The 105,554-nt window shown below is 41.1% G+C and overlaps 6 protein-coding genes and 3 pseudogenes across 8 annotated transcripts in view; 5 read left to right on the top strand and 4 right to left on the bottom strand.

Moving 5' to 3' along the window:
* The first annotated feature begins 6,825 nt into the window (after window positions 1-6,825).
* On the top strand, window positions 6,826-9,409 carry LOC135323004 (transmembrane protein 238-like). The gene is given in 4 exon segments (XM_064494247.1): window positions 6,826-6,852; window positions 7,443-7,617; window positions 7,620-7,640; window positions 7,643-9,409. Coding segments are annotated over 4 exon segments (561 nt in total). The 3' UTR covers window positions 7,981-9,409.
* Window positions 9,410-27,298: 17,889 nt separating this feature from the next.
* LOC105104012 (elongation factor 1-alpha 1-like) lies at window positions 27,299-28,808 on the top strand (annotated as a pseudogene).
* Window positions 28,809-39,054: 10,246 nt separating this feature from the next.
* LOC105104007 (small ribosomal subunit protein uS5-like) lies at window positions 39,055-39,800 on the bottom strand (annotated as a pseudogene).
* A 2,165-nt stretch (window positions 39,801-41,965) lies between these two features.
* On the top strand, window positions 41,966-42,729 carry LOC105104010 (surfeit locus protein 2). The gene is given in 4 exon segments (XM_031467319.2): window positions 41,966-42,032; window positions 42,035-42,147; window positions 42,149-42,230; window positions 42,233-42,729. Coding segments are annotated over 4 exon segments (759 nt in total).
* Window positions 42,730-44,553: 1,824 nt separating this feature from the next.
* LOC116157530 (uncharacterized protein C2orf81 homolog) lies at window positions 44,554-49,052 on the top strand (annotated as a pseudogene).
* A 6,877-nt stretch (window positions 49,053-55,929) lies between these two features.
* Window positions 55,930-57,834, bottom strand: NAT8 (N-acetyltransferase 8 (putative)). Its single transcript, XM_031446886.2, is given in 3 exon segments — window positions 55,930-56,442; window positions 56,444-56,942; window positions 57,520-57,834. Coding segments are annotated over 2 exon segments (702 nt in total). The 5' UTR covers window positions 56,872-56,942; window positions 57,520-57,834; the 3' UTR covers window positions 55,930-56,168.
* An 8,546-nt stretch (window positions 57,835-66,380) lies between these two features.
* Window positions 66,381-73,510, bottom strand: TPRKB (TP53RK binding protein). Its single transcript, XM_031466479.2, has 5 exons — window positions 73,313-73,510; window positions 69,566-69,728; window positions 68,596-68,718; window positions 67,069-67,245; window positions 66,381-66,537 (listed from the first exon to the last, which is right to left on the bottom strand). Exons 2-5 carry the CDS (start codon window positions 69,704-69,706, stop codon window positions 66,451-66,453), a joined length of 528 nt encoding a protein of 175 aa, XP_031322339.2. The 5' UTR covers window positions 69,707-69,728; window positions 73,313-73,510; the 3' UTR covers window positions 66,381-66,450.
* Window positions 73,511-77,575: 4,065 nt separating this feature from the next.
* DUSP11 (dual specificity phosphatase 11) lies at window positions 77,576-94,667 on the bottom strand. Of its 3 annotated transcripts, none has more exons than XM_064494369.1 (9): window positions 94,438-94,667; window positions 92,901-92,976; window positions 89,610-89,741; window positions 86,570-86,693; window positions 82,991-83,051; window positions 80,745-80,791; window positions 80,413-80,488; window positions 79,999-80,184; window positions 77,576-78,061 (listed from the first exon to the last, which is right to left on the bottom strand). In XM_064494369.1, the coding sequence occupies exons 1-9, from the start codon at window positions 94,536-94,538 to the stop codon at window positions 77,863-77,865; spliced, it is 1,002 nt and encodes a 333-aa protein (XP_064350439.1). In that variant the 5' UTR covers window positions 94,539-94,667; the 3' UTR covers window positions 77,576-77,862. The 3 variants fall into 3 exon arrangements, with proteins under 3 accessions (XP_064350439.1, XP_064350440.1, XP_064350441.1); XM_064494370.1 differs by having other exon boundaries at window positions 77,576-78,058; XM_064494371.1 differs by lacking the exon at window positions 89,610-89,741.
* A 7,210-nt stretch (window positions 94,668-101,877) lies between these two features.
* Window positions 101,878-105,554, top strand: part of C15H2orf78 (chromosome 15 C2orf78 homolog) — a 7,219-nt gene continuing 3,542 nt past the window's right edge. Inside the window, exons 1-2 of the mRNA XM_010988937.3 lie at window positions 101,878-101,974; window positions 105,307-105,554. The exon at window positions 105,307-105,554 is cut by the window's right edge and continues 514 nt beyond it. Of these exons, the coding sequence (XP_010987239.3) occupies window positions 101,878-101,974; window positions 105,307-105,554 (345 nt within the window). The remainder of the gene's footprint in view (window positions 101,975-105,306) is intronic.

Raw genomic sequence — 105,554 nt, 5'->3', positions numbered from 1 at the left:
TCACTTGTACATTTGAGGCCAGCGAGCAGCACCCTGACCCTGGGCTCCCTGAGCCCCGGTTAGTGCAGTGGGCTGGCTCCTTGATACGCTGTTTTATTCCTCTCTTGGGGAGACCCTGTCCAGGCCGCCGGCGGTCTGATCCAGTTGCAGGAAGAGACCCTTCGTGCTTCGGAGCAGCTCCAGCTGGGTCAGGGCCTCGGCTTGTGGGCTTCCTCTCTGGAGGGAAAGGAGCAGATAGGACAGCGAGGCTCAGGGCACAGGCAGTGCTGGGCATGGTTCCCAGGCGGAGCCCGCTCCGGGAAGGTCGGTGAATTACAGTGCTTGATACCTGCTCTGTGCCTTGGCCTTCTTCAGGGAGGCTTCCAAGAGAAAACGATTTGTGTGACCTTCCTCGATGCTGTCGGGGGGTTTACGTAGCTGTTACCAGCCTAGACGCGCAGGACGTAACTCATTACATGTGAGGGGTATCTTGGGGTGTGAGGACTTAATTCTCCCGGAACTGGCTGGGAAGGGGGGCTGTGTCTTGGTATCAGAGAGTCTGTCTCCAAACCGGGCTCTGCTAGCGCCGAGGAAATCACATAGCGCGCTGTTCTCTCCCGGGAGTGCGTGGCGGCCCTGTTCTTTCTGCCCACGCTGCTGACCTGCCTTCCCCTCGGTGGGTGAGAAAACAAGGGCCGAGACTGGGCACCTCCCGGAGGCGTGGGGAGAGGACAGGGCTTTCCTGTCCCTTGAGAGCAGTTTCTCACCACTTACTCCCTGAATGCAAGACTCATTTATTCAGTTGCCTGTCGGTATCTATCTCAAAGTCAGCAGGTCTAAAAGGGAAGTCATCTCTTACGTCCCGTGTGCGACAAGCCACAAACCGGAGTATCTGACGGCTTCTTCACTCTCCTTAGCTAATTTATTACCCAGTCCTGCTCAGTTTGTCCTTCATTACCGTCTCTCATACCCGTTCACTTTTTCCCACTCCCTCCACTGCTAACTTTGTGTATAATTTCTTGTTCTGGGTACTTCAGCAGTTTTTAAACTGGTCCCCCTGCCTCCGTTGCCTCTCTCAGCCAGTGCTCATTGATGCCAAAGGGACCTTTCCAGAATGCAGACTGGGCCATGTCATTCTCTGCTTTAAATCCTGAAGTGGTTCTTCCAACGAGAATTTAAAATGAAACAAAATCCTGAAAGGATTCCTTCAAGTGCCTAGAATCTAAAATTCAGACTCACTGGACTGCCCATGAGGCCACCCGTGCCCTGGGTCCTGCCCGCCCCTCAGCCTCTCTCGTGCCTCACGGTCCAGCCTCAGTGGCCCCCTGCAGCTTCTCTGCCGCCCTGTGATGGCTCAGGCCTCTTCCCACTGCTCAGAATGCCAGTTACCTCCTTCCCTCCACTCCACCTCCCCGCCCCCACCCCACCCGCGCCACCTTAGCTGACATCGTGTTCATTTATTAAGCTCAGGCATTGCTGCCTTAGGAAATCTGTAATCCCTGTGACCTACTAGGTGCTCCTGTTCTGGGGCAGCAAAGAATATGAACCTTTTTATTATTTTTTTTTTTCTGGTGTGCTTAGATTTAGGTGCACTGTGACCTTGGGAAGGTTTCTGATCTCCGGTCTGCTTTCTCAGCTGCAAAACGGGAGGAACAGTACCTTACAGGGCCGCTGTAAAGGCTAAATGAGATCGCACACGTGAGCCTGGTGCACGGCAGGCGCTCTCCTCCTCAGCACACGCTCCTGCAGCGTTGCTTTACGCTAGTAAGCGTCCCGCTCCATTGTAATTGTTAGTTAACCCATCTGTCTCCCACTTCAGCCAGACTGACAGCGCCTTCGGGGTGTCTTTCATGTCTGCCTCCCCCCAAACCTGGGAGAAGGCACCATGTTCGGGGAGGGGCCCTGCGAGCTTCAGTTTAGAGATGAGTCTGAGGCGCGTGGGAGGACGGCCGAGCAGAGCTGTCCGTCAGCAGGTGGACCCACTGGGCGAGGGCTCGGCGGAGAGTCTGGGGTGGAGATGAAGTTTGGGGCGTGAGCGGGGAGCGTGTCCGTGGTGGTTGCAGGCATAGTTTAGTTCTGCCTTAACTCAGGTTTCTTAGAAAACACAGCTGAAGTGTTGGCGCTTTATTGGTAGATACAACCCCAGAGCAGGGAGGGAGAGGAGAACACAAACTTTGTCTCAGGGAGGTGGTGCACACACAGCTAGCCGCTTGCCCACGTGTGGTGTCTCAGGTGGACGCCACAGAAGCACCACACGGGGGTTGCTGGCGGGACAGAGCGCGAGTTCACCTCCTCTCCGTTCTGCCCCCGTCCGTCATTGCTGCGCATTCGCCCTGTCGGGCTCTGGCTCCCTTCACCTGCCCGGACTGTATCGCTTCACCCCAGAAAAGCCAGATCCCGTGCCCTGCGGCGTGGCACGTCACCCAAGCCCTGAAGCGGTGCGGTGAACAGAAGGGCACTGGCCTGCAGGGCGTGGTCGAGGGGGTCGGGTGAGGCTGCAGGTCCCCTGGGGAGAGAGCACAGGGCAGGAGGAGGGCGGGGCTCTGGGCAGTTCTCGGAGCTGAAGAACCCGCAGCAGAGCCCCAGGGATCGTCCACTGGAGCAGAGGCCCCCTGAGGAGGTGTCACAGGGCCGAGGAAGAGGGATTCGGGGGAGGTGGTCAGCAGCTCCTGGTGTAGCTCAGAGGTCCAGTGGGCTGAGTTCAGAAAGTGACGTGATTCTGAAATGCCTGGTGAGCTGGCCAGAGTTCCCTGTGTTGGAATAGAGGGAACAGAGACTGGGTCATGGTGGAGAATGGAGAGAGCAACACACGTGTACCACTGGGTCCCGCTGCTCAGTGGTGAGAGCTCCGTGGCCGGGCCGTGCTGGGGGGTGGAGGGGGAGCAGACGTGGCCTGTAGATGATAATGGGAGCTGCTAATGGGGCCCAAGAGATTTCTGGAAGCTGAGATGGGATGTGATGGTGGGGAGAGAGGCCTCGTGAGGTACTCTGTATCAAGGATGGGTTCCTCAGTCCGTCTAAACCCAGCACTGCCAGTTGTGCTATGAGAGCTGGCTGGCAGCTGCAAGGGCAGTTCTGTCTCCTGGTAGCCCCTCCCCTCTCTTGGGGGTTCTTGGGCAGATTCTCAGGGCCAACATCACCTTCCCCAACGTGGAGGCAGCTTTGTGAAGTAAGAATAAGGCTCACATCTCAGCTCTTGCACTGGTAAGCTGTGTGAGCTTGGGGAGGCTGTTTAACTTCTCAACCTCAGCTTCTGTGTCTGTGACGTGAGGCCAACAGCACCTTCTGCGGGCGGTATTTTCCGCTCAGGTCATCTTCAGAGAAAGACGGAATGAGACAGCATGTTTGATTCAGGCACTGAATAAAAAGTGATGCTTGGGAGAGGCTGATACTGAGCAAACGAAAAGGAAATGAAATACGAGCAGCCGCATTCCCAAGACAAACGCTTGGGACACAAATCATCATCACTCGGGTCTCCCAGGACAGGCGTCCCTCAGCGCCCCAGTTTGGGCTTGTTTCCGTGGGTGGCTGCCGTGGTGGTTTCTTCCAGCCAGGTGCTATTTCTTCCTACTCTTAACAGCCGAGGCTGGAGAGGAGTCACCCATTCCTGGCGCTGGCCCCTCGCCCCAGTTTGAATTTACCGGCTGGGTTCCCGTTTTCTGGGCTGTCCCGCAGTGGGAAGCGGGAGTCGGGGCAATACAGAGACCTGAGTCTCTGCTGGCTGATCCCAGGGAACACGCAAGGCCCCAGAGCCAGTTCCGCCCTGCTCAGCTTGGGGGCTGCCAGCGAGCCAGAAGCACGTGTGCTCCCCTGGGCAAGCTTCATAGCACTGAACCCCTCGAGCCCTGCCAGGTAGGCCCAGAACACCTGGAGAACGTGGGATCTGAGGGTGTGCGGTCTCCCCTGCCTCCCTGCAGGCGCTATGCCCCGTGTAGCTCTCTCCTCCTCTGTGTACTGAGAAGCGCATCCATTCGCCCAGCCTCCCTCCATCCCTGCCACGTGCCAGCGGGCACAGTGCTGCTCCCCGGGGCAGGGCCCCTATTGCCGAGGTCCTCAGAAGGGTGGCCTGCGGTGTCTGGCCTCCATTTCTCCCTAGAAGGCTGGGCAGTTCGAGGGTGAGACCTGGACTCATCTCACTGGAGTAACCGGTGTCAGAGTAGATACGTGTCCCACCCTGTGTTCTGTTTCTTTTTATTGTAGGAAATCTTGGCGTAGAGAGTAGTGAATCTCCATGTGCCCATTTTCATTGTTTCGTGACCAGTCTTGTTTCATCTATTTGTCTCTTCACTCCTCTCCCCCTAGATTATTTTGAAACAAATCCGAGGCATCGTCTTGTCATTTCATCCAAAAGTATTTTAGTATCCCTAAAAGGCAGCGCTCTTAAGAAAGCTACAGTACCATTGTTGCACCTAAAAAAATAATGCATCGAATGTCCAGTGTTCAAATTTCCCCGTTTGTCTTATAAATGATTTGTTTTACAATATGTGTACTTGGGTAAGATTCAGGAAAAAGGTAATGTACTACAGAGAGTTGTCTCTTGGCTTCCATATTCTAAATTACTGCACCAACACAATATAGGCTTTATATGCATATATCTTACATTTCATTCTCAGTGAGCCAGCAGTTCAGGTGTATCACATTATCGTCCTGAGAACACAGAGCACAGCGCGGAGGAGGGCTGAGAACACTGGTTTCCCAGCACTTCGTTGCGAGCGATTGTAGAGACTCTCCTTTTAGTGTCTGTACGGAGAACGTTACCTTGAAGATGTCCTGCCGTGACCCTGCAAGAAGAGAGCTGCAGAGGGGGAGAGCAATGACACAAAAAGTGGACCCGAAGCCAGGACGAGGTAAAAGGAAGTCAAGGGGAGAATGTATCTTGAAACTCAATACAAGGATCTCCTTCCTCAGCGCGTAAGCACCTGCCCCAGCTTGGGCTGCTGTAGCAAAACGCCACCGACCAGGCGGCTTACCAACACCGGAAACTGGCTTCTCGCAGCTCAGGGTGCCGGCGTGGCCCGGTTCCGGAGACATTGCGCGTCCGGTGGCAGACGGCTGATTTCTTCCTATTCTCACGGGGCCCGAAGAGCGTCCGCCTGCCCTCTGGGCCCTTACGGGGGCGCTGACCCCCGTCACGAGGGCGCCGCCTTTCTGGCCTCAGTGCCCGCCCCCCGCCCTGCCCCGAAACTTCACTTGGTTAAAAAAAAAAAAAAGACCATCACGCTGGGGATTAGATTTCAACAGATGAGTTCTCGGGGACACAAACATTCAGTCCATGCAACACCCCAACAGGTGCTGAGGGAAGAACTGATGTCCTCATTTTCTACCTCAGATGACCCGTTAGTGAAGCAGACGGAGCGCGCCCATCACCAGAGAAGGATCGCGCTCCCCCGGCTTTGTGTGCGGGAGGGCCCGGCCGGCGGGCGGCACGTGGCCGGAGGGCAGCTAGTTTCTTTTTTCTTCTCTTTTCTTCCCTTCTCTTCTCGTTTTTTTTTTTTTCTTTTTTTCTTTTTTCTTTCTTTTTTTTTTTTTTAACCCTGACTAATTCCCAGAGTAAAATCTCAAGTCCACATGGAGACCAAACCGTCTGTCAGATTCCCCGCCACCTGCCTGACCTCACCTGCCTCCTCTCCCCTTCAAGCCTGTGCTCCCTCAGCGTTGGCCTCAGATACGCCAAACGTGCTTCCACCTCAGGACCTTTGTACCTGCTGTCTCCTTTGCCTGGGAAGCTTTCTCACTCCCTCATTCCCTAAAGGTTTCTGTCCACTCAGTGACATCTTGTGGAAGAGGACCCCCCGCCACACACAAGCTGCCGCATACAGTAGCAGCCCCTCCCCGGACGACGTTCCTAACTCTTCCTCCCCTGCGCTCACGACTGCCTGATGCGTTAAACATTTGTGTGCTGTCTCTTCCCGCACTGAAATGATTCAGGCAAGAAAAACCCACACACATAATGCATGAGGGAGTGGTAAGTGCTATAAAGCAAAACCAGCAGGGGAGGGGCATAGAGTACGAGGCGGTGTTGTTGCTGCCCACAGGCCGTTAGGAAAGGCTCCCTAGGGACTGACGGGGAGTGAGACCTCGGCGACAGAACCAGGCCTGAGAACAGGGAAGGGGGTCTGTGCACACGGCCCCGCCCATATCCCCTCATCATTCGTTCTTCATGTAAAAGCCAACGGTGTCCTGTGCCCCCCTGCCCTCACCCGAAGTCTTCCCTGGCCTGCTCCCGGGGAGGTGCTGCCTCTGGGCGCAGGTCTCAGCCAGCACCAACAGGGAGTCGGGGTATCGGCACCCCAGCTCCGCCCACTTCAGTGGGACAAGTCTCAGGCCTGCTCAGAACCGTCTCCCAGAGGCCCGGGCCCGCTGAGGCAGTGGGTGCCAAAGCCGCCTTTGGGAAGCCTGTCACATAGCTGAAGCGGTGACTCCAACTTTACAAGTGATGGTGATGGAACAAATTTATACTGAAGATTTGAAAGGATTGGAAAAGGATTTATGCAAAGGAGCCAGAGAGACACCCAGGCAGTAAGGGAAGAACAAGATACTGGGTATTGAACAAGAGTGAAGTGCTTTCAGCCTCTGCTCCACAGATCAGGTTAAAAATGTTTCTACTTTAGATTAAATATGGGGCAAATACCAAGCGAAGCTTTGCTTCAAATGCAGCAACTGGATGGAGCTATAAGAAAATAAACCCTTCCTTAGACTCTAACCTAGAGCAGCCCTTTGAACTTCCTTCATTCAAGCCACACCGAACTGGCCAAAGAGGCTGCACTTTTCAAGAAACAGAATAGTGGAGGTGCCACCGACACCACCCCTTTATCATAGGAAGAGATGCGAACGCACAGGAGGGCGATGGAGCTGCGGTCAGGCCTGGGTGCGGTGAGGAAGGGCACAGAACAGTGACCAGGAAAGACGGCTTTCTCCTTCCCCATCCCTGCCAGAAGCCTGGATTTGTAAGCACTGAGGCCAGCCTGTCCGTTTTCAGAGAGTGGCTTAGTGGAGAAAGAAGTGGCTTTTTGTCCCCTGAAATGGCTAAATAGGACTTTACAAAGAGACATATGAGGGTCATGAGATGACTGAAAGACTTTGAGGAATTTGAAAGGTGGAGAAGAATTTTTCAGACGTCACAGGTCCTTGCTCCCTGGCTTGCTGGCCCTTCACAGCCAGCCACAAGCATGGTACGTCCTACTGTTCCCATCTTGCTAATGACATGGTAGAGCCTCCCTTGGCTGCACAACAAAGGGAAATGGCATAAACCAGCTCACATGCAGTGGGGAAGCTGAGACAAAGACTGCCCAGTCATTTCAGTATTGGGGAGTTTCCAACGTCTCAAAGATTGATGCCCCCCGCCAGGGTGATTTGTTTTTTGTTTAATTTTTCATATTTTATTCCTGGTATTAACAAGTTAAGAAAGTAGAACTTTCCCAAGTGCTGACTTATAGACAATGTTTATAGAGAATTAAGAGCAGGGGACCCCCGCCCGGCGCACCGTCCCAGCGGGGGGCGCGCCCGTGCCGGCGTCCGGCCTGGGCCGCTGCGGGATGGCGCTGCTTCTGGCCGCGGCGCTGCTGACCGGCGTGTTCGCGCAGCTGCAGGGGCGCGGCCGCGACTTCGGCGACCTGCTCGTCTACTCGGGCTTCCTGAGCCTCTGGGCTGGGTCCTCTGGTACAGGGCAACATCGCGATCTCGCGCCGGGAGCTCGAGCGCGACTACGGCCTGCGGCCCTCGGCTCGCGCCCGCCTCGCGGGAAAGCTCTCCCGCCGCTCGTCGGCTTCCTCCTCCGTCGGCCGGCGCGGCGCGCCTGGCTCCCGGGGATCGGGCCGAGCCGCCCGCGCGCCCGCGCCGCCCTCCGCCGGCTCCCGCCGCGCGCGCCTGCGCCCCGCCCCGGCCTGGGGCGGCGGGCGCACATGGCCCCACCTGTCAGGGCCCCGACTGGCGGAGGTGTGCAGCTGTCCCCAGCGTCATCTGGCCGGATGCCTACCTGCCCTCCCTCTATCCCCTGGATAAACAACTCAGCCTCACAGAAAAAAAAAAAAAAAAAAGAGGTAGAAGCTACTATGAATAACGTAAATAAGCCACAGGGGTACATTGTATCTAATCTGTTCCCTTTGCTTAGCTATAAACGGCCACTCCAGCAGTGAAAAACCTGGCTCCCTTTATTTGTCACCTATTTATAGACTTGTTCCACCCCATTGTACTTGCTCAGCAGTATCAGATTTTCACCCTACTTCCATGGGAAACAACCTCATGAACTATGCGGCATTCTTCTGTGCAGTTTCTTTGCCTTTATTGTTAACAGACTATACTTGTTTCCAAAGTTACACAGGTCAGCATTTCCCCCCACATTTACTTCAGTGCAATAGTTTAATACATTTGTAATATAATTAGATTGTTTTTGCCACAGTCTGCATTCTTTCCTGGGATCCCCTGACCTCTTTATATATATATATATATATATATATAAATTTTCACATATCAAGATTCACTCTGTTGTGTTAAGTTCTGTGGGTTTTGAGAAACACAAGTCCTGCTTCCAGTGCTGCAGTAACATACAGAATGTTTTCACTACCTTAAAAGTCCTCTATGCATCACCAGTTCATCTCTCCTTCAAACCCCCAGACAGCCGGAAACTGCAAATCATTTCAGTGTCTTTAAAGCTTTGTCTTTTCCAGAATGTCAAATAATTGGAATTACAGAATTTGTACCCTTTTTCTCCTGGCTTCTTTCACTTAGCAGTATACACTTAAGTTTCCTTCGTGTCTTTTCATGGCTTGATAACTTACTGCTTTTTAATAACTAAATTACTTTAATTGCTAACTTGCATTACATGGATTTACAGTTTATCTATTCAGCTCTTGAACAGCATATGTTGGTAGCTTCGCGTTTTGGGTGATTATGAATAAAACTGCTATGAACGTTAGCATGCATGTTTTTGTGTGAGCATAATTTTTCAAAGCAATTGAGAAAATATCACACGATGCATTTTCTGGATTATATGGCAAGACTACGTTTAACTTTGTAAGAGCCTGCCAACCTGTCTTCCAATATGGTTCTACCATTTTGTAATCCCACCAGCAATGAATAAGAGTTCTTATTCTACATCCTTGCCAGGATGTGGCATTGTTAGTTTTTGGAATTTTAATCTTTTAAATAGGTCTGTATTAGTATCTTGTACTTGTTTTAATGTGAAATTCCCTGAAAAGAAATGATGAAATGAATTTTATATGCTTATTTTCCATCTACATATCCTTATTGGTGAAGGTGTCTGTCAAATAATTTGCCCATTTTTATTTGAGTTATTTGCTTTCTTACTGTTGTGTTTTTATTTATTTCTTGTATATTTTGGATAAAGATTCTTTTTCATATGTCTTTTGTGCATATTTTTTCTCCCAATCCATTACTATCAATTCGTTCTTTTAACAATGTCTTTCATGGAGATTTTTAGTTTAATAAAGTCTAATTTATCAATCTACCAATTTACTTTCATGAATCATGATTTTGCTATTGTATTTAAAACCTTATTGCCACACTCAAGGTTACATTGATTTTTTTCCTTTTTTTCTTCTCTAAGTTTACATATTGTGTTTTATACTTATGCCTCTGATCTTTATTGAGTTAATTATTGTGAAATGGGTAAATTCTGTGTCTGTTTAACTTTTTTTGCACAGTGATGTTCAATTATTCCTGTACCATTTGTTGAAAAGACTATCCTTCCTCCACTGATTTTTTTTTTTTCCTCCATCAAGAACTAATGAGTGTACTTGCAGTGTCCTATTTTGGGCTCTCTATTCTAGTCCATTGATCTATATGTCTATTCTTTCACTAGTCCCATGGTCTCTGGATTACTGTAGCTTTTTATGTTTGTTTGTTTGTTTAAGTTTTTATTTATTAATTTTTCCAGGTGGGGGGCAGTAATTAGGTTTACTTATTTATTTATTTTAATGGAGGTACTGGGAATTGAACTCAGGACTTTTGCATGCTAGGCATGCACTTTACCACTGAGCTACATCCTCCCTCTGGATTGCTGTAGCTTTTATAGTAAGGATTCAAATCAGATCGTGCCAGTCCTCCAACTTTGTTCTTCTTTGGTATCATATTGGCTATTCTGGGTCTTTAGAATATACACATACATTTTAGAATATTTGTTGATATCTCCAACACAAATTACTGGGTTTGGGTTAGAATTGCCTTGAATCTATATGTAAAGATGGGGAGAATTTATGTCTTAACAATATTGAGTCTTTCACAAACATGAATTACCTCTCCATGTATTTAGACTGTTTTTGATTTCTTTCACCCGAGTTCTTAGCTTTCCATATCTAGATTCTGTACATATTTTGTTAATATTATACCAAAGTATTAAAAATTTTGGTAGTTATAAATAATGATGTTTTGAATTTCAAATTAGAATTGTTCATTACTGGTACATATAGAAAAAATGGAATTTTGTATAATAACTTTGTATCAAGTGACCTTTCTATAATCATTTATGAGTTCCAGCACTATTTTTTGCGAATTTTGTAAGATTTCTTATGTAAACAATCATGTCTTTTCTGAACAAATAGAGTATTATTTCTTTCTTCCTAATTTGTATACTTTGTTTATTTCTTGTCTTGGATCATCCTTGCATTGTTCTTGATGTTAGGGGAAAAGCATCTACTTTCTAACAATTAAGGATGTTATTGGCTATAGGTCTTTTTTAAGATGTTCTTTATCAAATTGAGGAATCTTTCCTCTATTCTTAGTTTGCTGAGAGTTTTTTTAATCATAGACACTAACCTACTGAGGTTAATCAGATCATAACTGACTTGGAGGGAACAAAATATTCAGCTCCAGCCCTCTTTAGCCTTACACATGGGGGGAAGGGAAATACTCAATTTTAGTTCCCTCTAGTTATTTGGCCCCTTCACTAAAGAGGGGAGGGTCTCTGAGATATACTAATAAAGGTCACAGCCCAGGGGAACAGTCTCACAAAAGAATGAAACCTAATCATGGGACTGTAAAACACTTTCCCTCCCAACACACCTTAGGAACACATCACTAAAACACTATGTACTAGAGTTCAACAAAATGATGTCTACTTTTCAACAAAAAAATTATGAGGCACATTGAGAGGAAAACAGGAGAGTTTGAACAGACAAAGCAAGTGTCACAACCGGACCCATATAGCATTAAGATGTTGAAGTTATCAGACCAGAAATTTTGAAAAATATGATTAATATGTTAATAACTCTAATTTTAAAAGTAGACAATATGCGAGAACAAATGAGTAATGTAAACAGAGAGATGAACATTCTAAGAAAGAATAAAAAAAGAAATAATAGAAATCAAAAACTCCATAGTAGTAATGAAGAATTCCTTCAACAAACTCATTAGTAGACTGGACACAGTACAGGACAAAATCAGTGAACTTCATGAAAAACTTTTTAAAAAATATGGTTTCACAAAAAGAAAATGATAATTCTGTAGTAACTGAACTTAAAAGAATGAAATAATGTGATCTAACTGATAAAACATTCAAACTAGATGTTTATGAGGAAATTCAACAAGCTACAAGAAAACTCAAAAAGACAATTAAGGAAACTCAGAATAAAGTTAATGAACATAAGCAGTTTTTTATCAAAAATATTGAAATTATAAGAAGAGTACCAAGCAAAAATTTTAGAGCAGAAGAATTCAGTTAATGAGATAAAGAATGTAATAGCATCAGAAGCAAAGCAGATCAGATCAAAAAAAGAGTAAGTGACTTGGAGGATAGAAATGAGAAATGCACCAGTTAGGAGAGAGAATTAAGATTCTTAAAATGTGATGAAACCCTACAAGACCTATAGGAAACTATCAGAACAGCAAATATAAGAATAATTGTTGTCCCAAAAGGAGAAGACACAGGAAGGGCGCAGAGAGATTATTTTTTAAAATAATAGCTGAGAATTTCCCAACCAGAGAGGGTACTGGATGTACAAATCCAAGAAGTTAATCAAGGATCCTATTATCTCAATGCAAATAGACCTTCTCCAAGACATATTATAATCAAATTGTCAAAAATTAATGATAAAGAAAGAATCTTAAAGGCTGCCAGGGGAAAAAAGGAACCTACAAAGGAACCCCCATTAAGCTATCAGTGAATTTTCCAGCAGAGACTTTATAGGCCAGGATAGAGTAGAAATGATATATTCAAAATATTGAAAGAAAAAAAATAGCAGCAAAGAATACTTTATTTGGCAAAGTTATCCTTAAGATATGAAGGAAAAATAAAGGCTTTCCCAGAAATAAAAGGTGAGGGAGTTCACCACCACTAGATCTGCTTTGCAAAAAAATGATGAAAGGAGTTCTCCAGTCTAAAATAAGAAGGTGCTAATCAGTAACATAAAAACTTACAAAAGTACACAACACTCTGGTAAATGTGAAAAATAAACAGTCAGCATTAGAAACCTGTGCAGTAGTCCCCCAGAACCTGTAGGGGATTGGTTCCAGACCACAGTTATGAAAATCCATGGATGCTCAAGTTTCATAGTCCACCCTTGGTACCCGTATTTCTGCATCATGGATTTAACCAACTATGAATCACATTTTACTGTGATATTTATCAAAAAAAATCTGTAAGTGGACCCACAGAGTTCAAACCCATGTTGTTCAAGGATCAACTGTACTACATTAGAATGATGTGTTAACCACTTAATTATAGTATGAAGTTTAAAGGGAAAGACCATTAAAATAACTATTGCTACTATATTATTTAATAAATTTATACCAAAAATAGGTAAATTGTGACATCAAAAATATAAAAGGGGATGAGTATAAGAGCGGAGACTTTTTAGGCAAATAAAGGTAAGTCGCTATCAGCATAAAATGAACTGCTATATCTATGAGCTGTTTTTATATAAGGCCCACGGTAATCACAAAGCAAAAATCTAGAGTAGAGTTATGAAACATAAAAAGAGGTGAGACTGAGCATATCAACATGGGAAGCGACACATTATAAAAGTAGGCAGAAGCAGAGGGAAAAAGAAACAATGGAGTTACAAAACAACCGGAAGGCAGGTGATAAGATGGCTGTAGTAAGACCTTATATATGAATAATCTAAATGTACTCACAGCAAAAAAGAATGTGACAATGAATATATGTATGTTCATGTATAACTGGAAAATTGTGCTCTACGCTGGAAATTGACACAACATTGTAAAATGACTGTAACTCAATTTTAAAAAATGTTAAAAAAATGTAAATAGATTGAACTCAGCAATCAAAAGGCAGAGGGACTGAATGGATAAGAAAAAAAAAAGAACAAATTATATGTTGCCTATAGGAGATTACTTTCAGCTCTAAAGATACACACAGGCTCAAAGTGAAGAGATGGAAGAAGATATTCCATGCAAGAGGAAACCAAAGGAAAGTGGGAGTAGATATTCTTCTATCAGACATAACAGACTAAACCAAAAATGGCAGTAAGATACATAAAATAGTAATGAGACAACATGATACTTAAAAGCTTCTGCACAGCAAAAGAAACAATTAATAAAATGAAAAGTCAACCTACAGAATGGGTTAAATTTTTTTGCAAACATATATCAATTAAGGGTTAATATCCAAGATATATAAAGAACTCATTCAACTCAGTAACAAGCAAACTGATTTAAAAATGGTCAGAACAACTGAACAGACATTTTTCCAGAGAAGACATTCAAATGGCCAACAGGTATATGAAAACATACATCAAAAACCATCAGGGAAATGAGTCAATACCACAATGAGATATCATCTCATGCTTGTGAGAATAATATTCTCAAGAACAACAAGAGATAACACAGATTGGTGAAATATGGAGAAAAGGGAAAACTTGTGTACTGTTGGTGGGAATGTAAACTTACAACCACTCTGGAAAATAATATGTATTTCCTCAAAAATTAAAAATTGATTTACCATATGACCCAGCAATTCTACTGCTGGTTGTCTTTAAAATTATCTGAAAACAAGATATCAGAGATATATACATTTCTATGTTTATTGCAGCTTTATTCATAATAACAAAGATATGAAAATAACCTAAGTGCCCTTCAACCAATGAATGGATAAAGAAGATGTGGTATAAAGAATTGACACTTCAGCAGCATGCAACAACATCGCTTTGAATTGCATGAGTCCACTTACATGTGCATTTTTTTTTTCAGTAAATGCATACACAGCATTCCCCAGTCTGAGGTTGGTTGAATTCCTGGATACAGAACTGTGGTCACGAGGGCTGACTGTAAGGTTATACTCTGATTGGTTTTCAAATGGACAGGAGTTCACTCCCGTAAACCCCTCATTCTTCAAGTTTCAACTGTATATACAATGGAGTATCACCCTGCCACAAGACAAAAAGGACACCCTGCTCTTTGTGACAACAAGGATGGACCTTGGGTACATAATGTTAAGTGAGAGAAGTCGGACAGAAAAAGACAAGTACAGCTGACCCCTGACTAACACGAATGTGAAGTGCGGGTCCACTTCTACGAAAATGTGTTTCAATAGTGCGCTACATGATCCATGGTTGATTGAATCTACAAACTCAAAACTGCAGACATGGAGGGCCAACTATAACGTTATATTCAGATTTTTGACTGCATGGAGGTCAGAGCCAGCTAACCCCCACCTTGTCCAAGTGTCAATTATTTGTATCTGGAATCTGAAAAAGCCAAACTTGCAAAAATCTCCTGGTTAAAACCTATGTGGGTTTTCACTCTGGGCCATAGGCAGTTGCACGGTTTTTACTTGGAGGGTTGGGAAGGGGAAGCTATTCTCAGCGCATCAGACCCCAGCAATGCATTTCAGTATCTGAAGGGAATCACAGTCAAAGACTCAGGCCCCCTCTGGCTGGCCGTGCTTTTACACATATTTGCATTCCCAGCTAAGCTCCTTTACTCCTAGGTCTCTTTATCTGGAACCTTCTGCTGAGATCTTCAGATGCCTCAGCTGAGGCTTCGTTACTGAGAAGAGGGTAAAAACTTGAAGAGACTTTTCTCGACTCCGACTCTGTACTCATAACTTTTCCACTCGAACCATTTTCCTCCCCACCCCCAGGGTCCACAAAACTGCAGGAGCCATTTGTTTTGGGGCTCCCTCAACAGTGAAGCGCCCCCCACCTGTGCTGATGCCCCTGCCCCTCTACCAGTATGCCATTCCACGGGGGGGAACTAAATGGTGAAGTTGGCACATTCTTTGGCTTTAGCTTCTTCCTTGTATATAAAGTAGGTGATGAAAGGCTTGATTGTTACTTTCACTTCGGGTTCGTTGCTTTCACCAGCTCCTGACACCTGGCAGTTCACTGTGCTTAGTCTCTCTGGCTCAGCTGAGCGCCTGACAGTCTGTTTACCACACATGTCCCCATAGCACAGTGTCAAGTCTCTGACCCTCTCCTCAGGGGGTACAAACCTGTGTCAGCCCACAGGCACCTTGGAATGACAGTGACTTGGGCAGGAGTCTCTGAGCGCTGCTGTCCCTGACCGCACCCAGCTGTTCAGCTCCCCTGATTGCTCTGTGTTATTCAAGCAAAAATTGCTCCTCAGACTGAACGAATCAAATTCCGACTACCTTGAAAGGTTAGTTGCCAAGGCGGTATTCTCTGCTAGGTAGGGAAATGACTAATTAATATTAATCCAGTCTAATAATGCGTTGATGTGACATTTCCTTAAGCAATATCTGCATTTTACGAAGGAATTTCCGGAGTTGATGTCTTGCCTTTGTTGTTCAAGATTCTGATATATTCTGAGATATCTCTGGAGGTCCAGAATCACTTCTCCTTAGCTCATATCACATAACTGGGGTCCAAATCTGTGTTCTCACTGTCATTTTTAATTTTATTCTCAGCGGTTTTGTATTATTAAACAAGAACCATCTATACCTGGATGGTAATGTTGGGTAAAGACTATATTCCTATCATATGGAAATTGGACTGAAATTCTCATGGTGGCCATTGAGATGACGGTATAGAAAATGAATTCATAACTCTCTAAAAATGGTTTCATACCCTAATTTCTACTTTACGTTTCTCATGAGTGGAACAAAGATTCCATGTTCTGTATCCCATGTATTTGGCTTCTTTTGGTTTGCACTTTCTTGTTTTCGCTTTAAGAATTTCTCACTTTTTATCTATTAATCTGTCCTTTTTATGTACACTCATTTTCATGCTCTATAAAGAATTTAGGCCTTTCACGACACAGTAATGTAATGCGTAGTTAAGTTGTAGTTTCCTAAGAAAATAAAGCTTAAATCATGACAATTACAAAGCAATGCTACCAATTTTAACATGTGGCGCAGGAATAGTGTTAAATGTCGTATTTTTGATTCTGAGGTGCTAACAGAAGATTTTGATCATGGCCTTGCAGAGATATATATTACTGTTTATGAAAGAATATCTTACTTTTGATAAAATATATCACTGCAGTAGAGACTAGATGGATCATTATAATTCATTTAAAAATACATAATACTGAAATAAAAGTTCCTGTTAAGACATTATCTTTTCAAAAATGAGCATTTGGGGACAGAAGGTGAAACAAAGTTCTTCCTAATTTGCAAGTTTTGTTTCTGCAAGTACTAAAGTTCAATAAAATATTTGAACTCCTCTTCATTATATTCAGTGTATTGTCACATCCATTATTTTATTTGATCATTATAATCCTGAGATGATGATGGTTATCTACACTGTGGAGATTTAAAAAAAAATAAAGAAAATGAACTTTATAAAAACTCCTGCCAGAAGTAGGATCCAGTTCTCTAGCTCCTTGTCTCATGCTCCATTTGGCACAGATGTTTAACTATTTCCCAAATCATTTTATATACTGAGGACATTCATCTCTTGTTTTCCAGGTGTGTCACTTTTTCCACATAAACATTGCACTATAAAATACATATCTTTATGTATGTTTACATATGTGTGGATGTATGCATAGACTATTTTAATATATGAGAATCATGTGATATGTAGCAAAAATAATATAATTTCTACATCTGAGAAGTTTATAATTTACCAAGGATGGGACTGGTAGGCTAAAAGAGATGAAAACTTCATTGAAAATGAAATATCTTATTTATCTTTGCTTTGTAGCTTAGCAGCTTCCAGTTTCTTTTTATGCATGTGTTTACATATATCTGAATATGTGAGTGTCTATGAAATGTAGAAAAGGTATGTATAAATAAAATGATGCTATTAATTCTTTCAAAATTCTTACCACTCTATTCCTTTTCTACCACACACACACACACACACACACACACACACACACACACACACACACACACATTCATACTCAATAAACAGAATGGAGAATAATATTTAGGATAAAAAAATATGTTTTTACTGAATAATAATTTACTCCCTATTCAGTCAAAGCATTAATTGTTTTCAAAGTAATAAAAACTATTCTCAGTAAAGCAAGGAATTAGTAAAGCTGCTGACCACAGACATGTTGCTTAAATAATCCAAACTGATGAATAATTAAAATTAATAACAGAGAAATTGTGTTTTAAGGAAATTGTGGACAAGTAAAAGTAAACAATGACAATGTATGTGTTTTCTATGTCTCTATCGTAAGACAGATACAAAATTTTCATTTGAAATTTACTAAAGTAGTTTTTATTATAGTAAAATATACAGAAGAGAAATTTATCATTTTAACCATTTTTTAGTTGTACTAAAGTTTTCAGTGGAATTAAGTACATTCACATTGTTAGCCAAATATCAATACCATCCATCTCCAGAAATCTTCATTTTCACAAACCGATCAGCTCTGCACAAGCACAATTCTATTCTCTGTCTCAATGAATTTGACTAAACTAGGTACCTCATATAAGAGGAATCATTCAGTATTTGTCCCATTGTGTATGCTTATTTCATTTAGCATGAGATCTATAATGTTCATCCATGCTGTAGCATGTATCAAAATTTTATTACTTTTTAAGAATGAATAATATTCCATTACATGTATATTCCACATTTTGTTTATCAGTGGGCACTTGGATTTTTCTACTTTTTGACTGCTGTGGAAAATGCTACCATGAACATGGATGTACACATAGCTGTTCAAATTTCTGCTTCCAACATTTTGAATATATACCTAGGAGTGAAGTTGATGGATTATATGGTTAATTCTGGTTAACTTTTTGAGGACTGGTCAAACAGTTTTCCACAGTGGCTGCACCATTTTACATTCCCACCAACAATGTACAAGAGTTCTAATTTCTCCATATCCTTGTCAACATTTGTTATTTTCTGTTTATTTTAATAAAACACATCCTAATTCATGTGAAGTGTTATCTCATTGTGGTATTGATTCGCATTTCCCTAATAATTAATGATAGTGATAATATTTTCATGTGCTTGTTGGTCATCTGTCTGCCTTCTTTGGAGAAACATCCATGAAAGTCTGTTGCCCATGGTTAATTGGGTTGTTTGGGTTTGATTGCTTTTTTTTTTTTTTTTTTTTTTTTTGGGTTGAGTTGTAGTAGTACTTAATTTTTTTGGATATTGATCCCTTATAAGACAGTTACTTTGCAGATATTTTCTCCTATTCCTTGAGTTCTTTTTCATCCTCTTAATGATGTCCTTTGATGTACAAAAGGATTTTTTAAAATTTTGTCAAAACAAATTAATCCATTTTAAAAAATTACTCATGCATTTGATATAATCATTTTCAAATCCAACATAATGAAGCTTTATCCTATGTTTTCTCCTAAGTGTTTTACAGTTTCAGCTTTCACATTTAGGTCTTTCATTCATTGTGAGTTAATTTTAGTATATGGTGTAAGGTAAGGGTCTAAATTCATGCTTTTGTGTACGAATATCCAACTTTCCTAGCACCATTTATTGAAAACACTGTCCTTTATCCATTGAAAGGTTTTGGCACCCTTGTTCAGAATCATTTGACTCTATATCTGAAGGTTTGTTTCTTGGTTCTCTCGTCTACTCTATCGGTCTTAATGTCTTTGTTTTAGTACCACACCGTTTTGATTAGTGTAGCTTTTGTAGTAAGATTTGAAGTCAGAAAGTGTGAGACGTCTAACTTTGTTCTTTTTCAAGATATTATGTGGCATCTCAAGATCCCTTGATATTCTATATGAATTTAAGGATGTATTTTTCTATTTCTGAAAAATTGTCATTTGAACTGTGACAGGGACTGCACTGAAGCGATAGATTGCATTGGGTATTATTGACATCCTAAAAATACCGTCTTTCAACCATGAACTTGGGGTTTATTTCCATTTTTTGTGTGTCTTAATTTCCTCCAGCAATGTTTTATAATTTCCAGTGTACAAGTTTTTCACCCCATTCGTTGTTTGTTCCTAAGTATTTTATTCTTTTTTAAAAGTTATTGCAAATTAAATTGTTTCCTCAGTTTCCTTTTCAGACTTTTCACTTTGTATAGTTGATAGGAATGCCACTGACTCTTGTGTGTTGATTTTATATCCTACAGCTTTGCTGAATCTGTCTGTTAGTTTTAACCACTCTTCTTGTGAATCTTTAGGATATTCTACTTGTCACCTGTAACCAGAGACAGTTTTACTTCTTCCTTTCCAACTTGTGTATCTTTATTCCTTTTTCTGTCTAACTGTTCTGGCTGGAATTTCTAATACAGTGTTAAATAAATGGGGCAAACGCAGGTATCCGTATCTTGTTCCTAAACCTAGAAGAAAAACTTCCTTTCTCACCCTGTTGTGTATATGACAGTGTGTGTGTGCTTTCGCTCTGTGGCCTTTGTGATGGTCAGGTGCTATGCTTATGTGGACAATTTCTTGAGAGTTTTTTTTTTTAATCATGAAAGTTTGTTGAATTTTATCAAATGCTTTTTCTACATCAGTGGAGATGATCATGCTTTCTATTTTTTCTTTAGTTTGTTAATGTGATATATATGTTGATTGTTGATTGATTTTTTAAAAAACTCTATTTTTTAAGATTTTTTTTTTTAGAATAGTTTTGGGTTCACAGCAAAATTGAGGGGAAAACACAGAGATTTCCTAGGTAGTCTCTGCCCTTACACATACTCTTCCGTTATCAACATCCCTCACCAGAGTGGCACACTTGTTATGGCCGATGAACCTACACTGACATGTCATAATCACCCAAAATCCATAGTTTACATTTCGGTTCACTCTTGGTGCTGTTCATTCTGTTGGTTTAAGCAAATCTATAACAGTATGTACCCTTCATTATGGTGTCATATAGAGTATTTTCACTGCCCTAAAGATCCTTCATGCTCTGCCTGTTTGTCTCTTCCCCCCAAGCCCTACCAACCCCTGGCAACCACTGAACTTGTTGCTGTCTTCAAGTTTTGCTCTTTCCAGAATGTCATATAGTTGAAATCATACAGTATGTAGCCTTTTCAGATGGGCTCCTTTCAGTTAGTAATATGCAGTTAAGATTATTCCATGTCTTCATGCACCCCAGTGTTCATAGCAGCACTATTTACAATAGCCAAGACATGGAAACAGCCTAAATGTCCATCAACAGGTGACTGGATAAAGAAGATGTGGTATATTTATACAATGGAATACTACTCAGCCATAAAAGCTGACAACATAACGCCATTTGCAGCAACATGGATGTTCCTGGAGAATGTCATTCTAAGTGAAGTAAGCCAGAAAGAGAAAGAAAAATACCATATGAGATCGCTTATATGTGGAATCTAAAAACAAACAAACAAAACAACAACAAAAAACAAACAAAGCATAAATACAAAACAGAAATAGACTCACAGACATAGAATACAAACTTGTGGTTGCCAAGGGGGCAGGGGGAGGGAAGAGATAGACTGGGATTTCAAAATGTAGAATAGATAAACAAGATTATACTGTAGAGCACAGGGAAATATATACAAGATCTTATGGTAGCTCACAGAGAAAAAAATGTGACAATGAATATATATATGTTCATGTATAACTGAAAAATTATGCTCTACACTGGAATTTGACACAACATTGTAAAATGATTATAAATCAATAAAAAATATTAAAAAAAATAAATTCTCACTTCTAAAAGGAAAAAAAAGATTATTCCATGTCCTTTCACAGCTTGATAGCTCAGTGTTTTTAGTGCTGAATAATATTTCATTATATGGATGTAACACAATTTATTTATCCACTCACCTACTGCAAGACATCTTGATTGCTTTGCGGTTTTGACACTTATATATAAAACTACATAAACATCCATGTGCAAACTTTTGTGTGCACATAATTTTCAAATCTTTTGGATAAATGCCAAAGAGCATAAATACTGGATCATATGTTGAGAGTATATTTAGCTTTGTAAGAAGGCATCAAACTGTCACCCAAAGTGGCTGTACCATTTTGCATTCCCACCAGCCACGAAAGAACGTTCCTGTTGTCACATATCCTTGCCAGCATTTGATGTTTTCCGTGTTCTAAATTTTAGTCATTTTAATAGTTATGAAGTAGTATCTCATTGTTGCTTTAATTTCCATTTCCCTGGTGACATAAGATGTGCAGCACATTTTCATATGCATATTTCACATGCTTATGCCATCACTGTATCTTTGGTAAGATTTCTATTAAGGTCTTTGGCCCATTTTAAATTGGGTTGTTTGTATTCTATTGGTGAGTTTTCAGAGTTCACTGTATGTTTTGTATAAGAGTACTTTATCAGATGTGTCTTTTGCAAATATTTCCTCCAAATCTATAGCCTGTCTTCTTGTTCTCCTGACGTTGTCTTTTGTAGAACAGAAGTTTTTAATTTTAATGAATCCACCTTACCAATGATTTCTTTCATGAATCATTACTTTGGTATTGGATCTGAAAGGTCATCATCATACCTGAGGCCATCTACGTTTTTTTTCCTCATGTTATCTTCTAGGAGTTTTGTAATTTTGCATTTTACATTTCGGTCTGTGATCTATGCTGAGTTAATTTTTGAAAAGGGTATAAGGTGTGTGCCTAGATTAATTTTACTGCATGTGGATGTACAATTGTTCCAGCACCATTTGTTGAAGACATTGATTCATTTTTATCCCACTTGAGCATAGTATGTAATTCTTCTAATATGCTGTTAGATTATGTTTGCTAGTACTTTGTTGAGGATTTTCTTGTATCAGTATTCACAAGGCATACTGATGTTCAGCTTCCTTTTCTCCTAGTGTCTTGTTCACGTTTGGTGTAGGGTGGTGCTAGCTCATAAAATACATTTGGAAACGTTCTCCACATTCAAGCTTCTGGGACAGAGCTTAAAGAGACAGAAAGACTGAAAGTACCGTGATGATATGCTAGATGGGATCCTAGAACAGGAAAAAAACACTCAAAATAAGCACTAAGGAAATCGAATAAAGTATGAACTTTAGTTAGTAGTCATGCACAGATACTGATCAATTAGTTGTAACAAAGATATTATACTAATGCAAGGTGTTAACAGTGGGGAAGAGGGGGTGGGGAGCTATCTGTACTACTCTCTCAACTTTTATGTGTACCTAAACTATTTTAAAATTAAAAATGTACTTTAAAATATGTACCTTGAAACAATAAGGCAGAAGATGAAATGTGTTGGATCGACTAACTGGCCCTCTTTTCACAAGACTGTTTCAGTTTTAACACTGAGAATTCTTCCTCCTGGTAAACTCTTTAAGCCTCAAGTAACCCGTTTTAATTGTTCACCTTAAATGTGACTAAGTGATATCTGAGGTAGCTAGGCCCCTGCGGGCTTTTCATCCCCAAACTTGAATGTATTCATGATTTTCATGTATGATCTTTTGGCACTTGTAAGTCTTTACACATTAAGGGTTGCTAGACTTTTTTTTAATCATAAAATATTTTTATATAATTATCCCATGGCCCATGACAACAACTCCGCCACACTGTCTACCTCATTTAAGCTCACCTAATCCAGGCAAAAGTTTTAAGTACATTTGCAGAGAAAAGAGTTAGAGACTTATCACTGATAACATATTTTTAAGAATCTATTGTCGGCCACTGCTGTCTTCTGAATCTGCCCAGGGTGGTTGTTTCATTAAGGACTGCAAAACACATCAACTGTTGGCAGTATGTTTATGTCTATGGACAATAGGAGAAAAACAAAAACACTCCTTTAGTTTGTATTTTATAGCTTTAAATTATTCTTGCTTATAACCCAGCACTTCTTAATGTGAATATTTATTGAATCATTTATTTTATAGATAAAATGAATGAAGTCTCATTTAGCTCTGAAAACAGCAAATGATTATGAGTTATTTACTTGTGTCACTGCCCTAGGTATTCTACTATATTCATGTGTTTAAGCAAATTAAGGACTTTGTTTCTCTGTTGTCAAAATACTTTTCAGGCTTTGTGTATATGTGTGTGTGTATTTCATTAGCATTCAAAAAACTAGCAGCTAGGTGCGCTCGGTGAGCTTAATCAGCAATTACTTAGCTACTGCTTAGTTTTCTAATTTTGAACCTAACAATGAACCTGGGTTTCAGTAATTACTTTTAGTTTACATCAGTCTTTTTTCCCCAATCTTGTCTGCACAATTGAATCACATGGCTATCTTTCAAAAATTTCAGACCAGGACAAACTTAGATGAAATATATCTCATTCTCTTGGAGTGTAGCAGAGAGATCAATATTTTTTGAAGGTCCGCAGACGACTCTAGTGTGCAAGTAAGTTTGAAAACCACTGAGTTACATTCTAAAAAAAATTTTTTTTTTTTTTTTTACTTTTTAGGACAATTTATATAGTTCCAAATATGTATAGAAAAGCTCTGTGGAAAACAGGCTAATACTCTTATAAAAATTGTATTAACAGCCAGAAATATCTTAACATGATTAGCCTCCAATACATTTATCATCTTATTTATTATCAAATGTTAGACTATCTATTCCATACTACAGAAGGCTTTCTGTTCCAAAGTGGAAAATTCATTATATTCTTAATGAAAAATTATGTCCTCTCTACATTCTTATTTTTCTCTTTTGTAATCAGAATTGTGTGGGTACCAATAAGGCAATTGTTTCTTTTTTTTTTCTCCCCACTTCTTCCTTTTTTTTTTTTAACATTTTTTATTGATTTATAATCATTTTACAATGTTGTGTCAAATTCCAGTGTTCATCACAATTTTTCAGTCATACGTGGACATACAAACACTCATTGTCACATTTTTTTCTCTGTGAGCTACCATAAGGGCAATTGTTTCTTAAAACAAGCTCTTACAAGTTAAGGAATGATCTATTTAACTACTCTTGATCTTTGCATTATCTCAGAGTTTAGAAACTATACCAGAGAAACAGCTATGAAATGATAGTATACAATTTTGTGTTCTCCATTGAGGGAACCTGTTAGTTACAGGAAAAGGAATTAACCATTGTGTCATTTAGAAGTTTTTACAATCAAAAGTTTTATTCCTGGAGGAACTACAAGACAATCAAATGAAATGCTAACAACAAATTAAATGCTTTATAGGTCAGTCATCCCATTAGGTCTCTTTAGGGAAGCTGTTCTCATACAAAGCAGGCCATAACCTACCTGCACAATGATTCTATCTTAACTGTGCCTTCTGCTCTTTTATGGCATGTTATTTATCCTGATGCATGGCTGATATAGAAGAGATGTAAAGGACGTAAAAGCTTCCATTTTATGGCAGATAAAATTTATGGAATCTAAGCACAGTAAACTAAACATATTAAATCTGACAGTGAGTCTTTAAAAACCATAGCTGTGATTTGATATAAAATATATTAAAACTATGCCTTCACAGGCAAAGAAAAGGAGAGGGCTGAAGTAATAATATAGGTAATTTAAGTAATAATATAGGTAATTTGGACCAAAAAGATAAATAAAAACCTTTCTTATGGAAGAAATTAACACTTGGTTGTCTGATTTTTCAACACTGTTCGTCTACACAGTCCGAATGAACTTTGAATTGTTCAACCCATCAGTCTACTTTGCTAACGTGCACAAAAGCAAATGCAACATTTATAGATTTATCAAATGTTTTGGTCATGCAACTATAGCATATTCTCTGGTGAAAAGAAAATATGCATATTACTTTTACTTACATAATTGGTCTCTCCTGTTAAATTTATTCTGAAATGAGGTAAGAAATAACTGTTATAATAACTAGGTATATACCCTGTGCCCATCTGAACAGATTTCACTTATCTTTGTACCTCTTTTCTCATTTCCTAAATGATATGAGAAGTGTTGATCAGAAGACAGAATAATCAAAATGTACATCTGTTTTATTGATTCCCACAAACTTTACATATACCTTATAAAGGAAATTCTATTAATGCAGATACATTTTGCTTTGTATTTCAGGTTTTGCTCATATTTTTAACTGAAGTATAGTCAGTTACAATGCATCCATTTCTGGTGTACAGCATAAATGTCCCAGTCATGCATATATATATATATATATATATATATATATATATATATATATATATATATATATATATATATATATATATACACACATATATTCATTTCCATATTCTTTTTCATTAAAGGCTATTACAAAATATTGAATATAGTTCCCTGTGCTATACAGAAGGAATTTGGTTTTAGCTTTTACTAATTTAATAGAACTTTATAAAATTATCTGGTCCAATGTCATTTTTGCTATAAATTCCATTATTAGTTTTGCTAATGAGTCAGTGATTCTTTAAACCAAACAGATAGACTTCAGCATAAATATTTCAAGATTTTTTTACCTGTGTAGAGCTAAGATGTACAACTTGAGGATTTAATATACAAATATTGTGAAACGATCAAGCTAATTAACATATTTCTCACCTCACATAGTTATCTTTCTGTGTCTGTGGTGAGAATACTTAGAATCTACCCTTTTGGCAAATTTCAATTATATAGCAGAGTATTATTATCTATAGTCACCATGCTGTACATTAACTCTCCAGACTTATTCCTCTTCTGTAACTGAAAACCCCTTAACCAAAATCTCCCCATCTATTTCTCCCCCCAGCCCCTGGTAATAATCATTCTGCTTTCTACGTCTACGAGTTTCACAGTTTTAGACTCCACTTATAAGTGCACATACACAGTATTTGTTTTTCTCTGACTTATTTCACTATGTCTCTCAGGTCCATATACGCTGTTGTGAAAGCAGAATTTTCTTCCTTTTTAAGGCTGTATAGTAGTCCACTACTATATGTATATACTACATATAGTGGTATGCATGTATATACCATGTTTTCTTTATTCATTCACCTGTCAGTGGACATTGAGCTTGTTCCCATACCTAATGTGAAAAGTGATACAATAAACATAAGAATACAGGTATCTCTTTGAGATATTGATTTCAATTCCTTTGGAAAAATAGCCAGGAATGGGAATCCTGGGTCATAAAGTAGGGTTTTTTTTTTTAAATTTTTGAGAAAATTCTATACTGTTTTACAAAATGGATGCACCAATTTATAGTTCCACCAAAAGTATGTAAGTGTTTCCTTTTCTCTAAATCCTTACCAGCGTTTGTTATATTTTGTGGAGGTTTTTGTAAACAATAGCCATTCTAATAGGTGTGAGATAATGTCGAACTGTAATTTTGATTTGCATTTCCTTGATGATTAGTGCTGTTGAGCAATTTTTAATAAACCTTTTGGCCCTACGCCTATCTTCTTTTGTGAAATATCTATTCAGGTCGCCCATTTTAAAATCAGTATTTGGTGGTGGTTATTGTTGAGTTTTACAAATTTCTCATATATTTTAGATATTAACACCTTCAGGTATTTAATATACAAATATTTCTTGCATTCCATAGATTATCTTTTCATTTTTAAAATATTTCCTTGACTGTTCAGAAGATTTTAGTTTGATGTAGCCCCACTTGGTTATTTTTACTTTATTGCCTGTTCTTTTGATGTCACATCCAAAATACTCATTGCAAAGACCAAAGTCAAGGAAATTTTTTGCTATATTTTTTTCTAGGAGTTTTATGGTTTCAGTCATTAAACACTGAAGTCTTTAATCATTCTGAGTTGATTTTTGTGTATGGTGTAAGATAAGGCAAGAGTTCAAAGACTTTTAAAAAAAATTTTTGCATGTGGATACCAGTTTTCCCAAGGACCATTTTTTGAAGAGATGATCTTTTCTCTATTATGCACCCTTGGTGCACTTGTTAAAGATTCGCTGACCAAACTTTTTTGCAACAGGTTTGCCACCAGGACACAGGTGTCATGAAAACCACCACTAAATCTAAGCCAAACTGGGAAAGGAGAGGACTCACATCAATATCGTGGTCATCGGACATGTAGACTCGGGCAAGTCTACCACCACTGGCCATCTGATCTACAGATGTGGTGGCATCAACAAGAGAACCATCGAAAAGTTCAAGAAGGAGGCTGCCGAGGTGGGAAAGGGCTCCTTCAAGTATGCCTGGGTCTTGGACAAACTGAAGGCAGAACGTGAGCGCGGTATCACCATTGATACCTCCCTGTGGAAATTCGAGACCAGCAAGTACTACATGACCATCAGTGATGCCCCAGGACACAGAGACTTTATCAAAAACATGATTGCAGGCACATCTCAGGCTGACTGTGCTGCCTGATTGTGGCTGCTGGTGTTGGTGACTTTGAAGCAGGGATCTCCAAGAATGGGCAGCCCCCGAGCATGCCCTTCTGGCTCACACTCTGGGTGTGAAACAGCCAATCGTTGGTGTTAACAAAACGGATTCCACTGAGCCACCCTACAGCCAGAAGAGAGATGAGGAAATTGTTAAGGAAGTCAGCACCTACATTAAGAAAATTGGCTACAACCCTGACACCATAGCATTTGTGCCAATTTCTGGTTGGAATGGTGACAACATGCTGGAGCCAAGTGCTAACATGCCTTGGTTCAAGGGATGGAAAGTCACCTGTAAAGATGGCAATGCCAGTAGAACCATGCTGCTTGAGGCTCTGGATTGCATCCTGCCACCAACTCGGCCAACTGACAAGCCCTCACGTCTGCCCCTCCAAGACGTCTACAAGAGTGGTGGTGTTGGTACTGTCCCTGTGGGTCGAGTGGAGACTGGTGGTCTCAAACCTGGCATGGTGGTCACCTTTGCTCCAGTCAGTGTTACAACTGAAGTCAAGTCCGTTGAGATGCACCATGAAGCTGTGAGTGAAGCCCTCCCTGGGGACAACGTGGGCTTCAACATCAAGAACGTGTCTGTCAAGGATGTTCGTCGTGGCAACGTGGCTGGTGACAGCAAAAATGATCCACCGATGGAAGCAGCTGGCTTCACAGCTCAGGTGATTATCTTGAACCATCCAGGCCAGATCAGTGCTGGATACACACCTGTGCTGGATTGTCACACACCTCACATTGCTTGCAAGTTTGCTGAACTGAAGGAGAAGATTGACTGTCATTCTGGGAAAAAGCTGGAAGGTGGCCCCAAGTTCTTGAGATCTGGTGAGGCTGCCATTGTTGACATGGTTCCTGGCAAGCCCATGTGTGTTGAGAGCTTCTCTGACTATCCTCCTCTGGGCCGTTTTGCTGTCCGTGACATGAGACAGACGGTTGCTGTGGGTGTCACCAAGGCAGTGGACAAGAAGGCAGCTGGAGCTGGCAAGGTCACCAAGTCCGCCCAGAAAGCTCAGAAGGCTAAATGAGTATTATCCCCAATACCTGCCACTCCAGTCTTAATCAGTGGTGGGAGAACGGTCTCAGAACTGTTTGTCTCAATTGGCCATTTAAGTTTAATAGTTAAAGACTGGTTAATGATAACAGTGCATCGTAAAACCTTCAGAAGGAAAGGAGAATGTTTTGGGGACCACTTGTTTCTTCTGTGTGTGCGGCAGTTTTAAGTTATTAGTTTTTTAAATCAGTACTTTTTAATGGAAACAACTTGACCAAAAATCTATCACAGAATTTTGAGATCCATTAAAATAAAGTTTAATGAGAAAAAAAAAAGATTAGTTGACCATATCTGTGTGAGATTTTTTTCTTGACTATTTTTTTCCTTTGGTCTATGTGTGTGTGTTTATACCAGTACTAAGCTGTTTTGATTACTATAATTATTACCATGTAATATTATTTGAAGTAAGGAAGTTTGCTATCTCCAGCTTTTGTCTTCTTTCTTAAGATTGCATTGGCTATTTAGAGTCACTTGTGATTTCATTTAAAATTTAGGATTTTTTTTCCGATTTCTATGAAAAATGCCATTAGAATTTTGATAAGGGTGCATTAAATCTGTAGATGGCTTTGGGTAGTATAGACATTTTCACAATAATAATTTGTCCAATTCATCATCATGAATATATTTCTATTTTCTTGTAAATTCTTCAGTTTCTCTCATCAATGTCTTATAGTTTTCAGTGTACAGATTGTTTACCTTCTTGATTGAATTTATTTCTGTTTTATTGTTTCTGATGTTACTGTAAATGAGATTTCTTTTTATAATGGTTTATTGTTAGTGCACAGAAAAACAACTGAATTTTATATATTGATATAGTTAGTATTCTTCAACATTACTGAATTTGTTGATCAGTTCTAATAGCTTAATAGTAGATTTTTTTTAGGGAATTCAACATATATAATCAGTCATCTGCAAACAGAGACAATTTTACTTCTTACATTATAATTTGTATGCCTTTTAAAAAATTGCCTAAATTTCTCTGGCTGGGACTTCTGGTACTATTTTGAATAGAAATGTCAGGAGTAAGGATCTTTGTCCTGTTCCTAATCTTAGATGACGAGCTTTGTTGGGTAAAGTAGTCCTTGTTAGTAAGTTTTTTTTTTCTCTTTTAACACTTTGAGTATATCATCCCATTATCTTCTGATATGCAAGGTTTGGGATGAGAAATTCATTTATTAGTCTTAATATACCCTTTTATGGATATACCCTTTTATGTGACAAATTGCTTTTCTCTTGTTGCGCAAAATTCTCCGTCTTTAATTTTCTTTGTCTTTAACTTTTGACATGTGATGTATCTGAAAAATTTTTGATGTACAGTCTATTTGGGGTTCTTTGGGCACAATGGATTTGGATGGTCATTTCCTTCCCCAGATCTGGGTAGTTTTCTGTTATTATTTCTTTAAATAATTTCTCTGACCCTGTCTATTTCTCTTAGACAAAGGTGCAGCATTTTGATTTTTAATGAATTTTCTAACCTTGCTTTTTGTTAGTAATTGAAAAGTAACTGGAGTATCTATTGACTTTCCTTTTTAGCTTTATTTAGGCTTTTTTTTTTCCCCTTAGGGAATTCTATTAAATGCATGTAAGTTAAAATCTCTAACTGTTCTGGTGGACCCTGACAAAGAGTTTTGGAGAGAACAACAAAAGTCTTAGGTATGTACAGAATGCAATATTACATCTTCTCGTGTGCCCATTGTTTTGTTCATTTTGCTTAACTGAAGTTAGTGGGGTTTTGATACTTCAACTGACATTAACTGTCTTGAAATATCATGTATGTGAAACTTTTGAAAATTATAAAGCACTATACAATTTAAAGAATCTTTCATTCAATAAAAAAGTTTTAAAAAATAAAGTACTGAAATTCTAATTAGTTTTGAATGGTCTGAAAGGTTCTTCAATGTGGGTGGAGCTTATCTGGGTATTTTCAGGTAAGCCCAAATACAAGCAAATTGTCACATATTTATTACTACTTAATTTATTAAATTAAAAATTGGTTGAGCCTACAATATAATTGTTTTCTTTTCTCTGCTGTTTACAGTAATATAATGCCCTGAGCTTATTTATTTGGTCAAGGGCTAAATGATTTAACAGGCTTGGGATATCAATCTTAGATTATGTAACCCTAAACAATAAATAATCTTGGAGAAATATTCTTGGGATATCAAACCTATGGAGAATAATTTTGTCCTGTTTTAAGAATGTTAAACATAATGCAGTGTTTTATGTAACAGTGAAATCTAATCCCGTATCTCCCGAACCCTAATTAAGAAGTTTTGAACAAGTAACTTTTTCTATGTGCCTTGGTTCCTCCATTAGTAAAAAGAATAACATAATAACATCTAGCTTATTGGCCCGACATGAAGGTTATAGAATATAATATACGCAAATTTTGTATCATAGAACTTAGCAAAGAGTCAAATTTCAATTATATTAAATATTATTAGTCTAAACCATTATAACGATTTGTTAAGAGATTAATAAATGAATGCTGAACCACTGTGATAGTAGCAACTTTTCTCCTTTTTCTGTAGGAGGTATCCTTAATATTCTAGGATAGTGTTTTTCTACATAACTGTACATAAGAATCACCTGGGGAGAGTAAACATACTCCTTAGACCATTCCTTGAGATATTCTGATACAATTCATCTGGGGATGAGGCAAGATCTTCAGAATTGTTTAAAATTCCCCAGATAATTGCAATGTGCAGTCAAGATTCAGAACCACTCCTGTAAAGAATCAGAAACCCCATATGTTAAGGACAGTCTGCTTATATAAATCATTGATCATGAGAGTTTAAATGCAGTTTTTTGGATGAAATGGACAATCTCAACGGCACGTTCATGTAACAGAGTGGACATCTCACAGTAACAGATTTAGCGTTGTGATTTCATCTGCTTACGTTCAACTCTAAAAGCTCTAGAAGGCATATTAATAAGTCCTAATACTGGGGCATTAATTTAATGAACTGAAAGAGGAGACTTGCATTCAGAACTGAGACGGTAATTGAGCCTAGCAAACAGCACAGTATCTCCATGGCAGTAAGCATTATTTTTCTCAACTTGTGATCCTATAACACTCAGGAAGATAGATAATTACACACACACACACACACACACATTTTATATTTTATATAGTGGGGACAGCTATTTCTCTGCCCTGGTTTCAGCAGAAATGTGTAACTCATTCTTTCAATTTTAGAATATGATACTGTATTTTTAAATAAGCAAGAGATCACTTAAACCCTTTCCTCAAAGTAAAGAACAGTCTCTCTCTAAAGATAAATGTTTAAACATTGCTGGCAACTCTCAAATAGAAATTTGTTCCAACTTCTGGCCATTAATTTCTTAAACCTTTAGGGGTCCAGTCTCCATTACAACATTTCCCTTGAAAGAATATTTTTGGTTTTTTGAAAGTGTGATTTCCCTAAACAGTCATTTCACAGAGGATGTCCCTGTGGGCCCAAGCATGGGAAGGCAGCTTTTTCAGTGAGTTTTTCTATTACACACACATTATACTGGTGAGCATGCTATTCCATTTTGTCTTGAATTTTAAAGGAAAACATTACCCTCACCTTTTATATTATTAGATGACTAGTTATTTTCAATCAGTTAGCTATTTTTTTAACTTAACAGACTGTTCCAAATTTCACATGAAGACTCATTAATGCAAACAACACAATATCTCCATGAGATATTGCAGCTCATGAAATCACATTAACTATAAAATTAAAACTTATACCTATTATGGTAAATGCAAGTTTTAGTGGTGGCAAAACCAGTAACCAGTTCTTTCCCTTTAGAGTAGTTTAGTTTGGCTACATATTGAGAAGAAATATGAAACTATTTAGTTCCTTTACTTATTTCAAAGAAGATATCAGTGTTCTCACTCAAAAAAAGATAATTACTCTTGGTTGAGTATTAGACATGTGCAAGTAATTCTACATGCTGATTATATTGACTATTTGGAGACACAGAAAGCTAAATGAAATGGTCAGTGTGACCAGCGTGTAGCAGGTGAAACTCTCAACTCCCTGGGGGTGAGAAAACGAACAATTTTATCCCACATAACCTGAATATTTCACACAGCGGACAAGTCTCAGAGCACTTACCTAGATGTGAATCACTTATACTGAGAAATTCACACACTGAGAAGTATGTCTTCCACTACACCTGTGCGACACTGCAACTTTTCTGTTTTCAGTGGAATAATCTTGTTCACAGAAGATCAAGTGATCAAGGGATCACTCACTATCAGTCTTTTAAATATCAGCTTTCAAAGGCAAGGATTTTGTGTATACTAAATATAGAGACTAGCAGTTTCAAATGGTTTCCAGGTAGGTTGTCCATATTAGCAATGTTTTTTGTTAATTGCAGCTGCAATACACTTTATGTTTTATTTCGATTCTGCTGCTATCTTAGGTTACACTTTGGGTCCAGTATATATCTTAGAATTATCCCCCTCACAATGTGGCCAAAATTAAAATGCAAGAGTCTCAGAATCAGAGGATAACACTCAGGGGAAAAATGTTTATTCTTTTTCCTCACAAGTAGTCTTTAAGTGTTTATTAAACCATGTTTTAGTTTGGCTTATCACTAATCAAAATTCTGTGTCTCCTACAAGAGGCACTGGTTCTTTTCTCATCTTCTTCTTGTGTTTTCTTTCAGTCTTTTACTCAAGCTTGGTTCTAATAATTAAACCAGGATTATACACTTAATTGTGACTATCTCTGGAGAAAATATCATTAATTTCTTATAATTCCTACAGAAAATGGTCATAGTTTGTTCCTTTCCAAACAGACTTACTGATAATAGCTTATTGAAGGAAACTGAATCAGAGAGCATTAAGATCCTTAATATTGTTTACAAACTTATAGGAAACTTTTTTTTCTGCTACAACCTCACCCACCATGATTGGTAACATTTAGCTTGAAGTTACATCAATTGTTCTTAGTCCACACCTGACAGAACAACTTATAATTCAATCTATCTGTACTTGTTCACTTTCCAACTACTAAGAACTGTAAAAAGGGTCAGTAACCTCAGCTGAATACTTTCACTGAAATCATCTGCAACTGTGAGCTGTTTTATGATCCTGCTATGGAGTAGCCTCTAAAATCTATGAAAGTTTCAAAGGCAAAGAAGGAGTTGGGATTGATTTTCCTCAGGTCATTCAAATGTCTCCTCTATATTAAAATCATAGTTCTGATCTATTATCCCAAGTTATGTCGGTTAAGGATTTTTAAATCCTATGTATTTATTCACAAATTACTTGTAGTACATGTTCAACCTTAAAAAATGTCTCGTAAATGCATGGTGGGTTTCTTTCTCTCTCCATCTCTTCTCCCCCTCTTTTTCTTCTTTCCTCCCTTTCTTCTTTCTTCCCTCTTTCTATTTCTCCCTCCTTTCCAAATTATTTTTTAATTAGTGGAATGGGATATATTTAAAGGTGATCTATTCTGGTCCTTTCTTTCTAATACACAATTAAAAATAAAGTTGCCTATTTTTACAAAAATACTGAATGCAATTTTGAATACGATTCTATTGAATATAAAGATCAGTTTAAGAAGAGTTTATGTCTTAACTATATTGAGTTTTCCAATGCACGAACAAGTAATATATCGTTACCTAGAACCTCTTTAATTGTTCTCATCAGTATTTTCCCATATTTTTGAAAACTTTGTATTTTCATAGCAGGGTTAGGGTTACTAAAATAATTGAGAATACACAAAGATTTCACATATACCCCCTGCACCCGCACATTCATAGCTTCCATTATCAACAGCACTCATCAAGGTGATATTTCAAGATGTTGACATAGGGGAAATCAACCTCCACTCTGCCACAAAGGTCAACAACTGGACAGCGATCCACAAACTACAACAGCTCTGTGGAAGGTCCAGTGTTCACTTAACAAACTTTAACAACTCAGTGGTACAATAACAACGACAACAAAAAATAACAGTACAAGAAGAGAAGGAAGACAATTTCATTTTACCTGCACTATCCCACTCCCCAACTGAGGCACTGCAAGAAAGTCACACTTTTGTGTCACCCAACCGAGACTGGCAAAGCTGAGACATAGAGATAACTAGGAACAAAGAGGAAAATGACGGACTATCAATAACAGCCATGCAGTGGGGGTGATCACACTTAACAGTGACCTACCTTGCACACAAGTACAGCAGACTTCACCTCTAAAGAAGCTAACAGCCAGCTCAGCCACCATGATTTCACCAGCTTTTGCCCCACAAAAGTATTTGCATTTGCAGGCACTAGCCACCTGCGTCCCTCCCTGCTCCCTCCGCCCAAGCCCTGCTGGAAGCAGGAGCCACAACAGCAGCCAGCCAAGGCTTGCAGTTGTGCAGCCCGGACCCCGACACTTGACGGCCTGCTCCACTAGACCCATGATAACAGCATGATTCATTGTATTCCTACCTGCAGATCAAAGTCAATCTATAAAGCTTGAAACATTTGACTGCTGCTTCAAATGCACAGTCACCTACACAAGTTTATAGGATCATGAAGAAAAGGGAAACATCACAAAGGAATACAGTAAATATCCAGTAACTGGCCTCAGAAAAATGGAATTGCTTGACAAAGAATTCAAAATAAGTGTTCTAAAGATGCTCAGAGAGCTACAAGAGAACACAGAAAAACAACGTAACAATATCAGGAAAGTGATACAAGAACAAAATTAAAAGTTCAACAAAGAGAAGGAAAACAACAACAACAAAAACAACACACAAAGCAGAAATTTTGAAGCTAAAGAAATAGTAACAGTACTTAAGAATTTGTTAGAGCACTACAATAGCAAACTACCAAGCAAAAGGAAGGGTCGGTGACCTGGAAGAAAAATCAACTGAAATTGTACAGTCAGTGGAGCAAAATTTAAAAAAAAGGAAAAAGAATAAAGAAATTCTATGGGACTTACAGGGAACCAGTAAGAAAAATAGTGAGCCTATCACAGAATTCCAAGAAAGAGAAGAGAAAGAGAAAAGGGTTGAAAGCTTATATAAAGGAATAATGGCTGAGAATTTTCTAAACCTAGTGGTGGGGGGGTGGGATTTGATATCTAAATTTATGAAACTAATAGGCCACTCAAAATTTTCAATCCAAAATTTTCTTTGCCAAGCTACAGTATAATGTAACTGTCAAAATTCAAAGATAGAGAGTTTTAAAAGCAGTAAGAGAAAAAAAAACAATCTCTCATACAAAGGAATCCCCATAAGGCTATGAACAGATTAATCAGAAGAGACCTTGAAGGCCCGGAGAGAATACACAAAAGAAAAGACAGAATCTTCAATAAGTGGTGCTGAGAAGACTGACAGTTACATGTAACAGAGTGAAATGACATTTCCTCACACCACACATAAAAATAAACCCCAAATGGATTAAATACCTGAATATAAGACCTGAAACCACAGTGCTCATAGAGGAGAACATAAGCAATACACTATTTGACATAAATTGTAGCACTGTTTTTTTGGATCCAAAAACCTGTAGCAGATACCCACACACATGCACACACACACACACACACACACACACACACACACACACACACACACACACACACAAAGAGAAAGACAAATACAATACTAAAGAAAGTCATCAAATCACAGGAGAAGAGAACAAAAGAATAAAGGAACAGAGAAGAACTGAAAAAACAACCAGGAATCAATTAACAAAATGACAATTAAGTGCATGCTATCAATAACTTCTGTAGTGTAAATGGACTGAGTGCTCCAATCAAAAGGCATACAGCGGCTGAATAGATAAGGAAATAAGACCCATATGTATGCACCTTATAAAAGATTCACTTTAGATCTAAGGAAACATACAGACCAAAAGTGACAGGGTTGAAAAAATATATTCTGTACAAATGGAAATGAAAAAATAGCATAGCAATACTTGTATCAGACAAAATAGACTTTAAAACAAAGATAGTAATGAGAGACAGAGAAGGGCATTACATAATAATAAAGGGGTCAGTCAACAAGAGGATACAATACTTGTGAACACTTAACGCACCAAACACAGAATCACTTAAATATATAAGCAAACATTAACAGAAATAAAGGGACAAACAGCAATACAATAACAATACCCTACCTACATCAATGAATGGATCATTTAGAAATAAGTCAATAAGGAAACACCTTAAATGATAAGGAGATCAGATGCACTTGATATATACAGAATATTTAATCAAAACAGAAGAATATACCATTTTTCAAGTGCACATGGACCATTCTATCAGGTAAGTCATATGTTCAGTCATAAAACAAGTCTCAATAAATTTAAGAAGACTGATATCACACCAGGCATCTTTTCCAACAATAACAGTGTGAAATTAGAAATCATTAATGAGTGGAAAACTGGAAGAAACACAAACAAGTGGAGAACACATGCTTCTAAACTACCAATGGGCCAATGAATGAAGCAAAGAGGAAATAAAACAATACCTTGAGAAAAATGAAAATGGAACGAAAACATCTGAAAAGCTATGGGACACAACAAAGCAGTTTGAAAAGGGAAGTTTACAGTGATACAGGTTTACTCCAGGAAGCAAGAAAAATCTTGAATAAGCCATCTAAACTTAAAGACATAGAAGAAAAGGAAAAACAAAGCCCAAAGTTAGTAGAAGAAAAATAGTAATAAAAATCAGAGTGGAATTAAATGAAATATATACTAGAAAACCATAGGGAAGATCAATGAAACTAAGAGCTTGTTCCTTGAAAATGTAGATAAAATTTATAAACTTTCAGCCAGATGCATCAAAGGAAAAAGAGAGAGAGAGAGAAACAGAGGCCAAATAAATAATATCAGAATTAAACATTTAAAAGTTACAATTGGCCCGAGCAGCGCGAGGTCAGGGGTGGGGATGTCGCCGTGGCTGGCAGCAGCGGCGGGCGGCAGTGTGGCAAGGCTGCAGGGCGGTGGCCGGGCCACTCGCCGTGATGTGGTGATGCGGCGGTGGCCCACGAGGCAGCAGGACGGCCAGGCCAGGCTTGAGGGCTCTCGGAACCTCCCGGCAGGAGCCAGAGAACTGAAGGATGCTGGGCCTGGAGCAAATGGAGGCAGGAGAGGAGGGAAATGGGGTGACTTTGCCTGGTGGAAATGGATGCAGAGGGTGTGTGTGTCTTGAGAACCAGTCCCAGCGGCCTGTCATCCTCCCGAGGAAGCAGTCACCCCAAGTTCAGACTTTGTGCAGCTTTTCTGCTGTTTTGGAGCAACTGATTCAGAGACTCCAAGCAGTGGTTTTAATTTGTAAAAACATGGAGATTTCTGTGTCAATTTTTAAAGCCCCAGGAGAGGTGCCCTGGGATGACAAGGATTTCCGCAGTCTGGCCGTTTTAGGGGCAGGTGTTGCCATGGAATTTTTCTACTTCTATTTTTGAGATGCTGGGAAAGAAGTCAGCTGAAAGCACTTGGTGCAGTATCACCTGGCGAGAGGTCTGGTGGACCGGCTGGAAGTAGTGACCAGTTTGCCCCTGGGACATCATCCAAGCTCTTTCTTGCGAAGCCTGGTGCCCACCATTCTCCTGGTGGGCATCCTCCTCTGTACCCTGAGGAGGGGCTGATGGGGGCCGGGCGTGGAGGGAGCCTCTTCAGTGTTGGTGAGACCACAGCCAGGGTTGTCAGGAACAACATCTGTGTGTGGTTTGCAGACGTGGCCGGTTGCTAAGAGGCCAAGTTGGAGTTCATGGAGTTAGTGAAGTCCCTGAAGAATCCCAAGCAGTATCAGGACCTTGGAGCCAAAATTCCAAAGGGAGCCATGCTCACAGGTCCTCCTGGTGCTGGCAAAACTCTTCTTGCCAAGGTGACTGGGGGAGGCCAGCGTGCCTTTCATCACTGTGAACGGGTCACAGTTCCTGGAAATGTTCCTGTGCGTCGGGCCAGCTCGGGTTTGTGACATGTATGCGATGGCCCGAAAAAACCGTACCTTATTCATTGTATCTTATTCATTGATGAGATTGATACAAGTGGCAGGAAACGAGGTCACAGGCCCTTTGAGGCCAGAGCGAGCAGGAGAAAACCCTGAACCAGATGCTGGTGGAGATGGATGGGTTCAACTCAACCACCAATGTTGTGGTGCTGGCCGGCACCAACCGGCCCAATGTTCTCGACCCGGCCCTGACGTGACCTGGCCAGTTTGACCACCAGATTTATGTCAGCCCCCCTGACATCAAAGGCAGGTCCTCTGTTTTCAAGGTCCACTTGCGTCCACTCAAGTTGGATGAGAGCCTCAGCAGGGACGCCCTGGCAAGGAAGCTGTTGGTCCTCACTCCAGGCTTCACAGGACAAGTGCATAAAACCATAATTACAAGTCTGTGTTAGGCACATGATGTAAAAAGATGTAACCTGAGACAGCGCCAACATAAAGCTGGAAGGAGATGTGTAGGAGCAGAACGTTTGTATTATTATTATTATTATTATTATTATTATTATTATTATTATTATTATTATTATTATTTAGCAGGCTTCATTCACTTTATTTTTTGCATATAAAACTACGTGGTGGCCACAGCTGGATCCTGGGTCCTCTGCACAGAAACTCTGGTGTGGGTCTTTACGAGATGGTCAGTGAATTCCTAACAGGGAGACTTGGTGAACACAGTCTCTTTCCAAAGATCAGGGGTGAGATAGCTGTAGGCCTTGGAGATGGCACGGAAGGTGGCCTTGGTGGAGTTGCCCAGCGTGGCAGCGCAGCCCCTGGCAGAAGTGTAGCAGTCATCAATACCAGCCATCGTCATAGCTTCTTGGGCACCGGGGCTGAAACAATGCCAGTGCCCCTGGGTGCAGGGATGAGGCGCGCCAGCACAGAACAACGGCGGCCAGTCACCTTGCAAGGGACGTGTGGGGCTTGCCAATCTTGTTCCCCCGATAGCCTCTGCACAGGGACGATGGAGAGCCTGGCCAGGGTGACGGCCGCCCGGGTGGCTGTGGCCACCTCCCTGGAGCACTTAACACCCAACCAACATGTCCCTTGTCATCCCCAGTGGCGACAGGTGCCTTGAACCGGGTCCGCTGGCCAGCATGGGTCTGCTTTTGCACAGGCATAATCATCAAAACCTTGTCCTTCAGGGATGCCCCCAAGAAAAAGTCAACGATCTCAGATTCCTTGATGGGCAGGAGAAGAGACAGATCTCCTCCAGGGACTTGATCTTCATGTCCTTCGCCAAGCGGCCCAGCTTGGTGACAGGGAGCCACTCCTTGTCCTCTGCCTTGCCTCCGTGAGCTCTGTGGCCCTGACCGCGGCCCCGGCCCCGGCCCCGGATGCCGCCGCCGAAGCCTCTGCGGAAACCACCGCGGCCTCCCATCCCAGGGCCCCCGGGACCTTCGGGGCCTCCGGGCCCTCCCGCAGCACAGGCTCATCCGCCATTTGGTGTTCTCTCGGAAAAGAAGCCGTCTGTGTATTACTAAAGCTAGAGATGGGAAAGCTGATCTTGAAACTCACGTGGACCTGCCAGGGGACCAAAGCGCCAACACCATCTCGTTAAAGAGCAGAGTTGAAAGACTCACACTTCCTTTGTTCAGAGCTTCCTGTGAAACTCCAGTAACCAGAACAGGCACGGGGTAGACATAGACCCCCAGGATAAAACTGAGAGGCCAGATATGAGTCTGTACGTCTTTGGTCAGTTGTTTCTGTCAAGAGTATAAGGACCACTTGATGGGAAAGAACAGGCTATTCGACCAAAGGTGCTTGGACAGTGATCTCCACAAGCAAAGACGGAAACTGGACCTTAGGCTGTATGCAGAGGTCAACTCAAAGTGGTGAAGAGGCCTGAGTTTTGGAGCTAAAACTGTAAAGGTCTTAGAAGGAAACAAGGGAGAGGGTCTCCGTGGCCTTGGACTTGTCAGTGGCTTCTTAAACCGCAAGCAGCAAGTGAAACAGCAAATCGCACCTCCTGAAAATTGAAATCTTTCGTGTGTCAAGGGACACTGTTGAGGGGATGAAAAGACAGCCTACAGAATGGAAGAAAATATTTGGAAATTATGCATCTCGTAAGGGCCTAGAGTCCAGAATTTGCAAAGAACCCAATTTAAAAGTGGGCAAAGGATTTGAATAGACATTTTTCCAAAGAAGAAATACAAATAGCCACAAAGGACATGAGAAGATGCTCAGTGTTATTAGTCATTAGGAAAATGCATGTCAAAACCACAAGATCCCACTTCACACCCTCCAGGATGGCCATGAAAGACAGGCAGATGGAAGAGCTGGCAGGGTGTAGGCAGGTGGGAACCCTCCCTGTTGGTGGAATGTAAAATAGTGTGTCTGTGCAGGTCAGCATGGCAGTCCTTCAAGAAGCAAAATACAGCAGCTATGTGACCCCTGTTCCACTTGGGCATCTACCTAAGAGAACTGAAATCATTTTTCCACACAAAGACTGGTACATGGGCGTTCACAGCAGCGTTATTCATAAGGTGGATACCACCACAGTGTCCATCAGGGCATGACCTGCAGATGCACAGGACCAACGGTACCACACCATTTTGTACAAGGGACTTGCGTGTCCATGGATTTTGGTGTCTCTTTGTGGATACCTTGGGACAGCTGTACTTGGAACGTTGCTCAGCCGTAGAAAGGACTGAAGTACTGACTGGCACTGCGATGTTGGAGGAACCTCACAGTATTTTGCAGATGAAAGAAACAGACACAGAAAACTACACACTGTATGATTCCTTTTCTGTGAAACGTCCACAGATGGAAAGTAGATCAGTGGTTGGCGGGGGTGGGTATGAGAATTAACCATATAAGTGCCGGAAATGTCTGGAATGAGATTAGGACAGTAGTTGCACATCTTGATAAATTTACTAAAAGTCTTTGAAATGGACCCTTAAAATGAATAGATTTTACATTAAATAAGTTATTCCTCAATACATTTTTGAACAACATAAGTTACAATTGACACCACAAAAATCAAGGATCATAAATGATCACTACAAAAAATTATATGCCAACAAATTAAACATCCTAGAAGTGGATAAATTCCTACAAACATACAATCTCCCATGACAGAATCAGAAAATAATAGAAAATCTGAAGAGATGAATCACTAGTAATGAAATTAAATCTAAACAAAAAACTCCCAACAAATAAGATCCAAGTTCAAACATCTTCACAGGTGAATTCTATCAAACATTTTAAAAAGAATAACTATCTTTCTGAAAATACTCCAAAAAATTGAAGTGCAAGAAAAGCTTCCAACTCATTCTATGAAAGCACTATCAACCTGATACCAAAACCAGACAAGGACATCATAACAAGAGAAAATTACAGGTCAACACCCCTTATGGACATAGATTCAAAAATCCTCAGCAAAATTTTAGCAAACTGAATTCAACAATATATTAAAAGGGGGCTCGGCTTCCAGCCCCGCGCCCGAGGAGCCATGGGCGAGCCGCCGCGGGACGTGCGGGCCTTCCCGCGCGAGCACCGGAGCCTGCGCCCGGAGCCCCGCGCAGGTGCTCTGCGACGGGCCCCGAGCTGCCCTGCCGCCTGTCCGAGCTCCAGGTCTACACCCGCGGCAAGAAGTACCGGCGGCTGGCCCGCGCCTCCCCCGCCTTCGACTACTGCGGAGTTCGAGCCGCACATAGTGCCCAGCACGAAGAATCCGCACCAGCTGTTGTGCAAACTCACCCTGCGGCACATCCGCAAGTCCCGGAGCACGTGCTGGGGCACACCCAGGGCCGGCGGTACCAGGGGGCTCTGCAGAAATACGAGTGTCAGAAGCAGGGTGTGGAGTACGTGCCCGCCTGCCTCCTGCACAAAAGGAGGAGGAGGGAGGACCAGCGGGATGGGGGCGGGCCGCCTCGCCCTAGAGAAGCCTTCTGGGAACCCGCGTCCAGTGATGATGGCGCAGCCCCAAGTGACACTGACGACAGCATGACAGACCTGTACCCACCCGAGCTGTTTACCAAAAAGGACCTGGCAGGGACTGAGCACGGGGACAGCACCAATGACTTTCAGACGCATAATGAGGATGAGACGCCAAGGTGCCTGAGAGAGAAGGGCCTTGGAGACAGAGCAGAGGGGGAAGTGGACCGGGAACTGGTCCTCAAGCGCGGGAAGAAGCAGTCCAGCTCATTGAAAAAGAAGTTCAAGAGTCCTCACCGCAAACCTAAGCGCTTCAGCTCTTTCAAACAGTCGGGTTAATAAAAGGTTGCTGGAGAAAACACATCCGCGAGCCTTCTGAGAATCCTCCGGGTGTCTCCCGTGTTCCATCAAGCCGCCTGCCACGCGTCCTCAGAAGTGCGGGGGGGTGTCCCCAGATCTGCTACGTCCACTCCTGGCTTGCCGCCCCCCAAAGCAGGGCTGGGGGTCTGTCCCACGGATGTCAGTGTCTCACCCCCACACCCAGGAAGCGGCAGCGACCCCGAGGGAAGAGTTCTGTCTGCATGTGGTCTTCGGTGAAGCCTAGAGGGAACACCTGGCTCACTGCGGCCCTGAGGAGAGCCCTGGCCAGGTTCCAACTGGCTGGACAACACCAGAGGTCACACTGCATACACCAAATGCCATTATTTATTTTGGTGTGTCTCCAAAAATCAAAATGTCTTCAAACACAACTAAGATATAAAATACAGCATAAAATGAGATTTATACCTAGTCCCCACATAAAGAAAAAAAAAACCCAATATATTAAAAGGGTTATAAACCATGATCAATTAAAATTCATTCCAGGGATGCAAGAATGACTCGACATCCATAAATCAATCAACATGATCCACCATGTTAACAAAACAAAGAATAAAATTTATATGAGCATTCAAAGAAATCTTGAGAAAGAACAAATCTGGAGCCATGAAGGTTCTTGACTTCAAACTATATTAAAACCTATAATAATAAGAGAGGATGGTACTAACATAAATATAGACATGTAGACCAATGGAACGGAATCAGGAGTCCAGAAATAAACCCACACATATGTGTTCAACCAATATATTTTTTATTCAATGAGGAAAGGATAGTCTCTTTAATAAATCGTGTTTGGAAAACTGAATAACCATAGACAGAAGAATAAAATTGGACCACAGTCCTATGCCACTCACAAAATTAACTCAAAATGAACTAAAGACTAAACGTAAGAATAGAAACCATAAAGCTCCTAGAAGAAAATAAAAGGAAAAAACTCTTTAAAATTAATCATGGCATCAAATTTTTGGATGACATAAAAAAGCGCAAGCAACAAAGACAAAAATAAGAATAATAAATGGGACTACATAAAATCCAAATGCTTCTGTACAGCGAAAGAAACAATCAACAAAATGAAAAGGCAACCTACAGAATGGGAGAAAATAGTTGCAAATCATGTATCTGATAAGGAGTTAATATGCAAAATGTACAAAGAACACATGCAACTCAATAGCAATAACCCAAAAGATCTGAAGACATTTTCCCAAAAAAGACATAAAAATGACCAAAAGGTGTAGACGAAAGCTGCTCAACATCACACACCATCAGGGCAACATAAATCAAAGCCACAGTGGGCTCTCACCTCACACCTGTTAGAGTGGCTAGCATCAAAAAGAGGAGAGAAAACAAATGTTGGTGAGGAGGAGGTGAAAAAGGAACCCGTGTGCACTGTCGGTAGGAATGTAAAGTGGTTCAGCCACTGTGAAAAACACAGTGGATTTTCTTCAAATAATTAAACATAGAATTATCATGGGATCCAGCAATCCCATTCCTGGGTAATAGCCAGAAAAAATAAAAGCAAGATCTAAAAGAGATGTGCGCACTCCATGTTTATTGCAGCATTGTTCACAATATCCAAGATATGAAAACAACTTAAGTATGCATCAATGGATGAATGGATAAAGAAGATGTGAGATACACATATATGTGTGTGTGTGTGTATATATATAGATATATAATGGGGTATTATTCAGCTGCGAGAAAGTATGAAATCCTACCATTGTACACCATGGATGGACTTAGAGATGCTAAATGAAGTGTCAGACAGAAGAAAGCAAGTATTGCATAATGTCGCTTGTATGTGGAATCTAAAAAAAGGCAAATGTAAATTACATTTACAGAACAGAGTGGTGATTCCTGGGGGCTGGGTAGTAGGGGAAATGAGGAGATGTTGGTCAAAGGATACAAAATTCCAGTAATAAGATGAATAAGTTCTTGGGAATCTAATGTACAGCTGGATGATTACAGTTAATTATATTGTATTATATACTTGAAAATCTTTTGTGACTCAGGGGAGGCCTGGAGACTAAAGCTTTTCTACAAACAAGAGGCAGGCAGAGGACATGAGGCAGGTGTCTATAAAGTCTCGCTCGATTACAATTATACTTGAGTTACATTTCCAGTAGAACTGACACTAATATGCAAGATAAATATCAGAAGCCCATGTTGTATCTATTGACAAAGCATAATTAAAGTCTGCAAATAGTAAAAAACTGTATAAGAAACAATTCTAAAGTACAATAAAAGATTTTTGAAATGTAATAAATACATATTTTAGTAGCAGGGATGTTAACCAAATAGTCCATAGTAGATGTATTCTTCTAAAAGTAGCACTCTGGTTCCAATGAAAAATTAACGTCATAAATAGAGTATTGGTTAAAGGAAGAATGATGTTTTTCTAATCAGATTACATGTATTTTATGGAGTGCTAAGTTCCTTAAATATGATGGTATATTATATATAAATTAGTTCAGCTTGGTGTATTTTCTGGAGGTGAAATAAATTTATATATTTTCCTTATCAACCCATTTCTTTAATGTATATGTCCTTTTTAGGACTAATTAATCTTACTGAAAAGTTTGAATTTTTTTATATAAAAATATCTTCATATTTTATTCTTAGCATCTGTATTTTGAAGAGAAGGGGGGAAAAGGCTTTGGGAAGATTTATTTTAATCCATAAGAGCAGTGTGTATTTCTTTTAGTAAACCCATTATGATCATAGTATCATCCAAAAGAAAATGTTTAGAAGGCTTTTTTCTCCTTCTATATCCCCAGGATTGAAATCATGACCCAGGTTCTCTTTGACAACTTATCATAGATTCTGTTAATCTCATGCTGTTACCAAGTCTGTGCTTGTACCGCTTGCTACGTGACAGGCCAATAAGTCACCACACAATAGGACAATAAGTCCTTGGGGCAAGAAATAGTGACTTTGTTCAGAAAGCCAGAAAACTGAGAAGATGGCAGGCTAATGTCCTAAAGAACCACCTTGTTCAGGTTTGAATACAGGCTTCTTTTATGCTACAAAGAAGGAGAGAGGTCAAGAGGTGCTGGGTTGTTGCAGACCCCCTGGTGCTGACCAGACCTCGGAGGCAACTTGGTAATCCTTTGTTCTTGCAGTTGTTCAATGATGACCTGGCCAGGATGCTCCTGTGTATCTTCAACAAGACAGATGTTGTTTATTATCAGCTCCATAACTTCTTATTTCTGTGGATGAGTGGTCACCGAGGAAGGGAAAAGGATCTTTCTGGTAATTAGTGTATTGACAAGCTAAGCAAAAGTATTTTAGTTTTAAAAGTTAAGCATGGGAGACAGAGTTTCTGGAAAGGGGATATTATGTGTACTTCAAGCTACAGGCCACATTCCTTCCAGTTGAGTGCGCCTACATGCGGAGTTAGCAAGGCTGGGCAGAGAGCAATTAGCTACAGAGCACAAAGGATAGAGTTTAAAGAAATAGATCCAGTATGGAGTAAGGTTGGTTCTTCTCTGTTACAATGCTGCTGGCATTCCAAGGTACAGTCACAACAGCAGGAACCAGAACAGTATCTCTACAATGAGAAGAGAGGCATAGGGCCAAAATATCAATGGCTGCGCCATCCTACATATCCCAAAATTCATGGCTCCCTTGGGAGACCACACTTGTTCCGTGCATTATTTGTGTAAGATTTGTATATGTTTCTTGTTTTAGACAAGATGACTAAATCTTAAAATGGTCCATCTTTTAGAGAAATCCTATCAATTAAGGGCAAAAAATAGAGAATGGGACGTCAGCTAGAATTAAAACAATACTAATGAGAAACAGAATGATTAAAATAATAATACCAATAAAACAAAAGACATAGAAAACTTCTATCTGCAGAGGAATTGAGTTATCAATACCTTTCATTAATATTAATGTAACATTGAGTGAGATGATTGTGAATTATATCAAAAGACAAAGTAGAAATGAATAAATACAGGAAGTACACAAAAAGAGATTTAAAGTTCCAAGGCTTGATATAAGCACAAATCATCACCAGAATGCGGTTAGAGCTATAATAGCCTGGGTTCAGGGTGTAACCTCAAGCAAATGCAGGTTAACTTCTGTCAAGTTTCAGTTTCTTTGTCTGTAAAATGGGCTTAGTGAGCTGTTAGGAAAATTGAATTAGCTAGGTCACTCACCCGAAAAGCGTCTGTCCCGTAGTAGGCTCTTAGTAAATTGTCCCTTTCAGAAGGTTTTTTCTTCCTATTAGACAACTTGAGGAAGCTTCCTCCTTCTCCACTCCTCGGTTTCTCACCCAGATTTGCCTTTTCCTTTCCCACAGAGAAGCAGGCCGGAGACCCCAGAGTGACCCGAACCAAGGCGGAAAAGGCCACGTCGCCTAAGGTTCCGGTGCCGCAGGGGGACATCATGCCTGGAGAGCTGACTGAGGTGGAGGCGGCGAAGCTGAGGGCTGGTGAGGAGGGTGAGGAGGTGGTGGGCGACATCGCGGAGGTACTGGTGGACCGAGTGATGGATGCCGCCTGCAAATCCTACCTGGAACGGCAGGTGGGGCTGGATCCGCGTCCTCCAGACCCATCTCCTCTCTCCCTGACCCCTGCCTGCTGGATTGAGACCGTTTCTCGCCTCTGCAGTGCATTCCGTATACAGTCGACTGGGCACGGGAGACCATGTTGCGGATGGGCCAGATGGGATTCATGCTCCGGGATGAGGGAGAACCCCACCTAGCAGAGGACCCCACGTGGGCGGAGGACAAGGAACCCTCACCTTGCCCGATTGACACCTGGGCTCGGGGAGCCGTGCCTGTGCTTCATGCGCTCTGCTCGGTGGGACTGAAGAAGAGCCAAGGCAAAGTAAGCCTGGCCCCAGCTCCTTCCCACCTCCCACCCCTGCCCCCCCCCCCCCCGCCATGTCCTTTTCTCTTCAGGGCCTCTCTGGGCTGCTCCAACTTTAGTTCCTCTGTCTCCTTCCCGACGTCATACTTCTCACCTCCCACCTCCACCCCAGTGTATTTCCCCAGGACCAAGGGAGCATGGACCAGCTCCCTTTAGGAAGATCTTGGATACAGACTCTGAGGAGCGGATGGAATCTTGGGAGCATTCTCAGGAGCTGAGAGTCACCCTGGGAACCCCACCCACCCCGAAGCAGTTTCAGGAGACAGGGCCTCGGGGTCCTTTAGAGGAACTAGACGGCCATGCGAGGGGCCACCTATCCTCGATCGCATCCTTGAGCTCGAGGAGGTGGCGCCTGCCACCAGTCCTCACCCTTCTCTGGAGTTGTCTCTGGGAGCCAGCCCCCAGGCCTCAGTCGAGAGGGCACAGCCCCTCAGCTCCCAGTTCTCCCTCAGATCTCTACTATTACACACCCAAGCCTCATGTGGCTGGAGACTGGCCGGAGCCCAAGAACGAGGAGGTGCTCCGAATCGCCCCGTGTGTGTTGGTGTCAGGCCCCTCTGCAGATGGCGCCACAGCGCTCAGCCCCTAGCCGGGTTCCTGCCGCAGCAACCCTGGCGCGCGGACCCGCGGCTCGGTGCACCGCCGCGCAGAATGGGCCGCAAGCCCGCGATGGCGCTCCTGGACCCCGCGCGCCTCCCGTGACGCTGGGTGCGCTAGCTTGCGGAGGTTCTGGTTCCACAGGCCGCGGCGCGCCCCCCAGAAGCCTACCGCAGGCGCCAGCGGGGCGAGAAGACGGAGGCCCCGACCGGACTGCCAGCCTCCAGCCGGGGGGTCCCCACTGTGGCCCGCAGCCCCAGATCCAAACTATTGCTGGGTGCCAAGTGTCCCATGGGCTTTGAGGCCAAGGCCAAGTTCCTGCGTGAGCTGGAGGTGGGCCGCAGGATACTCTCGCAGGGCCTGGGCCTCGGGGATCAGAAGATCCAGGATCCTCACCAGCGGCCTCACCCTGCGCCTCCAATTCGTGAGCCCACGTTCCATGTGAAGAGGAAGCCTTTGTTGTGGCTGGAAGAGATGAAGCTGCCTCCTCGTGTGAGTGTCTGGAACCCACACTGTGATGAATGTCAACAAGAGGACAAAGAGGACAGCACCTCTTCCCCTCCCATCCAAACGAGTGCCCCAGAACCCTAGGTGATGGCATAGCTAACGAAGAACTTAGAGCCCGAAATACTGATTCTCCCCTCCAAGAAACTTTATGCGGAAATTATATGTGAGAGAAAACAGGGAAGAAGCTGGAAGAAGCAGGAAGACGGGAGATCCACCGGACTATCATACAAGTCTGACCCTGAGTGAAGGAGAGAAGGCTGGTTAGGAGCATCTTAGGGTTCAGTGGAGTAATTTTTCCATTTTAAACCTCCCTCTCTTGTTTTGAAAGTATACAGTCTATTTCTGTTCTTTATTGTATGTATGTTTAATTTAACATTATCTTTAATCAGTATCTTTATTTTTCTTTTAAACAATACACAGATCTTAGAATTCTTCAACATTAATCATTCCCTTTGAAGCTGTATACTTTTGTAACCCGATATTTTAATTTTATTACTTCATTAATTTCACAAATCAGGTATTTTGTTATTCTCAATAGCTGATATTTGAGTCGACTTACCCATGTGTTTCATATTTCCTCTGCTCGCTCTTCTTTTTTATGTCTCAGATCTTCTGTCTGGGATTATTTTCCTTCTATCTTGAAGCATATGCTTTAGAAGTTCCTTTGATGAGGATTCGTGGTAGACAGACTTCTGAGGTGGCTCCCAAAGTCCCCACCCCCTTGTGTGCACATTCTCCATAATCTCCTCCTCCTGAGTGTGCGGAGACTCCTGAACACGATGGCAGTTCACTCCTGCGATTATGTTATATATCTGGTAAAGGAGTTTGCTGATGTAATGAAAGCCAGAACTATTTGGCTGTGTGTGTGTGTGTGTGTGTGTGTGAATAAACAATATTTTTTCGTCTACCATAGTTTTCTTCAACTCTTTCTGTTACATCTTTCTGTGTTTGAGTTCCTCAAAGCTTTCCAAGGTTTGTGTCATTCACTAATTTATTCATTAAATAAATAAGCCATTTGCAGCAACATGGATGGACCTGGAGATCATCATTCTAAGTGAAGTAAGCCAGAAAGAGAAAGAAAAATACCATACGATATCACTCATATGTGGAGTCATAAAAAAAAAAAAGAGGACACTAATTAACTCACCTACATAACAGAAACAGACTGGCAGATATAGTAAACAATCTTAGGGTTACAGAGGTGGGGGGATGGGGGTGGGAAGGGATAAATTTGTGAGTTTTGAGATTTGCAAATGATAACCACTATATATAAAAGTGGGTAAGAAACAAATTTCTTCTGTATAGCACAGGGAACTATATTCAATATCTTGTAATAACCATTCGTGAAAAAGAATATGAAAACAAATATATGTATATATATGCATGACTGGGACATTATGCTGTACACCAGAGATTGACACACTGTAATTGACTATACTTTAATAATTTTAAAAAAAGCAGTAGTTGTAACAAAATGAAGATGAATCTGTGCCCTTGACCCACAATAAAATACCCATCAATTCTTATAAATAAATAAATGTATGTGTTTGTGGCGTGTCAGCTGATCAAGACATTGTTCTATATGTTACTGTCCTACAATGATGGATAAAATAGACAAGTATCCATGAAGTCAACGGTGTACATTCTAGCAGAGTGAGAGACATAATGAACACAAATATGTCATAAAATTCCATAGGCATGAGTGCTATGGACACAAAAGAAGCTAGAAAGGAAACAGGGAGTGCCGTGATGAGGGGCTGGGGTTGAAATTTTAAATAGGTTGACCAGGTAAAGACTCAAGAAACCAGTTGGCTTTGAGTTAATCAAAGCGAAGGGTATTTCGGGTGGACCGGACCTAATCAGGTGAGCCCTTTAAAAGTGTTCAGGATTTCTCACAAGTCAGAGTCTCCTGTTCACCTTGAAGAAGCACACTGCCCCGTTGTGGAGCAGGCCACGTGGCGTCTAGTAGTTGAGGCTTCAGTTCTGCGGTTGCAAGGAGAAGAATTTTGTCAATAACCAGTGAGCTTGGAAGAGGACTAGGAGCCCAGGTGAGATTGCAGCCCTGAACGACACCTGGATTTCAGCCTGGTGAGATCCTGAGCAGAGGACCCAGCTAACTTGAACCCAGACTCCTGACCCATAGAAACCGTGAGACAGTGCATGTTTTCTTTTAAGCCACTGAGTTTGTAGCCATTCTTTATCTAGAAACAGGTCACAAATACAGGATCTAGTAATAGCAAACTCCTTCAGTTTTGTTTGAAAATGTCTTTATTTCACCCTCATGTTTTAAGAATCATTTCACTGGCTAAAGTTGACAGTTACTGTCTCTTATTCTGTTGAAGATAGTACTTTTTGTCTCTGGCTTTCATTGTTTCTGTTGAGAAATCAGATACTAATCTAACAGTTGCTTTGTGGGGAATCTGCTCTCTTGTTCCTTCTCTATACTGTAAATCCCCTTTTCTGTTTTTAAAAATAAGTGAAACATATTCATTTTATGTACTGTAACAACATTCCAATATCAGTCATCTTTGCAGGCTTGAATAGTTTATGGCAGCTTGTTTCTTTGTGTGTTTAGTGACTTTGTGCCCTCATGGTGCTTCGAGGTTTAGCTCTAAGAATGATTAGATTCCTAGGATTAAGCTACATTCCCCAGAGGAGTTTACATTTACTTTGGCCAGGTTTCCAGGAGTGCTATACTGACTTGGACCACCTTAACTTACATTTTTGTCTTGGAATTTTGGGGCCACTCACATGGTATACATTCTGCCCCCAAATTTGTGTGAGTACAAACTTATTATTTTGAAATGTAAGTGAGGATTCCCCCCTCCCCCCGCTACACCCAGAATTAAGGATGAGGTAGGCTTTTATCCTTACTGTTTCCCTCTACAGGGCCCTTTTTCTGTTTGAAGTTCACTTTATGTACATTGAATGTACACTGCAGCATTCATGTACATTGCAGCATTGTTTGCAATAGCAAAAGACTAGAAATAAAGTACCCCACTTGAAAAGGCTAGTTAATTGTGTGTATCCATGCAGCAGAGTACCCCGCAGCTGAAAAATTGAATGAGGAAGATCTCTGTTTACTGATTTAGAAAGAGCTCCAGGATATATTGTTAAGTGAACGAGTGTAAGATACAGCTGTACACAGTATGCTGCCTTTGGCATAAAAAATGGGAGGAGTCATAGGAAGAACACTCTTGGACATAAATCACAGCAATGTATTTTCTGAACTAGCTCCTAGAGTAATGGAAATAAAAGCCAAAATACGCAAATGGGATTTAATTAAAATTAAAAGCTTTTGCACAGCTAAGGATACCATCAGCAAAACGAAAAGACAGCCTACAGTACGGGAGAACATATTCGCAAATATTGTGCAAATGATGTGACTGACAAGGGACTAATTTCCAAAACATACAAACAGCTCATACACCTTAATATATTAAAAAAAAAAAACAACAACAACAAGCAACCCAATCAAAAAATGGGCAGATGACCTAAATAGACATTTCTCCGAAGAAAACATAGAGATGGCCAACAAGCACACGAAAAGTTGCTCAACATCACTAATTGTTAGAGAAATGCAAATCAAAACTACAATATCATATCACACCAGGCAGAATGTCCACAATTAAAAAGTCCATGAACAATAAATGCTGGAGAGGGTGTGGAAGAAAAAGGAATCCTCCTACATTGTTGGTGGGGGTATAAATTGGTGCAGCCTTATGGAGAACCGTATGGAAGTTCCTTCAAAAACTAAAAATAGACTTACCATATGACCCAGCAATCCCACTCCTGGGCATATATCAAGAGAAAAATATAATTCAGAAAGACATATGCACCCCAATGTCCACAGCAGCAGTATTTACAATAGCCAAGACATGGAAACAACCCAAATGTCCATCGGCAGATGATTGGATAAAGATGTGATATACATATACAATGGAATACTACTCAGCCATAAAAAAGAGTAAAATAATGCTGTTTGCAGCAGCATGGATGGGCCTTGAGATTGTCATTCTAAATCAAGTAAGTCAGAAAGACAAAGAAAAATGACATATGATATTGCTTATATGTGGAATCTAAAAAAAAAAGAACACAAATATATTCAAAGAACTGAAAGAAAAAAATATCATACAAGAATACTCTACCCAGCAAAGTTATACCTCAGTAATGAAGGAGAGATAAAAATTTTCCCAGACAAACAATAGCTGAGTAAAATCATCACCAAAGCATAGAGGATTTTCTTGGTTTTGTATAAATATTAAAATCCAAGCAGGAGTATTTAAGAACTTCTGGGGTACAGACAGTGATGACCTGGAGTCAGCATGCACCAGCTCACGAGAACGTTGTTAAATTTTCAGAAATTTTGCAAGCTAGTTTTTAAAAATACACATTTCAAAAAATAAATTATATAAACTTAAAAAAAAATTTCTTCTTTAGCTAAAATTTTTCTACAGACAAAAGGCAGCTCAAGGACATGGGGATGGAGGGGGAGTTCTGTCCTGGGAAGGTCCCATAGGGTCTTGCTCCATTTCAGAAGGACTTATCCAAAATACATAAAGAGCTTGTACAAATCACAAAGAAAATGACAGAAAATCAAGTTTTTTAACGAGCAGAAGATTTGAAGAGGCACCTCACAGTAGAAGATACTCTCAAAAGACCAATTAACTTCTGGAAGCCAAAATGGGAAACCACTGCAGACATAAGAATGACTAAAATTAAAAAGACTTAAAATTAAAAAAAAAAAAAAAGAAATGGGGGAGTAAGACTATATATTCATGTTTGCCAAACAAGAAACCAGTAACAAAGGTTATGTGCGGTGTGCAAGGAAGAAGGAATGGATGGGAAGAGGGGTGAAGAGAGGTTTCTCAGTGCACAGTCTTCACGCTGTTTTGATTTTTGAATCACGCCAATGCATTTTCTATCAAGAATAAGAACAAGACATATTTAGAAGATGAAATGGGGACAAAAGGGGCGGTGATGGAGAGGTTGCCCAGTTCCCCCTTTCTACCATTAACTCCCCACCTCCATCCCACCAACAACTTCATGGATCTCTCAGGTTGTGTTTCCATCTGAGGTTAACTGGGATAAACGTAACCCTCCAATAGCTCTCTCTCTTTACATGGATTCACTTAATATTCCTAAAAACCTAATCATGTAGACTATCACTAACATCCTCATTTTACAAAAGAGCAAACAGAGGCTGTGAGAGGTTAAGTCACCGGCCTAAGATCTCACGCAGCCAGTAAATCGAATTTGAACCCATTGTCTATCAAATCCTGGCTCTCCTAACATCCTTGTACAAATATCTCTGAACATTTGCTCTGTTAATTTTTTCATCTCTTTTGGCTACATTATTAGAAGCGGGTGCACTGGGTCAAAGAACTTGCACTTTTAATGTTTTCTTTTCTTTTAATTAAAGAATGCCAAAATGTCATTATGTAAATTTGCATTATTTTACATTTCCACCATAAGGGCGTGAGAATGCCTGAATCTTCATACGATGGATAATACAGAGCAGCAGCAAAATTTAATCTTCTCCTTAAGCTACCTGACGAAATATGGTTTATCACTATTGTTTCCATTAGCTGCTTGGCACTGAAAAGCTCAGCGACCCTCTGAGGGACCCACCGGCCCAACGCAAGGGCGCTCCCCGGCGCCTCTGCGCCGTCCGCGCGCCGCCCTCCTCTGGGCCCTAATCGTGTTCCCAAGCGCAGTGCGCACGCGCGCGCTTCGCCCCAGGCGTCCAGCTTTGTGCCTGATCGCTGTCTCCACGGCCGCGTCCGGGGGGTAGCGTTTAACCCGGGCTGGTCTTCGGGGAAGAGCAGCGTGTCCCCCGGACCCAGCGCGCCTCTGGGCCTCAGCGGCGAGAGGGCCCGGGGGGCGGGGCCTGCGGGTGTCGGGCGGCGGGGCGGGCCCCCAACTCGGGCCTGGGCGTCGGTCGCCGGTGGGGCCGGAGCCCGGCGTGGAGCCCCTGGCAGGACAGGTACGGAGGCGGCGACGCTGGCAACCGTCTCCTCCCCACCCCGTGTCGGCGAGGCTCCCGGCGGTGCAATGGGGGCTCGGCGCGCGCCCGGGGCGCAGCCGGGAGCCGGGGGCGCGGGGCGCGGGCGGCGGGGATGGGGGGCCGCGGCGGGGGTGGGCGCCCGCCTGCGTCTGGGCCGGTCCCACCCGCCCGAGCGCCCTAGCCTGGCGGTGTTCTCCCGGGGTCGGAGTGCTTGTGCCTCCCAGTTCTTCCGAAACTGCCAGGGTTCCTCTCCATTCCTGGGAGCGTCCGAGGCACCCCTGAGCCCACTTCGAGCTACAGGTTTCCTGTGGGGCACATGGTTGAGAAGTTGTGTCACACGGAAAAAAAAAAAAAAAAATCAAACCCAAAACAACATAACAAAAAAACAGCCCAAATAGAGGATTCAAGCATGGGGGCCTGGATGTGCGTTTAGTGTGTCTGTGTTTCCCACTCACTCCTGGGGCCCGCCTTACCTGGAAGGATGACCCTTGGGAAGTCGTCTTGCGCATCCTCCCAACGAAATCACTCAGACGAGGAACTCCGCTGTTGTTATAGAGGCGGTGATGTGGAAACTTGCCTTCATTTTTACAGTGAGCAGAGCAGCACGCCCAAACTGACGACTTACGAATACAGTGTGCTTAAGGTCCTGAGAGTCCAGGAGCTCTGAGGTGAAGATTGACACTTTACCTGACGCAGTGCCAAAGCCCAAGCCACGGGACGTTAAAGATAGTAGTTAACGGTAACTGTTTTCAAAAGGCGTTTTGTGCTCAAATATGTTTAGAAACTTCATGGTTAGGGTTTTCTCTGCTGTAGAATGTTTCAGTTTTCAATATGCTGATGATATTTACCTTGAACTTCCCACTGGAAGTAAACAGTATGGAGAGTTTCCCAGATTTGAATGGAAAATACTGTTTTTCTTGGGCACTGCTTCTGTTTAACATATGAAACGGTTTGGGAAATGGAGTTCCAGCATCGGCAACTCAAGATTTGGAAGGGTGTAGTGTAGGTCAGTGCTTTTTGAACTTTAGTGGCGCATGCTTATGCCTGAGCTAGCCTGCTGGAAAATGAGAAAGCCTGGACACCCTGTCACTTAGCCAACCGGACAACATGTGGAAAGGCTGAGACCAAAGGGGCTGCCCAGCCCAGCTCAGCCTAAGCTGCTGACCCACAGACTCATGAGCTAAAAAGAGTTTATTATTAATTTTTGGTTGTTTTTTATGCAACATTCTCGTGGCACTAGATAAATGAAACAGTAGCAACCCCGAAAAAGACTGAATAGAGCAGAGCCATTACATCCACCAACGCCGTCGGGTTCCCAAAGCGATTAGGTTTTTCTGTGCTGTCACGTGAGACTTCCGGGTTTGCACGTTACTGTAGTGGAGCCAGTCCTTCCTGACTGATCCACAGGAAGCAGATCACAGGCCCCCTGCCTGCCCCAGTGCCTCAGAGATCTGAGCAGAGGGGAGGCGGTAGGTAAACTGGAAGCAAGGGAGAGCGACTAGCCTGTAGATCATGGAGAAGAAGAACTGGCCCGTCTTCTGGAAGCCCACGCGCTGGTAGAGGGCCAGGGCGGAGTACTGCAGCGCACTGGTGCTGAGGACCACTTCACGGTAGCCCTGGTCCCGTGCGAACTGCAGGACCGCCCTGACCAGTGCTTTTGCGATCCCCTGACCGCGGTGCTCCGAGGCCCCACAGGTGAAACAGCTCCAACTGCTCCTTTCGCACGGCGTGCTTCTTGACAGGCAGTGCTCCCACCATGCCCACCACCTGCCCCTCGGACTCCGCCACCCAGAAGCAGGAGCCACTCTCACTGAAGTAGGATTTGCTGATGTCAGACATGTCCGTGTGCAAAGACATGACTTTACACTGGATCCAAGGGTATTTGGCAAGGAACGTCAGGGCAGCTAGGAGGCCGAGGCTGGCCATGAGGGCCAGGACCCAGGAGCCAGAGACCAGGAATAGGGCGAAGGGCCCTCCAAGCAAGAGCACAAGGGTTTGGGGCAGCTTCAGGATGTGGCGGAAGGCAGTGGGGGTGTGCTCAGTCATCCCTTCGGAGAACACGGCCACGACCCGTTTGCGGTCACTTTCCCTGTATTTGCGGATGTGGTAAGGAGCCATGGGAGGCTTCTGTGTCTGAATCTCAAAGTTCAGGAGGAGAGCCAGGCTTCCCTGTACACCTTCCCAGCAGCCTTGGGGGAGAGAGAGGAAGCCAGGTGAGTGGCCCCATCCTCCTACCTCCCAGGAGCGGGCAGCTCTGCTCAAGGATGTGTCTTTCTGCTTCTACCCAAGAGAATGTGGCCACAGCCACTGGCAGAAGGCGTCCGGTCAGAGAGACCTGCGTTTGATGCCGGCTCCGCGCGCAACCTTGGGTGTGTTACATAATCCCTCCGAGACCCACCTTCTGAAGTCGTGAGGATTTAATAAAATGACATGTATAAGCTCTGGCTGTAAGGCCTCCTCCCCTCCCCTCTCTCCCTTTTTGCTCGCTCTCCTCTCAGCTTCTCCACACATGGGGGTGGCAGCATGCTGCAGCCAAGCCTGTCCCCCACCCTTTGGTCCCTCTCCCAGGGACCGCACACTGCAAGACTCCTGTGTTTCCAAACACAAGTTTCAGCAAAGGCTCCTTCCCCCTTGATGGCAAATTTTTAGGCTGTTGAGGTGGCATAAGAGCCAAACACCAAACATGGCCCAGCCTTGAGAGCCAGAGGAGGGTCTGGAGCTCCAGGCCGCACTCAGAGCACTGTCCTTCCACCCGCGTCCTCTCACCTGCACAAGAGCCTTGAGTGTCCAGGGCAGCCTCAGCCTCACCTCTGTTCTCAGCCTCTGACTGGCATCCAAGAGAGAGTGTGCAGAGCCCGCTCCACTTCTGGGGATCAGGGCCTGGAGGGCCACCCCACTGGCTGACTCTGCACGTTCGTTAATCATAAACCCCAGGATGAAGGAGCCAGGCTGTGATAGCCCAGGCAGCCAGTTCTCCATTCTCTGATCACTGGGGGATTAGCCTGGAGTGAGGGCCGCAGGGTCTGGGACCGCTCATGGGTCCTCACGCTTGTGGACGGCCGACACTCCCCCACCATGGCAGCTCACCTGGCACCTTGGTGCGCTCTGCTGTCCACCTCGGCCCCTCCACACCGCTGCTGTGGACCTAGGGAATGCTCCTCTCCCCCTGTGCTCTATCATCACAGGCCGGAGTCCAAGTCCGCTGGCTCAGCACACAAGGTCCTTCACAGCAGGGCGGGGACGGCAGGGGCCTGGCCGTGCAGGGCCTATCATCAGGTTAAGGAGTTTGGAGTCTCTTCCAGGAGCAGCAGGAGGCCACTGCTGTGCTTTTAGCTGAGGAGAACCGTAACCAGAGATGGGGGTGCATGTGTGTGGTTCATGTGTGTTACTCTCCCTGCACATGGAGACTGGTTTGGAGGAGGCGGAAATGGAAGCATATAGCCCCCGCCCCCCAGAGGCTAGTGCAGCAATCCAGGCAAAAGAAGGGCCTCTAGGTACAGATACGCAGGTTGCTCACTGCGCAAGAACACCTTGGCAAGGAGGGCAAGTGGGGACTAGAATCAAGCCTGCTCTGCTCACCAGACGACGAGCTCTGGCACAGAGCTGAGTCTGGCCAAAGAAAAAGTCACCTTTTTCTTACTTGCTCAAAGGCATTGCTGCCCCCTGAACTGTGCGTCCGATAGGTTGTGTCTGTGTGAAGGAGGGTTGCCTTGTTCTGTGTTCACAAAGAGCCATGTAGGCCAGCAGGAGTTAGGAGAGAAGTCAGTGGCTTGGGTGTGACCTGGCCTGCTTGGAGGTACATTTTAGGGGCGGAAATGGCAGGAGTTAGTGACGCTCCAAGGATGGAGGACGGGTCAGCAATGGCAGCCAGGTTTCTGGCAGGAGCGTCTAGGAGGACACTGGGGAGAGACCAGGCTAGGAGAGAAAGATCATGACGGCCCCAGAGGTGTCATCCTGGCAGCTGGAATCCAGGGCTGGTGGCTGAAGGCTGCTGAAGCTCCAGATCTTTGGCACCCAGCAAGGCCACAAAGGTTTACCAGCCCGGGTGCTAAGCCATGGGTGTGTTACATCCTTTTCAGTACACTTTTAACATTTTCTTTAAATATTTCAATGATAAGCAAAACTAGGACTCCAAAATGCAGTCGAGTATCCTTAATGAGTCTCTAATATTAACCAGTCAGAAACCAAATGGTCAAGCTGAGGGGCCAGAGGTCTGCGATCTGTCCCTGCCCTCTCTTTCCTGTATTCTCACCCGGCTTCTGTGGCTCCCTCAACACCCATGGCCTGGGTTTACCTTCAGGCCTTTCAGCTTTGCTCATAGCCTTGAACAGTGGTGACAAGGATTTACTGACATGGAAAAACAATTGTCAAAAGAGAGCACCAAGCTGTGAAATGTTATGAAATAGTATATTTTCATTCATTTTTTGGAAAAACATAACAAAAGTAATTTATACCCAGCAGTATGCAGAGAGAAGGTCTGAATGGTTAGACCAGACGTCAGCAGCGGTCTCTCCGGATGGAGGATCTGTGGGCGATTCTGTGTAAGAGGTGAAGTCTGGGAGTCTCAGCCCAGGCTCGTGGCGCTGCTTTCAGATGATGAACCTGAGGCTTGGGGGTCTACCTGCCTCTGCCTCAGCCAGCTCTTGAGTCTAAAGAGACCCCAGTAAGATTGGGCGCTCCTACAGCTAAGGCAGGTGTGTCATTTTATTCTATTATTTTATTTTTAATTAACTATTTGCATGTGTACAATTCAGTGGCATTTAGCACATTCACAATGTTGTGTAACCACCACTTCTATCTATATAAGGCATTTTCATCGCCCCTTAGGCAGCAGGCAGGCAGTCCCTATTTCCCCCTCCCCTGAGCCCCGGGCAGCCTGCCTTCTGTCTCTGTGCACTGCCTGTTCTGGTTGTTTCGTTTAAATGGAGCCATGCAGCATGGGAGCTTTTACTTTCAGCTTCGTTCACTTCCATTTTCAAGGTTCACCCATGTTCTGCCATGTGTCAGTACTGCGTTCCTGTAACACCTTTATTGTGGTATGATTCCTGCACAGTAAACCACACATATTTCAGAGGTACAGTTTGATGAAGTTTGATAGATGTGTACACCCATGAAGCCACCACCACAATCAAGACAGCTAACATTTCCATCACTCCACACCCTCTCCAGCATTTATCTGTGGACTTTTGAATGATGGCCATTCTGACTGGTGTGAGGTGACACCTCACTGTAGTTTTGATTTGCATTTCTCTAACAATTAGTGATGTTGAGCATCTTTTTGTGTGCTTGTTGGCCAAGTATTTCATTGCTTTTTATGGCTGCATAATATTCTATTGTATGGATAGACCACATTTGTTTATCTGTTCATTCACTGGACGTTTGAGTTGTTTCCACCTTTCGGCTGTTGTGAATAGTGCTGCTATGAACATTCTGTACAAGTGTTTCAACACCTGTTTTCAGTTCTTTCAGCATAGACCTAGGAGTGGAATTGCTGGATCATGTGGTCACTCTAACAGTCTGAGGAACTGCCAAACTGTACTTTCGCACCAGCAGTGAGTCTTGTTTTATTATCTGCCTCAGCAGATACGGGTGTGACCTGAGCGCTATGCCTGGTGCACATGGAAGAAGAGACAGCTGTTAGTCACCGAGAAGTTAGGTGCCTGACACTGTGAGAAAGGGCTTTTCCTATGCTGTGCTATTTGATGTTTATAACAAGCTAAGCACTAAGGTTGATACTGATGTTTCTGTTTTACTGAGGCCCACAGACCTGAGCTAGCCCACCCAAGGCCCTATAACACATGGCAGGGTGACCGAAGCCTTGGCAGCTCTGACTCCAAGGCTTCAACATTTTGCTTTTTCCGTGCCACACGCTGACCCCGACAAGCAGGTGTCTGACAAGTGTGGTGAGTTATGGATCCGTGTAAAGCACTGGATGCCAGGAGAACCAGCTTTCCCTGGTGGGAGGCAAGATTCACCTCCAAGCCTCATCACGCCCCTGTCGTTGGTGGTCAGTGATCAGAAGTTGGCCAAATTCCAATATGTGCCTAAGGCTCTGTTCTTTCTTCAAGATCCAACTGAATGCTACCTTCTCCATCAAGATCTCTGACCCCTCCCAACCAGATGGATCTTGTATCTGCTCCCTCTTTTGAAGCCTTTGCACTTCTCATTAAGCACTTATATTGCTATTAGTTACTTGCTTGCCAACATATCATAATTATCAGCTAACTTATTAAAGTTAATTAGATTAGACACCAACAGTTACAAGCACCCTGGCAGATTTATTTTTCTGTTGCCCATAGGAACCTGTTGTAATAGGTAATTACACTGTTGGCATCACTGCTATTCCCAGAGTTGTGGACTTGAGAGCAGCATGTCAGTGAAACCCCAGGCTTCGGTTTATGAAGAACTTGTCTGGTGGACCAGCCCAGCCCAGAGAGGGGCCAGTGAGATGGAACGCAGTCAGGTGGCACTGTGGTTTGGAAATCTCAGAAAGAGGAGGAAAATGTCCTGGACAGAACATCTCCCCTGACCTCTCATCAGGGCTCCCTATAGCCAGCCTCAGGTCAGCGCCCTGGGCTTCCACGGAGAACTCATAACAAAGGAGATGAGTGAGGGGAAATAAGAAAATTATTTCAAGGGGAAGGAAAGCGGACTGACAGGTCATCCTTGGCAAGATGTTCAGAAATCCTAGGACAATGATTCCAGCTCTACAGAAATCTTTCTAGTCCAACTGAACCTTTTAACACATTCTCTGAGAAAGGGAGACGGTATTGGGTCCCAACTCTCAAATTAGGGTAACTCGAGCTGATTTTATAGATATAGCTCATTAAAGGGACTAATTAAGAAGGTGTGGGTGGATAGAGGGGAACCAGGCACATTATTGCTCAGAGGGCTGAAGCGAGATGGGAGAGGTGACAGGAACCTGACCCAGGTGTTGAGCAGCGCAGACTGTCCTGGCAGGTCCAGGGCCAAAGCCAGCCTAGGGGACCTATCTTTTCATACTGGAGTTCCCTCAGGATACATGCCCAGGAATGGGATTGCTGGGTCATATGGTAAGTCTCTTTTTAGTCTGTTGAGGAATCTCATACTTTTTTTTTAATTGAAGTACTGTCACTTACATGTGTCAATTCCTGGTGTACAGCACAATGTCCCAGTCATGAATTTACACACACATTTGTTTTTCATTTTTTCTCATTAAAGTTTATTAGAAGATACTGAACATAGTTCCCTGTGCTATACAGCAGAAAACATTTTTTAAAACCTATTTTTATATATAGCGGCTAACATTTGTAAACCTGAAACTCCCAAATTTATCCCTTCCCACCCTCCTTCCCTGGGAACCATAAGATTGTTTACTGTTTTCCATAACAGCTGCACCACCTACCTTCCCAGCAGTGCAGGAGGGCTCCCTTTTCTCCACATCCTCTCCAGCATTTATCATTTGTGGACTTTTAGCAATGGCCATTCTGACTGGTGTGAGGTGATACCTCATCGTAGTTTTGATTTGCATTTCTCTGTTAATTAGTGATATTGAACGTTTTTTCATGTGCCCGTTGACCATTTATGTGTCTTCATGGGAGAATTGCTTGTTTAGGTCTCCTGCCCATTTTTTGATTGGGTTGTTTGTTTTTTTAAGTTGTATGAATTGTTTGTATATTCTGGAAATTAAGCCCTTGTCAGTTGCATCATTTGTAAATATTTTTTCCCATTCCATAGGTTGTCTGTCTGTTTTTATGGTTTCTTTTGCTGTGCAAATCTTAAGTTTAATTAGGTCCAATTTATTTTTGCATTTTCTTTTGCCTTGGGATTGGGAGACTGATCTTTGAAAGTATTACTACAATTTATGTCAGAATGTTTTGCTTCTGTTCTCGAGATTCATGGAGTCCTGTACTATGTTTAAGTCTTTAAACCATCTGAGTTTATTTTTGTGTATGTAGTGAGGGACTGTTATAACTTCATTGATGTACATGTGGCTGTCCAGTTCTCCCAACACCACTTGCTGAAGAGACTGTCTTTCCTCCATTGCATGTTCTTGCTTCCTTTGTTGAAGACTAACCATAAGCCTGTGGTTTATTTCTGGGCTCTCTGTTCTGTTCCATTGATCCATGTCTGTTTTTGTGCCAGTATCACACTGTTTTGGTTACTGTAGTTCTGTTGTATTGTCTGAAGGCTGGGAGGGTTCTACCTCCAGCTTTGTTCTTTTCCTCAGTATTGCTTTGGCAATTCTGGGTTTTCATGATTCCATATAAATTTTAGGATTATTTATCCTACTTCTGTGAAAAAATTCCTGGGTAATTCAATAGGAATCACATTAAATTTGTAAACTGTTTTGGGTAGTATGGCCATTTTAACACTATTAATTATTCTAATCCAAGAGCATGGGATATATTTCCATTTCTTCAAATCATCTTTAATTCCCTTAGTCAATGTTTTGTAGGTGTCTGTGTATAAGTCTTTCACCTCCTTGGTCAGGTTTATTCCTAAGCTTTTTTTTTCTAATATGATTTTAAAAGGGATTATTTTTTTACTTTTCTGATATTTCACTGTTAGTGTAAAGAAATGCAACTGATTTCTATATGTTACTCTCGTATCCTGCTACCTTGCTGAATTCTCTTATCAGCTCTAGTAGTTTTTGTGTGGAGCCTCTGTGGTTTTCTTTATATAATATCATGTCATCCCCATGTAGTGGCAATTTTACCTCTTCGTCTTAGTGACAGTTTGGATCCCTTTTATTTCTTTTTCTTGTCTGATAGCTATGGCTAGGATTTCCAATACTATGTTGAATAGAAGTGGTGAGAGTGGGCATCCTTGTCTTGTTCCAGATTTTAGTGGGAAGGCTTTCAACTTTTCACCATTGAGTATTATGTTGGCTGTTGAGTTTGCCATAGTTTTTATTATGTTGAGATATGTTCTAGTTTTTATCATAAATGGGTTGGGTGCTGAATTCTATCAAATGCCTTTTCTGCATCTGTTGAGATGATCATGTGATTTCTGTCCTATCTTTTGTTGGTGCAGTATATCGCAACTTTGGGTTTAATGTAGTTAATAACAGTATCTGTCTCATATGATGCTGTGAGAATTAAATGAATTCCTGCACGTAAAAACTTGGAACCAGACTTGGAAGGGCAATGCTGGAGTAGCCAGAAGTGCAGGAATATGAACAGGTGGATATAAAGTTATTAAGACAGGAACCTAGAATATTGTAGATACCCAATAGATTTTTATCTTTTTAAGTTGAATTTTATCTTTTTAGTTGAGTGTAGTTTAGTTTCTGGTGTGCAGCAAAGTGATTCAGCTATACATTTACATACATAGTCTTTCCCACTGTGGTTTATTACAGGATATTGAATATAGTTCCCTGTGTGATACAGTAGGACCTTGTTGTTTATCTGTTTTGTATATAGTAGTTTGTATTTGCTAATCCCAAACTTCTAATTTATCCCCCTACCCCCTTAGTAATCATAAATTTTTCTATGTCTGTGAGTCTACTTCTGTTTTGTAAATAGTTTGTGTCATATTTTAGATTTCCATATATAAGAGATGTCATATGGTATCTGTCAGATTTCTCTTTCTGACTTACTTCACTTAGTATGATAATCTCTTGGTCCACCCATGTTGCTGCAAATGGCATTATTTCATTCTTTTTTATGGCTGAGTAGTACTCCATCATGTACACACACACCACAACTTCTTTATCCAGTCATCTGGTGATGAACATTTAGGTTGCTTTCATGTCTTGGCTATTGTAAATAGTGCTGCTGTGAACACTGGGGTACATGTATCTTTTTGAATTAGAGTTTTCTCCAGATACACACCCAGGAGTGGAATTGCTGGATCATATGGTAACTCTATTTTTAGTTTTTTAAGAAACCGCCATGCTGTTCTCAATAGTGGCTGCACCAATTTATATTTCCACTAACACTGTCGAAGGGTTCCCTTTTTACCCCCACTCTCTCCAGCATTTGTTTTTCGTAGACTTTTAAATGATGGCCATTCTGACTGGTGTGAGGTGGTACTTCATTGTAGTTTTGATTTACATTTCGCTAATAACTAGAGATGCTGAGCATATTTTGTGTCTGTTGGCCTTATGTGACATCCAGTAAATGTTTGCAATCATTACAATTATATAAAAATAAAATATATTTGAACAGAAATAGAAGACTAGAAGATAGTGACAAATAATAGTAACAGTGGTTATCTTTAGAATATTAAGAGGCAGGAGTGGGAGTGTTTTTTTTTTTTCCTTTGTTACCTATTCTATGATTTAAAATTTTCTACAACGTGGACTGCAGCATGTAAATCAATGAAATCAGAACACCCCCTCACACCACACACAAAAATAAACTCAAAATAGCTTAAAGACGTAAACATAAGACACTATAAACCTCTTAGAAAAAAACATAGGCAAAACGTTATCTGACATCAATCTTAGCAGTGTTCTCCTAGGACAGCCTACCCAGGCAACAGAAATAAAAGCAGAAATAAACAAATGAGAGCTAAGCAAACTTACAAGCTTTTGCACAGCAAAGGAAACCATAAGCAAAACAAACAGACAATCTATGGAATGGGAGAAACCATATAGAGACAGTGAGACTGACAAGGGCTTAATTTCCAGAATATACAAAGTTGTATTTCCAGCTCATACAGCTCAGTAACAACAACAAAAAAACAAGCAACCCAATCCAAAAATGGGCAGAAGACCTAAACAACCAATTCTCCAGTGAAGACATACAAATGGCCAATAGGCACATGAAAAAATGCTCAGTATCGCTAATTATCAGAGAAACGCAAATCAGAACTATAATAGGTATCACCTCACACCAGTAGAATGGCCATCATTCAAAAGTCCACGAATGGTAAATGCTGGAGAGACTGTGGAGAACAGGGAACCTTCCTACACTGTTAAGAATATAGTTTAGTGCAGCTGTTCTAGAAAACAGTATGGAGATTCCTTAAAAGACTAAAAATAGACTTACCATATGATCCACCAGTCCCACTCCTGGGCATATATCTAGAGGGAACTTTACTTTGAAAAGATACATGTACCCCAGTGTTTATAGCAGCATTATTTAAAATAGCCATACATGGAAACAACTTAAATGTCCATCAACAGATGACTGGATAAAGAAGTTGTGGTTTATTTATACAGTGGAATACTACTCAGCCATAAAAAAGAAAATAATGCCATTTGCAACAACATGGATGGACCTGGAGATTGTCATTCTCAGTGAAGTAAGCCAGAAAGAGAAGGAAAAATACCACATGATATAACTTATATGTGGAATCTTAAAAAAAGACAAAAGAACTTATTTACAAAATAGAAACAGACTCATATACATAGAAAACAAACTTATAATTATAGAGGAAGGGAAGGGATAAATTGGGAGTCTGAGATTTGCAGATACTAACTACTATATATAAAATAGATCAACAGCAAGGTCCTACTGTATAGCACAGGGAACTATATTCAACATCTTGTAATAACCTATAATGAAAATGAATATATATTTATATGTAACTGAATCACTATGCTGTACACCAGATATTAACACAATGTTGTAAACTGAATATACTTAAGTTTAAAAAAAGATACATATAATAAATAAAAATTTCTGCAACAAACATAATAAATGTTATAATCTGGAAAAAATAACCAATGTTTTTAATAAATGCTGAAAGCCATTAATATTTTTCATTTCATAAAACATCTTTTGTTGACATTCTACAAATGATACCATCCAGTAATGTCCCAATACTTTCTTCTTGTGAAGATAGTTTATATATCTGTAAAAATAAAAGACAGATGACATGCTGAAATATTCATGCACTACTAATTTTCATTATACAAACATGTATATGTGGAATATTTATTACTCAATTATTGGGAAAATCATGTGAAATCACAATGCAATTAAAGTATGCAAAGTAGATGGCAATTGGTCACTTATGTCAAATGTTCCCTTTTAACTGCAGTTACGGTGATAACTATAAACACAGAAGCAAATCTGTACCAATTTTAAAAGCATACGTTTAGTCATAAATTTCATACTGTATTTATTTTACATGTCAAACATAGTACGTAAGCTTGATATTTAAAGTTATCTATTCTTTTTAAAAGAATGTGTTTATCAGCTAAATTTCTAATTTATCTTACATAAAACCTGCATCTTCCAATTCTTTGCATCTATATTTTTCAAGTAATTTCAATTAATGTTTCTTAAAAGCTAAGAAAAAAATAGAAGCATTGATGATCAATAAACAAACAGTATTATTCCACATTTGTCATGCTCTTTCTAAAAATGTGGATTCACAAACCTTTTTCACTTCTGTAATATTTGTTATTTCAGGGAGATTTTCCAGAGAAACTTGATGACCTTCCACCTGAGATACTAGGTCTTCTTGATTTATTTGTTTTTCTCCCTCTTCAATATAAGTAATTAGAATTGAAGTGTCATTTGCCGAGATACCAAATTTCTTCAGAGCCTCTGAAATCTAACAGAAAAAAAAAGAAAACTAAAAACCAGTAGTTTCAACATGTGAAACATCTCTCCATTTGCACTCTTCCTGGTCAGATTCTTGTTTTTCATATCCTAACGGCCCTCTCCGCCTGTAGTTTTTCTCAAATGTTCCTTCCCAACATCCGCCAGCTCTGCCTCCAGAGCGCCCCCTACTCACGGCAGCGCCGCACTCCCGCGGGCCCTGCCGGGCTTCTCGCCATGGAGCGCTAATACCGCCTCCCTTGAACCCAGGTGACCCCTGAGCTGCGTACTCCTGCCCTGCAGCCAGCCTGGGCTGTCTGGGGATCCTGTCATTTCATGCTTTTTGGCCTGTGCTCACACTTTGTCCTCTGCCTGGAGTGCCCTCATCTTTCAAGGTCCAGTTCAAATGTCACTCCCTTCCGCCTTCCTCCTTACAGAATGGACTGCTGCTTTGTCGCCACCATAGATCTGCATTATCATTCCCATTACATCAGTTATCTCAGGGCATTTAAACTTCTGCCTTGTTCACCTGCCTTCCTCAGGAATGTATTTGTTTCTTCTGACCCTCAAACCGGGACAGGGACGAGCTCAGCAGATGCTTATGAATCACACGGTCTCTTGGATTATTTCCATGATCTCAAAGAAACAGTATATTATCTAGAAATTTTCCCCCAGGCACTGGGGGATTCTAGGACCATGCCTTTTACAAACATTTCAAACGTCTGTATTTTACACCATGCTACGGGTTTCCTAATTTTTCTCTTGATGATTTAGCAGTTGGTTATATTAATAGTAGTAGTAATATTAACACTTCATCAGCAAAATTACAGGTTTTGGTGTTTTATTTACATGCCCCAGGTGGAATGTTTTTAGCTCAGTAACTCTGATTACTAACAGTATCTCAAACCACAAACTCTTCCTACACACTGGCTGTGTGCGTGAGCCTGTGTTCAGGGGTGTTCCAGGCATGAGGCCTCTGGTATTCGGAAAAGACATGGATTCTACCTTTAAAGACTTTATCGGGAGAATGAAACATGTACATGATAACAGGCAAATACCCATGCCTCACTTTTATCATTTAGATTTACATGCCACTTAGAGTGAGCTTTCTGACTATATGGTAAGAAGGACAAACAAAACTACCTACACGTAATTTAGCTCAACTTTTGTTTACTCATATGTGAAGTGACTCCAAAGCTTATTTGTCTAGTAAGAGGCAGTGCTAAGCCTCAACTCTCCGTCCAGAGCTCTCTTCACTATTATTTTGGTTTGTTACTAAGAACAGGCTCCAACCCAATGCTGAGCAACACACAAGCGATCATGCCAAGGTCAACAGATAGGAAGTAAATTCCATATTAATTACATTGTTAGTTGGGGAAAGATTGAAAATAATTTCAGTAGACAGAGTTCTTGTCTTCATTTTTCCCAGTTTGTAGAGGTGAACTGCTTTGTTTGCTGCCACAAGTATCTGCAATGGATCCACAATCTACCAAAGAGAACAAAAAGAATTACACACAGTCTGGAGTCCTCAAAAGACTTATGCCCTATCAAGGTAACTCCAGTGCCAGTCTGTTTCACTTCATTACAATTCCTGTGATATTTTCAAAATCTCAAGGGCCTGGGTGTTCAGAAAATAAATCATAGAATTTTAAAGCTGCAAGCAACTTAGATAAATAGTAAAAACATTTTCAAAGTACATTTACTGAGAGCTATTATTATGGGAGAGGTCACATTCTAAACATTTTGCCTCCATTTTCTGTAGTTCTCAAAACCACCTAGGATATCGTGTCATTACTCACGTGCCACAGGTGAGGGAACCAAGGCAAAGAAAGGGGCTGGATCCCAGCTCTGTCACTTACCACCCAGGGAACTTGGGCAAATTCCTTAGTGCTCTATCTGGTGGATGCAGATAATCACAGCACTTCCTTCATAGGGTTGTTGTGAAGATTAAGTGAATTAGCAGAGTCTGTACGGAACTTAGAACAATACTAGGAACCAAAGCAGCACTGGATAAAGGTTGGCTACCACTCGCTCAAAGTCCTAGTAAGTGGCATGTCTGGGACAAGTCCTGGTAAGTGGTTGTACAGCGTGTGCTCGTAACCATTATGCGATGCCTACTTTACATCCTAGCTCAGATGAGAAGACAGAGACCCAGCATCTGCCATCACACTAGCGCCAGACCGCCTCTCACATCTCCTAGGGCAGGGCCTCGCCCTTGAATCTCAGGCTATCAAGACAACCACCTTAGGCTAACCTGTAACATCATCACCCATAACAAAGTTATCATAGTCCTAATCTCTCCGTAGAGCTCACGCATCCCCACGAGTACTTACCACTGTAGGGTTTATTAATGAGCCATCAATGGCACCTTCCATGGCCTTTTTTCTCAAGTCTCCAGCATTTTTTACATCTTTAAATAACAGAAGGGTCACTCTGTGTTCAGGAAATAGGTCCAGCTGATGTGTTAGCTGCATTTCCTAGGTAAGCAGGATGCAACTGCACGAGACCAAAAGACAACATTGTAAATCATAATAAACAAATATCCTTACTAACGAGTAAGTTAAAATAACTTTAATAATAAGACGGAGAGCTCTTAAACTAGAAGAATCCATCCAACAGCACATTTGGCATCCTCGTGAGATACTGTCTTCCTAACCCTGCTGAGCAGTTCCTAGCTTCCTTCCCATTCCTGGGAAAGGGTCAAGATTGCCGCCTGGCCCCCTGGTTGTGCAGACAAGGCAGGCTCTGGTGCAAGGATGAGGGGCTCCAAGAGACAGCGAGGAGCAGAACACTGACAGGTTTTTAGACCACGGGTTACTTACGGCAGTGATGAAACCTCACTCCAACTTAGCCTTTCCAGCTTCCTGATCTCACCATTCTGTTTAGACACTAGCAGCACCCAGACGCAAATATAAAGGGAAAAAACAATCTTAATAGAATAAAGTACAACTTGACTCAAAGCTATTCATTTCACACATGGGAATTTAAGCAGAGAGGGTACAATTCTTAAACAATAATACTGGCCCTTTACAAACATAAATTTAACAAGAAAAGGACAGGGTGTATACAAAGACACAAAAGAAGCATAAAAGACAACTTAAATAACCAGAAAGACATAATCACATCCTCAAATGGAAAAATGAAGCACTGCAAAAATTTGATCTTAAAAACAATTTCAATCAAAGCCTTAATGAGAGACTTGGGTAAGACAATTTGATAGGTTCATTTTAATCTTTTTACCTAGCAGTTTCCATTTCTAGCATTTTTCTCAAGGAATAAATCGGCAACCTGGAGATTTATGTAATAAGATGTCCTCGTCATCCTAACAGTAAAAAGCTGAAAACAACTCACCTAACTAGTAGGTTTGGTTATTACTGAACAACCACTAAAAACTGGAGTCTTGAGGAGCAGTTAACGATGTGTAAAAATAGCAATTAATAACATTATTAAGGTAGAACATTTGATTGGAAAACAAAACACAAAATGTGGCATAAATTGTGGATTTTTAAAAAGGTACACAAAAAGAAAAAATATTGAAAGGAAATACAACAAAAAATTATCTTTGACTTGCTGGAATTACATCGGACCTTTTCTGTTACAATCAGGGGGAAAAAAAAAGAATATTTGTGAATAATGTCCTGGCTCACAGCAATTCAGTCTTTATTGTCACAATAATGCCCAATGGAAAAAAGATAACATACCCAATCACACAAAAAAGTATACATAATTTATTAAAAATTATACAGATATGTAAATAGATATTACATAAAATACATAAAAATTACAAAGATAGAATGTATACCCAATTATACAAACAGATGCACACACACACAAAAAAAATGAAGGAAGCACACCAAAATGTGGCCGTTTTGGGCAGTAAAATTGTAGGTAACTTTTATTGTCCTCTATAAAAAATATTGTTGTGTGTATGTTCTAAATTTTCTACAGTAAGCATATGGTGCCAACTGATGTCTGCCAAGGCCCTGAGACCCCCACTCTTGGGCTCTCAGATGTCCACCTGCAATCCCTCAGGAAAAAAAAAAACCAAAGTGCACCCTTTTCTGACATGTGTTTCCCGTAGCAGAATCAATAGTCCTGGGAAATGGCTAGCCTCATAATAGCGCAGGCTGACTTGTCTCTGCCCATGGTTCCTCCTTATTGGCTCTTCATGGACCCTCACCCATAACCAGTCAAAAACCTGTGCATGAGCTGATCCCGCAGCCCAGCCCTCTCTGTTCACCAACCCCATCCCATAAAAGACCTCAGCAGCCCACCCTGGGTGTTCACACAGGCACCTCTAGTCTGTGTGGCCCGCTGCTGCCTGTAGCAGTGTATCTATTAAACCTTTTCTTTCCTTCTTTCCTTCCTTCTTTCCTTCCACAATGTTTATTCCAGGAGAGCAACTCACTGAGATAAAACCATTTTAAAATCTACATATATGTACTGTTCATTCACATATAGGTACTAAGAACAGTTTAGAGCTTCAGCTTTTAAAACTTACATACTTTTAAACTTTTCCTATGTTTCTTAAACTTTCCTTTGTCTTTGGTAAATTCTTTTACCACTCACAATATCGGCCTGCTGCTCTCCCCAGCAGAGCACACACAAAAAAATGCATACATATAATCAGGGAGGAAAAAAATGTTTGTGGGTTTTACACTAAGGGAAAAAGGACCCCTAGCAAACGTCAAAATAGTTTGGTTTTGGTCTCTATTATCCACTCACTTAGGCCTGGAACTTAGTATCATCATTTGATACCTTTGACTGAAATCCCATATCTACTCCAAAAGTCTTGTCAATTTTTAAATATCTTTTTGACCAGTGCACTTCTCTCCCATACCCACTGCCACCACTGTAGGCCACCACCTCTCATCTACAGCTGTGACCTCTTAGAAGTGGTTGCCTCAAAAGGAAACAGAGGACTCTGGGGGTCCTCCCTGGTACAAATATTTTCTGTGCCCCCCTTTCCTTGTTTGTAGGAAATACGCTTCATTCAGCCTCCCTGACCTTCCCTGTGTTCCAAACGGCAGATTCAAACAGTTGCTAATCAGGGAAAGGAGAGAATGTACGGGCAGAAACCCTCGAGAAACAACAGTGCAGCCTTGGGGCAGGGTCCTGGTTTTTCCTCAAGGGATATACACAACAATGCCCATGAGTTCTTCTGCAGGAACTAAGACCCTGACCCAGGTGGAGGAAGGCAACTGAAGGCTGAACACCTGATTCCCGGAACGCTGCCACATTACCTCATCACCTGCCAATCAGAAGAAAGTCACACACCCTGCAGCCCTCATCCCAAATTTTGCCTTTAAAAACTTCTAAACTTCTTTACAAAAGCCACCAGGAAGTTCAGGTTTTTCAGGCATGAGCCACCCCTTCTTGCTTGGCCCTGCAATAAATCACTCTCTGCTCCAAACTCCTTTCCATTTATTTGGCCTCACTGTGCCTGGGGCACAGAACTTTTGTTCCGTAACAATTCCTGCCCTTCTATCATCCAGCCTCCACCTGGGGGTCACAGTAATCCCTTCAAAATGTAAACCAAAATTTCCCTTCTGCTGCTCTTACGATAAAGCCCCTTTAAGTCAAGGCGTTCCAAAGTAGGACCCGGGCCCTGCCTCCCTCTCCTGCTGCCTAGCGCACCCGCCCCCAGACCGCGCTCCTCCCGCCACCGCCGCAAAGGCCTGTTCAGCTTCCAGCCTCCCAACTCCCCCTCGTCTCCACTCCGGGGGACAGCCAGTTCTCCCGACTCAATCTCCCTTCCCTCCGCTCGCCCCTAAGAGTCCATTTAGCAGCGCGCCCAGAGCCGCAGGACTAGCTCCCTGTTCTCCGAGCGCCTTCTCAGCCCTTGTCACCACTTTGGTGAGCGCGGGCTGATCGGGATGAGGAACCGCCGCTGGACTGTACACCCCCCCCCCCCAAGAAGGGAGAGTCGGCCCCTGTCCGGCTGCGCTCCCGGGGCCGGGCCGAGGGCGCGCGGGAGAAACAAGGGCGCGGGGAGCCACAGGCAGGACTGGGAAATCAGGGCCACGGACGCCAGGCCCGGGGCTCCCGGCCCGGCCCGCCAGCGCGCCGGCGGGACTCACCGCCGCGTCCCCGGTCCGTCCCACGAAGCCGTCCCCTCGGAAGCAAGGGCTTCGACTTCCGGGGGTTCGGCCGGAGCCGCCGCGTCTTTCCGCGTCCCCTGCGGAGGAAGGGTCTCCGCCGCCGCCCTGCCCACCCTGCTCCCCCCGCGTGAGTCCCGTCAGCGGCTGGAAGGAGAGCCCGGCTCCGCCCGCCACTTCCGCCGGGGAGGCGGCCCGGCCCGAAGCTGCGAGTGCCCGCCCCGTCCTCAAGCCAGGCAGCCGTGGACGAGACGCCCCGTTTCTCCCCGGGAAGGTACTGGCCCGGGAGAGCTCTACGTACGTCTCCGCTGCCCGAGATTCGGCGTCATCCCGGAGCGTATCAGCCTCCAGAGGAGGAGGCAAGCCTCTGAACAGGATGAGAGGATTACGTAGAGAATTGTTTCCCACGTTCTTTATGGTCGGGGCTCGTCTTGGTCAGTACTTTTTCTCTTTACACAAAAACAGGTAAATAACAAACAGCTGTAGGATAGATATGTGCTACGGAGAAAAAAACAGAGGAAAGAAGGAATGCCAGGCCATGGGTATTACTGTTTTAAATAGGATGGTTAAGAAAGATCTCACCAAAAAGGGCCATTTGAACAGTGACTGGAGGTCTGGAAGCAAGTTCTGTGTATTTGGGAGAGCAGCAAAGAGTTCAAAGGCTCTGAGACAGATACGGCCCTAGCCTATTTAAGGAAGAGCAAAGAGAACCGTGTGGCTTGAGCACAGTGGGAATACATATATACAAAATAAATCGACTGTTGGATTTTCAGCTTTGACTGCCTTAATCTTAAGTACAAAAAGACAGGCAAAGGCCACCAGATATTTCAAGATCACATCTAACAGGAGAGAGGCATCAACAAACAGGAAAAGATAAAAATTAAAAACAAAAACAGCTGATAGAACAGAAGAAACTTAAAAACCGGTAACCTTAGAGAAGGAAAAGATAATACATTAACTAAAAAATACGTACAAGAATGCTGGAAAAAATGCCATTCAGGAAATAAGAGCTAACTCTTAGAAATTAAAAAATATATAGCAGAAAAACATGTATATAATATACAGCAGAAAACCTAAATAATTAACAGAGAGTAGAAAATAAAGCTGAGGCAATTCTGATTTTAAAAAAAAAAAGGGAAAGAGATTAAAAGTGGAAAATAAAAAACACAATTAACTTTCAGGTACACTTCAGAAAATCCAATAGTCAACTTACTAGTTCCCCAAAAAGAAAACAGGGTAAGATGAAAAGAAAGTTTTCCAAAACCGATGCACATTCAGGCCAGACTGAAAGGCCTCACTTAGTATCTAGCACTATGAATTTTAAAAATACCCACACTAAGGTATATTATGAAATTTCAGGACACCTGAGATAAAATCCTAAAGCTTTCAGAAAGAAAAAATTACAGGTCACAAGTCAAAGTTCTGGAATCAGAATAGCACAAGGTTTCAAACAGCAACTATGAGCAATGGAAAACAATGTATAAATGCATTTAAAAGTGTACAGCCTGTCAAACTATCAGTGCAGGAAAAGAATAAAATAAACCCCTTTCAGACATGCCAAAGCCTCAAAAGATTTACATCCCATTAATCCTTCTTGGAAAACTATGGGAGGATGTTCTCCACCAAACAGGGCAGTAAACCGGGAAAGCAGCAGCTATGGATCCAGGAAACAGCAGAGGGACGTAGTAATGCCCAGGGCGAGGGCAAGGAGAAGTCCCAGGGGAGAGCTATGCCGCAGGTGTGGAGAACCACCAGGGTGACTGCCATGGGTTGAGTTGTGTCCAGACAAAAGTCATATGTTGAAGTCGTCCTAAGCACCAGGGCTTCAAAATGTGGCTGTGTTTGCAGATAGGGTCTTGAAAGAGGTTAAGTTTGAATGAGGTCATTAGGGTGGGCACTAGTGCAATATGACTGGTGAGCTTGTAAGAGGAAACCTGGACACAGACACAGAGGGAAGACCATGTGGAGACCAAGGGAGAAGGCAACCATCTAAACAGGTCAAGGAGAGAGGCCTCCGAAGAAACTAGCCCTGCCAGCACCTTGATCTCGGACTTCCGGCTTCCAGAACCGTAAGAAAATACTACCTGTCGTTTAGGCCGCCCAGCCTGCGGTCCTTTTTTAAGCAGCCCTGGCAAACTAATACAGTGCCCAGCCCGGAGTAGGTCAAGAGGACTCCGGGAAAGATTTCAAGCAAAAAAGAATCTGATGTGTTTATCCTATCCATGTTAGGAGAAATGTTACAGTGGTGTTGGAGATTTGGAGGATGAATTAGTGATGGGTCCATAGGAAAAGATGCAAAAAAAAAAAAAGGCAAAAACGAAGGGGACGAAAGTGGTTAAGAGAGGAAACATCATCATGGTACGCCATGGCTCAGAGGTGAATGACATTTACCTAGCAGATAACGTGAACTTAGAATACTGATTTAACCGAAAGTTGGGAGACAGCTATACTGAAAAGATGATGGGGGAAAGAGGATGTGAATGAGCTAAGTCCTCATCCTCCACAGCAGGAAGTCAACAGATAACATTAAAACCGGAAACATCAAGCAGTGGCAATATAAGCACAGTACTTAAATATGGAGGCAAATATTAGAAGCTAATGCAAAAAATACTTCAAGTGCTTGCATCTGGGGAGTGACAGTCAGGGGAGGGCAGGGTGCTGATGGGAAGACTACTCTCACAGCAATCTCAGTAGAAGTATTTGAATGTTAAGCTACCTGTATATGTTTTTTTTAATAAAAATAAACATTTTAAAAGATAAATAAACCACTGAAGACCTTTACAAAAGAGTGTTCCTGGTCCCTTTAGCCAGAGGACTTTCTATGGTGCGATGTGAGAAGCCAGAACCATAGCGTGTTGAAGAATAAATGAGACACGAAGTAGCGAAAGCAGACTGGTTTTCAACAAGCCATGCTGATAACTGACATGAGAAGGGACAGAGAGGACAAAAGGATCAAAGAAGGTTCTTGAAGGTGGCAGTGCTTTTGTGATGATGCTTCTACTGGCAGTGTCCTCCTCAGGGACTGCTTGCCAAGAAACTCCTTAAAACTATCAGATTAGCTAGATTCCCGTACTTGCCCCTGATTGTTCTTTTTTTGGCCTCACCCGTTGTCGGCTCCAACTTCTTTCCAAGTGAGCATTCATGATGTATCCTAGGGAACAATTCCACAAGAGCAGCCCTTTTAGCAAGAAGAACTCTTGTATCTCTGTTAAATGTGGCGGGCAGAAAAGAACTTTCTGAGCCATCTCTTAGGAGAAGGGTAACAAGTTGAGCTCATCAGATACAGAGCAGGGAGTGGCTGAGTTAGGGCACCTCCTTAGGGTCAGGTTCCACATGATGTTCACATACAAAAGAAAGCAGAGAAAATAACACATGTAGCATCTGACTTTCTACAATACAAACCTTCAAAATCAAGAGGCTTAAAAGAAAATGAAGCCAATTTGCCCAAGTACTCATCAAATACCTACCAAGGCTTATGATGTCATGATGGTCAGACACTTCCTTGAGCAAACAAAGGTTTCTGGCTTCCTCTGCAACTAAAACTAATGAACACCTCCCAAGTGATCCATCTGTGTGTTCCAGAGGTAAACCAGAAGAGACAACCTAGTGAAAGTCAAGGTCAAGGTGCCACTCCACCGTGACAGGCAAGTGGAGACAGATTTCAGCAGGTTGTGTTTGACACAGAAGGAGTAACACAAGGAGCCCTGCGAGTCTTCCCAGATATTCCAAGCTTTAAATGTTGCACCCTATTCTGTTCATCAAGCAACCTTTATAGCCTGTAAAAGTTTTCAGGTTGTCTGAATACTTCTACCAGCTGATAACAATTACCCTGTCCAGTAAATTACCCAGCATTTAGCATTTAGGTTTATCAATCAGTCTCTCTTGCTCAGTTGACAATCAATCCCTAAAAGTTGATCCATTCCTGTCTTAGATGGCATATCTGATAATTCAGTGAAAAGAAGTTGGTCAAATCCCACAACAGAAAGAAAGAAATTATCTAATCACAAAAACACTACAACTAATTACAAATAGTGATTAGGTTCTAAAGAGACTGTCTCCTAGGTAGATTTTAATAGAAATCTTGAACAGTTACAGGGAGAAAAAGGACACCCTTAATCACTGGATCAATAGAACATGACAAAAACCCCAAACATTTCTGCACACACACACCAATAGCACAACTCTAGTCAGAAGGAAATACATGGGAAAAAAAAAGAAGGAAATACAAAGTAAAGGAAAACAGAATTTTAAAAAATAATTTATGAGGGAAGTTCTTTATTACTTTTATTAATTCTAAAATGTCATCTTCCTTTAAAAAAATTTAAAATTGGAACGACAGATTATTTTCTTCACTGTTGTAAATACTGCAAAGTTACCAGCAAAGAGGTGCGTATCACAATTTTCCCTTAAGCATGAATGCCTAAGGGAGCAATAAAATAGATTATAAACCTCGTTTGACCTGATCTTATAAAAAGTCCCTCCAGCTGTCTTCAGTCCTGTGTCTCCAGACAGATCTCCAGGGTAGGTCTGTGTCACTCCGTCCATCCACAGTAGGCCGGGTAGGGTAGTCTGCAGTAACTGCCAGGATACCGTAACCTTCTGTTCTGGGCTGCTGGACTGGCATTTGGCTTTACGTTCCAAGAGTACCGCCTTTGAAAATACTTCTCTCCAGGGGGACCAGGAGGAGGAATATGGCCTCTCTGGTAAATGTTCTGATTCTGTGAAAATCTTCTTAAACAAAACAAAAGTAATGGACTATTCTTAGCTTTAATAAAATATATAAGCTTTATAAAATAATACATAGACACTCTGGTTCTACTGTTTTCTACCTGTGTGATTTTAGCAGGCAAAATTGCTTAATCTTTGGATTTCTTAGTTCTTTATAAAATGGAGCTGATAACAATTCCCATCTTCCTGCGTTGTTCTGAAGGTAAATTTAAGATGATGTATTTAAATTACCCACCACAACACCCTGACACACTGTAGTTTCCCAGAAGTCTTTCCACCTTTCCCTATAGAGATAAATGCCTGCACTATTCTCATCAGATACTTTCCAAGTCTGGAAGAGATGATATGAAACAGAAGCTATTTATTTCTGAAAACAGAAATTTGCTTTCACTTTACAAATAAATACACAGATAAATCAATTATAAAATGTAGAGATTCTAGCCATGGCATGTACAACAAATTTGAAAAATTAAAATTTAATTGTTTCAAAAGCAAGATCAGGAAAATCTAATATGATCATACAAAAGCAAATCTGGAAATCTGACAAGTAAGCATGCCCCCCTCCTCCATCCTACTTAATCTAATTAAACTGGTTCACGCCTCCTTTTGGTGTATTTCTCCCTAGTATCTTTTCTGACTGTTGAATCATAACCTGTTATTTTCACTTATCGTAAGTGAGCTATCAATTTCAATGGCTTTATAAAATTATCACAGTATAGATATAATAATTTACTTGGCTATTTTTCACTGTTAGAAATACAAGCTGCTACCAATTTTTCCACTACTGTAAATCATTCTGGGATTAATGTCTCAGAACATATACCACTGTATCCTGAGCGCCTAGTCCAGTGTCTGATACATAGTAGGGAGTTTGAGAAATGTGCTGAATGATTTAAATGTAGCTTTTCCCATATTTTGAAGGATTTGCTTAGTCTCAACATAGTGTGAGCATGTGAGCTCATACCGTGTATGAGCATGTTTCTGGCTCTGACAGTTATGTTTCAAAGGAGCTATATCAATTTCCAGTGCCACTGGCAACACAAGCACCATCTTTTTAAAATGTTTACATCTTCTAAAAATGCCAGGGGGAGGGTAGAGCTCAGCAGTAGAGCGCGTGATTAGCACGCTCAAGGTCCTGGGTTCAATCCCAGTACCTCTGTTAAAATGAATGAATGAATGAATGAATGAATGAACAAACCTAATTACCTACCCTCCCCCCAAAACAATAAAAATGCCAACATCTTTTTGAAAGTTAAAAGTTTACAATGCAATTTACAACAACAATCCCAAGCTATATATTGATAAAATTTTTACATATAATGTTATTAAAGTTTCCATCTGACTGATGAGAAAATAGAAATTCAGAGATCTTACCCAAGATCACACAGAGGGTGAAGAGCAGAGCCAGGACGCAAATGCAGGTCCAACCTGACAGCCACTACCCTGGGCTGTCTTATCAGAAACAGTTGCTAAATTAACAGGCAAAGAATAGTACCTTGCTAGTTTAACTGTACTGAGCTTTATGTGATTTATGTGTTCAACTCCTTTACACATTTCTCTACTGAAATTTTACTGCTTTCCCTACAATTTGTGTTTACCCTTAAATAACAACCTTCCTTATTCTGAAAACTATACCATTACTATCGTAGCCTAAGAATACGAGCTCACTTCCGGTGAGCGCGTCAGATTGCTGGCTTAGACCAAGCTCAATAATCCATACAAATTTCTAAGTCCTTTTCCCAGTTGCCTCTGAAAAGTCCATATTCTCTGTCCTATACTTGATTTTCCAGCCCTAAATGCAAAATATGTAGCAAATGGTACCTCTTGGTTGATACTGATCAGCAAGGAAACACTAATTCTTCACTATTATCATAATGTATTTGTTTAGTTTATAATATTAATTTCTATTTCAATTCTAGAAACAAGGAAAGCAGAGATACCTTACTGACTGCTGAAAATCCTGGGTCTTGGTGTAGAAATGCCGAGAAGGTGGTGGGTAACCTTGGGTCCAGTGGAGGTTATACCTAGGTCCTTGGTTAACAGACCTGTAAGTGGTGTGGACTGGTCCCATCATATGTGCTGAGTCTTCAAAACCACTTGATCTGGATATACTGGAATCTTGATTCCTCAAAGAGAGTGTTTCCACACAATATTATTGGTTTCCAAATTTAGCAGTCAATTTAGTGACTACATTTTGGCCCATGAAAGTAACAATCCTGTCCTCCCCCCATTCCTATTTGTTCAGGTTTCCCAGAGCAAGTGAACAAACTACAAGAAGAATGGTTACATGCAACTTAAATGATACAAAGCTACATCTCCCTGACCACAGCTACCATGCATAAAATGCAACTTACTTTCTCATGGGACCATTTCGAAGGTCTTCAATGTAGTTTTGTCTTTCTAAGCAATGTCCTCGGCACCTATTGAATACTGAGGAGTGGATGAACTGTTAGAAATAACTGTACAAAAAGCAAACCTCTCCCAGCGAAAGCAGATCAAAGCTGAAATCCACCAACTGATTAGTCAGGCTGTTATATCTCGCTATTTCCAGATACAGAGACTTTTGGTAAAAGGTCAGAACAAATGAATTACAAACTTTCTTTTTTTCCAAAATTTGAGAAATCCATCTACATTTCTACCTTCAAGTTTTATAAAAAGGGAATAATAGTGACACCCTCATACTTACATTCAATTGCATCATCTGGCCTCATGCCTTCTACATCAATCAAGTATCTAACAAAACAACATAATTTGAGTCATTTGTAAATAAAAAGAAAAAAATCAAATTTTTGCAAAAAAGGTCCAATTTTACTTTATAGAGATAAAAAAATCTTAAGAAAATATCAGCACATCTAATCAATGATTTATTAAAGACTGATATACCATGACTACAAAAAGGCTTTATGCCAAGGATGCAAGAATGACTCAACTGTAGAAAGTCTATTAATATAATTATTTATATTCATATAACAATTTAATTAATAAATGAAAGAGAATAAAATACAGTACCAATCTGACAGATGTTTAAAAGGTATCTGATAACTGACAGCAGTCAGCTTTGATCAAAATGCTTTGTAAACTAAACACAAACAGACTCGCAGACTTAGTAAACAATCTTGTGGTTACAGGGGAAAGGGGGGGAACAGATAAATTAAGGAGTTTGAGATTTACAAATGTTAGCCACTATATATAAAAATAGATTTTAAAAAGTTTCTTCTGTATAGCACAGGGAACTATGTTCAATAGCTTGTAATAACCTTTAAAAAAACGAATTTATGTGTGTATATGCATGACTGGGACACTGTGCTGTACAGCAGAAACTGACACATTATAACTGACTGTACTTCAATTTTAAAAAAATGCTTTGTAAACTAAAAAAAAGGAGACAATATGACAGAGTATTCACTGGGAACCAACAAATAAAAGGCAGATTGGGAAAAATATTAACATCATATCTAAAAAACACTATCTAACCAACCACAGGAGAAGCTAGCCATGACCGAGAGCTGCTTCCTCCTCACCCTCATCCTCACCAAGCCCTGACAGTGACGTTGCCTAACTCTCTCTAGAATACATCCACATCCTTCCACCCAAGTGGCTGCCACACCCTGGTCCAAGCCACCTTACACCCGATTTCTACTAAAGTCTCCTAATTCGCTTCCTTACTCCCCGTTTTTTTTCTCCCTGCAGTGTATTCTCCAGTCAGTAGCAAAAAGATAGGTTGAAAATGCAAATTTGATCATGTTCCACAAGCTCATCTTCCACAAAAAAAGTTCAATGGTTTTCTTTAACTCTTAAGATACAGTCTAAAACCTGAAACATAAGCCTGCATGACCCAGCTCCTATCCTCACTTCCGGCTGCGTTTTTAATGACACCCTCACTCCCCCAAAGCCCCGCCTTCCTGGCCAGTTCCATTCACAGCATGTGCTTCCTCTTACAAGGCCCCGTGCTATTCCTTATGCCCAGAGATCTCTCTCCAATGTCCCTATCTGGTAAATACCGACTCCTCCTCCAGATGTCAGATGTCAAACATCCCCCCAAATACCTCTGACCTCTAGGATGAGGTCAAATCCTCCTGATAATATGCACTTCTGACAGGTACCGCATCCCTCTCCTTCTGGGTACTTGTCAGAGTCGTAATTCTATGTGCATTTGTGTGATTCTTGAATATCTATTCCCGCTCTAGACTGTCAGAACTCACAAAGGGCAGGTCAAGTCTTTGCTCACAAATTTCACAAGTCTTCTTGCTAGCACCCAGCACTGTGCTTAAATGTAACAGATGCTCAATACATATTTTCTGAATGAACAAACATAAATTGGTACAGTGTAGCAACAGCCACAAAAAGCATAAGGGTATAAATTCTTTGATTCAGAAGTTCTATTCTGAGTGAAGTTATCTGAGACAATAGCATATATATTCAAAGATGCTCACATAGGAACGTTCATTACTTCAATGTTTTAAAATATTAAAAAATTCCAAACTTTATATTCACTGGTAAGCAAAGGAAACATGCAGCCTTTAAAAAAGAACAAGGCCTCCAAATATTTTTATAGAAAGATGTCCACCATATATTAAATTATAAACCAGAATGTCTAAGTATTACACCATCAAATCACAGACTAGACTATACCATTTTACAGAAGGGCTCTGAGTGTCTTTAAAGTCTTTGAGAGGACTTTAGCATTCATGATGGGGAAGCAGGCATCCTGGAACCAATCCCCTGCAGATTATATTTGTATTTTTTAAGTCTGAAAAAAGTATGTGCTAAATTGTTACTGGTGGTAATATATGAGTAGGGGACAGGATGACTTTTTTCTTCATATATTTCTATATTGATTGCATTTTTTTGTATTCAGCTTACAATAGCTTACATTACTACTGTAAACAAAACAATTTAAACATGATATGCCTCTTGGGGTTGGCAACTCACCTGCAGATGAGGTAGCCAGTCCTGTTCAAACCATGGGTACAGTGGACACCAATAAGTCTGTCTACAAAACAGGCAATATGGAATTAAACGAGTGAAGTGTATACGCTAAAAACAAGTTATATAATTTCCTGAAGAATAGCATTTATTAGTTACCACAACAATACCACTATCTTGAAATGGAAAAACCCTGAAGAAAAATGTTTCTGCAGGAACATACTATAAAGAATTAACGTAAAGCCAAAATTCATTGTCTCTGGGAAACTTTGCACAGCCTCCAATTAGATGCAATGGCATAAAGTAGAGAAGGTCTGGTCAGGCACTAACTGAAACAAACCCATTTGTCTTAATATAGACTGCCCCACAGGAACTGACTTGGCCATAGAAATAAGGAAGTGGGGGAGACAACAGGCTGCAAGAATGCAATTTGTTTTTGAGTGAAACAAATGGATTGCCTTCACTTAAAAATTTTTTTTCTTTCTCTTTATTTTATTCTTTTATTGCTAACTTTTTTTTTTTGGAGGGGAGGAGAATTAATTAGGTTTATTTATTTATTTCTTAATGGAGGTGCTGGGGATTGAACCCAGGACTTCATGCATGCTATGCACACACTCTCCCGCTGAGCTCTACTCTCCCCTGCCTTCACTTTTAATACTTGATATTAAAAAAGAACAAACAGTTTCTGAAATATTCTTAAGTCCCCAAAGCGCTTCCACTCCTTCTCTCGTTTGCTGCCCCTCACACACCACAGGTCTACGTGCCTGTCCAGTTCTCGGGTGAACAGCCCTGTTCTTACTTGGCAGTGGAAAGTAAGACGTGGAGACTAAGCCCAAACGGCACCGCAGGCAAACAGAACAAAGACCAGAATCGAGTCTCAACTTTTCCCAACTACGCCACAGTATTCCTCAGTCCCTCATTAAAAAAAAAAAAAAAATGAGTAAGTAAATAAAAAAGAACATGTAGTTGATTTCTGCAAAATTTATGTCTAGGACTAGATGGTGCCTGGCAGGAAGGCACTACTCATTACTACCTCCCTACTTCTAATCTCTTCTATTTCGACTGCTCCTCCATATGGGAGATGTCATCTTTCTAAAATATAAACTTGACTGGGCTGCTCCCTTCCTTAAGAATCTTCATTTAGCACAGAATGAAGCCCGAAGTTTTAGCACAGCATTTAGACCTCTTTATCAATCTGTCTCTCCAACTGAACTGTAAGTCCAAACCATGACTTAACAAGGACCTACATGAGCCACCTGCCTCCTGTCCCCTGCCAACCTCCCAGATCCCATTTTCTACTGCTCTGACCTCGCTCACTCTCCTGTCCAGCCATACTGGTCTCCTCACTATTCCTCAAACGTGCCAAGCACAGTCGTGCCTCAGGGACTTTGCACCTACTGTTCTCGCTGCTTTAGAACACTCCCTCCCACCTGCAGACCCTCGCAATCCCCTTCCCCCCAGATGCCCAATAGCTTGGTTTCTAACTTTCTTTAAGGCTCTGCTCAAATGACATCTTAATAGAGAAGCCTTCCCTGATCACCTACCACATTCCCTCACCTTTTCAAATTTCACTTATTATCCAAAGCACGTATCACCACTTGACACTCCGTGTATTTACTTATTAATTTCTCTCTCTCCCCAGCTAGAATGTAAAGTACGCAAGGGCAGAACTTTGTCCTGTTCCTACTTCCTAGCACAGTGCCTTCAACTCAGAAGGTGTCATATAAAAACGTGCTGAAAATGAACGTACGAATTCTTTGCCCTTTCCCACTCCCCTCTAGGCAGACCGGAGCTGCCCCTCCGCAGCACAAGCTCAAGCCCTGTGCCTTCTTCCCAAGACCTGGGATGTCCTGTCCTCATTCTGGCAAAATCCTCTTCCCCCAAGCCCAGCTCAACTGCTACCTCCTCGGTCAGGCCTTCCTCGGTCTCGCCTCCAATTTCCTGCTGCACTTAATCCTTTTATTATAATCAACCCACAGATAAACATGTAGTAACACACAGTGACACACAGTTACTACATGTTTATCTTCCTAGATAACTAAGCTTCTAATGAACAGACTACCATTCACCTCTGTCTCCCCGTGTCCTAGCAGCAAACCTCAGAGGCTCACGAGGTTTACTAACTCAGTTTATTTCCTGAGTCACTACCAGTGCTGGGGAGTGGACAGCGTAGCGTCCTCCTCTTCCTTCATCGGTGAGCCTGGCATCTGTGGGAGGGGCTCCAGCAGCGGTAGCCAAAATGGATCATAAGCCAGGTCCCGAGACTGCTATGGCAGGGAGCACAGTGAAGTCAGCCCAGCGCAGGCACAAGACCAACAGGGGGCCAGCCTCGGTACAATGTGGGAACAATCAAGACTTACAGGCGTGTTCTCACGCACTCATAAGGATCTCCTGGCCCTCCCGGAGCAGAGAGAACACTGAGTAACGGTTCCACACAAAGGAGCCTGGAAGAAGCGAGCAGCCTGCAGCTACACCCTAACATCTAAGAAGTAATGTTTCTGCGACTACAGTTAATACAAATCAGATCATCTACCTCCTCTGTAGACACCCTGCTATCCCAGGCCAGACCAAGCCTCCCAAGTTTTAAAAGTACAGGGAAGACCTGTGAATAGGGCTTAAGATATTTAAGAGCTAGTGCCTGCATTAGGCCACCAGGTTACAGTTTGAAAATTTATCTTAAAATTCTAGTCCCTCTCTCACCTCCTATCCCGTATCTTCCCACCTCCACCTCTATCTGCCTCCCCTACTCGCTGTTTTGTGTACATGTATATCATTTTATATACACACAGAATATGCACTATCTATCAGGTTTATTTAATAAAGTGTACACTCCTCAGGCTAAATTTAAAAAGAGGGCAAAATGAGTACTTTGTCCTGTGGATCAGTGGCTTTCCAAAGACAAGATTCCTCCATCTTAAAATATGGCAAATATCACCTTCTTTCTGATAGTTAGATGCCAGAAAAAGGCAAGGGGATCTTTAAAATTCAGAAGCTATTCAGATCTACTTTCAACAGAGTAAGGTAGATCTTGAAGCAGAACAAGAAAACACCAGCCTTTTTAAGTTCTTTGTGCCTGAAGAATAAGAGTTTGTCCTTCCTCATGTGCACCCAAAGTGGGAAAAAAACATCAGAACTATCTTAAATACTTATGATGAAGATTGCACTCCCCTGGTCCACTCCATTTTGTTTTGCTTCTAGGGGTCTGTCTCACTCCACAATTTTGCTTTCTGTTTTCTTTTTTATATACGCTAAAAACTGGAGATTCTTAATTTCCTCTTCTACCTCTCAACTCTAAACCAATAAATAGGACAGAAGAACATTTTTATTTTATTATAAATTTCTTATTCAAATGTTTTAAAAAGAGGTAAGTAAACCAGTTCAGTACATATTTCTCTTTCCAAACCAAATGGTTTGTAACCATAAAAAGGAAAAACACCTAATTCGGTTAGCATCGTATGACATTTCCACCTTAACGTTATCAAACACAACAGGCCTGATGTCAGAAATATCAAAAATATTAAAAATCCCCAACCCCATTCAAAATGTACACCCAAGTTCAAGTAAGGGGAAAAAAGAAAAACTCACCATTATCTTTGTTCTCTTTCAAAAACCCATTAACAGCACATTTGAATTTAAAAATAGTGCCATCATCAGGTATCTGATGCCCAACTGTATAAATTTTTAAATAAGGAACAGTTTCTGGTAAGTCCTAGAAGGCAAAGCATAAAAATGTATATTATTTCATTTGTAGGGAAAGAATAAAAAATTAATTAGAGGAGGCAGAATAACAAACCAAGAGATTATATTAAACTTAATATGTCAGTCATTCTGATAAAAGAGCCATTTTTTTCCAAAGCAGCCTTGCCCAGGAAGTATCACTTGATTTCCATTAAAACTACAGAATGGGCGGTGACTAGGCGCACAGAAGGAAAAGCCGAGTCCATGTAAATGAATGTATGTAAACAGTCCTGCCTAATATCTTACATGCCAAGGGCCATAAAGCAGCTGTGATCTAAGCAGAACACAGTCAGAAGAACTTAGATTTGAACTGGGAAACAGAGCTGGTTGAGAACTGGTATTCCTGGGGTGGGAGAACGTAGATACCAGTAAAACACAGATGAGGTGAAGTGGAAACTCTGCAGTATCATTATGAACCTATGATGTATTTTTTATTAAAAACAAACATATAAACACATTTCCTAGCTCTGACCACTGAAAAAGCCTAGAAGCAGCTGTCATGTCATGTCATGTCAAAAGGACTCAGGAGCCAAACCGAGAAGCTCCAACTGGCCAAAGACAGGGGACTCAGTTAGAAAACTGGCTGTAGTGGAGTTCACAGTGAAATGAAGAAAATTGCTTAAGTAAATAGACAAACAAACATGTAAATAAACAAACAGGTCACTCCTGGAGGACATCTAAGAATCAACACATTATTCTGAAAGCCAACTCATCATTTTTATTCTAAGAAAAGGGGAGGATCATGCCTCCATATAACCGGGCAGCCAAACGGCTGATGAGGGGAACTTTCTCTTGATAGAAACACACTCTGCTAATAAGGGAAAAAGGAACAACAGGATTCACCAGTTTTTGAAGCCCCAAATGAGTTAGTGGATGCAGGTGTCAATCATCAGTGACTGCTAATACCACAGAAAGAGACAATCAAGTCTCCACGGAAGAACACATCCTCTTCTATGAAACTGTGTCCCTCCCCCCAAAAAAATTAAAAATAAAAATTCAAGCTTCATTCTGATCAAGTCTCCAGGTCCAACTACCCATCTACAGGAAATAAAAGCACTGAAGAATATGTTAACAATACATGCAATGCGATCATCGAAATCTAGATGAGGCAAACTACCTGGTTTCTTTAAAAAACGTAATTCAAAGAGGGAAAAAAAGTTAGACAGGCATGAAGGGAAGACAGATCGATTAAGTAAGAGTTCAGAGACCTAACGATCAGAAGCAAAGTACAGACCTTATTTGGATCTAATTCAAAATTCTTAAAAACAATTTTTATGACATTCAGGTGACAACTGCAAATCTGAGTGCTGACTGGATATTTAATATTAAAAATGATATTAAGGAATAAAAATCCTATATTTTACATATACATACCAAAATATATAGGTGTCATTACACAATATCTGGGATCTGCTTCAAAACAATATAGAATAGGGTGAGACAGGCAGGAGTACAGATGAAACACGACAGCCATCAGCTGATAAATATGAAAGCTGGATGAGTTCCTGGATAGACAAGGAACACTCACAGTATTCTGTCTACTTCTGGATACATTTAAAACCTGTGACAATTGTTTAAAAACAAGACGACCCTGTAGGAAACAGTTTGGCATTTTCTCAGAGGTTAAACATAAAACCACCGTATGATCCAACAACTCTACTCTCACCTATACCGCACATCTGAAAGAACCGAGAGCAGGGATTTGAACGAATATTTGCACACCAGTGTTCACAGCAGCATGATTCCCAATAGCCAAAAGGCGGAAACAATCTAAGTGTCAATCATCAGGTGAGTAACAAAATATGGTATATACACAGAATGGAATCTACTGAGCCATAAGAAGGAATGGCATTTTGTTAAATGCTGTAACATGGATGGACCTTGAAAAAATTTTGTTGAATGAAATAAGCCAGACATAGAAGGACACATATTGTATGATTCCACTTACTGGAGGTACCTATTCCAGGTACGTCGCAGAGACAGAAAGCAGAACAGAGGTCACTAAGGGCTGGCGCGAGGGAAATGGGCTTGTTAGCGTTTAACAGAGTTTTTGTTGAGGATGATAAACACTTGTAAATGGTTAAAACGATAAATATTACTCACGTGTATTTTACCACAATTAAAAAAAAGAGGAATAACTGGGTTCAAATTTCAGTTCTTCCTTTTCTGAGTCTCAGTTCCATCATCCATAAACTCAGCAATTCTAACTGTCCATGCGCTGTTAGCGTGATGCAGAGTAAGCACTCAGAGACATCGGTGCTGCCGATACTTCATCAGCAAAGGGCTGCTGTGAGGACTGACTAAGCTAATGGCAAACTGCTATACAAACATTAACAAACATTAGGTGTTACTGTTTTCCAAGGCCATGGAACAGGTCAGAAAAAGGGTAATTCTTTCCCACCAGTTATGTCCCACGTGGGCCAACAGAATCTATGGGTTTCTGTATCATATCAAAAGATATTGGAAAAAGAAAGCACAAAACTCAGAGAACAACTACGGTGCACCGTGACACTTACACATGCTCAGGCAACTGCTTAAAATAAATGCTAACGACATAATGGATGTTCCTTTCTTTCCTTTTAGGCTACTACTATTCTTAACTAAAAGTTTGCTTCCTTTTCAAAATATAGAATAAGGAAGCTTACAGAATTTCCTAAGCATATCCAGAGCCCACTGCTAAATATTATAATTCAGTTCATGTCTTTAATCTCATTTTGAGAGAGCAATTAGATATGTGTAATTAAGGAAACCACTTGCTTCCCTTTTGGAACTATCACCCATGAAAGAAGGCCAGGATTTACCTCAGCAGAAGCTGATAACTACTGAATTACAACGAATTATTACAGTATCAGAAAGAAGGTTCTTTTCAATTAAGGGTTCCCTTTACCTCTGGTTTATAATAGCGGCAAGTATATGTTAAATCAATAATCAGTCCAAGTTCTTCATTCTGTTCTTGGATTTTGTTAAAAAGATCCAAGGGAGAAAAACGTTCTTCTGGAGCAAGGTTCTCTTCAAAACTCTATCAGAGAGAATGAAATAAGAACGAACAAATGTGCTTACAATCCTTTATCACATTGTCCACTTATTTAAGTCCTGTGATGCTAACATATAATGAGATTCAAAGGAAGGTCTCCACTCCTCTGAATTCACAAACTGTATTACAATCCTTTCTTCCCAGAAGTATTAGAGGGAAGAAAATAAGTTCATTTCTGTATAATATTTATTTCTATGTTTGTTTATTTCATGTTGGTCTCCTAACCAGACTGTAAACTCCCAGAAGGCAGGAATCACATCCATTTTGTCCACCACTGTATTGCCAGTTATAAACAAACACTTCTTGAATATCTACATATAGGAAAGATGGCTTTCATTGCTAAATATTCTTCTATGTATTTGGCTTATTTATGCACTCTATTTCATTGATCAGCTTGGTTAAAGTACTAGCAACACACTTTAAAAAAAAATTAATAGGTTAGTTTTTAGAGCAGTTTTAAATTCACAGCAAAACAGCAGAAAGTGCGCAGAGTTCCCACTTAGACCCTCTCTCCTTCCCCCAACACAGCCTTCCCCACTATCAACACTCTGCACCAGTGTGCTTCATTTGTGAGAATTCACGAACACCAACACATCATTATCAAAGGCCACGGTTTACACTGTGAGTCACCCTTTGTGCTGTACACTCTATGCATTTTGATCGATATATAATGACATGTTTCGCCCATATAGTATCATACAAAATAGTTTCACTGCCCTAAAAATCCCATGCTCCCTCAACACTTCTTATAGTTGATACGCAATACTGTGTTCGTTTCAGGTATACAGCAAAGTATATATTTTTCAGATTCTTTTCCATTATAGGTTATTACAAGATACTGAATAGAGTTCCTGTGCTCTATAGGAGGTCCTTGTTGCTTATCTATTTGAGACACATTTAATATGGCTTAAAATCTGGTAGAGCTAGATGATTTACTTCCACTATTATTCTACTTTTTCAGAATTCTACTGGCTGTTTAAGTTTTTCTATATGAGTATTAGAATCAGCCTAACTCAGAAAATTACTTTGAACTATTGTTAAATTTATAAATCAACTTAAGAAGATTTGACAGATTTACAGTGCTGAATCTTCTGCATAATGCTGAAAAAGTTTTGAAGAATAAATTAATTGCAACAGGGCATATGCGGGGGGGGGGTTATAGCTGAGTGAGAGAATGTATGCCTAGAATGCATGAGGTCCTGGGTTCAATCCCTAGTACTTCCATTAAAACAAAATGAATAAACATAATTACCACCCCCCAGAATAAAACAAAACAAACAACAGGGCATACAATTTCTCTAGTTAGTTTCTTGCAGATGTGGAGATGACAGATCAATTATTATCTCCAGCTATCTGAAGAATAACTAAGATAACTAACCTAAGTCACAAACTTTAAATAATTTTAGTTTAGATAACTTAAGTAACGGACAGAAACTAACTGAAGTCACAAGCCCTTTAGGAAACCTTCCTTGACTGACCCTGTCTGTTCTCATTTCTACCTAAATGCCATGGCATTTATTTGACACTTCACATACTCTATTTCACATTCCAGTGTGCTTGAGAAGAGACTGTCAAGTACGGAGGCTGCTTTTCCTTGGGTGACTTCCATAAAACAGCCAGGGAACCAAAGCCACGTGTCACTGCCACACAGTGGTAATTTACCTCAACTCCACTGCATGAACAGGGACCGCACTGGGAGCTACCATACAGCTTTGAAATCACCTTTATGGTGCCGTAAACAAGCCCAATACAGAATAAAATAACGTGAGTATACAGTTCAAAGACAATTTTTATAATGACATCATCAAGGAAAGTGTTGTGGTTTCGTGGAGGAAAGGAAGCTAGAAAAGTCTTCCTGTTTTCTCTCCTGCTCATGTACTTTCAGGCAAGGGTGATAAGCAGGGACCCATGGAGAACCTCAGGAATCCGCTTTTAGAGCTCACGCAGTAGGGACATGAGGAGTCAGGACAACTGCACAGAGAGGAGGAGGAACATAGGAGAAAATTCACAGTAACTGCAAGTGTGGGTTGGGAGTCCATTCATTCATTCAACAAAGATCTGTTAAGTATTTATTATATGTCAAACACTATACTTGGTGTTGGTGGATGTAAATAAGAACCATATGTTAACCTTTATGAAATGACTAATTTTATGTCCAGAGAAGCAGAAGAACTAACACAGTAAGTTAAAAAGGAACCCTGACTTCTGAGTCACAAGTTAAATAAATTCCCAATACACTCACGGTGGGCTTTCCCTGATACTAGTTCGTGCCACGCCGGGCAGTTCAACGAGACATGGAAACTCACTCATCATTTTTATATTTGTCAAATACCTTCCCCATCTATTCCTTTTTCAGTCAAACAGAAACAATTTTCAGTTTCCAGGCTGAAATTCTGACCTTGCTCATCCAGGCTATTTTTTTGGTTGTGATGATGTGAGTGTCTTATTGGCATTTAGTGGGTGGGGGTAATGGATGTTAGACACCTTGCTAAATTCGGAATAGTCCTACAAATATGTCTCACATCTTCAATGACTTTTGAATAACCTAGTCAACATCCATATAACCTAGTCAACATTCAAAAAAACTGTTGGTAATTACCTAAGCCTCAGAACCTAACTGTATTTTACAAATAAACACAAAGCTTTTGTGTGTGTGTGTGGCAGTTTTAATGTACATTAAGTTTTCCAGGATATTAACCACCTTATCAACCTAGTGAAGACTGTACTTTGTTTTATTTGGAAATCTAGTAAGAGCTGTTCACTCTCACGGCAACTCCTGCCACTAACACAATATAATCCACCTAAATCAGTTTGCATTTGCAGTTTTTGCATTTGTGGTACAAGCAACTGATTATCTCTTTATTTCTGGTATAGTCATGCCCAAATATTTACATATTGAAATACATATTACTTTATTATAAATTATTTTATCTATTCTTTATTTATAGTTAGAGCATTACATTGATTTTTTTTCCTTTAAAATTAAGTCATATTTATCTATGAATTTCATTTCAGGATAACAAAGTGGGGTTTTACAAAGTATTTGCTATAAAAAGAAAAAATGGAGCATGAGAGGGTTGAGAACCAGGGTTCTATATGGTGAATTCAGATCTCTGAAAGAATACTGAATTAACTTTTGCTTACCTTTTTCAAAGGAACTTTGAAAGCAATGAAACGAGTCCCAGGCATCCGCTGTCCAACTGGGAGATAGTCTTTCCACCTATTAACACATTTTTTGTTAGCGAATTTTATGGTAGCCTATCTCCCTAAGTAGGATGCAGGCTCCTTGAAAATGGAAATCACAGCTCTTGACAGTAGGTCCCCTCTTCTTTCTGCTTTGCATTTTGCTGCTCCACTTATTCAACAGCCTATACTTCCCTTCGTCCTGTTTCCCCATCTTGAAAACAGATAAAAGGCAACAAGACAGTGCAAAGGTCTCAACCAACAAGGTATTATCTAAAACCAGAGATGGCCAGAACTTCTGTATCCCTCATAAAACCTAGCCCAGTCCTGAATACTAAGGTATCATTAATACATGCATGTTGACCAAAATACTTAAAAATTCAATTCTTTCACTTCACAGTTGATTTTCAGTCCTCATCCAACTAATGCCATCAAACTCAACAGCTAGGAAACTTTAAGTTTATATCTTAAAAGAAAATCTGACAGAAAAGGGATTGTGAACTTCACTTAATGCTAGGAATCACAGTGAAAAGTAATATTGGAACTGACTTCTGTTAGGATGAGTTAGAACAAAGGTTAATTCAGTGTAACAGAAGCATAGAAAGTGAGGACAGAAGTGGCACAAGATGAGGCTAGAGATGCAGAGAGGATTCTAAACTGTGAGGTCTTAAAGCCCAAGAGTTTTTATTTATTATTATTATTCATAAAACAATGTTTTTGAGCGATGTTTATGAGCAATATTCCAACTTGCCTATTAAAAACATTTCTTGGGTGAAGAATGGATTGGAATGAAACAGAAGTAGATATATGGACACTAGTTAGGGCCTAACTGCAATAGACAGGCAAGTTCAGGACTAGGATGCTGATGGACAGTTGACAGATTCAAAAGAAATTTAGGAGATAAAACGAAGCGGACTTAACGGGATGTGAGACGGTGGAAAGGAAGATATCAAGGAATACAAGAGCTCACTGCACATATAAGCAGTCTCAGAATTAATCATTTGAATGTACAGAGGTAGATCTCTCAAGTGACACTGGTTAGAAAGCAACCCTCTGTGATTCCCAAAACACAATAAATCAACTTTTTTCTTGGAAAATTCGGCGGTACCGGTGGGTTTTTCTCCACTCAAACTTAGTTATTACTCACATTTTTCTGTGCCAAAATAACACACCTTGAGGAACTGAAGGGGACTCAATTTTGGTAAATAAGGGGTATCCTCAACACTGACAGTCCCATCTGAAAAAGCAGTCCCTCTGCATTTTACCCAAGGAACAATGGCCAGCGCCTCGCTTTAAAACGATGGGGAGAAATCAGAAAATCTGACTCTCCCTCTAAGCTACCGTGAACCCAGCCGCCAGAGGGTCAATGTCCCCGAGTGCAGGGCGGCCGGGCCAAGCCCGCCGGGGGGAAGAGCGGCAGGCAGAGCGCACGAAAGGTGAAGCCCAGCCCAGGAGCTAAGCGCTCGAAGGGCCACACCCAGGGGCCAAGGCGATTTACCTTTCGGGGATGTGGTTTCCGCCCTTCTTCTTGGCAGAGGAATTTCCAGAAAACTTGCGTGCCTGGTCCCAGGGCCCGCGGGCATGATGCCATTGGCTCATGTGGCCCCCAAGATGCCGCCGACAAAACGCCAAGAGTGCCAAAGTCGCCAGCCCTGAGCCCTCGGCGCCAGCTCAGACCCCCGAACCGGAAGCACCTAGGCAGCAACCCACGCAGCTCCCAGGCCTTCTCGCTACTGCGCGTGCGCCAGGGCCCGTAGAGATGACGTTATCACGCCAGCTGCCCGAGAAACTTGATTAGTAAACAGCACTCTGCCGGCTGCAGTGCCCTCCTTAGCCAGCGGCTGGTGGGTAGCGCAGGTCTGTGAGTTCGTGTGTGTACCCTTCGGAATTCTAGCAGTATAGGACAGGGAAAATGGTCCGTCTCCCAGTTCCTTGCGTGGTTCTTTCAGACATTTTCCAAGAGCCTACATTCACACTTACTGTATCTCGTATATAAATATTTGTACGTAATGCAGATCCTATATTTTATATAAAAGCAGCATACTATACATGTTCTACAATCTATCTTGGATATTGATTTTTTTCTAGTAAATTTCTGCTTATATGCATTCTATTCTTTTAGTGGCTTTGTAGTACCTCACTGGTTATAAGAATCATAATTTATATAATCAGTACAATATTGATGGACTTTGCATTTTTTCGTTTTTTTTTTTTGGTCCTCTGTTACAGATAGGTTGCAATGTGAACATCTTTGTACAGGTATACAACTATACCTAAATTTCTATAAGTAGAATTGCTTGAATGAAGGCGATGCAAACTTAAAATTTTGGAAGATACTGCCTAATTTCCCTCCAAGAATATTATATCAACCTACACTCTCACTTACAGTGAAACTTTTATTAGGTTCCTGTCATGTGCCTGGTATCACACTAGAGGTGGACAGCATGTATTTATGTTTGCAAAAAAAAAAAAAAACTGAGAGAGTTAACAGTGGAGCTTAAGTCTAAGATTGCCACACATTATCAGGCATAGAGATCTGTTAGAAAAAGTATGAATTCTGCCACAAGTAAAACAGCAAAGTACTGCATGTCCTACAGTAGGTCTGATGGTAAAATAGAGTACTAAATTCCAGATTAAACTGCAGATAAATATAATAGCAATTTTTTTGTTAGTTTACCTTTTAGTTTCAAATTTCTGGAAGCATCTTACATACACTGTTACTAATCTTCACAACCATTTGAGAGCTGGGTAAACCAAGGGTCAGGAAGAGCAGAATTACTGAATAAATGAATGAATGAATATGAAAGATCACTGGCTTTAGCATCTTTGGGAGATTCATATTCTAACCAAGTTTAAATCCACAAGCATTTACAATTCTGAAAACTTCCACATAATTAAAAACGGGTCAATATTAGTAAATTGATATTTGGAAAAAGAGACATACGTTAGCACAGCAGTTTGCAAACTCACAATTAGGCACATTCAAATCTGGTGCTAAATCATAAAATATTCTTCTGCAATTAATGAAAAAAATCTAAGGCATATGATGGCCAAAAAGTACAAATGATACAAATATGTATAAGAAATGACAATATCCAAAACGTGATATAACTCTTTCAGAAACTAGAGAAGCTATACTGGTCTTATACTTCCAATTTGCTAAAATATATGAGCGTGGAGTGGGAATAAAATCAGTCATAGTTATAATACAAAAAATCCAAACCTGGGCATAACAGTGTTTCCAGAAAGTATGGAAACTAGTAAAGAATAGGCCTTTGGATGGGAGTGGGGTCAACATGAGGCAAAAGAATTCCTTCATGGGTATGTAGTACACTGGAATGGAAAATATAGGTTCACTGGACAGCTAAGTATTTGATACTAACAAAACCTACCAGTATCTGGTAGGGCTCCAGGTACCATGTAGGGTTTGAAGGATTCCAGTATTTAATTAAATCAAAACTTGCCAATGGGAAGAGTTAGGGAGAGCCTCAGGGGTAGATGGACTAGGTCTGTTACACCAAGACATGTGTCAGTTACCCTGATGGGTACAAAATGCAGGAAGTGGATCTATGGGACGAAACAATACCCTAACTATAAAAATTAGGCTTTAAGTCAGGGCAGGGCTTGATGCTAAGTTCCAAAGTGTTGAACTGGAGCGCTTTAGTTTCTTCCTCCTATACATAAGATTCTTTTAGAGGTTAAGATGATGCTGAGCATCCAAGCTAAAGTTCAATGACTAGAATTAGAGAGAGTGAGTAAGTTGTACAGGCTTGGAACCAGGAAGGGCCTAACTAAGGGTTTGCCTAAATAGAATTAAATGTTTGAATTGAATACTTTAATATGTAAACATTTTACTGCTATCAACATTAGTCTAACCATACTTCTCCCCAATCTCACACCACCTACCCTAACCTGCAGTAGCTATAAATTCCCCTGATTTCCGTGGCAATATACAGAAAAGAGAGACTGATGTGGGTTGCAGGAATTTAGTATATGTTTTTAGCCTCACATTACATACTAGTATCAGGGTAGTGGACCATCTAGAGTATGAAGCTTAGGGGAAAAAATACCTTGGAAAAAACTTAAAAGCTTGAGCCATACCTCTACACGGCAATGAATTTCACAATTTCTTCTCAGATAAATATCATTCCTTGTCACTGAAAAAAACTCATATCTCATAATAGGAAAAACAGGACTGTGAATTAAATATGTGTCTGGAGGTCCCATCTATGAGCTATCTTCTTGGTACTAAGAAAGTCCCCAGACAAATCGACCTGTGCACCCCTGAAAGCTTACCACAAATGAAAATGACTAGGTCCATAGATTTCCTCACTTAAACCAGCTTACTCCACATATAGATCCTTAGAAACTCAGCCATAACTCATGTTGTCACAGTCGCAAGAGTGGTTAGTGAGAAAAGCACTAACCAGGGCAACAAAAATGGAGCAATCCAGGCCAAGTCGGGCTGACAGCCGATATCTGCTCCTTACGCTTGGGTGCACAGTGCAACTCATCACGGTGCCTTTTTCACAGACCCCTTTTTAAGTTTCCCCATAAAAATCCATCAGATTAAGTTAATTCACGATGCTTCAAAATAAACAACTGTCAAGAGAAAAACATGCAATATGTCTTACAATGTCAGATTCCTTGAAAATATGACAAAGACAGAACCGTGTAGAAAAAACCAGAGCATTGAAAAACAATCTGTGTTAGACATAGAAAACCGACTTATGATTACCAGAGGGGAAGGAGGTGGGAAGAGATAAACTGGGAGCTCGAGATTTGCAGATACTGACTGGTATATCTAAAACAGATGAACAAGTTTATACTGTATAGCACAGGGAACTATATTCGATATCTTGTAGTAGCTTATGGTGAAAAAGAATATGAAAATGAATGAATATATGAAAATATGTATATTTATGTATGATTGAAGCAATGTGCTGTACACCAGAAATTGACACAACGCTGTAAACTGACTATACTTCAATAAAGAAATAAATATTTAACCTTCTTTGCCATTAAAAAAAAAAAAAAACCATTCAATGAAGTGGGTATAGAAGAAAAGTACCTCAACATCATAAAGCCCATAGGTGACAAGCCCACAGCTAACATCACACTCAACAGTAAAAAGCTGAGAGCTTGCGATTAAGCAAAAGAAGAAAGAAAAAAAGGCATCCAAAGCAGAAAGAAAGAAGTAAAACTGTCACTATTTGCAGATTACATGATATTACATATGGAAAACCCTTAAGACTCCATCAAAAAAAAAAAAACCTTGTTATAACTAATAAAAAATTCAGGATACAAAGCATTGTTGTGTTTCTATTCAATAATAATAAACTATCAGAAAGAGAAATTAAGAGAGCAATTCCATTTACAATTGCATTAAAAAGAATAAAAGACTTAGGAATAAATTTGGAAATTACCTGTACACTATAAACTGCACAATATTGATGAAAAATACTGAAGAAGGCACAAATAAACTTAAAAGTATTTCATGCTTATAGATTGGAATAATAATACTTTAAAAATGTTCATACTATTCAAAGCAAACTACAGATTCAATGCAATCCTTACCAAATTTCCAATGGCGTTTTCCTCAGAAATAGAACAAACAATCCTAAAATTTGTATGGAACCACAAGACCCCAAATAGCAAAAGCAACCTTGATAAAGAAGAACAAAGCTGGAAGCACTATGCTCCCTGGTTTCAAACAAAGCAACAGTAGTCAAAACAGTATGGTATTGGCATTAAAAACAAACACATATGGAGGAAGCCAACTCCACGGATGGCGGTATAGGAAAAGGGGCAGCTCTGAAGGATGTAATTTGCGGTCATATTGAATTGAGTCAGTCACGTGAGTTGCATTCCCTTTGGACTTACTGCAGTATTAAAGAATAAATTTTCATATTGCTAAAACAAACAAACAAACAAACAAACACATAGATCAATGGAACAGAACAAAGAATACAGAAATAAGCTGACACATGTATGGTCAATTAATTTATGACAAAGCAGCCAAGAATATACAAAGGAGAAAGGACAGTCTCTTCAATAAATGGTGTTGGGAAAACTGAACAGTCACACGCAGAAGAATGAAACTGGACCACTATCTTATGCCATACACAAAAATTGTCTCAAACTGGATTAAAGAATTGAATGTAAAACGTGAAACCATATAACTCCTACAACGAAAAATAGGTGGCAAGTTCATTCACATAGGTTTTGACAGTGATTTTTTTTAGTATGACACTAAAAGCAAAAGCAACAAAAGCAAAAAGCAAAAAGTGAGACTACATGAAACAAAAAAGCTTCTGTATAGTAAAGCAAATCATCAACAAAATGAAAAGGCAAATGACTGGGAAAAAGCTTTTGCAAACTGTTTCTGATAAGGGATTAATATCAAAAATATGTAAAGAACTCAAAAAAAAAATCATCAGCCAAAACACAAGCAACTCAATTTAAAAACAGGCAGATCTGAATAGATATTTTCCATAGATGACATACAGATGGTCAATCAGTACATGAAAACAGGCTCAACACCACTAACCATCAGGGAAATGCAAATCAAAACCAAAGATCAGCTCATATCTGTTAGAACGGCTGTTACCAAGAACGCAAACTAACAAATGCTGGTGAGGATGTGGAGAAAAGGGATCACTGTACATTGTTTTTGGGGAAGTAAATTGGTGCAAACACTATGGAGGTTCCTCAAAAATTAAAAATAGAACCACAATATGATTCAGCAATTCCACTTTTTGGGTGTATATCTGAAAAGAATGAAAACACTAAATTGAAAGAACATATATACACTCTCATGCTCATTGCAGCATTATTTATAATAACCCAGAAATGGAAACAATCTAAGACCTAAGTGTCCATCAGTGGATGGACGGCTTAAGAAAATGTGATATATATACATACACAATGGAATATTATTAAGCCATAAAAAGAATGAAACCTTGCCATTTGCTACAATATGGGTAGACCTTGAGGGCATCATGTTATATGAAATAAGGCAGAGAAAGACCAACACTAAATCTCATAGACACAGAGAATAGATTGGTGTTTGCCAAAGGTTGGGGTCGGGCGAGGTGGTCAGTATGGGTGATGGGACTCAAAGGGTACTCTCCTAGTTATAAAATAAATAAGTTGTTGGGATGTAATGTACAGCATGGTGACTATAATTAATAATACTGTGTTGCATACTTGAAAGTTGCTAAAAAACTAGATCTAAAGTTCTCAATACAAGAGAAAACAATTCTGTACGTGTGGTGACAGCTGTTAGCCAGACTTACTGAGTTAATCATTCTGCAATATATGCAAATATTGAATCATTATGTTGTAAAAGTGAAACGAATATAATGTTATGTGTCAAAAACATCAATAAAAAGTTTTAATTAGATTTTGAAAAGTAAGAAATAAAAAAAAAATCTGTGTTTGATAAACATACCAGTGAATGATACAAATAAGGTAATATGACATAAAACAAAGTAAAAAATACATGTAAGATTGTTCTCTTTAGTGTACAGAATTCATGGCAGTTGCTGCACGATCTAGCTGCATAAATATATCTAAATCTGTATCTCTATCTGTCTATCAATTGGCTGTTCTGTTAATACAAAATGAGACCAAAAAGTGTCAACTTGTTTTTCATAGAAACTGAAAAATCCACATGAACCTCTTTTTTCCTGTGCCCTTTCACCTTGCCTGCTCCCTATTTGCCACTGAATGTCCTCCTCCTTTCTAATTATTCTCCTCTTCATTTGGCCTGGCCTTGCATCCAAGCATGCAAGGCAGAGAATCCTAGAGGTCCAAGATTCTATAATGGCTGTTTGCAAGGGGGAGGAGGCCACAGTAACTGCCACACTGGATATACTTATGTGAGGAGGGGAAGGGACAGTATCCAGAATGCTTCTCACATGTAAAAGAGCTGGATGGCAGGATGCCTGGGTGGCCCAAGGAGACAGAGATAGCAAATTACGAGCAAAAGAATTGCAGCCAAAGGCTGGAAGAGGGAAGGTTTGCAACCAGCTGTGTCTTCTAGCTCTCTGGTATTTACTTCCAGTGGACAGTCTATTCTGTGAAGCATCGAGCACTAAAAAGAAGACCCTGCTGCTGGAAGTTGACAGAAGTAACAGTCATGAGAGTAAGAATGCAAGATCAAGGCTTGTCCCAGAAACAATGCCTAGAAAGAAAGAGAGGAAGAGAGAAAGAAAGAAAAGAGGAGATCAGAAAAGAAATGCATGTCCAATCGGGCCCAGCCCAGCCCAGCCCAAGGAAGGTAGGATTCAAGGAGAAGAAACGAAAAGAGCTGAGCCTCGGACCACTTCATTCTCCACAATATACACTCAACAAACTTCACCCTACTCTTTAACCAAGTTACAAAAAGAGCTCCTTAATCCCTTCTTTTGCTCCTAAAAAGCTGCAGTAAGTTCACTAATCAGATAAACTGATATGATTTCAGAACAACTGTAATTGTTCAAACCAGAGGCTCTTTCCTTTCTCTCTAAGGAAATTAATAAAGTGTATATAATTATACGTATATAATATATAAGATATAATACTGTATGGAATATAAGTAACTATTAGTTAATTGTAATAATGAACATCTATAAGAAATGTTGAGATGATTTCCCTAACATAAAAGCCTGGAAGAAAGTAAGTCTGTCTTGTAGGATTTCACTTCCCCAGAGCTCAGAAATTTAGCTGTTGCATTCTCTCTGCCCAATCACATCTTCTTGTTGGGAGTCTGACCTCCCTATTGGCTATCTCATACCTTTAAACTACCTGTTCTGTGACATCATTCTCCCACCAAACCTACCACCACCTGGTAGAATCTTGGGGTTTCCATGGAGCTATCTGTAAACAAGTTTGGATCATCGCAAGTGACCAGTGACCAGTGACCAGTGACCACTGACCGGTTCATACTGGACACATGTGCTCTTTGGCTTCAGCCACTCAGCCATCCTCTAGTACCGTATCCTCGTTGCTCATATCTGCAGTGGATATTTCTTCTTCTCTGACCATGTCAGGTAAGGAAAGAAACTTCTCAAAGTTCTTCATTAGATTTTTTTTTGCCCTAAACTTAGTAGTAGATTCAAAACAGCATGGAATAATGGGGCGGGGTATTGAGCTAGAAATTTGGAGACTTAATTTCAGAATTGACTTCAGTTTCTGCTAGGCTTAATATCTCTTACTTGCTGGGTAATATTCAGAAAACTGTGAATGAGCTCAGACATTTACCACCTGCGTGACTTTGGATAAGTCATTGATTCTCAAAGTCAGTTTCCCCTCGTCTGTTATGCTAGGATATTACATTGGTTGGTCTCTCTGGTCCCTTTCTTCTCTAATATTAAGGCTTAAAGGGCACCTGTGTAGAAAATGAAATCAGAGGCTTCTTGAGAGTGTTCCATCAGAAACAGAGAAAACTCAGGTGTTGTAGAAAGCTAGCAATATATGCCAAGATGTTTCATCTGTAATGGTCCCCCTCCACTAAGGTTTCAAGTTAAGTATTTTAAATTTCATGCTGTTCAAAAAGTACTATTCACATGTTTTAGAGTTTTCTATCTAAAGTAGTTGAAAAGAAAATAAGGAGAGAGGATGGAGAGGACTGGGCTCTAGGGAGGCATATAGTCAAAAATAAGGAAGTTTGGGATTGTTTTTATCAGCACAAGCCAACAGGGACCAAAAGGGAGGAGAAAATAGAAAAAGGGAGAGCAAGGAGGCTCTCTCAAGAGAAAAAGCAGTTTGGTGGGAATGTTGGTAGGAACCAAAGATTTTAAATTAAAGCAGAAAGGGCATAGAGTGAAATCTGCTCAGAACAGGGCAAAACAAAGTTGATTTTTAGTAAATGCTTATATTAATAGACTAGGAAGGAAAGCAAGGCCAGAATAGGGTATCACTGGGGAAACAGCTCATCAGCAAAGTCAGACTCAGTGTTTTTCTTTTATTGCCTCTCTGAACACAGATGGCACTTGACAGTTTTGAATATAAACACTTCTGAAATATATTTTAGAAATGATGCTTCCTGTAAACAGGAAACTAACAAAAATGGTTATCTAGGGGGCTGATATTCAGTGTTCTTTTCATTCTGATTTTTAAACTATGTAGATGTTTGGCCTATTAAAAATGAAAATTTTAAGGATGGTATGATAGGTAGGCTCTCAGGGAAGGCTGCTTTTCGTCTTTACAGTTACTTCCTTCTGAACACAGAGAGCACACTGATCAACAGCCTTTCTTTTTTTTTTTTTTTTTTTCGGTAGGGGAGGTAATTAGGTTTATTGTTTATTCTTAGAGGAGGTGCTAGGGATTGAACCCAGGACCTCATGCATGCTAAGCATGCCCTCTACCACTTGAGCTATACCCTCTCCTCTTCAACAGCCATCTTTTTAGATCAATGCCATTTTTAGATCTGAACTACTAAGAAGACAAAGAGGAAAATCAAGCCTCCCATCTCTAAACCCACATTGATCTAAAACAATGTTCTGGAGTCCTTTGAGTACTCTTGGGACCTACATTTAGAAAGCTCTTTTAATTGGATTCTAGTAGTTTTTTTGTTTGTTTTTCAGACTTTGGGGATGTCACTTTCTTAGAGGTTGAAGATGATTATAATCTAGGTTCTAGGATAAATATAAAAACCTTCATGATACTTTTAAAGCTTTCCTTTCTGCTTATTATATGATTATATTAATTAAAATACACATTTCTACTAGGCTTAATATCTCTTACTTACTGGGTAATATTCAGAAAAATATGAATGAGCTCAATAATGGAATTCCTTCACACTTATTAATTTGCTGTCTGCTTTGAACCAGTTTTTATTAAAATGTTTGTCTGCATATATTGTGACTACTTATACATTCACATTTACTGCATTTTATTGCTTGTTACACATTTTTACTGGTATATCATCTCTGTATGTATTGGCTAGGAATTCATTCAAAATTATCTTCTATTGTGTTATTTGGTTAATAGTATTCACTAAAATAGAGCAGACAATATTCAGTTTCATAATATTGCTTGTCTGACACAGAACTTCATTTATGAGTAAACTTATTATGCTTTAATTCTTGCTACCTACCCCAGTTTCCATTAATAGCTGTATATTTCTTTTTAGTTATGTGAAGTGTTTTTCATGATTTTTCTCTATCTTTCCAGAACTTATTATATCTTCCTCCATGTAAATCATATGTAACATATTACTTTAATTTATGTATTAATTATTACTGCTATTATCATTGTTGCTGTTGCAACCACTTTATGGTTGAGTAATTTGAAGCTCAGAGAGTTAAATAACTTTTTTCTTTCAAAAAGCACTTAAGAAATTCACTTTCAGGGGGAGGGTATAGCTCAGTGGTAGAGCACGTGCTTTGCATGCACAAGGTTGTGGGTTCAGTCCCCAGTACCTCCATTAAAACTAAGTGAATAAATAAGCCTAATTATCTGCCCCCCCCCAAAAAGAAATTCACTTTCAAGTAATCATTTTGAGGCAGGATCAGAAACCAGGCTTGAAGAGGGTAAAAATGATCCTTTAAATTTACAACTTGGGTGGGGGAGGGTATAGCTCAGTGGTAGAGCGCATGCTTAGCATGCACAAGGTCCTGGGTTCAATCCCCAGTACCCTCATTAAAAAAAAAGTAATAAATAAACCTAATTACCTGCCCCACCTCCTCCCAAATTTACAACTTGGACTGAGCATTATGTGAACTGTAGGTAATAGCATGGGAACTGCACAGAGTGAGACACTGAAGATTACAGTGATAAAACCTGTACTCTTTTCTAATGGACAAAAATATATATATATATATGCCTATATCAGAAGGGCTGTTTCTCCTGGTTTCTGGCAGTGTCAGAGCAGAGTCCTGGTGAGAAAGTCAGGACACTTAGGTTCTGAAACCTGGTGATGATATTAACATAATGAGAAAACTTGAACAAGTCAACCTGATCACTCTGACCCTCAGTTTCCTTACTCTAGAAATGAGACTGTTAGAAGTTCTCTAAGGACCTCCTAGTTCTAAAATCCTTCCACTCTAGGAAATAGCATACAAGTCAACACTAATGCAGGCATACGGGAAAGATAGGGCAGGAAGAAGATTGTTTCTGGCCTAGAGAACAATGTATGAACCACACCACTTGGGTCCCCTGCACATCTGTGCCCAAGATAGGAGCATAGGCAGTTAATGCAGAAGAATGTCAAACTGCTCCAGCCCTTACAACCATCACAGGCTGTCTAATTCACTATCTCAGTAAGTCTTGACATTAGAGGCATCCTGATAGCAAGACCTTTAAGATAATGCTGATCCTCCAACATAGTGAGAATTTATCAGTCTTACTGATCATTTCATTACCCTCTTATTTCTTACAGAAAATTTCCAAAATCCATCTGTACTTGGAACTCTAAATCCCCTGCAGTTCTCTCTTCCTGTGGTGAGCAGCACAGCTCCCCTAACAGGAAGCACCTGCAACTTCTCCAGAGTCTCTGCTCCAGCCATCAGTTCAGCATGGCTACTGCCATCAGCCTCTGGCACCTCTTTCCAGCCAGTCCTGGAAAGTGCCTACCATTACCAACATCCTAACACCACTATGTTGCCTGGAGTTTCTGGCCAGAGCCAG

Source organism: Camelus dromedarius, chromosome 15 (genome assembly GCF_036321535.1).
Source record: "Camelus dromedarius isolate mCamDro1 chromosome 15, mCamDro1.pat, whole genome shotgun sequence".
In the NCBI taxonomy this organism is placed as follows: Eukaryota; Metazoa; Chordata; class Mammalia; order Artiodactyla; family Camelidae; genus Camelus; species Camelus dromedarius.
Note: the sequence above shows the minus strand (reverse complement) of the source record. Positions and strands in the feature narration are given on the sequence as shown.

Excerpts from the sequence above, each read along its gene's own strand:
- TPRKB (XM_031466479.2), bottom strand. The coding sequence starts at position 69,706 with ATGCAGCTAACACATCAGCTGGACCTATTTCCTGAACACAGAGTGACC. Across the intron at positions 67,246-68,595 it reads ATCTTTCCCCAACTAACAAT|ATTTCAGAGGCTCTGAAGAA; the intron begins GTAATTAATATG and ends TTTTTCTGTTAG. Across the intron at positions 66,538-67,068 it reads ATATTACAGAAGTGAAAAAG|ATATATAAACTATCTTCACA; the intron begins GTTTGTGAATCC and ends TTATTTTTACAG.
- DUSP11 (XM_064494369.1), bottom strand. The coding sequence starts at position 94,538 with ATGAGCCAATGGCATCATGCCCGCGGGCCCTGGGACCAGGCACGCAAG. Across the intron at positions 86,694-89,609 it reads GCCGCTATTATAAACCAGAG|GACTTACCAGAAACTGTTCC; the intron begins GTAAAGGGAACC and ends TTTGCCTTCTAG. Across the intron at positions 78,062-79,998 it reads GATTTTCAGCAGTCAGTAAG|AAGATTTTCACAGAATCAGA; the intron begins GTATCTCTGCTT and ends GTTTTGTTTAAG.